This window comes from Alnus glutinosa, chromosome 14 (genome assembly GCF_958979055.1).
Source record: "Alnus glutinosa chromosome 14, dhAlnGlut1.1, whole genome shotgun sequence".
Classification (NCBI taxonomy): Eukaryota; Viridiplantae; Streptophyta; class Magnoliopsida; order Fagales; family Betulaceae; genus Alnus; species Alnus glutinosa.
In genome coordinates, this window is record NC_084899.1 from 22,716,811 (window position 1) to 22,854,303 (window position 137,493).

The 137,493-nt window shown below is 35.9% G+C and overlaps 7 protein-coding genes and 1 long non-coding RNA gene across 14 annotated transcripts; 7 read left to right on the plus strand and 1 right to left on the minus strand.

Moving 5' to 3' along the window:
• Window positions 1–288: 288 nt before the first annotated feature.
• LOC133857036 (uncharacterized) lies at window positions 289–11,223 on the plus strand. Its single transcript, XR_009898289.1, has 3 exons — window positions 289–366; window positions 6,974–7,080; window positions 11,105–11,223. It is a non-coding gene; the product is annotated as an uncharacterized LOC133857036 (long non-coding RNA).
• A 7,038-nt stretch (window positions 11,224–18,261) lies between these two features.
• On the plus strand, window positions 18,262–51,457 carry LOC133856603 (uncharacterized). Its single transcript, XM_062291660.1, has 31 exons — window positions 18,262–18,503; window positions 18,639–18,761; window positions 18,948–19,105; window positions 20,264–20,308; window positions 20,689–20,767; window positions 20,892–20,965; window positions 27,498–27,604; window positions 30,742–30,900; window positions 32,596–32,799; window positions 33,208–33,424; window positions 33,511–33,585; window positions 33,667–34,109; window positions 34,476–34,668; window positions 34,771–35,023; window positions 35,114–35,450; window positions 35,645–35,825; window positions 35,951–36,070; window positions 36,213–36,474; window positions 36,617–37,069; window positions 37,608–38,071; window positions 38,645–38,781; window positions 38,857–39,038; window positions 39,147–39,539; window positions 39,858–39,983; window positions 40,349–40,414; window positions 40,500–42,286; window positions 42,377–42,656; window positions 44,442–44,663; window positions 47,508–48,032; window positions 48,213–48,345; window positions 51,031–51,457. Exons 1-31 carry the CDS (start codon window positions 18,435–18,437, stop codon window positions 51,300–51,302), a joined length of 8,139 nt encoding a protein of 2,712 aa, XP_062147644.1. The 5' UTR covers window positions 18,262–18,434; the 3' UTR covers window positions 51,303–51,457.
• Window positions 51,458–53,222: 1,765 nt separating this feature from the next.
• LOC133857167 (receptor-like serine/threonine-protein kinase ALE2) lies at window positions 53,223–61,122 on the plus strand. Its single transcript, XM_062292313.1, has 9 exons — window positions 53,223–53,741; window positions 55,287–55,370; window positions 56,121–56,234; window positions 56,316–56,417; window positions 57,186–57,554; window positions 57,681–57,941; window positions 58,968–59,357; window positions 59,561–59,801; window positions 60,186–61,122. The coding sequence occupies exons 1-9, from the start codon at window positions 53,681–53,683 to the stop codon at window positions 60,895–60,897; spliced, it is 2,334 nt and encodes a 777-aa protein (XP_062148297.1). The 5' UTR covers window positions 53,223–53,680; the 3' UTR covers window positions 60,898–61,122.
• A 1,913-nt stretch (window positions 61,123–63,035) lies between these two features.
• LOC133857217 (WD repeat-containing protein WDS homolog) lies at window positions 63,036–71,253 on the plus strand. The gene is made up of 5 exons (XM_062292399.1): window positions 63,036–63,182; window positions 63,655–64,546; window positions 65,804–65,905; window positions 70,160–70,795; window positions 70,938–71,253. The coding sequence occupies exons 2-5, from the start codon at window positions 63,893–63,895 to the stop codon at window positions 71,130–71,132; spliced, it is 1,587 nt and encodes a 528-aa protein (XP_062148383.1). The 5' UTR covers window positions 63,036–63,182; window positions 63,655–63,892; the 3' UTR covers window positions 71,133–71,253.
• A 1,328-nt stretch (window positions 71,254–72,581) lies between these two features.
• On the plus strand, window positions 72,582–81,879 carry LOC133857136 (uncharacterized). Of its 2 annotated transcripts, XM_062292269.1 has the most exons (14): window positions 72,582–72,820; window positions 75,167–75,310; window positions 75,427–75,543; window positions 75,626–75,710; window positions 77,538–77,646; window positions 77,786–77,853; window positions 78,002–78,127; window positions 78,205–78,315; window positions 78,406–79,268; window positions 79,589–79,789; window positions 79,924–79,984; window positions 81,133–81,246; window positions 81,385–81,498; window positions 81,581–81,879. In XM_062292269.1, exons 1-14 carry the CDS (start codon window positions 72,750–72,752, stop codon window positions 81,677–81,679), a joined length of 2,283 nt encoding a protein of 760 aa, XP_062148253.1. In that variant the 5' UTR covers window positions 72,582–72,749; the 3' UTR covers window positions 81,680–81,879. The 2 variants fall into 2 exon arrangements, with proteins under 2 accessions (XP_062148253.1, XP_062148251.1); XM_062292267.1 differs by having other exon boundaries at window positions 72,583–72,820; window positions 78,205–79,268.
• A 2,708-nt stretch (window positions 81,880–84,587) lies between these two features.
• LOC133856596 (uncharacterized) lies at window positions 84,588–87,856 on the plus strand. 2 transcript variants are annotated; one of them, XM_062291657.1, is made up of 4 exons: window positions 84,588–84,771; window positions 86,637–86,862; window positions 87,266–87,330; window positions 87,566–87,856. In XM_062291657.1, the coding sequence occupies exons 2-4, from the start codon at window positions 86,718–86,720 to the stop codon at window positions 87,632–87,634; spliced, it is 279 nt and encodes a 92-aa protein (XP_062147641.1). In that variant the 5' UTR covers window positions 84,588–84,771; window positions 86,637–86,717; the 3' UTR covers window positions 87,635–87,856. The 2 variants fall into 2 exon arrangements, with proteins under 2 accessions (XP_062147641.1, XP_062147640.1); XM_062291656.1 differs by having other exon boundaries at window positions 86,707–86,862.
• Window positions 87,857–97,895: 10,039 nt separating this feature from the next.
• Window positions 97,896–98,715, minus strand: LOC133857865 (uncharacterized). The gene is made up of 2 exons (XM_062293226.1): window positions 98,489–98,715; window positions 97,896–98,387 (listed from the first exon to the last, which is right to left on the minus strand). The coding sequence occupies exons 1-2, from the start codon at window positions 98,596–98,598 to the stop codon at window positions 98,171–98,173; spliced, it is 327 nt and encodes a 108-aa protein (XP_062149210.1). The 5' UTR covers window positions 98,599–98,715; the 3' UTR covers window positions 97,896–98,170.
• An 8,247-nt stretch (window positions 98,716–106,962) lies between these two features.
• LOC133857932 (uncharacterized) lies at window positions 106,963–121,293 on the plus strand. Of its 5 annotated transcripts, none has more exons than XR_009898398.1 (3): window positions 106,963–107,099; window positions 107,970–108,061; window positions 108,205–109,797. XR_009898398.1 is itself a non-coding variant. In XM_062293325.1 (3 exons), the coding sequence occupies exon 3, from the start codon at window positions 119,759–119,761 to the stop codon at window positions 120,437–120,439; it is 681 nt and encodes a 226-aa protein (XP_062149309.1). In that variant the 5' UTR covers window positions 106,963–107,099; window positions 118,995–119,086; window positions 119,230–119,758; the 3' UTR covers window positions 120,440–121,293. The 5 variants fall into 5 exon arrangements, 4 of the variants coding, with proteins under 4 accessions (XP_062149309.1, XP_062149311.1, XP_062149308.1 ...); XM_062293325.1 differs by lacking the exons at window positions 107,970–108,061; window positions 108,205–109,797 and adding exons at window positions 118,995–119,086; window positions 119,230–121,293; XM_062293327.1 differs by lacking the exons at window positions 107,970–108,061; window positions 108,205–109,797 and adding exons at window positions 118,995–119,086; window positions 119,230–121,292.
• Window positions 121,294–137,493: the final 16,200 nt, after the last annotated feature.

A 137,493-nucleotide genomic window follows, 5' to 3' on the forward strand; every position in this document is an offset into this window, starting at 1 on the left:
ATGTAAATAATCAATATTCTTGTATCTACATATCTAAATATTTTCATGCATTAATGACTTGTTTCTTGTGTATTTGGGTCTTTTGCCAGTTTTCTGCCAAGGATTGCTGATTCTTTAGTGTTTCTTCTAGAAAGTGGTGTTGACAGGGAGCCGGAGATTATTGAGCAGGTCTAAGCCGTGTGGTGTTCTTTAGTTGTCATTTCTTTTTCCTTTTTCCTTCAATTTTTTGATAGCTTCCTCTATCTTAAATTGAACTTCTCAAATTGTAAAAAATGTGGGTGTTGTTATGCAGATTTTTACATCATGGTCATATATTATGATGTATTTGTAGAAGTATTTGATACGTGACCTTGTGTATGTGCTCAAGTAAGTAGTTTTGCACACTGTTATTTTATTTCTTGTTCTGTTAATGTATTTATGTTATTAGAATCTGGTAGGTTTGCACAGACAAATAAATTAGTTTGCAAAGTGAAATTGAGTGAAATCTTGAACTTTCCTGGTGCTTAGATTTCACGATTTCCTTGTTCTTTTTCTCTCTTTCTAGTTAGGTGTTTCTCTTGTATACTTGCTATGTATCCGGGTGTTGCGCCTTTTGTTTTTAATGATAGTTCGGTTACTTATAAAAATAAAATAAAAAATGTAATTTTATATCAAGGAATTTTTGGTGCATAAGGATTCTTGTTAATCTTGCTTTAAAAATCCTATTAGAAGCTATCGAATCAAACAATATAATTCCAATCAATCTGTGAGATTTCTGTGAGACCAATCTAAATGTGTTTTTGGATAGGCTGAGACCTTTTAGATTTGAATGAAAAAGAAATATGTTATTAACTTGATTAAAGCTCGAGGTTTCTATGTTTGATGTTTTTGGAGGTTCCTAGACTATGCTAGGATCACTTCCTGATCCTCCTCGATTGTGGTGACTTTCAGGGGGGTAGTAGGCCCTTTAAATTTGAAAATATGTGGCTAAAGTTGGAGGGTTTTGTGGACAAGGTGAAACAGTGGCGGGACTCTTTATCTTTTTCAAGGCTCTCTTAGTTTCATTTTAGCTCGCAAACTCAAAGCTTTAAAAGCTGATTTAATGAGATGGAATGAAGAGCTGACAATGTAGAAAGGAAGAAGAAGGTCCTGCTAGAAGAACTACATGTTTTTGATGTCCTTGAAGAAGAAAGAGTCTTAAGCGTTGTGAGGAGAAATTGAATAAGGAAGAAATTGTGAGTGAGTTAGAAAGAGCTACTCTTATGGAAGAGGTTGGTTGGAGGCATAAATCTAGGGTCTTATGGCTTAGAGAGGGCGACAAGAACACATTTTTTTTCACAGAATGGCTAACTCCAATAGAAGGAACACCATTGACTCGTTGTTGATTTATGGCAAAATTTTTACCAACCGTTCAGAGATCAGCGAGAACATTGTTTAGTTTTATAAAGGGTTGTTTTACTGAGCAGTGTAGTTGGAGGCCTTTGGTGGGCGGTCTTTCTTTAGATTCTATTGATGAAGTTGAGGCCAGTTGGTTTGAGGATAGGGAAGTGTGGGAGGTTGTGAAAGCTATGAATGAAGACAAGGCATCGGGCCTTGATGGTTACACTATGGAATTCTTCCAAGCTTGTTGGGCTGTGTTGAAAAAAATTGAATGTCTATTTTGAGTTCCATGCTAGTGGTAAGTTTGAGAGAAGCCATAATGCTACGTTCCTCACCCTTATTTCTAAGATCTTAGGGGTTGTCGACCCCAAGGATTTTCGTCCGATCAGTTTGGTGGGTAGCATTTATAAGATGATTGCTAAGATTCTATTGAACGGGCTTAAGATGGGGTTGGAGAGGATCATATCTTAGTCACAAAATGCATTCATCCAAGGCATGTTTTTGGTTTTGGTGAACAGATCTTCTACAAGCTTCTTTAGCAGTTCTCAAAGCTTGAGGCAAGGGGATTCTCTGTCACCTTTGTTATTTGTTAGAGAATGAGGTGTTGGTTATGATGTTTTCAGCTGCTGTGAGTGAAGGTTTGTTATCTAGCTTTTAATCTTTCATCTTCTATTCAGTGATGACATTTTGATTTTCTGTGGGGCTGACCCAAATTGTCGTTGTAATTTACGGATCTTGTTCTTATTATTTGAAGCTGTGTTATGTTTGAAGACAAACTTAGCTAAGTCGGAATTGGTTCCAGTGGGAAATGTTGATAATTTGGCTTGGTTGACTTGGATTTTGGGTCATGGTGTTTCGTCCTTGCCTTTGAAGTACCTTTGTCTTCTTTTGGGGGCTTCATATAAGGTGAAACATATTTGAGGTGGTGTTATCAAGAAGAAAAGAATGTCGATTGGCAAGTTGGAAACAAATTGTATTTGTCTATGGGTGGTAGGGTTACCCTTATTAAGAGCATATTTTCCAACTTACCTACATAGTTCATATCCCTCTTTCCTCTCCCCCTTCGAGTGTTGCTAATTGTATTGAGAAGCTCAAATGTGATTTCTTATGGGGCGGTTTAGGCGAAGAGTTCAAATACCTTCTTGTGAGTTGACCGAAGGTATGTACGCCGATCTTTGAGGGAGGATTGGGAATTAGGAACCTTTTGAGGTTCAATTATGCTCTCTTGGGTAAATGGCTTTGGCAATATGGGCTTGGTGGAGAGTGGTGATGAACTCTAAATATGGAAGGTTATGGGGAGGGTGGTGTTCTAATGAGCCCGTTAGGGCGCATGGAGTGGGTTTACGGAATAATATTACGAGAGGTTGGGGGAAGCTCTATTGTCACACAAAATTTGAAGTGGGTGATGTTTTTAAGTTTAGGTTTTGGCATGATCTTTGGTATGGAGATATGGCCCTTAAGGATGCCTTTTTGGTTTTATTTGGTATTGCTCGCGCAAAAAATGCTCTTGTTAAGGCTCATATGGAAGTTTATGGAGGGGTCATTTAGTGGAATGCAAGTTTTGCTAGAGTGACTGAGGATTTAGAGGTGGATGCCTTTGCCTTGTTCTACAGGTTGTTGTATTTAGTAAGAATGAGACGGGAAGGGGAAGACGGGTTGTGGTGGATCCCTTCCAAAATAGGGTTGTTTGGTGTTAAATCCTTTTACAGTGTCATGAGTTGTAATGATGGTATCCGTTTCTCTTGTAGAAGTGTTTGGAGGACTAAGTTTTCATTAAGGGTGGCCTTCTTTGTGTGATCAGCAGCCCCAGGGAAGATCCTTACCATAGACAATCTTCGGAAGTGGCACGTTATTGTGGTTGATTGGTATGTTATGTGCAAAAAGAATTAGGATTCTGTGGACCATCTTCTTCTTCATTGTGAGGTTGCTTGTGCAATTTGGAATGTCTTCTTCAAATGATTCGGGTTGTCTTGGGTTATGCCTAGACGAGTAGGTGATTGGTTGACTCGTTGGTGGACTGCCGACAACAATTGGAATGCCGTTGTTTGCAAACCGGTGCCTTTGTGCCTTTTGTGGTGTATGTTGAGGGAAATGAATGATAGGTGTTTTTAGGAGCTCGAGAGGACCTTGGAGGAGTTGAAATCTATATTTTTCAACACTTTGTATCTTTGGACAGCTACTTATGTTTCTCCTGTAGTGATTAGTTATCAGGATTTTCTTGTTCTTCTTGCCCCTACTTTCTAGGTGGCTTCTCTTGTATACTTCATCTGGACATTGGGGTGTTTTGTGCTTTTAATAACATTTTGATTAATTAAAAAAAAAAAGGTTTTTGGAGGTCTATTTAATTGATTGTGATCTTTTGATATTTTTGTCCAGGTAATATGTTTCTAGTCCAGCAATGTGATTATGATACCTATTGTTGTATCCTTGTTAAAGTTAGTGATCTTTGTATTTCTTTTGGTCAATGATACAAATTGGACCTCTGACTCCAGAATACCCTTGTAGATGACATGTTGGATCTTTGAGAAACGCTTGAAAGTAGCCTAGATAGTTGGTCAGAACTCTTCTTTTGGTTTCACACTTGTGCTTTTAAGATGTGGAATAACTTTCCTAATGAATAGCTATTCCCCATTTTTGGAAAATAAAATAAAATAAAATTCCTTCAGATGGGTGGTATTGGCTATTCCTTGGCACACAGAATAGTTGTTAAACATAATGAAAGAAACCAACAACACTGAAGGAGACTTGGTGAGATTGCTCGAGCACTGTGCTCCTATCTTCAACTTCTGCATCTATCATAATCACTTCCACTGTCACAAAGTGTTAATAGTTCTACTTCAAGCTACTTGGCGTTGGTGGTCAATATACTCATCCATATATTAATTTGCACACCACAAAGATTACAGATGATGGTAGCATAAATATATTTATAATTATGTAAAATTCATTTATACGCACCATCCAAATGAAAGGTTACTATAAAAGATCAAAACAGAGCAAAGGATCAACAGAGATAGTTTGAGGTCTGGGAAAGGCAAGGCTCACATGGTGTAGGGTCGAGGTCTTCCATTGATTTTGGGTTTAAGGGTTTGGGTTTTGAGGGTTGTTGGGCTTTCTTTCTTGTTGTAGGTTGCCTTGGTAATTCCTGTGTATACTTTTTGTACTTAAGGGCGCCTTACGCATTTTATTTTTTTTTAATAAAACCTTTATTACTTATAAAAAAAAAAAAGACTTTAAACTATTTATGTATCAGCAATGGATAATTACTTGTTTGTAAGCCTATGATTTAACTTTTCTCTTTTATGTTTTGTGGCTTGTTTTTTTTTTTAAATGTGGTCTGGCTGACTATGGCTTCTCCTAAATTAAAAAGTCCCACTTTTCTACCAAACCACATATAGCACACGACCATGGAAAATTATCTTTTATTTGTCTTATATGGTAGTAAAGTGTTCACTGTAAACCATAATTGGAACCGGTACTTGAAATGGAAGCAAAGGAAAAAATTGAAGTATTAGGTTACATTGAGCCATTTGCTATGAGAATTTATGTACAAAAGACCAATAAAGTATATAAGTGGGTGAATTTCTAGATTCTCTGTGGGCTCGAGATATCAAGAGGATATGCTTGTGTCTCATTTACTATTTGCAGATGATACCTTGATGTTTTGTGAGCCTAATGTTGAACAATTTCGAGATTTGAGATGCTTGCTACTCTGTTTTGAAGTGGTTTTGGAGCTGAAAATCAACTTGTCTAAGTCCGAGATTGTTTCTGTAGGTATGGTAGGGGATGTTGAGGAATTGGCTAGCATTCTTGGGTAGGATGTGGCTTCGCTTCTATAAAGTATTTGGGTCTTCCTTTGGGTGCTAAGTATAAGGATTCTAATATGTGGACTCGTATTATTGAGAAGATGGAAACAAAAATATGTTGACTCGTATTATTGAGAAGATGGAAAATAGATGGCGGGGTGGAAGAGATTGTATTTATCAAAGGGTGGGAGGTTAACTTTGATCAAGAGTACTATTTCGAATTTGCCAACATATTTTTTGTCCATCTTCTCTATTCCAGTGGGAGTGGCACATCGTTTGAAAAAACTTTAGAGGGATTTCCCTTGGGGAGGTATTGGATATGAGTTTAAATTTCATCTGGTTAATTGGTTTAAGATTTGTTATTCGAAGGTTTTGGAGGGGTTAGGTGTGAGAAATATGATTCAATTTAATAGAGCTTTGCTGGGTAAGTGGCTATGGCGGTTTGCTATGGAAATGGATACTCTTTGGAGAAAGGTGGTTGATATTAAATATGGTAGTACGAGGGGTGGTTGGTGTTCTAAGGAAGTTGGGGGTTCTTTTGGAGTGTGAGTGTGGAAATGTATTAGGAGGGTTTGAGATGTTTTTGCGGTTCATATGAGTTTTGAGGTCGGAGATGGTTCTAAAGTCTTGTTTTGACATAGTGTGTGGTGTGGGGAATTACCTTTAAAGCTTATTTTTCCATAATTGTTTACTATTGTGTGTGGTAAGGATACATGGGTGGTGGAGAATATGGATAGACAAAATGGTAACATTCTGTGGAACATTTTGTTTACTCGATCTCCTGGAGGGGTTCCTTGTCATAATTTTTTTTTTTTTTTTTTTGTTTACTCGACCTATACAAGATTCGGAGGTGGAAGTGGTCTCTAGATTTTTTGAGTTGTATTCTATTAAAGTAAGGTTTGAAGGAGAGGATAAAATTTGTTGGATTCCTTCGAGAAGGAAATAATTTGAAGTGAAGTCTTCCTACAAGGTTTTATCCAGTCCTATACACTATTCTTTTTCTTAGAACAGTATTTGGAAAGTTAAAGTTCCTCTAAGAATGACTTTCTTTATATGGACGACGACTTTAGGGAGAAGTCTAACTTTGGATAATTTACACAAGATGAATATTATTGTGATGGAGTGATGTTATATGTGTAAGAATTGTGGAGAGTCCATTGATCATTTGCTCCTTCATTGTAGGATTGCTACAGAATTGTGGAGTACGATTTTGCAACTGTTTGGTGTTGTGTAGGTTATGCCTCGATCGATGATAGAGATGTTGGGGAGTTTGAGGGGTCAAAGGGGCAATTGGTTGTTAGTGCCGATTTGGAGAATGGCTTCGTTGTGTTTGTTGTGTCTATGGAAGGAATAGAATGCACATAATTTTGAAGATTGTGAAACTTGTTTGATTAATTTGAAGAAGTTGGTGATACAAACCTTATTTACGTGGAGAGTGACGCTACAGTCAATGTCTGACTGATCTTAGTCTGATTTTTTAGATTTCTGTGCTTCTCTCTTTGAATTAAGGGTATCATGTATACATCCAATGTACTTTGGATTGCATCCCTATGCGTTTTTTTGAAATTTACTTTACTTATCAAAAAAAGAAAGGAATTATACATTAATGTCTAAGATATACATGTTTATCCTGTTATGGTTACTTCTTAGCTGATACGTTTTATTTAGATTTTCTCAGTGTCCTTGTAAATATCATTTGTATCACTGTAGTAGACTAGTAGTTAGATACTAGAGTCTTCCTTACGCATTTACTCACACACATACACATGAAAACTTGTTTACTTATGTATTTTTCTCAAATTTTTAAGGGTTACGGTAAAACTAAGATTTTATCCCAAGGATTATGTCCAAGAATTTATGGCAGAGGCAACATCTTTCTTGCTTAGGAATGCACAAGATGAGCAGCTACAGGATGGTATGGACATGCCTTATTGTCTTATGTTTGTGCCTTATAGACATGGAAAGGAAGGGATAAATAATAACTAGAATCTGTTTCCATTCTTTTACTTTTCCCGGTTATTACTATTATTTTTGTAATCATTGGAAGATTTTGGTTTTGTGAAATGAGCAAGTATTTAGTTCTGTCTTCAATTGGTGAGGACTTATACCATGTTTTAGTAATCACAATTTCATTGTTTTGTGGATAAATAAACGATAGAGAACTATATGTTTGCAATTTCATTGAATTACTTGAGGGATTCATATTGAATGTAACAATGAACCTGAGATTCTGAGAATAGACCCTCCCATCCTCCGAGAAATCCAAACAAGAATGGACAAAAACATCTTTCTCGTCAACAATCAGAAATGAATCAGGAAATAACTCTTTTAGGACAGTGTCGCACCATTCATCATGCCAAAAACACACTTTTACCATCTCCAAATACATATTTAATATAACCTGAAATACTCACCCAGCCTACCCTTGTACTACTCCAGAAATGACACACATGAGACCTCCTAACCAAATATGAGGTCCACTTGCCCCATGCATGTTTCCAAAACTAATTCTCTTCAGCACCAATTGTCCTACCATTTTCCCCACAATGCTTGATTGAAAATGCTCAGTTTTCTCACGCTTAAACCCCCAATAATTAAATAGGGTACCAAACCAAGTTCCAATTAGTTAGATGATGATTAGGTTATCACAATATATAAGATATCTTGTTACAACTTTTCCAGCCTGTTTCCCACACCCTTTTTGTCAGTGCTACCACAACTATTACCAACTTCACTATGAGCATCTCGATTACTTTGTTAGAACTGGATTGTATTCTTTATGGTATATATTTAATTGGATTGTATTCTTTGAGGTATGTATTTATCAATAGCATAACAAAATTGTGGTAGGCATGTTAAAAAAAATTAAGTACCTTGAGCGTTATTCTAAAAGCAAGAATATAAGCAGTAAACATTAACAAGTCTCTACATATGTTCAATTATGAGAGCTTTTTAGTATCAATATAAGCAGTAAACCTTAATCAGTCTCTACATATGTGATGAAAGACAAGAAGGAATAATAATTATTTCTCAAATTTCGAATGATACATTGAAGCTTGTTTATATGAGAAAAAACACACACAACTATGGAATCACATTAAATGGGAACATATATGGAAAGGAAATCAAGTCTTTACATATGTTGCATATCTTCAACACTCCCCCTCAAGCTGAGGTGAAGATATCTCGCATGACCAGCTTGCACAAGGCTGAATGAAGAACAATACTAGACACTTCTTCGTTAAAATTTTTGGAAAGTGTACACCTGACTTCACATACGGTATACAAATCAATCATGCACACATTTTTTCCTTGATGAAATGTCTATCAATTTCAATGTGTATAGTTCGATCATGTTGAGCTGGATTATGAGCAATATTAATCGTGGCCTTATTGTCATGGTATAGGCTCATAGACTCTCTGCAATCATATCCAAGTTCTTTCAGTAGAATCTTCAACCATAATAACTCACATATCCCATGGACCATGGCTTGGAATTTAGCTTCTGCACTAGATCTAGCAACCGCTGACTTTTTCTTACTACCCCCAGGTAATTTGACTTTCTCGTACAAGAGTGTAATATCCCAAGGTTGATCTATGATCTTTGACTCACCTAGCCCAATCTGCGTCCGTATAGCCTTCTACTTTTAGATGATCATGACGGGCAAACAATAACCCTTTCCCTGGAGAAGACTTCAAATATCAAAGTATTATGTAAACTGCTTCCATATGTGACTTCTAGGGCAAATGCATAAACTAGCTCACTACACTTACTGCATAGGCAATGTCTGGACGAGTGTGTGACAAATATATTAACCTGCCAAGCAATCGTTGGTACTTGCCTTTATCCACCAGAGAACTCCCATCACTTTCTTTTAACTTTTTATTCGGCTCTATTGGATTTTCAGCAATCTTACAATTGAGCATCCTCGTTTCCTTAAATATGAACATTGTTGGTACAGTTTTCGGTATGGTGACGTGTCTCCTAGTGATTCGCTGCTGGGTTCTGATCTACTACCTCAATCCTGCAAAAAGAACAAACAGCTCGTCGGGGGTGCCGAGTACGCCCACTCCGATGCCTAAGTCAGTTTAAATCAATTTTCTGCAGAGTATTCTCAATCTTAATCTCAAGAGCGTAGAGAATCCGTGATTTCATACCTGGTGCGGCTGTCGTATTTATAGGCTGGACTTGCAGTCTTACCAGATTTGCAATCTTACCAGAATTCTTGACACCTAGTTGGATTAGGAGTTTGAGTCCTAGCTTAGTTGAACTTTAACCATATCTTCAGGGAATTCGAATGGGATTGTAGAGTCCGAAGTTGATTGCGTTTGTACCTCTTCAAACTTGATTCCGTATCAATAACTATCTTATCCCATTAATTATGGAATTGTGGTTTATCCCTGATCTTCTGGGATTCTATCCTCATCGCATTCTAAGACAACTGCGGCACACTTCAGCCAACCTCCGAGGTGATGATACCCGAGATATGTTTGCTCCGACTTGGAGATCTCAGGGTATCGCCGCACCATAACAGGGTTGTGTAAGGCCGAGATGTTGTCGCGCTGAATCGATATTACACCGAGGCGTTATTACCCCGAGGCGCTATTACCCCGAAGCGTTATTACTCCGAGACACAAATACCCGAGATATGTTTGCTCCGTTCAGACTAGGAGATCCCGGGATATTTTATATACCGCAGCCTGGAATGTGAAGACCGAGACGTCTTTATATGTCCGAGACGTCTTTATACCTAGACGATCTTTCTTTGCTGGGCGGAACAAATGTCCGAGACATAACTCCGAGATGTCTTTGAATCCACGTGTCTCTAGGGTTGATTTTATCCCTAACAAACATATTTCCATTGCGAGAGGAAAATACAATGTCTTGATCTCGCTACTTTAATGCCCAAGAAGTATTTCAAATTGCCAAAGTCTTTTATCTCAAATTCGCTGGCCAAATGTTTTTTCAATCTCTGTATTTCCTCATTATCTTTTCCAGTCAACACAATATCATCGACATGAACAATCAATGCAGTTACCTTTCCCTGTATAGAATGTTTGGTGAATAGTGTATGACCTGCCTAACTTTGGTTATTGCCAAATCTTTGCATAGCTCAGGAGAATCTCTCAATCCAAGCCCGTAGAGACTGTTTTACCCATTTAAGGCCTTCTTCAATTTGTAAACTTTACCTTTGGTTGAGGAGAATTTGGGAACAAGAGGGAGTTCCATGTAAATCTCTTCCTTTAAATCTCAATGAAGAAATGCATTTTTAACATGAAGCTACTGAAGTGGCCAATCTAATTTGTTGCCAAGGAAAGGAGGACTTGGATGGAATTCATTTTTGCTATTGGGAGCAAAGTTCTCCTTGTAGTCTATCCCATATGTATGAATAAAGCCTTTAGTGACCAATCTAGCCTTATATCTTTCCATTGATCCATTGGCCTTATACTTCACTGTAAACACCCATTCGCATCCAACCGCCCTTTTTCCCCTACACAACTCGACTAGCTCACATCTGATCAGTATCAATTCATTGCTTACATTATTATATAAAAATGTCCCCCCATCCTCTCTCTCTCTCTCTCTCTCAATTTATGTGAATCTTTCTCTATCTCTTGATTCGTTTCATTCCTGTATGTATTAAACCTTCCATTTGAGTGCTTTCTCTTTTACTTTCTATATCTGTCTACTGAATATTTTTGTTCTTTCATTTTTTGTCAAGAAAAAACTGGAACCCCATTTGCCATGTTTTTATCTCGTGTATGCTTCTGAATTGAATTTTTGTATCTCCTCTGTTTATATTATCTTTTGTTCTTTGACTTTTGTGGATTGATTAGGTGCCCTTAAATTATTGATGTATAGCATAGCCAAGCTGTGCTCTATTGGACGTCAGTTATTTTGAAGATGAACTGATAAATTTGTGATGGCTTTTGAGCAGGTATTAAAAAGATAATGATTGAAGTCATGAAGAAACCATTACCTGCCATAAAATTTGGTGCTAGCACTCTACTTTTTTATGTTTTGAGAGGGGCCTCATCAAGGTTCCACTCAAAAGCAGAGCGAGTATTATGATTACTGATGGACAGTACGATACTTGGTATTGGTCATGTGAACATTTTTTACATGCATTTCATTTATGTATTCATTGCTAGTTTATATATATTTTGAATCACATGAGATTCTTATTACAAGCTTTTTTAATATTTTTTTATCTGAATATGATGTGATCTTAGTAAAACTCTAACAATGTATGATGTAATATTATAAACAAACACGTATAGAAACGATCACTTATGTTATATTTGAGGACTTTTTATTCTTCTGAGGTTATGTTTAAAGACCAATCATAATTTATGCCACACAATGTTGGACTAGTATAAACAGGTTAACAAGACAAGCGTAACTAAAATAAGCATGTTAAGATTGATAAGTGGAAATACTAGAAAATATATAATAAAGAATGAAGATGTTTGTTCAAAGATGGAGGTGGCAGTGATGATGATTAGATGGACTCGCTTAAAATGGTTGGCCATATGTGATGAAGATCCACTTTTGCAACAATAAGAATGAGTGATGTGGAAAAGAGGTAATGGGTTCAAATAACATGGATGGAAGTAGTTAAAGAGTACATGATCAATGAGAGGTGGAGAGCATTATTTTAAATAGGATAGAATAGTCGAAAAAGATACATGTTGCCAACTCCTAGTAGTTGATAAACGATTTATAGATCTGACCCCTAATAATTGAGATTTAGGTTTATTTGAGTCCAATTGAGTTAAGATTTACATATGAAATTTGGGCAATTGGATTTTTGGCATTTGAAGCCAAAATAGTTTGAACAAACTTGGAAAATAATAATGGTCCATGAGAGATAGGATGGACCTCATAAAGATTTTATAATTTGATAGATTGTGTATTGATAACCAGAGAGGTTATTGATGTACATTTTGATGGGAAAGTATGAGAAACTACTCTCTCTATAGCAATATAGGTGTATCTGTTGTATACTTTCTTTGTACCTGAGATGCGCTCTTTTTAATATTATGATTACTTGTAAAAAACCATGAGGATGAAAAATAGCAAATCATTGCGATAATGAAGCTCTAGCACAAAATGGTCCTGGAGAAGAAAATTTAGCTGGACTCGCATGCATGAAATGAGTGTATTGTTGTGGGTACAAATTACTACATCCTGCACTTTAGTGATAGTGTCCGTCTCAGGGTCCAGGAAGGGTACTGTAGATAGTCTCCAATATGTTATTAGGATATATATATATATATAACAAGATCATAATTGAGAGTTTGTAAAACAACATGAGAATTAAGTGTGTTTAGTGGGGCATAATGTTTTTATCACTTGTATGTCACATTTTATATAGTGTAGTGAGGATGAGAGCTTATGTTTTATGAGTGGAACAAGGAAAATTAAAAAAAGAAAAAGAAAAAGAAAAAAAGGAATTAGTATTAGTTTTGGCCACGTTATTTAAAATTCTTCGATTGATTGGACTTCCTCTATTAAGTGATTTTGCTGGGTTTTTTGAATCCTCTCAGCTGTTTCATAATTTTTCTGGGTCTTCACTTGTTAGTTTAAGTATTGTGCGTTAACTTGTTTGTTAAAATCCGTAGGTCAATGGTTGGCTTACTCTATGGAATGATACCTTAAGAAGTTCGTGGTTATATTTTTGTCTAAGTCTCTCTCTCCTCCCCCTGCAGGTTCAGACTCTGTTGTTGAAGTTGTGATTACTGCATTTTGAAGACTGTGTGAGGAGATAGAGCCGAAGGAGTTGGACTTTATCTCGAAATGCTTATATCAGAAAATTAATGACTCTGTAACTAATGGGTGCATTTTGCATTTAAGTCGCCTCTTATCGCTGCTTATTTCCATTGTTCATATTCATAATGGACGAAAGTTTTATGGTGAGCCATAAAATATACTGATATATTTTTTTAGACCTCTCTTTTAGAGGGCCTATAAAATATACTTATTTGAGCCATGTAGTTGGTTTCTCAAGTTTGGTTGGTTTATCTTACGAATGATCTCAAACGTGCTTTCTATAAAGCTTAATGTCAGTTGAGCTCACGTAGCTTGGCTTTTCAAGAGGAAATGTTATTGGAGCTGATAATAGGTTGCTCAATATTATTTCCTTTATTTTTTGGAGCTCAGTAGTAAGTTGTTTGAGTGTCACTTCACTCAACTAATCTTGAGCTGAGCTTGACTCCCCGAGATCTTCCTCTGCAGTAGCCTCGGCAGTCTGCTTGACTTCTCCTACCTTCTCCGTCACCTCAATGAGGAAAAGCTTAGGGGCTTGGCAAATATGTCCCCTTTGCCATTTTGCGTCGCATGAGTAACATAGCCCCTTCCTCCTTCGTTCCTCCATTTGGGCTTGGGTGACTTTTTGGACCGGGACCAAGGCTTAGCCCGGGTTATGGCCACCTTCCCGAGCCTGTCCCAATCTGGGCGGTGGCCAGGCATTTTGTCTGGGCAGCCCAAGTTGGTTACCCTTAGGAGGGTTAAGGTTACTGCCCTTAGCCATCCCTATGGGTAGATCATCGTTGAACCCACGCTGTGACTGGGTTAGTTGAGTCGACCTCCAAACCGACCGCACACTCTTAGTGGAATTGAGCACATGTTCCTCTTGGATCCTGGCAAGAGAATATGCGTCCACCAGGCTCTTCGGGTGGAACATTCTGACCGGAAGTCGTATCTCGTCCTTCAATCCTCCAAGGAAGTAGCTAAGCTTATGCTCCTCGGGTAGCCTATGGACCTTAAGAGCCAGAGCGTCAAACTTTTTTTTATAGTCTTCTAACGAACCCTCTTGCTTTAACTTTGAAAGGGTCTCCATGGGGTGGTCGTAGGCACCTGGTCCGAACCGAATTTGGACAGCCCGCACAAATTCCTCCCAGCTGTTGATCCTTTGGCTCACCTTCAGCTCCTGGAACCACACCATTGCCCTACCCTCCATGTGAAAAGAGGAAAGGTTAAGTCACTATGCATCGGGTGTGCCATAGTGGTCGAAGAACTGTTAAGCTCGGCAACACCATGTTTCTGGGTCCTCACCGTCAAACCTCAAAAATTTCGGTCTGACCGTTTTGGGCTTAAACCCATCTTCAAACCCAAACCCATCTTGGTTCGTGTTTTCCCCACTACTGAAATTATGGTGGGCGTGACCCGAATGTTCCTCATAATTCTGTCTACCGCCCCCTGATCCTGAGGAGCCCCCTTGCTCCTGCCTCTCGCCATTGAATCCCACATGGCTACTTAACATGGCCTGAATCATCTGCCTAATTCCCACCTGATTCTGTTGCATTGCTGTCTGTAGATCTGCCCGGGCTTCAGCCCGTAAAAGAGTCAGGTTAGCCTTAGTAACCATATCAGCCTGTAGCTGTTGAACCTGTCCCTTTAGCTCCTTCAATTGTTGGGTTTCCTCTGCCATAGCGCCTCTGGTTTTCATATGCTAAGGACCGGTGCTCTGATACCAATTGTAACAGGTATGTTACTGCTGGGGTGAATTTATGAAGGAAAAGAGTAGATAATAAATACAATCGGTGGTTTGGGAGATATTGTATTAATTAATATGAGAAAAATAACATAAATGGCACAATTCGAGGTTGCTAGGCTCCAATGAATAGTGTTTCACTCAACTAAGATGACCTAATTACTGTTAAAAGGGCCTTATATATTGGCCTACAAAACTATCACCAAAACGTATGAATTAAAACATAAAACGCAGCACAGGGAAGCTCCTCAAAACGACACAGCTAAAGCACAAAACGCAGGGTTGACTAAGTCCTCCACGCACCGTTTTGGACTCCCCAAACTTGCTGTCCAGTTGTTCCACACCCCTAGAGATCACCACCCTCTTAGCCACGTGTTGAGATCTACTCGAACTCCTTTGCATCTACCCGAACCACTCCAAAGACCAAACATTTCTCTCTCCTCCACTATTCTTCTTCAAGCTTCCATTTTTAGAGACCCCCCCATAACAAAGAGGGACTGAGCTCAGCGAGTTCACGAGCGTGGTGCGACCGTGGTGGTCGCATTAGGAATTGTGGAGAGCGAGAGCATCCTTGCTTGCACAAGGAAGAGAGAGAGAGAGAGAGAGAGAGAGAGAGAGAGAGAGAGAGAGAGAGAGAGAGAGAGGATTGGAAGCGGTGTCGAGCTGGGCCCTGTGATGTGGCAAAGGCGTATTCTGTTGGTGTGTGTTTGGGACGATTGAGTCTGATTTTCTCGTTCTCGAATTAGTTTTGGACCGCTTCAAGGAGATTGTGGGTGAATGGTGTACCAATTTTCCAAACATATCCGGTTACGGACAGAAAAACTGGTTCGTTGAAAATTTTCAACGCATAAGAGTGACATATATTATTTAAATATTTGAAAATTACATTTTTTTTTATCAATATTATTAAAAAAAACATATAAGAAATACATGTTATTAAAATAATACGTACTTTTCACATATCAAATAATATATGTCATTCTTATTAGCGGGTCATAGTTAATTTGCAGAAAATTTTTATCCAAACAAATTTGTTGTCTAGATTATATGCAAATGAGAGAGAGAATATCTTATATAGGGACATATGCCATCCAATAATAACTTGCCACGTCCGATTAGACCGGAACACAAAAATAATTTAAGCTGAAAACACCCAGATTTATATGCTCCTCTAGCCGATATGTGGGAACTTTTTTTGTCTCTCTAAAAATACTATGTTATTAAAATTACCATCATATTCGTTATTAGATCACGCTCCATTTTGATTCCTCGCGCATAAGAAATCTTTTACTTTTGAAAGGCAAATAGCGATGGAGGACCTGAGAGGCGATGGGTTCCAAATCACCATTTCTTCCTCTCGTTCGGGATAAAAGCCAGGCCACTCCCCTTCTGGATACAAACCAGGTGATTGCAACAGCACGCAATTTCGGTAAACACAAGTAGATCGCGCAGTGGCTAGGGGATCTTCACTGCCTAGTCGAACTGACTGTGTTTGTGAAAACACACCGAGAAGTATTCCTATGTCCCAATGAAACCCCGTGCCTTGACAATGACAGTGCGTTCTGTATTATTTTTTGATGGAGCGCTCGAGATGCTGTTGATGAAATATGGGCAGATGATTAGGGCGTTCCATGCTTCAAAATGCACTGGAAACGTAGGAGGGGTTTGATAGGTGACCGAAAAAGTATGTTAGAGTAGACAAAAACTCTGTCCATCTATCCCAAAATTCTCTTTCTCTTAAAAGAAACACAACGGAACTCCTCACCCCTTTCTTCTTCTCTCCTCCTTTCCCTCTATGCTAGCACATCTTTCGAGGCTCCCATCTTGTTAGGGTTTTCTCTAACCCTATCCGCCTATTTGGAAGCATTTTATCTACTTTATTTAATATCAACCCAGCTCTCATAAGCTATCTTCCTCATCTATCGTGTCTTCCGCCGAATTTGGTTAGGATCTCGGGCCGAAGTATTCGAGGCTAAATCTACGCTCTTCCTCCAAATTCAACACGACACGCGCATTTCCATCGTGTTTCCCGTCATCTTCTGCCTTCGTCGACATTAGCCATGACCCCACGCACCAGAGCATGACTTGCATGTGCCAACAAATGATTCTCACCTATCGGCGCGTGGTGGCTATGTTTCTCCTCTCCACTTTCCTTGGCCTCTGTTGTCGGTTGTTTGCAGTAGCTTTCAGTCTTCTGCTGGAGAGAGGTTTTCCAGTGCAACCGTGTTGTCTTCATGCGCCAGTATCGGCGACTCCCGGCCCCAGTTCCTCCTCCTTACTGATGCTGTGTTGTTTTTATTTTACCACATTTGTATTTTTTGGCTTTTTGTTTTATGTATCTTCTCTATGTTCATTGCAGTTGTTACCTGATAGGTGTTTGGGTAGGGTCCATCAAGACTATATACACACATTTAACCACCTTTATTGGCAGCTTGAGTTTTTGGCATTCGTGCAAATAATAAATAGGCTCACGTTATTCATTTAATGCACTGCATCCTTCTGTCTGTTTTTTTATTGTGTTTGTTTAAGTTGCCCAGTCATAGTTTGTTATTTTTAGTAGTAATTTCTCTTCATTTATCTATAAAAATATAAAATATAAAATAAAAATAGTATGTCTACGAAGTTTTGACATGGATGGATTTGGTGGCGGAGGTTACGATTTTCAAATCACAATTTTTTAAAAATGCAATTACAATTGATTCATTTTTTAAATTTAGTTTAAAATTGTACTTGTGTCTACGAAATTGCAATGTTAAATGCACCTTAAGTGAAGTTTTCCAAAATTATATAATTTGCTTTGTTTCACAAGTAATGCTATAGGAGCATACACAATGAACTTTCTACTTATAGCTTTTCTCTAAAATTTTAACAAAACTTACAAAATACATCATCTAACAAACTTTCTATTCACTGTTAAATTTGGCTTTGGAGTAAAATGAAAAAGGTAAAAAAATAACTAAAGTTAAAGATTTTTTAATGTTTTGTTTCTTTTATAAATTTTCTTCCCTCTCAACTACAGAAAATTTTTAACGCAAATAGTACAAAAGTAGGGTTCTTCAATAAAATATGATATTTAGTTAAAGTACATAAATATTTAATGAGTTTGATGGTTAGTGGCTTTGAAAAGAGGCTAAATAAATCAACTAAAGTATATTTTTATATTTAAATTTAGATAAATTTTGAAGAGATTAATGTGAATGATCTTAAAAATAACATATTAAAGAAATAAAAATCAAATATACTAATACAACTTATTAAGGAAATAAGGTAGAGTAATGCCAGAAGGATGACTATTGTCTTTGGGAAATGCTCTACTTTCCAAATTTTTATCCCCAAAAGTGGTTCCCAAATGATGTGTCATCATCTCATGAAATGATGACACATTTTTCAAAATGATAAATCACATGAGATTGTGACACATCATTTGGGAACCAAATTTTAGAAAAAAAATTTGGGATGTGTAGCACTCCCCATTGTCTTTATATTTGTCTTACTTATAGCTTTATTGAATAAAGTGTAGTCTTTAACATGATCCGAAGCAAGGCGGGGGTTTTTTCGCTTCTATCGCTGCACCAACCCAATCAGTCCGGCCCGAAATTAACCCGGTCCAGACTCAACCCTACAAGCTCCACAAGTAACCCAAAACCTTTTCAAGGCGGTACACCTCTTCACTCCTCCAACGTTCCACCGAGCTCCCTCACCCCCTCTCTTTCTCTCTCTCTCTCTCTGGAAGAAGAAGAAGAGGAGCTTGAGTTGAGCGAAACCCTAAGCAATGGCGACGCCATCGCATGCACAGGCGGTGAAGTCACTTAACAAATCCCCGGGCCGCCGCCGTTTTGTTGTAAGGCCTTAAACCCTAAACCCCTAGAGACTAAAAACCGTATTCAATTTGAATGCCAAATTTTCTTTCTTGCTGGAAACGTTAGTGTAAAATATAAAACTCGAATGCTCTTTGTTTTTTTTTGTTCCCTTCCAGTTCAGGACGTTCTCTCAGAGGGTAGAAGAGATTGATATCGATGTCTTCCGGAACCTCGACAAAGTGAAGGCTGATCCCTCAGAGGGGTCATCCTTTTTCCGGGACTGCCTCATGGAATGGAGGGTATGCATAAGTTTAAGTTACGCGTGAAATCAAAGGAGTGTTATCGTTGTTATTGGAAATTCAATCAGTTTCTGATTTTTTGTTAATGTTTGCCTTTTGTTTCTTATTCTTTCTCTTTTTATTTGTTATTTTTTTTTCTTCTGAATGTTGCTGATGCTTAATTTTGAGTTGTACTGTCACGAACAGGAATTGAATACTGCAGAGGATTTCATTTCGTTTTACGAGGAAATGTTGCCCTTGGTACAAACATTGCCGTTGGTTTTATTGCACAAGGAGTTAATATTATCGAAACTTCTCTCTAGATTACAAATGAAAGCAAGGCTATCTCTTGAGCCTATTCTTAGGTATGCTAGCCTTACAGCTTTTCAGATATTTGTGTGTATTATGATTGAATGATAAACTTATATTGAAGCTTGTGTTCTTTGTTCAATGTTTCTGTTTCAATTCTTTTCTTTCTTTCTTCTTCTTCTTCTTCTTCTTCCTTTTTTCTTTTCTTTTCTTTTCTTTTCTTTTCTTTTTTTTTTTTTTTTTTTTTTTTTTTTTTTTTTTTTTTTTTACGTGCACATAGTATAAGCGTTGTTTGGTTTTTATTTATTTTTTTTGATTGGGCACATTTGAATGGAAATTAATTTAGAAATGATTGAGATTTGCGGAATTCTGGCTCAGCAGGCTGAGTAGTTTGGTTCTTAAATTTACAATTTTGTTGCTTGATTATCCCTGTACTAATATCACGATGTGACAGAAATTGATTAGAAGTGGTTCAGAGTGAGTGAGTGATGTCAACATATTTATTTATTATCTGTTCGTCCCTTTTAGGGTTCTCTTGTATACTTCCCGTGTATAAGGATTGTGCCCCTCTACGCTTTTTTTATAAATTGCAATTACTTTAAAAAAAAAAAAAATATTTATTTATTTTTTATGTGGATGTCTGAATACTGGCTAATTTTTTTTAGTTGAATCTGGGTTGTAAGCCTGATGCAGATCTTTGCAAGCAGTAGCTGATACTGTAATAAATGCATGTTGGTTTTAGAGTTTCAAATTAACTAAGGTTTCACTTCGTTCATGGGGTAATTGATGGAGGAGTTGTAAACATTTCCTCTGGAAATTTGATCTAATAAGGTATTCTGGTAGTTCAATAGCAACTATGAGTTGTAGCCCATTAGTAATTTACGAAGGAAAGTATCTTGATATTAGAACGCTTCATAAATTTGTTTTTTGATTGGTAAGTTACACATGCACTCGGTGAGACTTGAACTCACGACCTTACCCTCCACCTTGCTACAAAGGGAGGAAGTACCATTTGAGCTAAAGCTCATTGGTAGAAAGCCTCGTGAATTTCTAACCACTTCTAAGATAAATGATCAAACAGATTCCAGTTTGTGTGTGAAACCCTTTCAACCTGTTTATTTTGTTTTGTTTTCTTTCTTTGTTTATTTATGGGTTGTTTATGTGTGTTTCCTTAACTTCATGCATGTTGAGAGGTTTAAATTTTGTTTTTGCAGGTTAATTGCAGCTTTATCTAGAGATCTCTTGGTGGATTTTGTTCTGTGAGTTCTTTTCCTTTTGGATTTAATTTTTCTCATGGGCTTTTTTTTGGGTCACTGGCCAGTCTTGGGGGAGATTGCTGTTCTGTTGGTTACCATTTGTTTCACGTGTTAAAATTTTATATAAGAAAATAGCCAAGATTGGGGTTGAGACGCCTCACCCCTTTTTCCCCTTTTATTTTATTTTATTTATTTTTATTTTATTTAATTTTTAATTTTTAATTTAATTTTTAAGTTTTTTTTTTTTTTTTTTTTTTTTTTTTTTTTTTATTAATAAAATTTTTTTTTTGTCATTGTCAAACTTATGGTATTCTTGTATCTACATATCTAAATATTTTCATGCATTTATGACTTGTTTCTTGTGTATATGGGTCTTTTGCCAGTTTTCTGCCAAGGATTGCTGATTCTTTAGTGTTTCTTCTAGAAAGTGGTGTTGACAGGGAGCCGGAGATTATTGAGCAGGTCTAAGCCATGTGGTGTTCTTTAGTTGTCATTTCTTTTTCCTTTTTCCTTTAATTATTTGATAGCTTCCTCTATCTTAAATTGAACTTCTCCAATTGTAAAAAATGTGGGTGTTGTTATGCAGATTTTTACATCATGGTCATATATTATGATGTATTTGCAAAAGTATTTGATACGCGACCTTGTGTATGTGCTCAAGTAAGTAGTTTTGCACACTGTTATTTTATTTCTTGTTCTGTGAATGTATTTATGTTATTAGAATCTGGTAGGTTTGCACAGACAAATAAATTAGTTTGCAAAGTGAAATAGAGTGAAATCTTGAACTTTTCTGGTGCATAGATTTCACGATTTCCTTGTTCTTTTTCTCTCTATCTAGTTAGGTGTTACTCTTGTATACTTGCTATATATCCGGGTGTTGCGCCTTTCGCTTTTAATGATAGTTCGGTTACTTATAAAAAAACTAAAAAAGGTAATTTTATATGAAGGAATTTTTGGTGCATAAGGATTCTTGTTAATCTTGTTTTAAAAATCCTATTAGAAGCTATCGAATCAAACAATAGAATTCCAATCAATCTGTGAGATTTCCATGAGACCAATCTAAATGTGTTTTTGGATAGGTTGAGACCTTTTAGGTTTGAATGAAAACGAAATATGTTATTAACTTGATTAAAGCTCGAGGTTTCTATGTTTGATGTTTTCGGAGGTTCCTAGACTATGCTAGGATCACTTCTTGATCCTCCTCGATTGTGGTGACTTTCAGGGGGGTAATAGGCCTTTTAAATTTGAAAATATGTGGCTAAAGTTGGAGGGTTTTGTGGACAAGGTGAAATGGTGGTGGGACTCTTTATCTTTTTCAAGGCTCTCTTAGTTTCATTTTAGCTCGCAAACTCAAAGCTGTGGAAGCTGATTTAATGAGATGGAATGAAGAGCTGGCAATGTAGGAAGGAAGAAGAAGGTCTTGCTAGAAGAACTACATGTTTTTGATGTCCTTGAAGAAGAAAGAGTCTTAGGCGTTGAGGAGAAATTGAAGAAGGAAGAAATTGTGAGTGAGTTAGAAAGAGCTACTCTTATGGAAGAGGTTGGTTGGAGGCAAAAATCTAGGGTCTTATGGCTTAGAGAGGGCGACAAGAACACATTTTTTTTTTCACAGAATGGCTAACTCCAATGGAAGGAACACCATCGGCTCCTTGTTGATTTATGGCAAAATTTTTACCAACTGTTCGGAGATTAGCAAGAATATTGTTTAGTTTTACAAGGAGCTGTTTTATTGAGCAGTGTAGTTGGAGGCCTTTGGTGGACGGTCTTTCTTTTGATTCTATTAATGAGGTTGAGGCTAGTTGATTTGAGGATAGGGAGGTGTGGGAGGTTGTGAAAGCTATGAATGAAGACAAGGCATCGGGCCTTGATGGTTACACTATGGAATTCTTCCAAGCTTGTTGGGCTGTGTTGAAAAAAATTGAATGTCTATTTTGAGTTCCATGCTAGTGGTAAGTTTGAGAGAAGCCTTAATGCTACGTTCCTCACCCTTATTTCTAAGATCTTAGGGGTTGTCGACCCCAAGGATTTTCGTCCGATTAGTTTGGTGGGTAGCATTTATAAGATGATTGCTAAGATTCTATTGAACGTGCTTAAGATGGGGTTGGAGAGGATCATATCTTAGTCACAAAATGCATTCATCCAAGGCAGGTTTTTGGTTTTGGTGAACAGATCTTCTACAAGCTTCTTTAGCAGTTCTCAAAGCTTGAGGCAAGGGGATTCTCTGTCACCTTTGCTATTTGTTAGCGAATGAGGCGTTGGTTATGATGTTTTCAGCTGCTGTGAGTGAAGGTTTGTTGTCTAGCTTTTGTGTGGGGACAAGGGTTGATCTTTCATCTTCTGTTTGGTGTTGATTTTCTGTGGGGCTGACCCAAATCGTCGTTGTAATTTATGGAGCTTGTTCTTATTATTTGAAGCTGTGTTAGGTTTGAAGACAAACTTAGCTAAGTTGGAATTGGTTCCGGTGGGAAATGTTGATAATTTGGCTTTGTTGACTTGGATTTTGGGTTGTGGTGTTTCGTCCTTGCCTTTGAAGTACCTTGGTCTTCTTTTTAGGGGCTTCATATAAGGTGAAACATATTTGGGGTGGTGTTATCAAGAAGAAAAGAATGTCGATTGGCAAGTTGGAAACAATTGTATCTGTCTAAGGGTGGTAGGGTTACCCTTATTAAGATCATACTTTTCAACTTACCTACATAGTTCATGTCCCTCTTTCCTCTCCCCCTTCAAGTGTTGCTAATTGTATTGAGAAGCTCAAATGTGATTTCTTATGGGGCGGTTTAGGCGAAGAGTTCAAATACCTTCTTGTGAGTTGACCGAAGGTATGTACGCCGATCTTTGAGGGAGGATTGGGAATTAGGAACCTTTTGAGGTTCAATTATGCTCTCTTGGGTAAATGGCTTTGGCAATATGGGCTTGGTGGAGAGTGGTGATGGACTCTAAATATGGAAGGTCGTGGGGAGGGTGGTGTTCTAATGAGCCCGTTAGGGCGTATGGAGTGGGTTTACAGAAGAATATTAGGAGGGGTTGGGGGAAGCTCTATAGTCACACAAAATTTGAAGTGGGTGATGGTTTTAAGTTTAGGTTTTGGCATGATCTTTGGTATGGAGATATGGCCCTTGAGGATGCCTTTTTGGTTTTATTTGGTATTGCTCACGCAAAAGATGCTCTTGTTGAGGCTCATATGGAAGTTTCTGGAGGGGTCATTTAGTGGAATGAGCTTTGCTAGAGTGACTGAGGATTTGGAGGTGGATGCCTTTGCCTTGTTCTACAGGTTGTTGTATTTAGTAAGAATGAGATGGGAAGGGGAAGACGGGCTGTGGTGGATCCCTTCCAAAAGAGGGTTGTTTGGTGTTAAATCCTTTTACAGGTTCATGAGTTGTAATGATGGTATCCGTTTCTCTTGTAGAAGTGTTTGGAGGACTAAGTTTTCATTGAGGGTGGCCTTCTTTGTGTGATTGGCAGCCCCAGGGAAGATTCTTACCATAGACAATCTTCGGAAGTGGGACGTTATTGTGGTTGATTGGTGTGTTATGTGCAAAAAGAATAGGGATTCTGTGGACCATCTTCTTCTTCATTGTGAGGTTGCTTGTGCCATTTGGAATGTCTTCTTCAAACGATTCGGGTTGTCTTGGGTTATGCCTAGACGAGTAGTTGATTGGTTGACTCGTTGGTGGACCACCGACAACAATTGGAATGCCGTTGTTTGTAAAATGGTGCCTTTGTGCCTTTTGTGGTGTATGTTGAGGGAAATGAATGATAGGTGTTTTGAGGAGCTTGAGAGGACATTGGAGGAGTTGAAATCTATATTTTTCAACACTTTGTATCTTTGGACAGCTACTTATGTTTCTCCTGTAGTGATCAGTTATCATGATTTTCTTGTTCTTCTTGCCCCTACTTTATAGGTGGCTTCTCTTGTATACTTCATCTGTACATTGGGGTGCTTTACGCTTTTAATAACATTTTGATTAATTAAAAAAAAAGTTTTTGGAGGTCTATTTAATTAATTGTGATCTTTTGATATTTTTGTCCAAGTGATATGTTTCTAGTCCAGCAATGTGATTATGATACCTATTGTTGTATCCTTGTTAAAGTTAGTGATCTTTGTATTTCTTTTGGTCAATGATACAAATTGGACCTCTGACTCTAGAATACCCTTGTAGATGACATGCTGGATCTGTGAGAAACGCTTGAAAGTAGCCCAGATAGTTGGTCAGAACTCTCCTTTTGGTTTCACACTTGTGCTTTTAAGATGTGGAATAACTTTCCTATTGAATAGCTATTCCCCATTTTTGGAAAAAAAAATAAAATAAAAATTCCTTCAAAGGGTGGTATTGGCTATTCCTTGGCACACAGAATAGTTGTTAAACATAATGAAAGAAACCAACAACACTGAAGGAGACTTGAAGAGATTGCTCGAGCACTGTGCTCCTATCTTCAACTTCCGCATCTATCACAATCACTTCCACTGTCACAAAGTGTTAATAGTTCTACTTCAAGCTACTTGGCGTTGGTGGTCAATATACTCATCCATATATTAATTTGCACACTAGAGAGATTACAGATGATGGTAGCATAAATATATTTATAATTATGTAAAATTCATTTATACGCACCATCCAAATGAAAGGTTACTATAAATGATCAAAACAGAGCAAAGGATCAACAGAGATAGTTTGAGGTCTGGGAAAGGCAAGGCTCACATGGTGTAGGGTCGAGGTCTTCCATTGGTTTTGGGTTTGAGGGTTTGGGTTTTGAGGGTTGTTGGGTTTTCTTTCTTGTTGTAGGTTGCCTTGGTAATTCCTGTGTATACTTTCTGTGTACTAAGGGTGCCTTACGCCTCTTTTTTTTTTTTTTTTTAATAAAACCTTTATTACTTTAAAAAAAAAAAGGACTTTAAACTATTTATGTATTTGCAATGGATAATTACTTGTTTGTAAGCCTATGATTTAACTTTTCTCTTTTATGTTTTGTGGCTTGTTTTTTTTAAAAATGTGGTCTGGTTGACTATGGCTTCTCCTAAATTAAAAAGTCCCCATTTCTACCAAACCACATATAGCACACGACCATGGAAAAATATCTTTTATTTGTCTTATATGGAAGTAAAGTGTTCATTGTAAACCATAATTGGAACCAGTACTTGAAATGGAAGCAAAGGAAAAAATTGAAGTATTAGGTTACATTGAGCCATTTGCTATGAGAATTCATTTTCTGGATTCTCCATGGGCTCGAGATATCAAGAGGATATGCTTGTGTCTCAGTTACTATTTGCAGATGATACCTTGATGTTTTGTGAGCCTAATGTTGAACAATTTCGAGATTTGAGATGCTTGCTACTCTGTTTTGAAGTGGTTTTGGAGCTGAAAATCAACTTGTCTAAGTCCGAGATTGTTTCTGTAGGTGTGGTTGGGGATGTGGAGGAATTGGCTAGCATTCTTGGGTACGATGGCTTCGCTTCCTATAAAGTATTTGGGTCTTCCTTTGGGTGCTAAGTGTAAGGATTCTAATATGCGGACTCGCATTATTGAGAAGATGGAAAATAGATTGGCGGGGTGGAAGAGATTGTATTTATCAAAGGGTGGGAGGTTAACTTTGATCAAGAGTACTATTTCGTATTTGCCAACATATTTTTTTGTCTCTCTTCCCTATTCCAGTGGGAGTTGCTCATCGTTTGAAAAAACTTTAGAGGGATTTCCTTTGGGGAGGTATTGGAGATGAGTTTAAATTTCATCTGGTTAATTGGTCTAAGATTTGTTATTCAAAGGTTTTGGGGGGGTTAGGTGTGAGAAATATGATTCAATTTAATAGAGCTTTGCTGGGTAAGTGGCTATGGCGGTTTGCTATGGAAAGGGATGCTCTTTGGAGAAAGGTGGTGGATATTAAGTATGGTAGTACGAGGGGTGGTTGGTGTTCTAAGGAAGTTGGGGGTTCTTTTGGAGTGTGAGTGTGGAAATGTATCAGGAGGGTTTTACATGTTTTTGCAGATCATATGAGTTTTGAGGTTGGAGATGGTTCTAGAGTCTTGTTTTGGCATGGTGTGTGGTGTGGGGAATTACCTTTAAAGCTTCTTTTTCCAGAACTCTTACTATTGTGTTGGTAAGGAGACATGGGTGGTGGAGAATATGGAGAGACAAAATGGTAACATTCTGTGGAATATTTTTTTTACTCGATCTCCTGGAGGGGTTCCTCGTCATAATTTTTTTTTTTGTTTACTCGACCTGTACAAGATTGAGAGGTGGAAGTGGTCTCTAGATTTTTTGAGTTGTATTCTATTAAAGTAAGGTATGAAGGAGAGGATAAAATTTGTTAGATTCCTTTGAGTAGGAAATAATTTGAAGTGAAGTCTTACTATAAGGGTTCCAGTCCTATACACTCTTCTTTTTCTTGGAAGAGTATTTGGAAAGTTAAAGTTCATCTGAGTGTGACTTTCTTTATACGGACGGCAACTTTAGGGAGAAGTCTAACTTTGGATAATTTACACAAGATGAATATTATTGTGATGGAGTGATGTTATATGTGTAAGAATTGTGGAGAGTCCATTGATCATTTGTTCCTTCATTGTAGGATTGCTACAGAATTGTGGAGTACGATTTTGCAGCTGTTTGGTGTTGTGTAGGTTATGCCTCGATCGATGATAGAGATGTTGGGGAGTTGGAGGGGTCAAAGGGGCAATTGGTTGTTAGTGCCGATTTGGAGAATGGCTTCGTTGTGTTTGTTGTGTCTATGGAAGGAACAGAATGCACATAATTTTGAAGATTGTGAAACTTGTTTGATTAATTTGAAGAAGTTGGTGATATAAACCTTGTTTACGTGGAGAGTGACGCTACAGTCTATGTTTGACTGTTCTTAGTCTGATTTTTTAGATTTCTGTGCTTCTCTCTTTGAATTAGGGGTATCATGTATACATCCTATGTACTTTGGATTGCACCCCTCTGCGGTTTTTTTTTTTTTAAATTTACTTTACTTATCAAAAAAAGAAGGAATTATATATTAATGTCTAAGATATACATGTTTATGCTGTTATGGTTACTTCTTAGCTGATACGTTTTGTTTAGATTTTCTCAGTGTCATTGTAAATATCATTTGTATCACTGTAGTAGACTAGTAGTTAGATACTAGAGTCTTCCTTACGCATGTACTCACACACATACACATGAAAACTTGTTTACTTATGTATTTTTCTCAATTTTTTAAGGGTTACGGTAAAACTAAGATTTTATCCCAAGGATTATGTCCAAGAATTTATGGCAGAGGCAACATCTTTCTTGCTTAGGAATGCACAAGATGAGCAGCTACAGGATGGTATGGACATGCCTTATTGTCTTATGTTTGTGCCTTATAGACATGGAAAGGAAGGGATAAATAATAACTAGAATCTGTTTCCATTCCTTTACTTTTCCGGTTATTCTTATTATTTTTGTAATCATTGGAAGATTTTGGTTTTGTGAAATGAGCAAGTATTTAGTTCTGTCTTCAATTGGTAAGTACTTGTACCGTGTTTCAGTAATCACAATTTCATTGTTTTGTGGATAAATAAATGATAGAGAAATGTATGTTTGCAATTTCATTGAATTACTTGAGGGATTCATATTGAATGTAACAATGAACCTGAGATTCTGAGAATGGACCCTTCCATCCTCTGAGAAATCCAAACAATAATGGATAAAAACATCTTTCTCGTCAACAATCAGAAATGAATCAGGAAATAACTCTTTTAGGACAGTGTTGCACCATTCATCAAGCCAAAAACACACTTTTACCATCTCCAAATACATATTTAATATAACCTGAAATACTCACCCAGCCTACCCTTGTACTACTCCAGAAATGACACACATGAGACCTCCTAACCAAATATGAGGTCCACTTGCCCCATGCATGTTTCCAAAACTGATTCTCTTCAGCACCAATTGTCCTCCCATTTTCCCACAATGCTTGATTGAAAATGCTCAGTTTTCTCACGCTTAAACCCCCAATAATCGAATAGGGTACAAACCAAGTTCCAATTAGTTAGATGAAGATTAGGTTATCACAATATATAAGATATCTTGTTACAACTTTTCCAGCCTGTTTCCCACACTTTTTTTGTCAGTGCTACCACAACTATTACCAACTTCACTATGAGCATCTCGATTACTTTGTTAGAACTGGATTGCATTCTTTAAGGTATGTATTTGACTGGATTGTATTCTTTGAGGTATATATTTATCAATAGCATAACAAAATTGTGGTTGGGCATGTTAAAAATCATTAAGTACCTTGAGCGTTATTCTAAAAGCAAGAATATAAGCAGTAAACATTAACAAGTCTCTACATATGTTCAATTATGAGAGCTTTTTAGTGTCAATATAAGCAGTAAACCTTAATCAGTCTCTACATATGTCATGAAAGACAAGAAGGAATAATAATTATTTCTCAAATTTTGTTTGATACTTCGAAGCTTGTTTATATGAGAAAAAGCACACACAACTATGAAATCACATTAAATGGGAACATATATGGAAAGGAAATCAAATCACATCAGCTTCATATCTTCAACACTCCCCCTCAAGCTGAGGCGAAGATATCTCGCATAACCAGCTTGCACAAGGCTGAATGAAGAACAATACTGGACACTCCTTTCGTTAAAATTTTTGGAAAGTGTACACTTGACTTCACATAAGGTATACAAATCAATCTTGCACACATTTTTTCCTTGATAAAATGTCTATCAATTTCAATGTGTATAGTTCGATCATGTTGAGCTGGATTATGAGCAATATTAATTGTGGCCTTATTGTCATTGTATAGGCTCATTGACTCTTTGCAATCATATCCAAGTTCTTTCAGTTGAATCTTCAACCATAATAACTCACATATCCCATGGACCATGACTTGGAATTCAACTTCTGCACTAGATCTAGCAACCGCTGACTTTTTCTTACTACCCCCAGGTAACTTGACTTTCTCGCACAAGAGTGCAATATCCCATGGTTGATCTTCGATTTGTGACTCACCTAGCCCAATCTGCGTCCATATAGCCTTCTACTTTTAGATGATCATGACGGGCAAACAACAACCCTTTCCTTGGAGAAGACTTCAAATATCAAAGTATTATTTAAATTGCTTCCATATGGGACTTCTAGGGCAAATGCATAAACTAGCTCACTACACTAACTGCATAGGCAATGTCTGGATGAGTATGTGACAAATATATTAACCTGCCAAGCAATCGTTGGTACCTACCTTTATCCACCAGAGAACTCCCATCACTTTCTTTTAACTTTTCATTCGGCTCTATTGGATTGTCAGCAATCTTACAACCAAGCATCCCCGTTTCCTTAAGCATGAACATATTTCCATTGTTAGAGGAAAATACAATGTCTTGATCTCGCTACTTTAATGCCGAAGAAGTATTTCAAATTGCCTAAGTCTTTTATCTCAAATTTGCTGGCCAAATGTTTTTTCAATCTCTGTATTTCCTCATTATCATTTCCAGTCAACATAATTTCATCTACATGAACAATCAATGCAGTTACCTTTACCTGTATACAATGTTTGATGAATAGTGTATAATCTGCCTGACTTTGGTTATTGCCAAATCTTTGCATAGCTCAGGAGAATCTCTCAATCCAAGCCCGCATAGACTGTTTTAGCCCATATAAGGCCTTTTTCAATTTGTGAACTTTACCTTTGGTTGAGGAGAATTTGGGAACAAGAGGGAGTTCCATGTAAATCTCTTCCTCTAAATCTCCATGAAGACATGCATTTTTCACATCAAGCTACTGAAGTGGCCAATCTAAATTTGTTGCCAAGGAAAGGAGGACTTGGATGGAATTATTTTTGCTATTGGGGGCAAAGGGTCTCCTTGTAGTCTATCCCATATGTATGAGTAAAGCCTTTAGTTACCAATCTTGCCTGATATTTTTCCATTGATCCATTGGCCTTATGCTTCACTGTAAACACCCATTTGCATCCAACCGCCTTTTTTCCACTACGCAACTCGACTAGCTCACATCTGATCAGTATCAATTCATTGCTTACATTATTATATTAAAATGTCCCCCCATCCTCTCTCTCTCTCTCTCTCTCTCTCTCTCTCTCTCTCTCTCAATATATGTGAATCTTTCTCTATCTCTTGATTCGTTTCATTCCTGTCTGTATTAAACGTCCCATTTGAGTGCTCTCTTTTTTACTTTCTATATTTGTCTACTGAATATTTTGTTCTTTCATTTTTTGTCAAGAAAAAACTGGAACTCCATTTGCCATGTTTCTATCTCGTGTATGCTTCTGAATTGAATTTTTGTATCTCGTCTGTTTATATTATCTTTTGTTCTTTGACTTTTGTGGATTGATTAGATGCCCTTAAATTATTGGTGTATAGCATAGCCAAGCTGTGCTGTATTGGACGTCAGTTATTTTGAAGATGAACTAATAAATTTGTGTTGGCTTTTGAGCAGGTATTAAAAAGATAATGATTGAAGTCATGAAGAAACCATTACCTGCCAGAAAATTTGGCGCTAGCACTTTACTTTTTTATGTTTTGAGAGGGGCCTCATCAAGGTTCCACTCAAAAGCAAAGCGAGTATTACGGTTACTGATGGACAGTACGATACTTGGTATTGGTCATGTGAACTTTTTTTACATGCATTTCATTTGTGTATTCTTTGCTAGTTTATATGTATTTTGAATCACATGAGATTCTTATTACAAGCTTTTTTAATATTTTTTTTTATCTGAATATGATGTGATCTCAGTAAAACTCTAACAATGTATGATGTAATATTATAAACAAACACGTATATAAACGATCACTTATGTTATACTTGAGGACCTTTTATTCTTCTGAGGTTATGTTTAAAGACCAATTATAATTTATGCCACACAATGTTGGACTAGTATAAACAGGTTAACAAGACAAGCGTAACTAAAATAAGCATGTTAAGATTGATAAGTGGAAATACTAGAAAATATATAATAAAGAATGAAGATGTTTGTTCAATGATGGAGGTGGCAGTGATGACGATTAGATGGACTCGCTTAAAATGGTTGGCCATATGTGATGAAGATCCATTTTTGCAACAATAAGAATGAGTGATGTGGAAAAGAGGTAATGGGTTCAAATAACATGGATGGAAGCAGTTAAAGAGTATATGATCAATGAGAGGTGGAGAGCATTATTTTAGATAGGATAGAATAGTCGAAAAAGATACATGGTAGTTGATAAAATATTAATAGATCTAACCCCTAATAATTGAGATTTAGGTTTTTTTAATGAAATTTTCTTACTTATCAAAAAAGAAAAATAAATAAAATTGAGATTTAGGTTTATTTGAGTCCAATTGAGTTAAGATTTACATATGAAATTTGGGCAATTGGATTTTTAGCATTTGAAGCCAAAATAGTTTGAACAAACTTGGAAAATAATAATGGTCCATGAGAGATAGGATGGACCTCATAAAGATTTTATAATTTGTTAGATTGTGTATTGATAACCAGAGAGGTTATTGATGTACATTTTGTTGGGAAAGTACGAGAAACTACTCTTTATATAGCAATATAGGTGTATCTCTTGTATACTTTCTGTGTACCTGGGTTGCGCTGTTGCGCTCTTTTTAATATTAGGATTACTTATAAAAAACCATGAGGAGAAAAATAGCAAATCATTGCGATGATGAAGCTCTAGCACAAAATGGTCCTGGGGAAGAAAATTTATCTGGACTCGCATGCATGAAATGAGTGTATTGTTGTGGAAATTACTACATCCTGCACTTTAGTGATTGTGTCTGTCTCAGGGTCCAGAAAGGGTACTGTAGATAGTCTCTAATATATATATTAATTTGGTTATTTATTTGGATAGAAATTAGAGTGATATGAACAAGATCATAATTGAGAGTTTGTAAAACAACATGAGAATTATGTGTGTTTAGTGGGGCAGAATGTTTTTATCACTTGTACGTCACATTTTATATAGTGTAGTGGGGATGAGAGCTTATGTTTTATGAGTGGAACAAGGAAAATTAAAAAAAGAAAAAGAAAAAGAATAAGAAAAAAGGAATTAGTATTAGTTTCGGCCACGTAATTTAAAATTCTTCGATTGATTGGACTTCCTCTATTAAGTGATTTTGCTGGGTTTTCTGAATCCTCTCAGCTGTTTCATAATTTTTCTGGGTCTTCACTTGTTAGTTTAAGTACTGTGCGTTAACTTGTTTGCTAGAATCCGTAGGTCAATGGTTGGCTTACTCTATGGAATGATACCTTAAGAAGTTCGTTGTTCTATTTTTGTCTAAGTCTCTCTCTCCTTCCCCCTGCAGGTTCAGACTCTGTTGTTGAAGTTGTGATTACTGCATTTCGAAGACTGTGTGAGGAGATAGAGCCGAAGGAGTTGGACTTGATCTCGAAATGCTTATATCAGAAAATTAATGACTGTGTAACAAATGGATGCATTTTGCATTTAAGTCGCCTTTTATCGCTGCTTATTTCCATTGTTCAGATTCATAATGGGCGAAAGTTTTATGGTGAGCCATAAATATACTGATATATATTTTTAGACCTCTCTTTTAGAGGGCCTATAAAATATACTGATTTAAGCCATGTAGTTGGTTGCTCAAGCTTGGTTGGTTTATCTTACGAATGATCTCAAACGTGCTTTCTATAAAGCTTAATGTCAGTTGAGCTCATGTAGCTTGGCTTTTCAAGAGGAAATGTTTTTGGAGCTGATAATAGGTTGCTCAAGATTAGTTCCTTTATTTTTTTGAGCTCAGTAGTAAGTTGTTTGAGTGTCACTTCACTCAACTAATCTTGAGCTGAGCTTGAGTAGCCTGGTTTATTTTGCAGCCCTACCTTATATGTTTAATTGCTTTAATAATGTCTGTTGGTCACTTGTGTGCTTTGGTACCACGCTAAACTGCTATGATGTTGTACAGATTACCAATCGTTGCTTGAACATGTGGGGTTTCTTGTGCAAATATTTGTCATGTCTTCTGGCTTTGGGAAGGCAGAGGTTCCCGAAACAGAAGTTATTGATAAGGTTCTTGAATTGATGATATGTATTCTCAATGGGCTCCACAATTTTAATAATATGCCAGCTATCTCTAGCTGTTCATTGCAATGGGCTCCTGTATTCACGTTAAGGAACTCGAGGTAAAGTCTTCAAGCTTGGTCTTTTTTCCCCCTCCCTCTCTTTTTCTTCCCATTATAGGTTTTGACATGGATCAGGATTGTTGCAGTTTGCTGACATTTATTAAAGAACTACTGCAGAAGGACCCTTGCATAGTATATGTTTTCGCAGTTAACATCTTAAGGTAATGTTACAGGTTAGTTATTTTTGGGATACAATGTGGTGTATTTTCTGGGAGTCTTGACTTTTCTTATTGCATTTTCAGTGCAATGAAGAATTTGATAAAGACTTCGCAAGAAGAAGTCATATATTTGTTACTGTCCTTCTTTGACGTAATAGAAGTGAATGGGCAAGAGCCCAACTTCTTAGATGGCATGAAGAGTTTGATAGAGACTTCGCAAGAAGAAGTCATATATTTATTACTGTCCTCCTTTGAAGTAATGGAAGTGAAAGTGCAAGAGCCCAACTTCCTAGATGGCACATTTGGAAAAGAGTTTCCAAAGATGCAGGAGGCTATCAGCCGTTGGATTCGGGAAATAAACGTTATTGTGCATGGTGATCCATCATCTTCTCATATTCCTGAGACTAAGTTGGCTCTTCTGTGGGGAATAATTAGATGCTTGCCTCATATGATTAATTTCCAAGAGAGGTCATCCTGTATAATGAATTTGATAGATGCACTTGATCAGCTACCGTTGACTGAAGATGGTATGGCAGCTTCTCCATTATTCAGATTTAATTTGTTCTAGGAACGCAAGTATCCATTCACCTTGTACTTAAGTAAGGATAGCATGTAATATCTCTTATTTTGGTTTTACGTAAATGGTACCCATCAGTGTATTGTATCCCAGGGATCTTTGTAACTGATCAGAATGTCTTCACCATCATTTCTGTTGACATTGTCTTCTGCGTTTCAAACCATGCACGATATATTAGCCTTTTCAATGGACTGTAAATGGTCACAACCAAGTGAAACGATATTGTTTAACAAATGGCATTTCTCAATGTCTATTGTACAAAATCATGCTTTCTTGGTTGATTTCAATAAATTTAATTTATACGTTTTTCATTCAGGTTGCCTAGCAGGTCTTCCTAAACAAGCCTGGCAAAGCGTACTTGGTGCTGCTTTGAGTTCTTATAATAAATCACATAATGCTGAAAAATCTGGGCCTGAAGAAACAAGTAAATTTTTGCATCTAGCAAAAAGATACAGATCATCTTCACAAGTATTGTCTGCTGTTGCTGATTATTTGGATTCTGTGTATGGGTAAGTTGATCTGTCTGGCGATAGTTCATATGTGGATTTTTGGCTATGTTTATGTTTAAAAAAGTCTGCTTTCTTAACCTTCTGTTATTATAAAAATGTTAGGCCTACATCGGAAGCAAACAGTTGCAATAGAAAGTATCATCCGGAACTTTCAGTGGAGAATGCTGTGGATGCATTAAGCATCTTTGCTGATAATTTGCACCACTCAAATAGGGGGATGCGCGTTTCAACTCTTAAAATATTGTGTCACCATGAACTTCTAAGCTGTGTAGATTCTACAAATGATCAATCGGTTGAGAAGCAAATGAAAACTGAAGTTTCTCAGACATCCCTTGTAGATAGTCATGGCAATAATGTATGTTTTTGCCTATATTCTTGTCGTTATTGTCGTTTGACACCATGTTCTGACTAGGTAATCTTGGGGTAACTTTCCTTTGAATATCAGGTTCTTCAGTTGCTTCTCTCAATCGAGGAGACTCCGCTTTCAATTTCTACCAGCCGGAAAGTGATCCTATTGATTTCTAGAATACAGATGAATCTCTCTGCGGGCAGAGTACCTCAAGCCTATGCGCCCCTCGTTTTGAGCGGGATAGTTGGTATATTGAATAACCGTTTTAGTTATCTTTGGAATCCAGCATTGGAGTGCCTTGGAGTTTTGATGAGCCAGCATGCTCGACTTGTATGGGATGACTTTGTTCGTTATCTTGAGCAATATCAGTCAATGTTTCATACATCCCCTGAACTAGACAGAGGGAACTCTAAACTTTATGACGAGTCAAGTGGTACGTGACAACTAGATTTTTTCTATTACTGTGTCAGTTTGTGTATTAGACGATCTACATAGGTACTTATCTTGACTCAGGTGCTGTTATATGATGCATGTTTTAGAGTGATTAACTGGTTATTTTCTGAGTTTTAGCTTTCTTGAAATCAAGTTCCTTTGGAAGTTAGTTTTTAAACTGGTTTTGTTTTCTAGATCTTGTCCATCGTTTTCGTTCGTTTGTTACTCCAGAATCTGATAGCACTCCATGTGCAACGGTATTGTCCTTGTTGCTGCAATCATTACAAAAGATTCCAAATGTTATAGAATCTCAGTCTCTGGAGTTAATTGATTTGTTCTCAAAGTTTCTGGGCTATAAGCTGAATGATCCTGTAAGGTAGTTTTCTTCTGGACTTGTGACTTTTATTGCATAAGACTTACTTCAAAACTTCGTGATTTGGCAAAGGTTTACTCAAACTATCTCATTAAAAGTTGGTTTGCATTTTTAATGTGGTATTGCAGTGCTTGTAAAGGCAAAGAGTGGAAGGTTGTCCTTAAAGAATGGTTAAACTTGCTGAGATCAATGCGGAACCTGAGATCTTTTTATCAGAGTCAATATCTTAAAGAAGTTCTGCAAAACAGGTTGGTGCAGTGGTTTGATGATGTGTTTATTTATTTTATGCTAATCTATTCTTGGAGTATTAGTAATTTTCATTTGAAATCTCAGCTTGAATGCACTAAGTTCTTTTTTACTCTGCTTGAATCTTTGGGACGTTTCTGTTAGGCTTCTGGATGACAATGATGCTGAAATCCAGATGAAGGTTCTTGATTGCCTATTAATTTGGAAGGATGATTTCTTACTCCCATATGATCAGCATCTGAAAAATTTAATAAGCTCCAAATATTTGCGAGAGGAGCTAACAACATGGAGTTTGTCCAAAGAATCTAATCAGATTGAAGAAGAACACAGAGCTTATCTTGTGCCTATAGTTATCCGTCTTCTGATGCCAAAAGTTAGAAAATTGAAGACACTTGCCTCGCGAAAGGTATATCTGAGTTGAATTATAAGATTATTATTCTTTTATATTATCTCATATATACCTGTAGTGTTTTCTACTTTCCTTTTTTTCCTCACTTTTCATTCAAAATCACTTCCTAAATTACTCAGCAATGTAACTTTTTATGCAGAATGCAAGTGTTCATCTCCGAAAGGCAGTTCTTGGTTTCATTGCTCAACTTGATGTTGAGGAGCTTCCTCTTTTCTTCGCATTGTTAATAAACCCATTGCAAATAAGTTCTAAAGAAACTGATAGTACGTCGTGGACTTCATGGGAAAATTCTATGGATCAATTTCGAGCATATAATTTCTTAAAGTATTTCACCGTGGATAATATAATAGCCCTGTCTTGGAAGAAGAGATATGGTTTTCTGCATGTGATTGAAGATGTTCTAGGAGTTTTTGATGAATTTCATCTCAGACCTTTTCTTGATCTTTTAATGGGATGTGTTGTTCGGGTGCTGGGAAGCTGCACATCAAGCATTGACGTTGCAAAGTGCAATGGAGTCTCCTCACTTGAAGATCACTCTAACGCTGATCTCACTGTACTTGAGAAAGACAGTGCATCAGCAAGTGATGTCCGGGTACTGTGTTTATTATGTTTAATGCTGAATCTTGAGTACTACTAAAGCATCTGTTGTTATAGTTGATTGATAACTACTCCCTTAATTTTATTATTTCGAAAATGTTGGGTAAATACCCAACATAATAGTGCTAATATTGCTACGATTAATTGGGCTGGCTAACTGTACTACTAGGGTTAATATGTTCTTTACCTTTATTATATTCTTATTATCTTCTCTTTTGCGGGGTTTGGAGTTGGGAAAAGTATATCTTTTCTTTTATGCCTTCACTGTTGAAGCGTTTTCTTTTCTCCTTAATATTAACTATCTTCCTTGTTTGAGTTTACTGATTTGCATGCAACCAAATTTAACTAGCATGAAACAACCTATCTTATTGGAGAGGTCCATACGATACAATGTTAGTGAAATCTAGCAACATTGGCTTTTAACCAATATTATTGATTAGTAATCGTTCCAGGGAAATCCAGCACTTATTTTAGTTCGTTTATGGATGATTACATGGCAACTTGCTGATGAAAAAGTTATGCTCAACATGCAGACCAGCAGTGCTGTGAAGCAGTTCAAAGCTTTAAGGTCTCTATGCCTGAAAATCGTTTCTCTTGTCCTCAATAAGTATGAAGATCACGAATTTGGTTGCGAGTTCTGGAACCTATTCTTTGCATCTGTGAAACATTTAGTGGACGGTTTCAAACAGGAGGGTTCCAGTAGTGAGAAACCAAGTTCACTGTTCTCTTGCTTTGTTGCTATGAGTAGAAGCCACAAGCTTGTATCACTCTTGAGTAGGGAAAAGAATCTTGTCCCTGATATATTTTCCATATTGAGTGTCACGTCAGCTTCTAAAGCTATTGTATCATGTGTTCTTACCTTCGTTGAGAACCTGTTGAACCTTGATAGCGAATTAAATGATGAAGAAGATTCTACAAAGATAGTCCTACTTCCAAACCTTGAGGCGCTTATCTGCAGCTTGCATTGTCTTTTCCAAAGTGATAGTGCAGCCAAGAGGTATGGATGTCGTTTTTTAATTTAGTTAGTTCTTGTTTTCCTATTCATTCACTTTTTATTGATTTGCTTTTCTGTTAGATTACCCTTATTTGGAATTTGTCTGTAAAGTAGGATTTTTAACGTATTGACAGTTATTTTTTAATTTTTTATAATAAGAATGTATTGATAGTTGACTTTGCATGCATTATGCTCCACATACCCACATACGTAGAGACAAAGAATGCTTCCATGCAGCTTAATGGATAATTTATCCACATCCACTCTGGTCTCCTAGCTTTTGGAGAAAAACTTGTTCTAGTTTCCTCAGTCACTTGTTCTTATTGTCATAAAATTTGGGTAAACTGCATTCACCTTACTCTAGTAAGGTGAAATGATTTGTTGTTTCTAGTTTTAAAAACGGTATTGACAACCTTTCTCATAGTCAACATGATAAAACAACCTTTTCCCCTTATATTTTTGGTCATTCTAGTACATCAAGTTGTTGTTTTTTTTTTTTTTTTTTTTTTTTTTTTTTTTTTGTGTTAAAAGTTTTTCTGGGTGTCCCCTTTATGACTTACTGCTTTTCTGTAACAGGAAGTTGGTCAAATGTCCTGGGGAGAGAGAAATAAGAATTTTCAAATTATTATCTAAGTATATAAAGGATCCGTTGCTAGCAACAAAATTTGTAGACATCTTGGTCCCATTCATAACAGAAAGAGCTAAAAATTGTGGTAAGAATCTCTCATAGTTTTGGTACTCACCATAAGAATCTTATCTTGTCTTTGAAATTCTATCATATCTTGCAGATCTTTATTCGGAAGCTGTGCAAGTCATTCGAGATATTGTCCCAATGTTAGGGAGCCATAGTACTAAAAAAATTCTGACAGCAGTTACCCCGCTACTTGCTTCTGTTGAACTGGATATGCGGCTGTCTATTTGTGATCTTCTTGATTCACTTGCTGAAGCCGATCCTTCTGTCCAGTGTCTGGTAATATTGTATCTTTATCTTACATTTTGAGTATTGCTTTTGATGGAACCTAGTTGGTTTTCGAATCTCAAATTGTCCATGTTTGCTTAATTCTTGATCGTAATGCAGGCCAAAATTGTTCGTAAATTGAATGCAACCTCTACTACAGAAATGGGTAGCCTTGATTATGACGCTATCGTGGATGGTTATAATGAGATTTGTATTGATTTCTTCTATACTGTTCCTGAGGATCATGCATTGGTCATTTTATCACATTGTGTGTATGATATGTCATCTGAAGAATTGATCTCAAGGCATAGTGCTTATGGGTCACTGCTCTCGTTTGTTGAATTTTCTGCCCAAATCCTTGGCCAAGAAGGAAAAGGTCACCAAGAAATTACTTGTAAGATGATTACGCATGATGATGGTTGTTGGACTAGAGCATCTATTCAGCGTGTAACAATCAAGTTTCTTTTGAAGCATATGGGGGATGCATTGAGCAGAGAAACTACAGTGAAGAAGGTACCAAGTTCCTGTTGTTCATCTTATCGGAGTTGATGATAACTTAACATCAACATACAATAACCATAAATTAAGTCATGAAAAAATAATTTCTTTTGATATTTCTTTTTTGGGCAGACTCTTTGCGTAGTCCTTTTGGGGCTAGGACAAAATAATGCAAATAGTATATTGAATGATTAGGCCTGTTGCTGATAAAGAATATCAAACATTTTTTTTAATTTTTTTTTTATTGATTTAATAATTACCGGTTTAATTAAATTGTACAACATAAACTGCTATGTATTATTGTGGTTTCTATAGCGATTGGTTTGGTTTCAGGAATGGATAAATTTACTACGAGAAATGCTTATGAAACTACCAGAAGTAGCAAATCTTAATTCGTTAAGGGCTCTGTGCAGTAACGATGCTGAAGTAGATTTTTTCAACAATATTGTTCATTTGCAGGTAAGTTTTATGTTATATCTTCCTAAGCATGATGAATGTTTGTGGTTATCATTGTTTGAACTGTGTTGATTTCATGTCTTACATGTGATATTAGAGCCTTTATAATAAGCATCTTTTCCTCAAATGAAAGAATATGACTTGGGAAAAAAATTATAATTATTTGAATTGTTTTTTTTTTTCTTCCAAAAAATGAGGAGAGCTATCTTTATTGTTATGGTCGTTTCCATTTGTAAAACATTTCAATTTATCAGTTTTGATAAAGTCATTAATGAAGTTTTTTCCATCATTAGTTGCTTCCAAGCTTTAAAGAACACATTTGACAAGGTACTTGTTTCGTCTAACATATCCACATTTTGTACTTGCAGAGGCATAGGAGAGCAAGGGCATTGTCGCGTTTTAGGAATGTTATCAGTACAAGCAACATGTCAGAGGTAATTATATCCTTTTTTAATGTTCTCAATTCCTCAAACCCTCCTTCCAAGTTACTGAATTTTACTATGCTGCTGTTTGATGCAGGATATTTTAAATAAAGTTTTTGTGCCGCTCTTTTTTAGTATGTTGTTTGATAAACGAGAAGGAAATGGAGAACATGTTAGAGTTGCGTGCATAGAGGCCCTTGCTTCAGTTTCTGGTCATGTTGAATGGAAGTCATACTATGCGTTACTGGTTAGATGCCTCCGAGAGATGACTAGGAATCCAGACAAGCAAAAGCACTTATTGAGGCTAACTTGCTCCATATTGGACAAATTTCATTTTTCAGAAATTCATAATAACCAAAAAGCCAATGACTCTGTGGAGAATGCTTCTGATGCTAGGACAATTGGTAGTTGTTCTTCCACTATGGTAACTGAGATACAGAGATGCCTTCATAAAACTGTGCTCCCAAAGATACATAAGCTACTCAATTCTGATTCTGATAAGGTCAATGTTAACATCAATCTTGCTGCCCTTAAACTACTAAAGTTGCTCCCTGGGGACATAATGGACTCACTGCTTCCTAGCATCATTCATCGTATTTGTAACTTCTTAAAGAATCGGTTGGAAAGCATACGTGACGAAGCTAGGTCTGCTTTGGCTGCTTGTTTGAAGGAGCTTGGGCTGCAATACCTGCAGTTTATAGTTGGGGTTTTGCGAGCTACCTTGAAACGAGGATATGAGCTGCATGTATTGGGATACACACTCAATTTCATCTTGTCCAAGTCCATTTCAATTCCAAGTAGTGGGAAGTTGGATTACTGTTTGGAAGATCTCCTTTCAGTAGTAGAGAATGACATTCTTGGAGATGTTGCTGAGGAAAAAGAAGTGGGAAAGATTGCTTCAAAAATGAAAGAAACTAAAATGCGACAGTCTTTTAAAACCCTGGAATTGATAGGCCAGAGTATAACATTCAAAACTCATGCCTTGAAGCTTCTTTCGCCTGTTACAACACATTTGCAGAAGCAGCTCACGCCAAAAGTCAAAACTGAATTGGAAAAAATGTTAACTCACATAGCTGTTGGTATTGAACGAAATCCATCTGTAGATCAGACTGACCTGTTCATCTTTGTATATGGCCTCATTGAAGATGGGATTAAACACGAAAATGGTCAGCGCGAACATTCATTAGTCGCAGAGGCAAAGAAACATCATAGGAAGGACTTGAGAGAGAAAAGAATAACTTCAGGCCGACTTGTCAACGTATCTTCACATCTTCTTATTGTGTTTGCTCTCAGGATGTTGCATAAACGTACAACAAGTTTGAAACAGGGAAAAATTGAGCACGTTTTATCAATGTTGGATCCTTTTGTCACACTTCTAGGGAGCTGCTTGGCTTCCAAGTACGAAGATATTTTATCTGCGTCCCTTAGTTGCCTCACTTCATTGGTCAGGCTGCCTTTACCATCCCTTGAATCTCAAGCTGATAAAATGAAGGAGGCAGTCTTTGATATTGCACATAGTTCGGTAACTTCAAGCAGTCCTCTAATGCAGTCGTGTCTAAGATTGTTGGTTGTACTTCTGCGGAGCACCAGTATCACCCTTTCATCAGATCAGTTACATCAGTTAATTCAGCTTCCTCTGTTTGTTGATCTTGAAAGGGAACCTTCTAATCTTGCCCTTTCATTGCTAAAGGCAATTGTTAATCGCAAGCTAGTTGTTCCTGAGATTTATGATCTTGTAACTCAAGTTGGGGAATTGATGGTGACCAGTCAAGTGGACTCAATTCGCAAGAAATGCAGTCAAATTTTATTACAGTTTTTACTTGATTATCAGCTTTCAGTAAAACGTTTGCAAGAACATCTAGATTTTCTGCTTTCAAATTTAAGGCAAGTATCTGATAGTTATTTTGGGCAATTTTTTTTCCTCTTTTAATTTTCCTTCTTATATTTCCATAAATGACTTAACTACTCTTGCAGATATGAGCATTCATCTGGAAGAGAAGCTGTGCTTGAAATGCTTCATGCAATCATTGTCAAATTTCCAAGTAAAAATGTGGATGAGCAATCGCAGACATTATTTGTGCATTTGGTGGTTTGCTTAGCCAATGATGAGGATAATAGGGTTCGTTCCATGACTGGTGCAGCTATAAAGAAGCTCATTGGGTGTGTAAGCTCACATTCACTTCATTCCATTCTTGAGTACACATTGTCTTGGTATTCGGAAGAGACACAGCAACTGTGGAGTGCTGCTGCACAGGTAATAATCTCGGTATTGCACTATGAGGTGGATAATTCTGATTTGGGAGGACCGGTCACTTCTTTAGTTGTAATTCCTATCAAACATATGTTTTTTGCTTTTTCTTTCTCTCGTCAATATTCTTTCGTTTATATGTTAGAATGTAATTCATTTATAGTAGTAGATAAAATAAGACAGACGAAAATATGTAAGTTGACTAATTCAAGAAGTTAAATGCTAATGAAGATTTATGAAAGAAAAGCGTGTTTCTCTTATAAGAAGGAATCAACTGAAAATTTGTTGTAGTACCAGGATACTCAATAAATTACTTTATCTAGAAATGTAGAAATGGCCTATGCTAAGAAACTAACTACAATTTCAACAAAAACTACTAATTTTCTAGTGTTTGGTTGACACTTTGAAAATGATCCCGAAAACATTTTTTCTTGACACCATTAGCTCTTGCCCTTGTTGTGCATGCGCTTGAATTGTTGATAGTTTATGATTTTAGTTATTGGCCGCTGAAACTAACCAATGTAGGGGCAAATGTCAAGAACCACGTTGAACCAACTGTTTTTCACCTAAAGGCCAACAAGAGTGGGATACTGAGAGTTGATATACGTGAACCTAAGACCAAAGATGACCATTGGTTTTTGAAGTTTGAAAACTTGGAAAGTTGTCTAATAATTTATACCAAGCACTCACACTAACAGGTAGAGCTGCAACTTTGGTCAGGCCAACCCTAGCATAACCCAAGTATTTCAACCTTGAATCCTAATCCAGTCCAAGTTGACTTCAACCCTTAACCTGAACCAAGCTTGCATCTGGGATTGGCTTGAGCTAGTTTGTTGGCTGAGTTGGGCTAAACTGATTTTCAGGTTAGGTTGAGTTAGGTTAAGTTGCCTTGGTAGTTAGTTTCTCATCAGAAACGTAATTTATATCACCAATTAGGATTTTCTTTATCCTTTATCATAATTAGCAAATCAAGATTTTAACAATATTGAAGGGCTGTGAGATATTTATGGTTAACATTGATGCACTTCAAACTTGAGAGACATATATTTACGGGAAAAGGTTAAGTAACCATTAACATGAAATATATAGGTAAACCAAAGTCAAACAAGCAAGGTTTATCCGAGCAGTAACAAATAATCAAATGAAAAAAGTATCGCATCAACTGGTTCAGCTGCGGATCGGGTTTATGGTTGGGCTATGGGTTTGGCTGTGGCCTGTAGGAACCTCAACCCTAGCCCAGCCCAAGCCCAAAACCGGTCTTGAAAATTCCCAATCCAAGCTTGCCCAATTTTCGGATTGGCCTTAGGTTGGTCTGGGTTAACTTGCCCAAGCTGCATCCTTACTAACATGAACATTCTACTTGAATGGGCAAGAAACTTGGTGAATGGGCATCTACTCTTGTCAATGGGAGGTGCATGGTACATTTGAATGGGATATGTAACCTTGCAGTGTTCTAAACCCATATGGCCTCATATGGTGTTCTGTTGAGTGTTATGGGATTATAAACATATGCATGAGCATTTGAGTCTGTCTGTCTCTCTCTCTCTCTCTCTCTCTCTCTCTTGGTGCTATCACACGTTTGTTGCCAAACTTGGTAGTTCAGATTTAACGATCTGCTATGGTCGAATCTCAATGTTGAGAAGTACCTGGCCTTTATTAAGAAATCCCAATACATATTGCTACTCATTCAATCTGCTTTCATTTGTTTTATAATATTTATTATTTTTAAATATTATTTACTTATCAAAAATAATATTTATTGTTGAGTTGTCTCTGAATGTGTTGGTACAGGTCTTGGGATTACTAGTTGAGGTCATGAAGAAAAAATTTCAAATACATGTTAATAGGGTACTGCCAGTGACCAGAAAAATTTTACAGTCTGCCATCAGTAGGCAACTAGATGTTTCTGAGGAAACTGCTGTTGCTTTCTGGAAAGAGGCATATTATTCACTTGTTATGTTGGAGAAGATGCTACATCAGTTCCGTGATTTGTGCTTTGAAAGTGATCTTGAGGTATGTCTATCTTTAAATAAGTTATACATATAATTCCATTCATTTGATCTATTTAGTCGAGTGAATAGTATCTTTGTGCTTTCCTACTTAGCTAGGCCAGGGACCACTGACTGCAGAAATTAGGCTTCAATTGAGTAGTAATTGCTAGGAAAATGTGTAGTTACATTTGTTGTTTGATGATGACATGGGTTATTAGTGCACTAGTTGGACTTAATTCATGGAATGTAGTGGATTTGGATAACAAGATTTGTTTTTTGGTTGAAACTTAGTGCGTAGGGCTATAAATGAACTGAACTGCTTATAAACAGCTCGTACTTGACTTTTATAAACTCGATTTGAGTTTGGTTTGTTTATTAAATGAACCAAGTTTGAAGAGAAATTTAGGCTCGTCTATTAAGCGAGCCAAATTAGGTGCGGCTTGTATAAGCTTGTAAAAACTTGTAGAACTTCATTTTTTTTATTTGTTATGATATTATTTTAATTTTGTAATGAAAAAGTACGAAGTTTTTGAAAAGATAGAAGTTGATGATTTTTCTAATGTTATAAATATTAGGGGTGAAAATGTGGATGCTGATGTAGTTATTAGCAATATCCGCATCTGCATAATGCGGTTATCACGTTTAGGTATTCATATCTGCGCGGTTATTGCGATTATTAAATATGGTTATTATCCGTTATCCGCATATAAGGTAATGCATTGAAGTTGTAATTCTTGTTTTTAGTAAATTCCAAAAGGCGTTATTTATAGTTGAACACTATTATTTAGATCGCATTTACTAATCATTTTGCCATGGAATTTTTATCTCATACACTACTTAGCTTCCTGCAGTAAAGGAAAAAGATATTGGAAATAATCATAATAATAAAGGAAGAACATATAAGGCAATTAAATCAGAAGAATTTCCTAGCAGTGAAATCCAGCAACATTACAAATCCAACAAATTTAAAAAACATAAATTACAAATCCAACAAATTTTTTTTTTTAAAAAAATCCGAAATTCTAAACATAAAAAACATAAATTAAGTCTATATGTAACACATTCATACGTGGATGTTGATGGATCTACTACAACACACCATGAATCCAAATATATATGTATATATTTGATAAGTAAGCAAAGAAGTTTATAAAAAGTGTAAAGGCACCCCTAAGCATACATGAAGTATACAAAAATGACATCAAAACAGGAAAAAAGAGGGAAGAGAGGAAAAACACCCGAAAAACCCCAAAACAGGAGGAAACCCAATCACCCCAACAAAACCAGCCCACAAAACCCAGAGACTATTACATAACATTAGTGGCCCTCTTGCCCCGGCTAGATCCAAAACCCCTGGCATCCAAATATATATATATATATATATAAAGGGAAATAACAGCATCCGATCACGTGAAAACCGCAATCCCCGTCCGCTTATGCGGATAGTAAATAACGGATAAGTGCGAATATCGGACTTGGGTGGTTATTATCCGCCCACATTTTCACCCCTAATAGATATAGCTTGAGTCATTACGATTGTAAGTCTTGATATGTTTTTTTTTTTATTTTTTTTTATTTTTTATAATTCTACTAGGCCATGAACTAGATCATATCATTCTCAACGAGTCCATAAGAAATGATTCCATAAGGCTGGTGAAGGTAATTTTTATGGTTTTATGTAACAAAATCAGTTGATCTAATTAACTTGAATGATAAAATCTTAATACTAGTTAAGTAACTAACGATTAGTAGGGATTTATGAAAAAGGATAAACAGTGAGAATATTTACTTTGTAGGAGAAACGATAAAGTTAATTGAACATCTCGTGATCAAGATTGAGTTTGTTCAATAAATAAATGAACCTTGTTTGAATATAAAATCTAGCTCCGTGATAAGCTCACCATGGCTTGTACTAGAAATAAAATTAAACGAATTAAGCTTGAACGTTCAAATTTCTAACCTCAACTCAGCTTGATTACAACCCTATATGGTTGGTTGTTTAGTGCAATCATACTTTGAAATGTTTAATATTATTCATTATATCATCCTGGTATTATAGGTTTTAACGTTCCCTTAACTGGTTTTTTAGACTTTATGGTGTACATATTGTCAAACAAAACACGAATTATCAAGTAATGACATTTAAAGAAAAAGTAATATGAATTCAATTCTTACTTTTAAACCCATTTTCAAACACCATATAAGTTGCACATCTTTTTTTAGATGAGTAATGCTACATACGATACCCTTATCTCACTAGGCTGATGTGGCAGTGGCTATCAGCCAAATAGGATGGAGGTATGATATATAGCATTACTCTTTTGAGATACGGGATGGTACTATAGGGGCTGAAATCCAAATTATATTATATATTTATATCGTTCAGAATAAAATTCTCTTAGTTTGCTATTGTGGTTCTATAGTCATATCTCATACCTTTAAGAAAATCTTCCAACCGGCCTAGCCAAGTATTGATTGTGGCCAATTCTTGTTAGTCCTAGAGAAGATAATGGTCTCTTAAATAAGCTGAATATAATTGAAAATGTGTCTTGTTTTGAAAGCGGCGGCCAACAAGACACTCATAATGTAATTAGCTGGCTAAATTGTGAAATTTTCTCCGAATTCTAACCAAGTTGGATATTCACTCTCTTGTTGATCAATTATCCCTCAGTAGCTGGATAAGGCTTTGTAGAATTTGGATTTTGTTGCTTCCAGCTGGTTTTTGTTTTATTTAACTTTGCTGAATTGCTCCCTTTTTTGGGGGGGACATGATGATTGAAGGGTTTTCTCCTTTTACTTTAGATTTCATTGCTTTTGATTTCCTCTGTTTTTTATTTTTATTTTTTTTCTGTTGCATTATTTCAAGGAAATCTGGGAGGCAATCTGTGAGTTGCTTTTGCACCCACATATGTGGCTACGCCACATATCAAGTCGCCTCATAGCCCTGTACTTTGCCCGTGTAATAGAAGCTCAGAAAGAAAATGAAGAAAAAGCATTTGGAACTTATTTTCTTATGAAGCCAAGTAGACTTTTTCTTATAGCTGCTTCCCTCTGCTGCCAATTGAAGACACAACTAACTGATGATGCTGCCAGCAACCTGATAACACAAAATATTGTGTTCGCAATATGTGGTGTGCATTCTTTGATGGGACAGATGGAGTACGTGGATTCTCCCAAGTTCTGGTCTACCCTTGAACAGCATGAGCAAGGCCGTTTTCTTAAATCTTTCGAATTGCTTGATTCAAGAAAAGGAAGAAGCATGTTTTTGTCTCTTTCATCTGGTGTATGCAATCAAAAGGAACAAGCTCAGTCCAAGGATATTCGATACTTGATAATTTCGTATTTGCTTAAAAGAATGGGAAAGGTTTCCCTTCAAATGGAGGCTATTCAGGTTTGTTTTCCAGAAGTTGTGACATATAATTTGTTAGGATCATTGAAGATATTGTTGGAAATTTCCACAATTACTCGACTTCTTTTTCAAAAACTATTTGTACCCTTGAAGTAAACATACTTTATTGCTTTTCTCTACTAAAGCACTTGTCACTGATGATTTTTCATATGTACCGTGCAGATGAAAATTGTATTCAATAGTTTTTCAAAAATTTCATTAGAAATCAGTCAGGACAATTGCCTCCATTATGCATCTCAAATGTTGCAGCCGCTATATAAAGTTTGTGAAGGGTTTGCTGGGAAAGTGATCCCTGGTGAGTTTTGTCCCCGTTATACTACATTCTAAATTCAAGTTCATATTTGAAAAGTTAATCCATATTATACATTTTTTGTGCGGGCAATTCTTTTTGTTTGAAGCGTAAACTAGTTAAAATATGTGATGATGAAGGCATCCAATTTGTTATCTCCATTTTTTCCAAGGAAAAAGGGACTTCTTTTCTCTCCTTTCTTGTTTTCCCAAGCGTTGAGCTTTTCTCCATTGTTCATAATATAATGCTGGTAAATGGATAATAAAGATTTTGGCAAAACCTAACTAGGAAAATTTGAATTATCAAAGGAAACTTATCTTTTCACATCTTACAGATTGTTTGGGAATTACTTTGAAAAGTGTTTTTTGTTTTATGTTTTGAGAATTGTTTTCTAAAATATGGGGGCTACATCTGATAAAAGTTGTCTTTGGGGGCTATGTCTGAACGAAGTTAATATGTGTGCTTGTCTCAAATATATATATATTTCTTTTTGAACTATTGCTTATGGAGTGATAATATGGGTAAGTAGGGTTTTTTGCATAGAGCTCAGCTGATCAATCGAATGTTTAAGGTCAGCTGAACATTATAAGAATGGGTGGCTGGGGTTTCTACATAAATGGAACCTTGCCCATCTCTCTCCATTAATTTCTTTTTCTTCATGAATCTCTATAGTTTATTAATTTTGTATCTGATTTGGTCTATAAGCTTCTGTGGGATTAATTTTTAACTTCTGGGCTCATATACAATATAGCAGTATAGGTTGAAATGTGGCTTTTGCGCGTCACAAATTTACACCTACACAATTCTTTTTTTGATAAAGTAATGTAATCCATTAAAAAGTACAGAAGGATGCAACCCTAGTACACAAGCTGTATTCAAAAGATAACCCCCACTAATTTTGGAAAGAACAAAAATCCACAAATTCAGAGAAGTTGCAAAAATGAGAGAAATCCAAAGCAATTTCCTAACATTATCATTATTAGGACCATACACCTGTAAATGCCCGCTCAAAATTATCACTGATGCACCTAAAAGAACAAGCAATGGAAAATCTCCCCACACAATCCTCCAATTTTTCCACCATCATTCTATCCCACATTAGCAAAATTCCTCCAAACTGTTGACCCTAGGAAACTCAAATCCATGTGTAGACACCCCCACAAGCTCCTTACCACTTCCCTAGTAACAAACTTCAATTTAGTTTCTTTTAAGCATGTAATATCCGCCTTCCAATTCTTAATAAGTCCTTTAGTCCTCATTCTTTTATCATTCTCATTAAACCCTCTCACATTCCAAGATAGTATCTTAGGCTTCATTAAGCATACGTATGCCCCTCCCCTTTCTTGTATCTCTGTTAGACTGCCCTCCCTTTACATCATAATTGATTGAGCAAGCCAAGCTCTTTAGTTCTCTTTTGCCCTGTTATCTGTCTAAGAGGAAACATAAGGATTGCACACCATACTATTATGGTTCCTACTTCAATTGCTGTAAACAAAGTCTAACATCTACTCCTCAAACCCTTCACAGGAGAATCCCATGACATGACAAATCTTTTTCACTCTGCTAACTACCCAATCTAATGATATAATTCAGGCAGCTCCTGGGCATCTATTTCAGCCACTGGATTGACAACCAAAGGTTCAATCTCTGTCAACACGTCTCCCCTATAAGGCACCATATCCAGGGAAGAACCGTGTTCATCCCCCACTAGCATTAATCGAACATGAACCACCCTCAAACCGTATCACCTGTGCTTTCTGAACCTCCTTACTGTGTTCCTCCATTCCTGAAACTACCCTTTTTTGTTCCACCACATCCACGTAGGACTGCCGTCCGTACCCCACCATCCGCAGCAACCCCGAGTGAGAAACAGATGCCTCCCCATTCCTTTTTCCGATAGCACCTTTTTGCTCAACGTGTTTCACTACCCGCCTCATCTAAGAGATGCAATTGCCCCATTCATTGCCGTCTCGACCCTCTGGAACACAAAACTACGCTGCCCTCCACCACCATATTTTGAAAGCTCCATAAACCTTTCGTGATTGTTCTCTCGTCTTTGTGCAACATATGCTGTATTTCCAATTTGAAATGTTCTACAAAAATGTCTCAATTCATCTTCTTTAATCGACGCCTCCATCGTATTCATCAGCCAAACCATGCTCGGCCTGCTACTCGGAATATACCTCTACTCCTCTCGTCTAATCCCACCATTCCCAATCTCAGACCGAATCTTATAAGACTATTCCCAATCTCAGACCGAATCTTATAAGACTTTGATTCCACGTAAATATATCCCAAATAACCCATTGTTAAATTACAAAAATAAAGAATCAACAAACCTCCTGTACAAACCCTCACGCACTGAATCTCACCCTCACACGCCGAAGACTGTCCATCAAAAAAAGTAAAAAGAAAAAGAAGAAAACAAGAAGAAAGAAAGGAACAAGAAGTTACTTGGGTATGGATTTGAAATCTTCCTTTTCAGTCTTTCTTCCTATTTTTTTTTTATTGGTAAGATATTATGGGTTGTATCATCAGTTGATATGAACTGGAGCTGCAACAATTTTCATTTATGGTACAATATTGCAGATTAAGATTTCTGTATCAGACCATATTGGATAGAATTAGAAGCTCTTGTCACGTTCCTGTTGTTTTTCGATGACTTGCCTAATGGGTTACCTTGTCCTGCAGATGATATGAAGCAATTGGCACAAGAAGTTTGTGAAACTATGAAGAAAATTTTAGGTCAGAACTTTGTACAAGTTTACAGCGAGATCAGGAAGAATCTCAAGGCAAAAAGGGATAAGAGGAAACAAGAAGAAAAGCTTATGGCTGTTGTCGATCCAATGCGCAATGCCAAGAGGAAGTTGAGAATTGCCGCTAAGCATCGTGCCAATAAGAAAAGGAAGATAACGGCGATGAAAATGGGAAAATGGATGCAAAAGAAACGAAGGACAATGTGAAAGAAAAATAAATAGTAGTATTTTTAATATGTATATAATCTGTAAATATTTATATATACATTTATCAAATGTGACTATCCATCTACCTACTGGCATCGTTGTACTATTTACATTAATTTTTCAGCGAGCTGATCTGTCTTTTTTTTACCCCGCAACCGTCTTTATACGTCAATTCTCCCTTTGCATATAAGCTTTGAGATCTGCAAAGATTGCTTGCTTAACCTACAAGTAGGTCAGGGAAATAGGGATTGTTTGCCGTGTCCGCCATTCTATCTGGCAGCGGAGTTTGATGACAGATGAGGCAATAGGATCCTCTCCAGTTAGTTGTAAGTAAGGGTATTGTGGTAATTTCAGACAATGTGAAATTACCAAAATACCCTTATGTACAACTAACTGGTTCGAGGACTTGATGGATATGGTTTTGAGGTTTCGTTTGAGAAAATTCATCCATCTCTATTAAAAATGAATGTACATGTACTAATCACATACTCTAAAGACATTAATTTAATTGATTCAAGTATATCATTTTAATAGGTTGTATTAAAAGAAATTTCTCTAAACTGAATTGAAGAAAATTCTTCTAACATGATCTATTAAACTGTTCTGGCCTAGTATATTAAAAATGGAATTTGGCTTTGGTGCTAAAAAAAATCAAATTTGTTGTAGTTTTTTTAATGGTGTAAATTGAATTTTAATATATTTTTTTATAATAAAAAGAGAAATTAAATCGTCGAGAAAATTAACATATGCAGTGTAATTTTATTTTCTAGAACAACTTAACCAAATTCTTATTTACTCAATTCTTCACATTCCTCCTCTAAAGATCAATAGTGGACATGATGCGTACTATTTATAAAAAAATGAATTCTAATTTGAAAAAAATGCATCTATTTATAAATTTTGAATAGTACAAGTAAAGTGAAAGAAAAAAAAAAAAAAAAAAAAACTATAATACCTATTAACCTATGTGTTTTACACATGCATTATCAATTTGTTAATGAAACCCACCAACAACCATAGTCCTTTTCCTAAAATGACGTCGTTTTAGGAAAATAGAAAAAACTTTTTATTAAAAGATATATATGGGTATGTGGAGGCGGATAAATTCAACCTTCACGTACTTGTTATCTGTCCGCCGCATATGTGTGAATATCGAATAGAGCATCTGTCAGCCTGTAATTAGGGGTTGAAAATTCGTCTATAATTCATGTAAACGGATATATAGGAGATGCAAAGTAATTTTTAACCATCGACTTAAACAATCCTATTTTATTCATGTGTTTTGTTTTTTTTTATTTGACATGTTCACTCAAAAGGGAGAGGAAAATTCAAATTAGTGACTTTCACTTCATAAGACGTGATCCCTATCTGAATAAGTTACCCCTTAAAGATTATTCCTGTGTTTTGAAAACGAATAGTTGGGTCAAAATATGTTAATAACAATAGTTAAAAATACTCACAAACAATATTTTTTTTGGGAACAAAAAAGAAATGAAAAAATAAGTTAGGAAAAAAAAGAAAGAAAGAAAGAAATGGAACCGCTTATCACAGTCACTTACGCGTTTTGAAAAGGCAGAGAACACGATAAAAAAAAAAAACAGAGAACCGGTTTCTACTTTCCGAACGTCCCCTCAGATTGTCGTTTTTCAGTCCGTTAATTCCACGTGCCGTGGCCGCGCGTTAAGCAGACAGCTATCATGATGAATTGCCCAAAGCAGAGTATACTGTATACACTGAAGCAAACACACTCCCAGTCCCAGCAATAAATCCCCCACCTCTCACACTCTACCCTCTCCCTCCCGCCCTCTCTCTCTCTCTCTCACTCTCTCTCTCTCTCCCAGTCTCTCCCTCTTCAAGCCTCCTCTCTCTCTGTCTCTCCCTCTCCCTCTCCCTCTCCCTCTCCCCCACTCTCTCCCTCTTCAAGATCTCTCTCTCTCTCTCTCTCTCTCTCTCTCTCTCTCTCTCTCTCTCTCTCTCTGTGTATACGTATACGTACATATATATGGTGTATATGTATGTGTATGTGTACGTGTACGTGTCGGCGTAGGTGTAGATCACTCTTTGGCTAGATCTTCGACCGCATTTCATGGATCTTGAAGCCGACCTACACGCATTGTCTTCTTCTTCTTCTTGGTCTCTTTCTCTCTCTTAGGGTTTTGTTTTCACACACCGCATGTGTCACTGACGCTCTCTCAGCAAGCTCGTCGTAGCAATGCGGTCTCTTTGTTCAACCTCTGGATGTGACGGAGGGGTTCGCCGGCGGCGAGTGCTTCACCGGAAACCTAGGAGGTCGTGGGGAGTGTCCGGGGAGGCCGCCGAGCACGAGGGTCTTGGTAACTGACGATGGTCTTTGTGGGGTTTTGGTTCCGTGAGAAAACATGCCGGCTCTGGTTCTGCTCCTCCTTCTTCCTATGCTCAACTTGGTTTTCTTTTGTTCAGGTATTTTGATATTTTTGTTTGATTTTCTTGGGTTTGACCGTTTGTTGTCTCTGTTTGGTTGCTGGGAAACGAACAGAAAGTTGTGATTGATACATTTTTGTTCGTTGTTTGGTATTTTTTTTTTTTTTTCAATTCGAAAGTGTCAGCTCATTTAAGTCAAATTTGTCTTATTAGGGTCGACATAGTGGGCTTCTTTGTTTTATTGGGGTTTATTCAGTCTGCTCAATTATTGATAGTGTACGGTAAAAAATTTATTTATGTTCACAGAGCAGTATTAGTTAGGAGAATCAAGCATAATTTACTTCGCATATTTCGAAGCTGTTTTTCTTTATTCTGATAGTAAAAACTGCGCCTTTAGAAGCTCTTAAAAGTAAGATAAATACTTTCAGAATACCAAGTGACCAATGACTGAGAACTTCTGGGTATAGTGTAGTTCTTTCTGGGGTCGTATTTTTTTGAGAGGTTGGTCTTTGGGGTTAAAGATGTGGACGAAATTGATTAAGAGCTAACATGGTACCTCTGTGTAGTTGTTATGATCTTAAGGGTTAAGGATTTAACCAAATTAGTATTCAACAAGAACAGGGCTTTTGATCAAATGGACAGGCCTTTAACAATTGGTATAAGAGCAAGCACCGTGTCACAGGTTCAAGTCACGGAGGAGGCGATCTATTGGCTGAATTAAATTGCCTTGGTATTATATATGGGCATATTGTTAATTCATTAAATTCTTATAGGTAAGTGGAGCCGCCAAAAGAGAAAGAGTGCCGATAAAGTGGGCCGCTGTGGATGTCAGATTTGGAAGCGTGGTGGAATGTTACAATCCTAGGGGTTAAGGGTTTAAACAAATCAGTATCGAACAGTTTTAAGGCTTTTGGATCAATGGTTAGGCCGTGAAGAGCAACTTCCAATGAAAACAATAGGTGTTGCCGTGTTTGGTTTTTAGCTTGAAAGACACCCATGGGTTTGGAAGTGACAATTCTGATGAGTTTCTTGATTTTTTGGGAATGCAACATTTTGTTTATAGAAAGGAATCTGTCTTAGTCACTGAAGTGAAAACGGAACATATTCAGTTGTAATCCGTATCTATATTAACTGCCCTGATCAGTGACATTTCATAGGAGAAACCTGTTAAACAATGATTTCCGTTGTGACAATGGAGTGAGAATTTCCTTGGTCATTGATGTCCGATGTGAGAGTAGAATGCTTTTTTTTTTCTTTTCTTTTCTTATTTATTTATTTATTTTTTTAAAGCATCTATTTCATGTATCAGAAGTTTAAATTTCAAATTGGATCTCTGCCTAGACCAATACTTGTAGAGTGGTACGTTTAGGTATTGGCTAATAGATGGATCAAAATATTGTGAAGCATTGAATATAATAAGAGTTCTGACCTTATGCTAGATTTTCTGATTTTCCAAGGAGCTGAAGTTTAACTTTAGTCATGTTGGGGAATTTTAACTGACATATCTTATATTTAATACTTTATGGTATTGACAACTATGGTTCTTGAATTGAACATGTCACAGTTGTTCTCTTTATATTTCAGGGCATCCATTGTTGCACATCTACTTGTCTCCTTCTCTTCTACCAAACAAGCCAGTATCTATGAGAGAAATCTTAGTGGAACATGGTGAGGGTGCAAATCTTTATAAATCACTGCTGATGAATGAAGTTGTTTTTCTTAATTCAAGTCTATTATGACTAAATCCATTTTAATTAATGTAAAACGAATTCTGGATATCATTACGAGCCCTTGACATGTATTTGAGGCTCTTGACATCTGTCCTGAAAAAACCTGCATTAGCATGTTATGATGGCCTCACAATGTGTTTCATATGCTAATTGTCAGATATATTTTGATATCAGGAATTGGCCAATTTATCTTGTCCTTTCATCATTTATGATCGGTATCTTTAATGCATTCTGTTGAAAGGAGAATTTTAGCCATAGAGAAATGAACATTATTTTCTCATTGATTTGCTTATCCTGATTTAATGAAACACTTAATAGGCATTCTTGGTCATCTGCTTATCAGCTAAATGCTTTACATATGCCCTTTTTTTCATACATATCTTAAGAAAGTGTTAGTGAAAGCTTCACATTTGGGCTTGGTTTCAACTTCTCCTAAATCAAGTGGATCCAATGCTTTGCAAAACAACCCCCCCCCCCCCCCCCCCCCCCCCCCCTCTCTTCCCCCCAATTGCGTGTGCTTGCTTGTGTTCAGGCTTCAGTTTAATAATTAGGTTAACCAACTCATCATCTAGTAAAAGAGGAAAGCCAGATTGTTCATCTTGAGTCTTGACCAGTTTCACTTTTAGGTCCCTTGCAGCTTCTGTTGATAACTGTCTATTAATATCATATGTTCCTTTACTGCTTGCAGCAAGGTCAATTTCAATGAGTGTGTCATTTGCTCCATCAAAACCACCCAAAATGTTGGTGGTTAAGCCTTCTTTGGGACCATCCACTGCCCCTGCACCGTCTCCACTTTACCAAGGTATTTTCTGTGCTTATAATTTCAACAGCTTGACATTACATTGTTGCTAACAGTTTCATAATGTTTAATCTTCTGTTTCAGGTCCTAGCAGTCATCCCCCAACAGGAAGTCATCATCATCATCATCGTCATCGTCAGCGTGGGAGAACTGATGCAGCTGCCCCGTCCCCTTCAAAAAACCAAGGTAATATTTATACGTGACACTGAGTTTGTTTGAGTCTGTATGTGCATGTGTGTGTATACCAAAAAGATAATGGAGAAAACCTACAATAAAATAGTGCCATATCATTTTAGATAGGGTTTCACAAATTTATATGTAAAAATGCATTCCTAATACTAGAATCAAGGCATTTTAATTGGTTTAGGACATAAAAGGCATTTCAATTGGCTTTTGGTATGCTGGATTCTATTGCATGTCCATATGTTTGTAAAGAACCCTAATCTAAAATCTTAAGTATCAAGATTTCAAGAAGAAAGTGCGCTTTTTGATTCACTTAATTTATGAATAACATGTGGTGGATGTGTAACCGATGAAAAACCTTCTTGTTGGTTTCTTGGTGCAAGTGCTGTCTAACTTTTTGGTTGTTGGTGAGGCAAATATCAATCAGGCTGCCTTGTACTTTCTTACTGTAACTTTGTGAATCAATATTTGATTCACTTTATTTTAGTATTGGTATTTGGTTGAAGTCAAAGGGTTCTTATGGTGACATATGAACTATTACTTCACAAAATTGGTAAATGGATCATCTTTTTTTTTTTTTTAAATATATATATACAATGTGGTTTGAATATTAATTGAAAAATTGATGGTAACTTATTGTTCATCTCAAAAGCTACAATTGATTAAAAGGTTTTCTGCAGTGTGTTGTTGACTGTAACTCCCCTTCTCCCTTTCTGTCTCTTGTTGTGAGGTTCTTCTTACTCTTGTCTTTGATAATGAATGCTTTGGCAGCTTGTGATCAAATTTGTATGGAGCCACTTACTGCAACTCCTTTTGGTTCACCTTGTGGTTGCGTGTTTCCCATGAAAGTCAGACTTCTTCTTGATGTAGCTACTTATGCTGTTTTCCCAGTAATGAGTGAGCTAGAGATCGAAGTTGCAGCAGGCACCTATTTGGAACAAAGTCAAGTTAAAATAATGGGTGCTATTGCGGATAGTCAAAATCAGGAAAGAACAGTAGTGGATATTAACTTGGTTCCACTGGGAGAGAAATTTGATAATACCACTGCAGTACTGACGTATGAGAGATTTTGGCATAAGAAAGTGCCTCTAAATCAGACTCTTTTTGGTAATTACGAATTGGTATACATTAGTTATCCAGGTATTTACCCTGACTCTTTAACTTTCCAGCCAAAAGGGGAAAAAAATTAAAATTAATACCTTTAAATATGTTTCTTTACCATGTTTATTATCATATTTTGGTTAAGACTAAAGTAGTTATCATCAGGCATTCCTTCTTCACCACCCTATGGGAGTTACGGTGGCAGTGGACCAAGTGGAAGTGCTGGAGATCTCCCAATCTCTGCAAATTTTGACAAGAAGAACCAACGGATGAATCTTAAAACCATTGCCATCATTGCTTTGTCTGCATTTGTACTCTTATTGGTTTTCATAGGAGCAGTCTCCATTTTTTTGAAGTGGAGGAAGGTTGGAAGACCATCAAGTGCCGTTGGTCCTGCACTTACATCCCCTACAAACAAAAGATCTGGTAAATTTGTGAATTTATTTGTAAGAAGCAAATACCATGCCATGTTTTTAAACTCTCAATGGAAAATGATGCTCTATCATAGTGCTTATGTGTTAGTCTTCCTTAGCTTGAGGATGGCTCCTTTTCAGTTGCTTCATTTATTTAATATGCATTCCTAATTTTCATCTATTTAAAGAAAATATCATAAAGTTCTTCATAGTTAGTCATATTAGATTAATTACATTTTAACAGTAACAATGCCTCAAAATGGATGTTTGCTTTGTGGTTTATGGTAATGATCTAATTCAATATTTATGTTATATTTCCTTGATGTTCCATGTGTTTCTAGTCAACCTTACATTTGAAATTTGGTTAATATTATTTGTAGTGTTAAAAGAAAAATGACTCGTTCAACCATAGTAATTTATTACATCAGTAACTGATGGATCCAATGAGAAGCACACATGCCATGTTTTAATGGTGACAACTTCTTTATAATCCCTTTTCCCACTGAAGTTTCTGCTTTAGCACTAAAAACATAATTCATATAAAATACAAGACTCCTGCGTTTTGGCCAAAAAACTTTGAAAGTCATATCGAAGAGGTCATTTCTGTGAATGGGGGAAGATAGTCCTGTTGAGAAGTGTCTTGAACAAATCCATCTCTGTGTACTGGATAATTTAGCTGTGTTATCAACCTTTTGATAATTTAGCTATAATCAGGCAATTAATCAAGGTAATGCTGCCTTGTTTTACCATTTGATATCAGTGCATATTTTAACTCAAACAGTGTAGTCATTTACAGGTTCTGCATCTGCTGCTCTTTTATAATTTATGCATCTTTCTTTTCTTCCCCTCCCCCGCGCTTCCGTTGCATAGTCATCTTGATTGTGGGATCAGAAATGTAATGCTTTAGTGTGGTTATTGTACTTCATCAGACAGTCCTGTATGATGGGCAACTGAATAATGAGATGGTCAATTTGAGGGTTAGCTAATGAGTTGTATGAAACATACCCTAATCTTAGTCAACATGATTGATCCTATGCAGGTATAGGGTCTATATTATCAAGTAGTATTGCAAGTTCAACGTCAGTATCCCTCATGTCCACCATGGCTACTCGTGTTCTCTCTGCCAAAACATTTGCACTTGCTGAGCTTGAGAAGGCAACAGATAAGTTCAGTTCAAAGAGGATTTTGGGTGAAGGAGGATTTGGACGTGTTTACTTTGGGATTATGGAAGATGGAACTGAAGTTGCTGTTAAATTGCTTACAAGGGATAATCAAAATGGAGATCGTGAATTTATTGCAGAAGTTGAGATGCTAAGTCGATTGCATCACCGTAATCTTGTGAAACTGATGGGTATATGCATTGAAGGGCGGACACGCTGCTTGGTGTATGAGCTAATTCACAACGGCAGTGTTGAGTCCCATTTGCATGGTATACCTGTGCATCACACCTTTGACTTTCTTTTGGTTTGAAATTGTTCTCTGGAATTTAAGTTGGCTAACAACCACCACAGCTACCCAAAAGTTTGGAGCAGAAGAGATATTGATCTTATTCTCTTTGTGGGGATACCCTTTTTTGTAATGAATCATCAGCAAATTACTTACTTTCACATTACCTCTGTATTGGTGTTTTAGGTGTTGACAAGATAAAGGGTCCTCTTGACTGGGATGCACGGTTGAAGATTGCCCTTGGAGCAGCGAGAGGATTGGCCTATCTTCATGAAGATTCTAATCCTCGTGTAATACACCGAGATTTCAAGGCTAGTAATGTTTTACTAGAAGAAGACTTCACGCCAAAGGTTTCAGATTTTGGGTTAGCAAGGGAAGCAACCGAAGGAAGTAATCATATTTCTACTCGGGTCATGGGAACTTTTGGGTAATCATACTAGTTTTTTCAAGTTAATAGTTTCGCGGTTCTATAAATTTAAGTAGATTCTTGATGACAACATATGCTTCTTTTTTTGTTCTTTCTCATTTTTCTGTCCCCACCCTAATATACAATTAGCCCAATATACAAGTATGCAGTTCCTATTCCCCTTTCCCCTTCCCCCGTATTGAATAGAAAAAAGAAAAAGTATGCAGTTCCTATTAGTTAAGATATCCTTGAGTCACTTTCAGATTCTTATCTTTGCCACATTCTCTGAAAGATACTTCAGATCTAAGAAGTTTTCCTGCAGGCCAAATGTACACACACACACATTACCGTATTTTCCTGCCAGAAATTCCAACTCTTGATGAAATTTGAAATGATTATTTGCAGGTATGTTGCCCCAGAATATGCAATGACTGGGCATTTACTTGTCAAGAGTGATGTTTACAGTTATGGGGTTGTGCTCCTTGAGCTTCTCACTGGAAGAAAACCTGTGGATATGTCCCAACCTCAGGGACAGGAGAATTTGGTAACTTGGGCGCGACCGCTACTGACCAGTAGAGAGGGTTTGGAGCAGTTGGTCGATCCTTCTTTGGCCGGAAGTTATGACTTTGATGACATGGCTAAGGTGGCAGCCATTGCTTCCATGTGTGTTCACCCAGAGGTGACCCACAGACCTTTTATGGGTGAAGTTGTGCAAGCTCTAAAACTAATATACAATGACACAGATGAAACTTGTGGGGATTGCTGTAGTCAAAAGGAATCGTCTGCTCGAGATTCCGACTTTAAAGGCGATTTTGCCCCATCCGATAGCAGTTGGTGGAATGCCGGTGGGCTCACCCCTCGATTAACTTATGGGCATGCCTCTTCCTTCATCACAATGGATTACAGTTCTGGACTTGAAGAGATGGAAAACAGACCGTTTTCAACTTCTACTTTGGTTGGGGGTGAGATGTCTTTACCAATTAGGCATGGAAACAGATCAGGTCCCTTGAGAACAGTCAGAAGCAAGGCTGCCTTCTATAGGTTTTCAGGAAGTAGGAGTGAGCATGGGGGACTCCTTCCAAAGCGTGCTTGGAATGATGATGGGTATTGTGCTTGAGATTTCATTTTAGCGTTTTGAATTGTACAGTTCCAGAGGATCAGATCTTTTTAGTGAGAGGTTGATTGGTGTAGTTTAGGTGTGGGATTTCTGCGGTTTCCATGTTTGGAGAGAGAAATTGGCTTCTAATTTTGGAAATATTTCATTCATTAACAATACAAGTTGGAGATATAAGTTGGAACACTTTCTGTATCATATATGTTAAAATATATTCTTCTTGTTCAATGTTCAATGTTCTAGTCTTTGTATATGCATGAGATTTGACTTGGAATACTTATCAAAAAAAAAAAAAAAAAAAGATGCATAAGATTTTCCAAGCAAGAGAAGTTATTGTTTCTGTTGAGGTTGAAGTGAACCATATTCAAAATTTGTTTTTATTTTTATTTTTTATGGTTTTTGTTTTTGTTATACTTCTCAACTTCATATAAAATTTTCTCTTCATGTTGTTGTCTGACCTTCCTACGTAATTATATAAATAAACCAGACGAAGCTTAAACTGGAGGCTAACATCCCGAATATCTTCTATCTTCTCCCAAGACTCTTCTTCTACAAGGGATGCTGCCTTTGCAGTCGTGAAACAAAGCCTCCTTCAGTTGTCGATTTCACTTCCACACTGTGGACTGACGAGGATTCCACACTGTCGCTGTCAATGCTTGCAAGCTGTTATGAACTGAAGGGTAGACAACTTGACTCTGCCATTGCCAAGAAAGCCATCGACAACGTTAAATTGATTGCAGTAAGTAGCTTCACTTCGTCCTTCTTCGCCGGAGTTAATAACGCGGCCAATTTTTTACTAGAGATCTATCTTGAGCAATCATGGGAAAGTTTGTGATCAGTTTAAGGATACAGGATTTGATTCCTGCACTACACCGTCACAACAACCCTTCACACAAGGATGTGCCTAGTATCATGTGAGGGAGATGATTGGGGTACAACTCCATCACAACTCCACTTACAATGGGGTGGAGTCCATGTGTGTGGGCTCCACACCATTGTGAGTGGAGTTGTGATGAAGTTGTGAGAAAGGGTTGTGGGTTTAGCATTTTCCATCATGTGAAGGGTCGTTGTACACTTGTTATGTTGGTGTTGTAAATCTAACATTTTCCAACTTCAAATAAGGCACAAAAGGTTAAAATAAGCTCATTACCTTATGTGCGGATGACGATGAATAATAACCGTATTCAATAATTCCAATAAAAAATATGATATCCGTATTTTGCGATTGGAAGGTATAAATATTACAAATACCCGGCGTGTGTACCCCTACCGCAATGTACAAGTTCTTTCCTGATGATCGATTATTGAGTACAGGTAAAGGCGTAAAGCGCTTTGCCTGAAACCGATGGTGGGAACTTTCATTTGGAGCTATGGCTCGAAACAACACAAGGAAAGGGTTTGGAGCTTCGTTCCGTTCGGGCAGCCTTGGAAACAGAGCAACAAGTTCAAGCCATTCACACTTCACTGGCCGGCGAGAAAGCTGATTGCTGTAGCCGGCCTGTAGGCTCCATTGACGAAGAAGATCAGAAACTTGGTGAAGTATTTGTGATTGTGGCCGGCCATTATGCCGCCCTGTTCTAGAAAATGCTACGAGTCGATCACCGCAATGGCCCACTCTGTGTGAACTGCCGATCGACCACGCTTTTGGCAAACCAATCCTTCATCGATTCCCTCCGCCGCCGCCTGGCCCACCTCTCTGCTCCGGACGATGATAAAATATGTAATAAGACTTCGATCATGTCGGTTCGTGACCGACTTCTCTCCACAATTTTGGGCCTGCAATCAAGCTTGCCTATTCTGTCGGTAAAGGCCAAATTGGCCCTGCACTCAATTTAGAGAGAGAAAGATGATGATTCATGATTGGATGGCCACCTCTTCTCATGATAATGCCGGCTAGATAACTATGCCGTTGGATAAGAGTTTGGGCTTTCTCCCTTAAATATTTATTTTTAAATAGTTAGATATAAAAAGTAATTTAAAACAAAATATGTCAGTAGTATAGAATGAGTGTGATAAATATACTGATGATATTTTTCTTTTGTTCATTTTAAATTTTTATTTTTAAGTAATTAACATAAAAAATAATTTAAAACACAATATATATATATATATAAATGACACGTGCCATTATTTACTGACCAAGAAATACTTAAATTAGTACTGTTCGAACGTTGCGGAACAGAAAGGGTCATCGGCGATTTGCCGGGCAGTTTCTCATCTATTCTCTAATATCTATCTCCAGCGATTTCATTTCGTCACTGCAAATCCACAACGAAGCTTCTCTATTGGTCAGTATCTCTCTCTCTCTCTCTTCCCCTTTTGTTTTTCTCATATGGCAACTCTTAGCTCTGTGTTCTACTTTGTAAAAGTATTTTTCTCCATTTCTACACTCGAAGCTCTTCTGGGTTATTTTCCCTTTTCGCTCGTACTAGCTTTTACGTATATGGGTTAGTGTGTTGTATATTTTTTGTTTTTTGTTCAAAGGCTCTGGGATAATAAAGGATTCTGGATTCTGGATCTTTGTTGCTATGTTTTCCCACTGGTTTTTGGGTATATACGGGTGGGTGTGTTATAGGTTTATTTGGTTCTTTGGTACAACGGACTTTTGGATTGTTAAGAGTTTAGAGCTTCTGAACTGTCAATAGGAAAATTTATTAGCCTTTACAAGCTTTGTTGCTTGATTTCATAATTTTGAGGTTTTGGGTTATACCAAATTCTGGGCATGTCTTCGGTACTAAGCTTTTAATTCAAAATTTTCAGGTTTTGGGTATTTGGCTCTCTTACTCGTTCTATCTCTTTCAATATCAATTTTGAGCTTTTGGGCATTTGGGACTCTTGGGGAATTGGAGGGCTTTGTGCCAAGCTTTTCCTGGAAAATTAGGTATCAAACTTCAGTGGAAAATGAGGTTTCTTTGAAGTCACCAAATTCATGGCTGGTGGAAGAAATGAGAGTTTTGATTAAAGTTCAACTAAACGTCGTAAAACCTGCCACATTCCCATGTTAATGGAGACTTCGTCGACAGTGCTAGGCCCAAAAGGCCAAATAAAGAAGCATGAGTTTGTGAGAGTCATAATTCAATCCTTGTATTCATTAGGCTACACAAAGTCTGCGTCGTGTTTGGAATCAGAATCTGGTATTTCATACAAATCTGTGGATTTTGAATTGCTCGAATCACAGATACTTAGTGGGAATTGGGATGGTTGCACTGGTAACCTTCTTGCAATGAAGGGTTGGATGGGTGAGACAAGAACTTCCGCGTTGTTTCTTGCTTTCAAACAGCGTTTGCTGGAGTATTTGAATCGTGGGGATGATGCTATGGCTTTGTCCGTTTTACGAAAAGAGGTTTCTGCATTGAGGTTGGGCAAAGATAAGGCTCACAAGCTTGCTCAGAGTATCCTTTACTTGAAGGATATGGAGTTTGGTAAAGTAGACGATAATGCTGTTCATGAATTGCGTAAGTTGTTGTTGGTAGAGTTGGAAAAAGTTCTTCCTCCTGCAATTATACTGCCTGAAAGAAGGTTGGAACATCTGGTTGAAACTGCCGTTACTGCCCAATTTGATTCTTGTATGTATCACAATACGCTGGATGAAGTTTCACTTTATAAGGACCATTGCTGTGGTAGGGACCTGATCCCCACAGAGACTATTCAGGTGTGATTTGCTGCCGAAAAAGTTGTTACCGCCAAAGAAATTGATCACTTAATTAAACGGTGTTCTTGGTTTTTTCCTAGTATACTTCGGACTTATTTAAGTTAATGTGAACATTGATATTCTTGGCAATAGCTATACAGAAACTGAATCTAGGGATATGATCATTGCATACACAATTTCAAATGACGGACTATAGTCATATGTATTACATGATCTAAATCTGTTGAATTTGTCAAAGTTCGCATAGTTAAAATCTATCTGAGTATTTGTTAGAATATAAAGTGTTTTGAGACTTTTGAGATAGCAGATTATATTTGACATCACTAGCAAGGACCATAGAGCAAGGTACTTCGTCCAGTTGTTTAAAAATTGGCAACGATCAATCTTTTGAACCCTTTTGTGAATAACATTATTTAAAAGGTAGCTGTAGGATGTGGTTTATCATGAAATCCTGTTACCTAATACATTTTATGAGATGAAGAAGAATAAAATTGAATCCATTTTCTTTCATAAGTACCATAGATTGCAGAATCCAAATCTTCTTGAAATTTCTTTCTTCCAATAGTTGCTGTAACTAATGTAGTAGACGCTTGTTAATATAGTTCCAAATAAGGTGATTAAATATTATCTTTGATAGTCCCTGAATTCATAGTTTGCCTTTTAGATATTATTCAGTTTATGAAAAAGAAAATTATAAGAGTAGGGCTTCGCCATCAAATGCCATGAAAAGCGAAAATGTATTGATTTCCGTTATTAGCAAATGCAAACGATACCAGAGTCAGTAATAGTGATGCTTGAATACTACGATATGTACTTAATCATGGAGTGAGGACAGAACCCAAAATTGGAGAACAGATTCAGTCACTGTAACCATTTTTTCTGCGGGTGCAATAGAAACAGGATCCTGGGCAACACAAATATTCAGACCACAGGGTTCTCTTGATCTTGAGGTCATCTTGGGGTGTTGTATTCTATAAGCATGTTGGCATCCTCTTGTAAGCCTAACTGGCATTTGATAATTCAGTCTTGGTAAAAAGTTGGGGTTGATGATGCCCTGTCAATGAAATATTTCTTCATCCACTTCAATTAGGGGCAGTTTGCCTCAGTATTAAGCATTCAAACTGCTTCCATTTATATTAAAGAATAATGCTATTCACTTGTAGAACCATGAAAAACAAACATGACATCTTCCTTTCATTGTTCACATATTTTGTTAATCTGAGATCTACATGCCTCATTTATTTTCCCCTGATGCAGATTTTGACTGAACATAAGAATGAAGTTTGGTTTGTACAATTTTCTAATAACGGGGAGTACTTAGCCTCTTCGTCAAGCGATTGCACAGCCATCATATGGCAGGTACCATTCATATCATATCATAACATGGTGTATTGGAACTGCTTATTGTTTGTTTACTTGGGTAATGGTGGGTAGAGTGGGGTTTTTTGTTTTGTCTTTTGGGGGATGGGATGAAGGTGATGCTAAGTTTGTTGCAGCAGCAGGTAGGTTTAGTCTGATATTTCTGTGTTTTATGGTTGTTTTGATTGTTTTGATACTTGAGAGTTATCTTATATTCTTATTTCTGTAATCGCATGCTTGCTGAATGCATTATGTGCATGTGGGCATGCTTCTATAACTATGATAGTCTATGTTCCAAGGGCCAGTACCTGTTGGTGCTGAATTCTCAAAACCATGCTTGTTGAATGTCTTTGTACCTTAGTAATACAGAGTATGAACTTAATGTTAGTTGATGGTTTCCCAATCTTTTTCAAAAAGGGCTGCCAAGATTGTGCTCAGGCAATAACCTTGATATCAAAAATCTTTCACAAGAGCTTTAGATTTTCACTTAGGTTAGTCGGTTCTGCTGGGTTCTGGTTTTTTCAGAGTTCGTTTGGTGCTGGGTGGTGGTTGGCGGTTCTGAGGGTCTGGTTCGTGGGTATGTCGCCACGGTTCTTCCTCTCCTAAATCTCGACGTTTGCCAAGGATGGAGCGGTGCTTCTCTATGGAAGCCAAACGGTTTTCATTCTCGGTGAAGTCAGAAGGGTCGGTTCTCCGTTTGGAGGACAGGAGAAAGGGGTTCTGCGGGGTCATTTTTTTGGGTCTTCAAGGATCAGCCTGGCTGTTGGCTACTGTCGAGGAGGCTTCGGAGGCTTCATCGAAAGACTTCGTCAAGTACTTACGGGAGGATGTGAAGGTTTTGATGGCTCGAGGGGGAGAGAACAAGTCCGTCCAGTTCCTAGAGGTGACCGTCTTTGCTGAGGGTGGTCGAAAAGGGGCTATTTGGCTCCCTAAAGGCCGTAAAGGTGGGGGCTGGGCTCGGGTTGTGGGTGAGCTGCGGAAGATGATCAACTTCCTTGGACCGAAGGTTCGGTTGGTGCATTTTGAGACGTTTGCTTCCGAGGGGAAACAGTTAAGGGGTGCTTCGTCCGGTCGGCTGGGTGAAACTTGTCCTTTTTAGGCGGCCGTGGTTCGGGGTGAATCTGTCTCTCATTTCAAGCTTAATGGGCTGCCGGTCTCGGACGTTGAGACGCGTGGCTTGGACTTGTTTCCGGAGTTGTGGTGTATGGTGGCCGAAGACGGGAGAATGGCGGTGAATTGCTTCGATCTGGAGGTGAATCTGCATGGGTCGTCGGTGGGTTCCTCGCTTCCAGCATGTTCTCCAGGCTTCGGGGTTGATCCGGTGGACAAGGTTTTGAATTTTTGTCTGTTGGGTAAGAAGAAGAGTCAGAAGACCCATGTCATTCACTCTGCTCGAGGTGCGAAAGCAGGTCATTTGAATTCAAATCCAGGTTCGTGGGTACGGTTGCTTGTTAGTTTCATAACTTTCATTGTGGCCATGGGCTGGGTTGCTAGGTCCGATTGGTGCCTCAAGCGGAAAGGGGTCCGTTTGAGCTGGTCCATACCGAAACTTAAAAACAAGTCAGATGTGCCTCGTTGTGAGGATACGGGTCTAGGGTTCTCGTTGGTTCCTGAAGCTGGTATGGAATGCTCTGTGGGGGTTGGGTCTACTGCCGGTCATCAACAGCTGGAGGTGAAGGAGCCGGTTCCACGTACTGATCTCACTGTCTCCAAGGGACCTGCAAAACGGGCGTCTTCTGGGTTCACTTACTCTGCCTTCGAGTGCTCGGATTTGGATTCTAAGGGGAGTTCTGTTGGTTTTGTGCCGCCGGTTGCTTTTGGCCCATCTGGGGAGCTGGTTTTTTACCCCCTGGTTGCTTGTCATCCGGACATGCGAAGGTAATGATAGGTTTAGGTGGTGGAGTATGTTCTGTGTGGTTTTTGGGTTCTAGGTCTTTGGTTGTTGAGGGTTGGTTGGGTTTCTTTGTTTTTGTGGGCTGTTTCGTTTTTGCTGATTGATTCCTTTGTATACTGCCAGTGTCAGTGTCTTACGCATTTAATAAAACCAGTTTATTACTTATAAAAAAAAACCTAGTGTATTGGAAGTATTAATTTGAGCAACTGCGAATAAGACTCAATGAACCAATATTCTAGGTGTTGCTCTTGTAAATATATATAATTTTGCCGATGGTCTTTGGACCAAATGTTATCTCTTCCTACTATAAAAATTGGGTGAGGGTGAGGTAACAGGTTTAATCACGTTCCACTTTGAGTCGTATTTCCCTATAAAAGTAGTAACTTACAGATCTTTAAAATGGGTTAATTTATAAAAGAAATGGTGGAAGCTATACACTACAGGTCTAAAATAAGGGGAAATCATATGGAAAAAATTTCAGTGGTAAAATTTGTGGTTAGAACCCCTAATATCTTTGAGGAAATAATTATTTTCTTCCATCGATATACTTTATATGTACCAATGCAAAAATACGTAATCCACATTGTTGGTTACCCATAACTTGTTATAAATATGAAAATGCATGCTTCTTTTCAGAAGTCTTTATGTCAATAATGATGTCTTTTTATGATCTCTAATTATTCCGATCAGCATATAATGTTTTTGCTTCTTGGGATCCTAATGTATTATTTCTTAATTTTAAAATCTGAAATGGTGGAAAATGAAAATATGATCTTTAGTCAGTACTGCTAACATGTGAATGCAAAATCAACCTTCAAAGACTAGTCCCCACCCCTCTTTCCCAAAAAAAAAAAAAAAAAAAAAAATTAAAGATAATCCATGTAGTGAATGTTGAATTTAAAATTTAGAAAGGTGATAATTTTAAATATCAGACTTGAGTGAGATCACTGAAGTCAAATATACTACGGATGAGTGTTGGATATGCAATGGCTGTTCACTCTGGAAATTATTGATGAAGGGGCTGCCTGCAGATTTAATTAGCTTAAGTTCATTCCCTAGTTTATTATCTTCAGTACTTCTCTCATTGGTGAGTTGCATCAAATTATTGTCGTAGTATCACTCCTGGAGAAATTAATAATCATGAATGAGTCATTCGCTAGTTGGAAATCTCTGTATGTACTAATAGAAATGCATTCCAATAATATAAGCCACAATGCATGAGACCAAAACATCTGATGCAGTTTGGTTCCACTGTTAAGAGAGGTGGAGTTCATTTTGTCCGCTGTGTAAACAGTAATCAGCCTTCTAAACCAAGGCTCTGTATTTCACAAAAAATAAACTGCAGGAAGATATGTTTTCCGCATTTTCTTGTGTTTGGTTAACATCAAATATTGGAAAATGTTTCTTGATGAACAGGAAAAACTAAGCTTAAAAATCTGGGAAACAACTTGTGCTTTTTAAATGCTAAGTCATTTTTTGGAATGATTTTATATTGTAGACGCCTATGTGGTGATTGTCTCTCTTGTATACTTTTCGTTTATGAGGGATTTGCCCTTTTTCTTTTTATAAAATTATTATTCATAAAAAAGTCATTTTCTGGAATGAGCTAAAGCCTTCCACCGTCACTGCCATCCCCCTCCAATTGCCAACCAACCTCCGTGGTCAGTGGCTGACTCCCATCAGTCACTTGCTAACCCTTGGTGGTCATGGCCATTACCCTGCAGTGACGGGAAAACTCTTGTCCAGTCTATGACTAACATCATACCAGTCATAATCAAATCACTGCCAACGCCATGCATTCTTGCCATGTTGGGCTTCATCACCATTGGCTGGTTCCCACTCAGTAAATTATAATGACGTAGATACACCTGCAAACTACTTGAAGTAACTTGAGAGAACACAATTTGAAGTAAAGTGATATTTGCCTGGTAGTTACTAGTTGGTTTCACCATAACAGACAGAGCGCAAGCCTTTTCTTTTTTTTTTTCTTTTTTTTTTTTGCTTTTTTCTGTCTGTGCACTTACGTTGAGCCTAAATTCCCCCAAACTAAGTCATGAATTTCAGGTTAATTTAAAAAAGAAAAGAACAGAAAGAAACAGAAGAAAATTATGGTAGAAATGTAAATCAATCAAGTTTCTGGTCTAAGTTGTTTATTTTGATCATGGCAGTTTTTGAGTTTGCTCAAGCTTCTCAATACTTGTTTTCTTAAACATGTATTTGTGATATATATTATTAATATTTTAATTCATGCTGAGAAGTCTGAACTTCAATCGTTAGTTTTAATTTCAAGGCAAATGAAGAAAGGTAACAGCATTAAAGTGATTCGGCCTCTAATTGTGCTACAAAAATTCTTGTGCTAGGTGCTGGAAGATGGTAAGTTGATATTGCAGCATACGCTGCGAAGCCATGAAAATCCAGTATCTTTTGTAGCATGGAGCCCTGATGACTCAATGCTGCTCACATGTGGAAATGGGGAAGTCCTTAAGCTATGGGATGTAGAAACAGGTACATGCAAACATACATTTGGGGATCGTGGCTTCATTGTCAGCTCATGTGCTTGGATTCCAGACTCAAAGCGACTTGTCTGTGGCAGTTCTGACCCTGAAAAAGGCATCTGCATGTGGGATTGTCATGGGAATGAGATAAAAGCATGGAGGGGGAAGAGAATGCGCAAGATTTTAGATCTGGCAGTGACACCGGATGGGAAACATCTGATCACCATATTCACGGAGAAAGAACTTCGGATATTAAATTTAGCAACAAATGCTGAGCGGGTCATACCGGAGGAGCACAAAATCAGCTCCCTATCAATCTCAGGAGATAGCAAGTTCTTTATAGTGAATCTTAATAGCGAAGAGATTCATATGTGGGATGTTGCTGGTAAATGGGATACACCTTTGAAGTATACGGGCCACAAGCAACACACGTATGTGATACGGTCCTGCTTTGGCGGGTTGAATAGCGTGTTCATTGCCAGTGGTAGTGAGAATTCTAAGGTATGCTTCTTGTTTTTGAAGTAGGTGTTGCCTAGCTCTAAAAGTAAAACGCTTAATATATAATAACTACATGTGCATGTACAGAAATTATTGTTATCCAGTTAAGTGGAACATCAAGTTTTCTCTGTTCCTCAATTAGCAGGTCTACATCTGGAATCGGCGGCAATCTTGGCCAATTGAGGTTTTGTCTGGGCATGGAATGACTGTGAACTGTGTGAGCTGGAACCCTAGGAGGCCCCAAATGTTGGCTTCTGCAAGTGATGATCATACAATCCGAATATGGGGACCAAGCCTTTCAAAGAAGATGCAGCCTGAGAAGCTCAGTGGTTCAGACTAAATTACTCAATTCTTTAACAGTGTATATATGGCTTGTGTTCTTTTCAATTGCTTATTCGTTCCTGAGTTGGTAATATTTTTTTTTATTATTATTATTATTTACCCTGAAAAATTTTGGTATACATCTGCATTTGTAATTTTTTTATTTTCTTTTGGTTGAGGTATACATTTCATGCAGGATTTCTAAGTGTTATTTACAAATTGAGATCCCCAACTATTATTTGTGAGAGGGCTCTTGTGGGGTTTACCTGTCTGGACGAGTGTTTGGACAGCTCAAGATCTCTTCAAGTTGGTAGGCCTTATGAGAATCTCTCTCACAATTGATTGTTTGGAATACTAGCAATCGGGTTGGTAATTGCTAGAGATCATCCGACGTTTACCTGGTTTCCTTGCAAAGGGTTTTTATGATATCTTACATATAAGAAAAAGGTTTGGCATGCAATTTTAAGCAAGCATGATCAAACTGAGCCTCTATTGGTTTAATATAGGCAGGTCCCATCCAAATACGGGTTCATCCCTAAAATTTTGTCAAAACATATTTTATTGTAGGTGGTTATAAATTGTAATTATTTCAAATCATATTTACCTGGATTGATATTTCATGTTATTAGGATGCTCGAGTAACACATAAATTTGTACAGCTTAAAGAGAGGGAGATAGTGGGGTACACTTATCTCAGGTAGGTGGGCTATGCAATCGCTTTCTCTTAGGATGCCCAAATTTATGTGTTATTCTAGTAGCCTAATTAACAACCATTATTATCATATTTACCTTGCGATCACGTGTTATAGTTTGTTTAGGGTTCTAAGAAAAATTGTTTTCAGCCAAAAATATCACTGATTTTTCTTGTTCATTGTTTGATTGATATATTAAAATTAGTACACAAAATATTTTTCGTTGTTTAAATGCTATAAAATTTTATTTTTTTTTAAAAAACAACCCTTAAATTGTGGTCATGTTGTCTGCTTATTTTGGGATTAGTTCTAACATGTATAATAGTGTTTTTTTTTAGTATATATAATTTCTTAAATTTTTATTTTTATTTTCAAATCAAATGATTGTAATTTTGTCATATCGGGCTGGTTTGTCAACAGTTTTTAGGACAATTTTTTGCTTTAAAAAAATAAAAATAAAAATATTAGTAAACAACTTAAGGCATAAAATACTAACAAAATATTCAAAATTACTTTCATTTTTATATTAAGAGAAAAAAAAAACCCAAAATTGTTTTTATCAAACAAGCTTATGATTTCTACTAATTTAATATTTATTATATTTTAAAATTAAAAATAAAATTATATATATATATTTTAAGGGTTCATTTGAAAAGAATGACCAACATTTAAAGAATTGAATATTAGAAATTGTGATTAAAAAAAAAAAAAAAAAAAAAAAAAAAAAAAAAAAAAAAGGAATATTAGAAATTGTGTATAGATTTTGTCGCCCGATTTCGATGCTAACATTCAAGTTTCAACGACGAGTTTGAAAGAAGAAAGACAAGCCCTTCTTCTCCCGACGGAGAGAGAGAGAGAGAGAGAGCCCTAGTTAGGGCTTTAACATATCAGAGGGCGATGTTTTCTCTCTACAACTGTCTCAAACTCGTCTCGATCATAGCGAAATGAGGGGACGATCTCGACCGCACGATCAGACCCCGCTCTCATCCCTGCCATCCGATCGTTCACACCACAGGTCAGAAGTTCGGATTATTTCTTTTATCATCTATTCAAGTGTTTCGCTAGGTTTCCTTGCTTGAATTTTCCTTACGCTTTGTTTGGCCGAGAAAACCCAGGAAATGGAAGTTTCGAATGTATTTTGTGTTTTGTCTTTTCTGGATTTCTGAGATATGATTGGTCGGAGCTTGGGATTTAGATACGAATTGTTCAGATTTGTCTCTAGATTCGCGAAAATTATGAACCGGAATTGAAATGCTGAGCTTAGGCAGCCCTGGAATTTGTTGATCTGCATTTATATGATGCTTGTTATACTTTTTTCTAATAAGTAATGTCATTTCATTAATGAAGCGCAGATGGGCATAACCCTAGTACACAAGGAGTATACAAGAGAACCTCTAATAAGTAGGAACAAAAAATAAATTCAAAAAATCTATATAAGTAAAAGCACTAAAGCTATGATGTGCCACTATCCATATATATAACGTGTTAAGCAAAAGCTTCCATAGCTCCAACACCGATGTCTATGTCTTTAAAGTGCCGAACATTCCTCTCGCGCCAAAGACATCACATTAAACACAACGGAACTAACCTTCAAACTTCCTTAACTGGACCACACCCAAGTGAATTGCCCTAGCTAGTCAACAAATCCAGCACTGGTCTCGGGATAACCCATTCTACCCCAAACAAAGTAAGAATGCAACTCCATAGATCGCGTGCAACTTCGCAATGAAGTAACAAATGTTCAATAGACTCCTCATTCTTCTTACACATACAACACCCTTCAACCACCACGGCATTCCTCTTTCGCAGATTGTCATACGTCAAATTTTTTCCTAATGCTGCTATTCATACAAAGAATGCCATTATCGACGGAGGCTTGATATGCCAGATACTCTTCCAAGGAAATGAAGGGCCATCTTGTCGAGTTAACTCTTCATAAAATGACTTCACTTCAAATTTACCCCTCTTGGAAGGGCTCCAAACTAACCTATCCTCCTCTCCATGTCAAACATGAATGGAATACAGCCGCTCAAAGAGAGAGAGAGTACCATCTCCACACCTCCCAATCTTGGACTAATCGCGTAAAGATGACATTCCACTAGGTAACTCCATCTTGAACAAACAAATTATCCTCCACCCTTGCATCTTTATGCCGAGCAATACTAAACCACACCGGATAGCATAGATTCAACGAATTATCCTCGCATCAAAGGTCATGACAGAAAGTTAAAAACTGACTTTAGACCCAGCCCCTGCCTCAAAACAAACAAAGTTGTTAAACTTCTCTTACCCCCTTCTAATATGTTTCCACACACCCACCCCAAAAGCCCCCAAAACCTCTTTTGAACACCAACCACCCCTCAGACTCTCATATTTTGCTTAAATCACCAATCTCCATAAAGCCTCTCTCTCCATAACATACCTCCACATCCATTTTCCCAAAAGAGCTTAATTAAACTGAATAAAGTTGTGAACTCTCAGACCACCTGATTTTACCGGAGTACAAATCCTTTTCCAATTCACTAAATGGAATTTTACCTCATCCCCAATGCCTACCCATAAAAAATCCCTTTGAAGTCTATCGAGTCTATTAGCCACGCCCACTAGATTTTCCATTTAGTGAATTGAAAAATAATGCTGAGTATGCAGGAACATCTTGGCTTTTACTGAAAAAGAAAATCCAATGAGTTTAATCATATATATCATGAATTATGGGTTTCTGTTAATTACTGAAGATTGCACTGATGCTGCTCTTTTTGAGTAAGACGCTCAAATATCAGCCGTTGATTTTGAAGTGGTTTTAGGTATGGGAATCTTCACTTGGGCTAGCTTTGTTCACTGATCTAATTCTTGGAATTTTCATTCTTTGAAATTCCCCAACATTTTGATTAACTTTTTTCTTGATAATTTATTAATTTAATAAAAAACAAAGAAGGGGACGAAACCAGAGTCCACTGGAAGTATATGCAAAGCATGAACCTGTAAAGATGTGTAGAGCTAGCAAGAACCAATTTTTATAGAAGATAAACTTTAAAATAATTAAGAAATGGAGTGGAAGAAGTTATTTTTAATCCAATTTGTCTGCAATTGCAGTTTAAAATTTGTATTATTTCTTCTGTCTAGGTTTCTATTGTTTTGTGTCTATGGTGGAGGTTGTGGTTGGAGGGGTTGGGGCTGTTGGATTATGGTGCATGAATGATTGTATTCTGTATCATTAGTTTGTTGAAAAGCTTATGCTTAATGCAATTGTTTAATAAGATATATATAACAGTGATTTTGGGAGGCTCAATTTGGATAGATCATAACGACTTTATGTTCATATGACACAGTTCTCATATAGTGCCATTTCCAATATTTTCAGTGGTAGAAATATTTTCTGTTTGATAAAGCTGAGAGAGATATCTCCTAGGACAAAGCATGTGCCAAAAAGGCAGTGGGGAGAAGCTTCTAAACCTGGGCCCAAAAGTGAAGCAGCCAGAGATCCAAGACGTGGTCTTCTCTCATGGTACCTGCAAACAATTTCACTCTCTCTTCTCTTTAAATAATTTTTTTTAGATGGAAGCCCGCTATTTATGAATGATAAATATTATTATTTTATGCTCAATTTTGGTATTCTTTAAGGGTTGAGGCAGAGACATTGCGCCATTTGTCTGCTAAGTACTGCCCGTTGGTGCCTCCTCCAAGATCAACTATTGCAGCAGCATTCAGTCATGATGGAAGAAAACTTGCTTCTACGCAGTGAGTTGTCACTTGTGTTTGTTTTCTGATTCCAACTCTTTCCTTTCTTTGTAGTGAACTTCTGTCGTTTTGATTCCTGCAGTGGTGACCATACGGTAAAGATAATTGATTGTCAAACTGGAAGTTGCTTAAAGGTGTTAAGTGGTCATAGGAGGACTCCCTGGGTGGTAAGGCAGTAAGCTTGATTCATGCTAGTATGCTCTATTTATCTATAATTTGCTGGATCTTTTCTCATTATTAAAATAGTGTTGTTAATGTATAATTTGTGCATTATTTTCAACATAACCCTCACCGAAGAAATGAATGTCTTGTGTAAAGAGTTCATTGATGGTGCAGTACAACTAAATGGAGTCTTATCCAAGCTGTTTGGTGTTGGATAAGTGAATTTGTTTTCACCATTTGTCTCTTTTATTCTAATATCTTCTGCGAGGATGAGGCCAGAATTCTCTTTCTCATGGTATCTGTGGTTCTGTCATAAAAAAGTGGCTGATGGTTGGACGTCAAATCACCATATTCTTATGTGCAACTGATATCAGGTGTACTCACAAGGAGGCCTTAGGAATGAGGCCGCGGATTTAAGCCACCCAGTATTAATTTAGGTCTAGGAGGTTGTTGGGGCTGGACTTAGGTGTGCTTACTCTTTTTTTGATAAGTAAATTTAGTCTTATTGAAAGCGTAAGGCGCCCCCCGAAGTACACTGGAAGTATACAAAAGGAACTACCTAACTAGGAATAGAAAAACGGACGAGGAAATCGACAAAACTAATTGACAGTGGGTACAAAAAAAATCGTTGTCCAAAGATACAAAGTATGAAAAATCCGAAGCTAAAATATCCTCCATTGAACCCTCCAAGTGTGCTTACTTGTACTGATGTTCTTAAATGTATCTGAAAAAGGTTCCAGCAAAGGCATTAAGTTATTGGGTAGGATTACAGATAGATTTTAAAATTTTAACTTAAGATTTTCTTACTTTAATGTTATTTAATATTTTAGATAGTGAAGGAAGAGGGAGACCTGATTGAATGACATCAATTCCTCTTTCTGGCAAAGGTGTTAAGTCTTATTTAAATAACTTATGATATCTCCATCAGATGTAGTTGCACACCTTTACTGGCTGCAAGGTAAAAGGCACTCTCCATGAATGGTCAAATTGGCGGTCTTTGGCTTATGTTTTAAATGGATGCTAATATTGCTGAATTTAATATTTCAATTCTTTCATTTCTGCAATGAAGACTTCAAAAGAATGAATAGATTTTTTGGTAGCCCAAGAAAAAAAAAAATAGATTGTTTTGGTAATCTATGGTACAGCATTGTAGTTGTTGCTGAAGCTTTTGATAGGTACTATTGTTATGAGTGAAAAAAGGAGTTCTCTCGGCAACTCATGTGGATGTATCTGAGTCAACCCACTTGTAATGGGTACTGTTATATTGTCCTTCTCTTTTGTTTACCTAGCCATATTTGGATGGTTGGTTTGAAAATTACTTAGCTTTCCAATCTGAAAATCCTTCTGGAGTTAAGAGTTACTGCTTGAATACAGAAGTAAGATATCTGGAAGACGAAGGGTTATGAATCATTTTTGTGAGGCTGCAAGTGGTCAAGATATGATAATTCTTTTATTTTTTGTTAATTCAGATCAGCTTGTGTAACTGTTCAAATGTGTTTCTAGTATCATTGCTTAATAGGATACTTCTTCTGTTTCACCTGGATTATCTGAAAAAATAGATATATCTTGGCAGCAGCTGCTTCCTTTCTTAATCGTTGTTCTTTGGTTTTCTGTCTCCATATGTTACAATCTGTCAGGATTTCAGCTGTTGGTTTGACTTGTGTATGCCATTGCTGCCCCCTCCCTCTCCCTTTTTCTTTTCAATTTTCCCTCAGAATAACCTCATTCTAACTTGTCACTACACGTGACTCTTGAGTCTTTTGCTTTGTCATGTGTATGACCTATCTATAAAGTACACTCTCTCTGTCGAAGTACTAATGGAGCTTTTACAGGTTAGGTTCCATCCATTGCATCCAGAAATACTTGCAAGTGGGAGCTTAGATTATGAAGTTCGGTTATGGGATGCGAACACATCAGAGTGTATAGGATCGCGGGATTTCTGTAATTTTAACTGACTCTCACTTGAATACCTTCTGCAATAGTGGCTGCAGTTTACTCTTAAAGAAAATTTAAATACAATTTTTTAGCTGATATTACTCTACTCATATGGTGGATCTTATTGCTGTTTTTCTCCTAACAGATCGTCCCATTGCATCCATTGCTTTCCATGCAAAAGGGGATATCCTTGCTGTTGCATCAGGCCACAAGGTAGTGATTTTTACCTTATAACTTATCATGTAGTTCTATCATGCCTAAAGGTTTTTCTTTCTCTTTTTCTCCATTATTGTTATATGTTTAAGTTCATAAGTCGTGATTTTGTACATCTTGTATCACTGACAAATCAAATCCTATTCAGTTATACATATGGCACTACAACAAGAAAGGAGAAGCTTCATCGCCGACCATTGTATTAAAGACAAGGCGTTCACTACGAGCAGTGCATTTTCACCCTCATGCCGCTCCATTTCTCTTAACTGCTGAGGTCAATTATCTAAAGGACATTTGATCAGTTGTTTACTTGTACTATAATACAGGTTACATTATTGGACTGATATGCAGGTCAATGATCTTGACTCTTCAGATTCCTCAATGACATGCGCAACATCTTTGGGTTACTTGCGATATCCTCCTCCAGCTGTTTTTGTTGCAAATGTTCATTCCAATGAACGTGTTAGTTTGATTGCTGAACTACCTCTCATGTCCTTCCCTTTCTTGTTTGTGCCTTCGTTTGCCATAGATGACTCACAGATAGAATTGCAGCATGCTGGTTTGAGTAGCATGCAAGTGGAGCCTGCTGCTTCAATACAGCTTCAAATGGATGCAAATGAAGCACGGCATTATGATATTATGGCATCTCCTATGGAGACATTTCCTGCTATTCCTACTGGCTCACATAGTGGTATGGAAGATACTGCCAATAACCATTTCACTAGTGGAACAGGAAGTGGTGTTTATGACCCCACAGTCAATGCTATGGAAATTGATGAAATGCAGACTGTTGGGAGAAGCCAGCGTGGAAGCTCTCCTAACTTAGATACTGTTGGTGGTATCAATACTGCATTTTGTGGAGCACGTGGATATATTCCAACACGCTTGGATCTTGCTGAGTTTGGGAAATTTCATCAGTTTTTACCTTACAGAGACCCAATTGGGTGGGAGCTACCTTTTTTGCAAGGATGGTTAATGGGTCAAAGCCATGGTGGTCTTCCTTCAATGTTGCCGCTTAATGGTGATGATATTAATCGTGAGCAGTCAGCTCGACATATAGGTTCCTCCATCTTGGCATCTCATGTGTCGACTCATAATCTGACAATGCCAGGCAGCATCAGTGCACCTGGCGTTTCTGGAAGATCTAACTTGCGACATCATTTTCCACACTCTCACTTCTCTGTATCTGAACCTTTTGAGGGTGCTGCTCCTAATGCCCCAAATGATCGGGTTGATGCTCAACCCATTATTAGTAGAATCCAGTCGAAAGTCACTACCTCACTCGCTGCTGCAACTGCTGCAGAGCTACCTTGCACTGTGAAGCTAAGAGTATGGTCACATGATATAAAAAATCCTTGTGCCCTACTCAATGCTGAAAGATGCTGCTTAACCATACCCCATGCTGTCCTTTGTAGGTAAGCAGGAAATTTTTTATCTTCAGTTTCAATTGTTTGATGCTTCAGTATAGTACTGGATATTACTACTGTGGCATGGCTTTCAAAATTTTATTGCATTTTCTTGTATCACCACCATCTTTATTCCTTTTGCTACAATTGCCATTATTTTATAGATCTGCAGTATTCATTGATAGGAGTGTCATCATTTTATTTTTGTGCAAAGACATGAAGCCCAGCTTGGTAAAATTTTAAAGAGGGTGTTGTGTTTAATAACTTTTTTCTGGATAGCCAGTCATAACTCTTACATTATAGAATTTGGGTTACAATTGTATTTTCAGTGAAATGGGTGCCCATTTTTCACCTTGTGGGAGATTTTTAGCTGCCTGTGTTGCATGCACATTTCCCCATATGGAAGCTGATCCAGGTTATCACACTCTAATCCATCAAGATCCTGGGGCTGCGTCGTCCCCAACTCGACATCCAGTCTCAGCTCACCAAGTCATATACGAGCTCCGCATTTATTCCCTGGAGAAGGCAACGTAATGTGTCATTCCTAATGTCAATTCTTGATATGCATGCAACGTTTTCTGGTTTTTATTTTTTCTTTATTTCTGTTAAATTTTTATATTGAAGATGAAACCTTATTCATACATTGTTTAATTTGCTTTTGCAGCTTCGGTTCAGTGCTTGTATCACGAGCGATACGAGCTGCTCATTGTTTGACTTCTATCCAGGTCAGTTGCCTTTTATAGATAAATGAGACGCACATCTGAAGTCATTGTACTTGTGGCTGGGAAAGTGTCAAGTTTTCATTTCAAATGTTTTAAAACCACAATTCTTCATCAACCCATAAAAACAATTGGGTTGCAGGTCACTAGTCCAACATGTGGCCAACCATGGTTGTCAGTAATTTGTTAAAATATTAATTTTCAATTAGCAAACAAATTAATCTATACTAGCAAGTTGTACTTGATGGAAAAGAGAAGAGTTTAGATCTCACTCATGTGCCAGTGATTTTACTAGTACCCCTGTTCAATGGTTTATTTTGAGTTGTTTACATATAGGATGTGTTTAATTTTTGCACCAAGCATGTTGACATTTTTGTGTTAACCTTACTTCAAAAAGAACTGCTGCAGGATGCAAGAATTATCTGCAGTTTTAACAATCCACCAGTGGTAGGTCAAACCGTTTAATTTAGTTTGTCAAAATCAATACCAGTCAATGGTCTAAGCAGTCAACTGTCAAATTCTGGGTTATAAGATATTGGGCATTATTACTGACCTATGTTCTATTAGAATGGCGATGCACCAGGCCTATTGTTTCTGGAACGATGTAGCATGTATAATTACATCATATGCTTATCATGGACACAGATTTTTTCACCCTGCTCCTTTATCTGAATTTTCGACAATCTGCTAATTAGTTTGTAAAGAGTAATACAGTTACCATATTAAGTGATTGTTTCATAGAATCATACAAGCTACTTGCTCTATTTTATGCTAATGCATTTTGTTAAACCAATAAATGGATTTAATTGAGGGTGCCCAAAATTTGTGTAAGATTTGGCATATGGCATGTACCCCGGTCATTCATTGCCTTTTCACCAAGTTCTCAGCTTTGAAATGCGACATTTTAGATACTGTGATTTAGGAATATAGCATGCATTTAGATAGATGTGTTGATGACAATCTTAAAGTTTGATGTACTTTATGCACATGGCATCAAATTGTGTTTGTTCATTTGGTTCATTTAATTGATTTAAGCACCAAAATTTCAGTGTTCTGTTTGTATTGATACCAAAAATCATAGAGATGATTTTGTTATGTATAACCAAAAGGCTTCATAGTATGTGAGCTGAACCTGTCATTTGTTGTGTATGCAGTTCTCACCGACATCTGAGCACATATTACTTGCCTATGGCCGACGGCATGGTTCTCTTCTTAAAAGCATTGTCATTGATGGGGAAACAACATTGCCTATCTACACAGTTCTAGAGGTAAAAGCATTTTCATTGCATGTCCTTATTTTTTTAATCAGTTTCCTGTCATGAATTTTTCCTTTTAAAATGCCACTTTACCGCGTTGGACAAGTGCTCTGTTAGACTCGCGTCTGATATTTTGTTCTTGTCATTCAGGTTTACAGAGTTTCAGATATGGAGCTTGTGGGAGTGCTTCCAAGTGCTGAGGATGAGGTCAATGTCGCTTGCTTTCATCCAATTGCTGGGGGAGGTCTTGTTTATGGAACAAAGGTGGGCTTTTGTAACTTCTGGGAAAATCTTGGTTATTTTCAGTTTTGATATTATTAAACTGGTGTTTTGCTGTTAAATGCAGGAAGGGAAGCTTAGGGTTCTACAATGTGATGGTGGTCGTGTGAATTGCACCAAATCAAATTACTTTCCCGAGGAAAACATGGCTCTTGTAGGACAGTGAGCCAGGTTGTAGCATATTCTTCCTTTTTTCATTTATATTTAAGAAAACACAGTTCTCAGCTTTGCTCTTAAAATGTCTCTGCGTAATCCTTTTCTTTTTTCCTTTAACCCCTCACAAAACTGTGACTTTTGTAAATGCTAGTCATAGCTTAAAAGACTTTACTTTTCACATGCTAACAAAGCTGGTGGCTTATCTTTCTACTTGGCATGGGTTGAATTTGGTGACGTTTAATGGAAACACACTACTTTTTTCCGGGCTTCTGCTGGAAAAAGTTGTCAAATTAAATCAGCAAAACAAACTAAAAAACTAAAGGTACTTTTGATTTTATTTGTTGATCAGGCCACAAAGATTTTAACTGGGCGCTTGGGTTGGAGGAATTTTTTTCAATCCAATCTATTAAACTAACATGTGTTCAAAATATGTGTGATTTTTAAAAATATTTTTAAGATCACATGCTTTATTAAAAATTCAGGTGAAACATACTTTTCCATATGAAATAACTATTCTTCTGCGAAAAAAATAAATAAGGAATAGTTATTCCTTAAAAGAAAGTGAATGGGTTTTCCAAAAAAAAACCTATTATTCTTTTTATTTTTTATTTGCAAACCTAAAAACAAAAAAGCTGGAAAAGAAATTATTTTTAATTTCTAATACACAGTAAACAAAACAAATCATTCGAGAACCAGTTGACTTAATTAATACATTTAAACAAAAAACCATTTTAATTTCTTGGCTAAAACTGGAACTATCTAGAAGAACCCAAATCTGTACTAAAACGTAGTGCTTTTCAACGTAGAAGAACGTCGTCCCTTAAGCTTACTCCAATTCGCAAAGGCTCCACTAATTAGCCCAATCACAAAAAGAACACCATGCAAACAATAACCATTTTAATTTTTAGGCTTAAAGTGGAACTAGAAGAACCCAAACACACCCTTAAATGTATTGCTTTTTAACGTAGAAGAGCATCGTCCCTTACGCGCGTCCATTTGCAAAGGCTCCACCGACCACCGTGGTTCTGCTATGGTGTGACTACCGCCGCGGTTTTGCCATGGTGGTCGGCCACTCCTTTGGGTGGTTAGCAACTAATTAAAGATTTTTTCTTTTTTCTTTTTTCTTTTGTTATCAAAAATAATTGTTATAATGTAATTCTAATGAGAGTATATATGTTGTCACTAAATTAAGGAATATGAATAACTATTTCATTCCACATTCTCTCATTCCTAGTAATAGTTATTCATTTTTCTTATGAAATAGTTAATCTACATACCAAACGTGGCCTAAGAATAACAATTTATCCTCATTGTCCATTACAAGATTCATGTTCTCGTAAGTTTCAATTACCAATATCGGATACATTTGAAAATTCATATGGTGTTTTGTCTCAATTGACTCATTTTGTATGATGGGAGCTTTACAAGTTAGGACAGAAAACGAACTACCTTTGTCAATAGGTTTATCTACTACTTCGATTATTTAGAAGTTTTTCTCGCCGAATCTATTCTCTGAAAGGTTATGATTAGATTGCTCTGATGCTTCGTGCTAAGTGCCAAGTGCGCTATCAAAGCACCTACCGCCACACACACACGTGTATGGGTTCAATGTTTCGCACCGTATTAGAGTATACATGTAAGTGCATATACTCGAGCATTACTTTAAATGCTTAAAAGTGTGTTATGGCTTATAAATGCCAACTACACTTTCTCTTTTTTCCATGTATGACTATCTTCATTTAATGCTTTTAAAAATTCTTTAACGTTCTCCCCTCTCCTTGCAAGTAAAAGTGCAATTATTATGGTTCAGGGTCATTGAGCCTTAACTTATCGTTGATTTTCGGTCGAAGTCATTCAATGAATGTCTCCACCAACTGTCTTTCTGACTACTGTCGAATTGGATTGTAGAGCCACTCAAAGCGGCAATGATATTCACTCACAATGAATGCGTGTCGAATCTTGGCTCATTCTTCATCCACATTGTCATATACTAACGAATCAAATCAGAAAAGAAGTCATTCCACAAATTCATCCTATGTTCGCTCTCCGGGGCAAGTAACCAATAAAATCAATGCATAACATCTCCTTCAAGACTAATTGATGCTACTCCACATTTGAATCATCAAGCACGTGATAATATTTGAAGATTTGCTTTGCTCTTGATATCGATCCGAAGGGATCTCCATCATCAAGTAGAATCATCAGGCACGTGATGATATTCAGAATCACTCCGCTCTGGATATCAATCCTGAGGGGGATCGCCATAATCAAATATGGGAACTCCAATGTCTTGCGAGTTCCATACTCTTACTATTTTCGAAATCGAGTTTTCAGTAACTTCTTTTTTTTTTCTTTTTTTTCTTCTTTTTTTTTTTTTTATTTACTTAAGAGTTCACCTCACAATTGTTTAGGTCTCGTTCAACCGTTCTTGCGACATAATCTTCTATTAATTCCCTCAATTATTCAATAATCTTCGGATCAATTCTTGATTCCACCGAAGCCTCGTTCATTTGAATGTTGTTGTTAGATGTCATGGCATATTAACTTAACAAACTCTTTATTCTAAATACACGAGAAATAATGTTAGAAGTCACTCTTTTGTCACTCTTGTGTCCCTAAAAAAATAATGTGGCTTTTAAAAGCACTATTAAGCACGTGATTGATCATTTTTGAATTTTGATCAAATAATAATTTTAAAAGCCACATTATTCTTAGAATGACACAAGAGAAACAAAAAAATAACTTCTATAATTACAACCGAAGGGTAGAAAACCCCACTTTTTTTTTCTTTCTTTTTTTGGGTGTCCTTATGCAGATTAGGCTATACTTGGGTTACAGTAAAACTGGAATAAGGGTGACCTCCCACCTAGTTCCGTACCCAAACAGCCTCCTTCTTCCACAAAATAACCCAATTGCACGCCTGACGCCTCACAAATCACAAAACGAAATTTGCAGCGCCAAAACGGTTGCTTCCTACTGCTGATACCGACACGCTCCTCCCTTCGCAGCCTGTCACCGGAGAAACCTCACACACCGCACCACCGGAGACACGGTCAGAGCAACCGATTCATTCAGTCACCGTGAGAACGACGCTCTCTACAGGTGACTCGCCCACATTAATCTCTGATACCATATGTTAAGAACCGTAGTTGTTATCAACTAAAATCAGAGCAAAACAAAAGAGAAACAGGATTGACCACTTCGAGGGGTCGGCCTCCACAAATTGACTGAAATTCTTATTTCGTGAATAGCCATACGGCACTTGTACTGAATTTATAGAATAAAGCAGGACTTGTTTAGGTAAGGAAATCTAGGGTTTAGCTTACAGGGAAACAGAATCAAAATATATTGATACAAGAAATAAAAAAATCTAGGGTTTCCTAACACTTTTCAATCGCAGTCAGTCGTGATGCTTGACTAAAATGAAAGTTGGGTTCATTGCTAGAGTTAAGATATCTATGTTTCTTGTAGAACTTTAGAATCAAGCAAGAAGTTTAGTGCTATTCACGAATCACAGTGATCATTGTAGCTAAGATGTTTGAGCTATAGTGGAAGCCGTCTGATGAAGCCCAGATGACGGGTAGGTTTTATTAATGTGGCACATATATAAGTTCCTGAACCCTGTTAGCCAATGGTTTTGTTTTGAAAAAGAAGATTCCAGAGATTCATTGATTAAATTCTAGTATTTTGGTCATCTCTATAGATGCGCTCGCAAGGAACATTTGTTGTTGTCAAAAAAATATTGATGTATAATACCTTTTTTTTTAATGAATAATATTGATGTATAATACCTTCTTTTTTTAATGAACAATATTGATGTATAATACTATTCTGCTATTGCATTGTTAAGGGCAATTTCTCTGGGGCAAGACCCACCTTAGTGAAGAGTAGTTAATGCTCTCCAAGCACTTGGCTTTTGGGAGTATTCTACATTCTTAGATGGATTATTTGCTGTAGAATTCTCTAGAGTTTTCACATGAGTGGTATTTATCAAAGTGGGAGTGGGGTAGTTGATATGGGGATAGCATCTGCCAAGAGTGTCCATTGATTATTCTAAACTAAATAAAAAGGAGTGAGCTTGCTGCAGTGTTTCTTGTTATTGAGTTTTCAGTTTGTTAAAGAGAATTTGTTGGTGCTACAAGAATAAACCTTCCAACTACCATGATAATAAAGAACGAATATTTAAACGGAGTAGAGAGAGAGTTAGAGAGTTTGTTGTGGGGTGCTTTTGAAAAGTGGCTAGCTAAACTACAAAATATGAGTTTTTTAGCCAAATTTTAGCTAAAGAATAGCTAGCTCATTATGAATGCTCTCAGGCTTCTCACTTTCACTCTCACAAGAGACCCCTGCTTCCCCTCATCAAACCCAATTTCTCTGTAATGCAAAATCTATCCTTTTGAATAATTTATTCTCTTCTTGAATCCCAAAAAAAGTCCTTGACTTGTTTGCGTGTTGGTGGAAGGCTGGTAGGCCGAGGAGTGCTGTTATTTGGAAGATGGTGCCGACATGCATTCTCTGGTGTGTTTGGAAGGAAAGAAATGATAGGTGTTTTGAGGATTTGGAGAGATCCTCGGAGGATATTTTAGCTTCTTTTTTTCATACGTTGTATCTTTGGACGGTGGCTTTTGTGTCACCGTTGTCGTTTACCTTTGATGAATTTTTTGTTCGTTTTTCACTTTCTAGCTAGGTGCGTTCTCTTGTATACTGCTGGTGTATTGAGGGGCGCCTTACGCTTTTAATAAGACTAACTTATTACTTATCAAAAAAAAAAAGAACTTGAAAAGTTTGTTTTTTTTTCTTTCCAAATACCGTTTGGTCTAAAGTCTTATTTGAATCTATAATTGGATTTCAAGAAAACGCTTCTTCTTGTTGGATCTGATTGCTTTGGCTTTATATATTGATTTGTTTGCTTTCATAGGAAATGTAAAGGAAAAGATTGAACTGAAATATGAATTTTTTTCTGTCAGTTTCTTTTGGTATTGAACCATCAGGCTTAGGTTCATTGTTGTAGTGCTTGATTTGTTTCCCCACATTTAGGGTGAAAGAAAATGGCGCTGGGGTTGATCTTAGGCTTAGGAAGGGCATTTAGAAGAAAGCGGACATCATCCCTTGACATTCTCTCTTCAAAGCGAGCACCACGAGATTACTACAAAGGGAAGAACTGCAAACCCACTGGATTCCATACCCGCAAAGGTTTGCTCATAATAACTCTTCACTGAATTCCAGCTGGCTGCCTTTCTTCCCTATTTTTCCTTTTCTTCGTCAATAAAAAAGAAAATAACCAAGAACTTTTTTAGTTGTTTCTGGGATCTGAACATCTCTTATCTAATTGATACCAATTCTTTTGTTGGTAGCATCTTTCAAGAGGGTTTTTCCTTTGCCTGGGAGAAAAATGGGGAATGGTTGTGGCGTGGGGGGCCTTTATAAATGAAACTAATATTATGTATGTGTTTACTTATCAATCAAGAGTTCATGGTTCCGCTAATGCGAGCCATGCATGCTGTTTCTGGTTAAGTCCCATATTTTGACCTGCAGCATCTAACTGAAGTTCATACTTCATTTGCTTCTTTCTAATGCATTTAGAATATTGGTGCAGGTGGATATGTTGTGGTAAAGGAAAAGCTGCCAAATTATGTAGTCCCGGCTTTAACTGACTTCAAGGTACTTATTTTTATGAACTTAACAAATCAATTTGTATATATTTGGATGTTGTGAACCCCGAGGGAAAGGTTCGACGCAGCTTCACATTGTGCAGAATGCTAATTGACATGGAAGCATGGTGGGGCTTCATTTTATTGTTGCTCAATAAATCCCAACATCTATGTTGCTTTGCTTCCCTTTTTAGCGCTAGTAAATAGCAACTCATGACTCATGTCATCCCTTCCTTTGAGTGCAGCTAAAGCCATATGTCTCACAGTGCCCGGTAGAAGTTAAAACTACAGTTGCAGCTGAGGCAGGAAAATAAGCCAGCTATGTGACCGTAGCATTATTCCCCCACTTTATGTTCCGGTGATATTGTGATGAACAAGTCTGAGTAGTTTTGAGAAATAACGTCAATTTGGATATTACTTCTTAAATTAGAAGATTTATATGAACATGTTGAGTACTTTCACCCCTTGTTTCATATTTTCAACTATTCTGACTTTAGCATGAATTCAATACAATTTGCAAAATTTTAGCATGAACATGTGGGAATTTCCATGCCCACATATTTTTGCATTATGTGATTTTTTTTTTTTTTTACTATAATTATGGCTAGTGGTTTTACAGATTTATACATTCTCTCTTTTCCCTTGTGGCATTTTAGAAGAATTTTAAACTTTAGCTCTTTTAATTTTTTTTGTTAGCTGTTATAGATGAGTATGTCAATTAAATAAAAGTAGAATAAGATAGGTTGGGTGAGCATCTCCAAAAAACCATTCATTTAAGTTATAATAGCTATATTTGGCTATTTTGGACTACTTAATCACTCCAACAAATCTTTTAAAATAAGGGCTTTTCATCCAATTTGGTACAGTAAACTTTTTCACACCTTGTAGGATTTTTTAATTTTTTTTTTTTAATTTTCCTTCCTTCTCTCTCCTCTGTTGTCTTTCTCCTCCTGCTCTCCCTTGTCTGATCTCCCCCACTTTCGGTTAAGGGAATTGTTGTAGCTGCAGCGCAGGAAGGGAGTTTATTTGCAGATAAAAATCTTAAGAGTGAGAAAATGGGCTTGAGTGGGAGAGTGAGTTTGAGAGGAGGAAAATTTCCCCCCAAAAAAAAAAAAAAATCGTGAGTGAGGGAGAAGAAGAGAAAGGAAGAAAAGAAGAAGAAGAATGGGGCCCTGTAATATGGTGAGAGGAGGGAGAGAACAAGAAGGAAAAAGTGAGGAGAAGATAAAAAAATATATATAAAAACTTTTGAAAAATAGTATTTAAATAAAATAGATGGTAGAATAGAAAGTCCGTTGGAGTATATATAAAAAAGTAGTAGCTAAAATAAAATAAAAAATTGCACTTTTTCATTAGCTATTTTAGGGAAACGGATACTTTCCAATTCAAATGAACTGGAGAGTATCAGTTCTTTATAATGTAAGGGTATTTTTATCTTTTCATATTTTTTGAACAAAAATACCCTTACACTAAAAGGAATTGGATACAGATAAACTAGAGAGGATCCTAGTTGTTATTTTAGCTAGTATTACTGGAAATGTTCAGAATCGTTATTTATATCAGGTTGTAGTGATTATCTACTTGGTATTTGAATAAGAGGTTAAAGGGTGAATTTCTAGATAGGGGAGCTTAATTGATGTTGGAGATGGCGTTGAGTACTTTCATCAAACACCTTGTATCCGGTATCTCCTGCCCTGAGTGGAGAATTTATTTCCTTTTAATCCAATTTCCATTTGCATTCCAATTCAATTAGTTTCCACAGGCATAGACAATGGTGGCGATCCCAGTCACTATTACCACAGGATAAAATTTGAAATGGTGGAAGATGATGAAGCAGAGGCTGACTGGGGGGATTCCCACTCTTTTCCTCTAAGCTTGGCAGACGACTTGGATAGCAGCTGAGGAAGCCAACCAGCTTTTTTGGCAGCTGCAAACAGAACAATGAAAAGCCAACATTAGAAGCTGGCCGGGAAGCATGATTTACATCTTTTCGTAGATAACAATGATTATTAGCCCAAGATACATAACCAAAAAGAAAGTACAATTTTCAAGGTTATCCTATATCCGTTTTGAGTAGTGCTATGTCCTAATATACCGCCGTATAGATGAGATAACTTGTCAATAAAAATCAGTCCTTAATTTTTTATTTTTAAAAAAATTAAGTGCTGATCTAAGGACTTAATTTCATTGCCATATCATTAAGTTGTATAACGGTTTACTAAATAGCATTACTCATCATTTTTAAGTTAGATTTAAAAAAAAAAAAAAAAAAAATCTTAAAATGGGATTGGCAACACTTCTTGAAATTTCATATTTTGAGACGATAAACATTTTAGTTCTGGCTGACATGTCTAATTTTTTTAAGTTTTTGGCTGACATATTAACTATGTGGGTGGCATGTCTAGCATAATGTGTGTATGATGTACGTTAGTTGGCTTAGATGATTTGGACACCTTTTTTTAATTGGATATGACGTGGTATATAGGTGGTGTATCACTCATTACAATTAAAAAAAGTTAATGGGAAGAGTTATTTGTTAAACGTGTGAATCTTAGGAAGTGATTTGGTAACTTTTAACCTTAAAAAAAAGATAAATCACTACGCTAACAACTGGGTTAGTGTAATTCTATAAATTAGTCTACATGCAATAATGTTTTTCTCTTTTGCTTTATGGTTTCATCATGAATGTTGTTGACTGCAAGGACAGAGCCAAATAGCCAATAATAGTCGATAGGGGGCAAACGCCCTCGCCACCCCGCCCTACAATTCCTTTAGCCCAACTCGAACGTTATCATCAGTTATCAGTTGACTTGGTTGCCCACCCTCAATGAAAGAGAAAGCTCTCTTTTGGAATGGTGGCAATTAACAAATCGGAAAAGGAGGAGAATCTTGTGAAAAAAAGAGAAGAAAGAAAGAAAAGAAAAGGAGGAGTCTTGTGTGAAATCGTGCTTTGAATGAATTGTGTGGAAAAAAGAAAAGAAAAAAAGGCAGTCTTGACTCTTGTTGCTATCGTGCTTTGGAATGAATTGTTCCACTCCTCCAAAAAAAAGAAAAGGAAAAAAAAAGCACTGTGTGATATTAAGCTAAACTTTCCTTAACTTCCGAGTCAAAACTAAGGCCCCGTTTGGTAAATATTATCGGGGTTAGAACATCTTCAACAAAATATCGGTAAATTGGTTTATAATAGTTAAATTTAAGTTATTTAACTATTATGATTCATTTTTCATCTCCCGCAGAATAGGTAAAATAGATTTCTTCATTTTAGTGTGAATAGTAAATAGGCTCTTCTACCTATTCACTATTCATACTACAAAGAGTTTTATTATTATTATTATTATTATTATTATTATTATTTTCTCTATTCATTTCCTTCTTTCTCTTTCTGTTAGAAAGAATATAAAAAAAAGTAGTAGGTAAAATAGAGAGTTGTCCTTTTTCAATAACTATTTTAGCTATTATTGCTAAAGATGCTCTTTTATGTGCTATAGTTTTAACTACAATAAAAGAAATGAAGGGTCTGGATTTAACTTAATTTTTTAAAAACTAAAAGTTGTTGTCTTTTGGGTTACTATGTTTGAAGCAGACTTTGCTTCATGGTTCTTTTTCACGCCGTTTGGGGGGGAGAAAGTCTCTTTCGAAGCTACCTTTCTCTCTCAGTGACGAGATCGACCAGAGATTTGGGTGATTCAACTGGAGAAAGAACCGAACTTCACGGAGGAGGAATTTGAATTTTAGGATGGGAACCAAATGGAACCCTTCGGATTTCAGGTTTGGATGGTTTTGAATAAGTTTTTTTTTCTTCATTGAGAGCACCCACAATGGCTAGCTAGGCCAATTACTTTGGAGTCCAAATTGTCCTAATGGCGCTAGGTTTGGGGTTTTGAATGTAACACTCTAGTCTCATATTGGGAAGAGATAAATGGCTCACATAGAGTGAATGATTTATAAAGATACACATGGGTACTAAGTCTCACATTGCCTAGTTACTAAGTAAAATTGGACTTTATAAGGGATTCTGAGAAAGCTCCAAACTGACTAGTCCTTTTGGGGTCATAGTGCAGATGTGGCTAGCGTTTTTTCTTAGGTCATTATAAACAGTATCAGACGATGATGTCGGGGGTTTGAAGCGTGGAGTTTGTGACACTACGGGCTCACATTGGGAAGAGACGAATACTCACATAAAGTGAGTAGTTTATAAAGATACTCATGGTTGCTAAGTCTCACATTACCTAATTACTAGATAAAACTGAACTTTATAAGGGATTCTAAGAAAGCTCCAAATTAACTAATCCTTTTAAGGTAATAGTGCAGATGTGGCTAGGGTTTTTTCCTGAGTTGTTACATTGGATTTCTAGGCGTGTTTGTTTCGGACTGAAAGGGGTTTTTTAGACTAGAGAATAGCTTGCTATCAAGTATGGAAGTTGGGATCATCAAAGACTCGGTTTCAGAGAATGATTCTTCAGTAAAATTAGTGAACAACCTTGGAGAAATTAAGAGAGATGAAGTGGGTTTTCTGTAGTTATCTGCGGCAGATGGGAGAAGGCCACAGTCTGCCATTAGAGCTTGCTTGCTGGTTGTTCCTCTTATCTTCCTCATCATAGCTCAAAATCTTATACTCCCACGGCAAACAAAGAAAAAAATTGACCCAAAATTAAAACTATTTACTTTAAATAGAGAGAGATGTTGCGACTCACCTCAACAAAGTTGTGAATTTTATTTATAATAGAATCTATTCGAGAAAATGGTGGTAGTACAATCAAATCCACCATATTCAGGAAATCTAAAAAAAAAAAAAACCCTTGAAAGAGGTGATCCTGCTAAGGAGAGTTTTACTTGCACAACATTCATGTGCACAACAATTGCACACCAAGATATATTGGGTGTAAGACTCATACATGTGGGTCTCACGTATTTATTGTGCATATGGGTATTGTGAAAAAAATCACTATTCTCCTGCTAAACCTATGTGAAAGAGAGAAGGTTTTACTGTCTTAGCTTTGAAAAGAAACGGCATCAAGAGTCTATTACACATAACGCAACGATTTGCTTAAATGTTTTTTGTAGTGAAATCTCAACCCTTCGTTTTTTCTTACAACAAATGTGTTGTAGTTTTAACTATAGCACTTAAGCCAGATCCACCTTGTAAACTAAATCATTTGCTTGAAACTCCCTTGTAGGCAATTCCATGTATTGACAAGAAAATTTGGCAAAAAAAAAAAAAATTGCTTAAAAATTTGTCGGCATAATACTTGATTGATTTTATTTATTTATTTTTTAATCTTGTATGTTTGAATGGAAGAGCATGTTAGAACAATATAAACGTGGAAATTTTGGAACTAAAGAAAGTAGATCAGAAAACTGTATGAGAATGGCAACTATAAGAGCAGTTTATGACTCTTAAAATGTTATGTGCAAAGTGCGGTCACTGCTACGCACTAGGTGACACTACTAACATATGTCTATTCAAAAATCATTCTAGTTTTAGTAAAAGACAATCTCTTATAAAGGTCAAGAAAATTATTATAGCTTCTCAACGTGGGATAAAGTGTAAGACACAAATAGAAGGAAACTTGAAATTTTCAAATATAGGAGGAAAAACTTAATTTTCATGGAATTATTTCAACATTACACTTATTGTGTTTTCTTGTACAAAAATTAGTTTTTTTTTAGAAAATGGAGGATATAATAAAATATAGTATATGAAGAGAGAGAGAGAAAAAAAAAAATTATCGTATCATTACATTTAATTATTTTAGTTACCGCTCCTGGCTCTGCCACTTGTTGACCTGGACCGTTAATCCAAACAACCTATTCCTAATGAGAGAGTGAACTTTAGAAGCCGACCTTCGAAAGAATAAGAAATGTCGTCGTTTTGCAAATGGGAAGAATCTTGGTAATGTTTTTAGTTCAAGTTTCAATGAACTTCAATGATGGCTTCATAATCAGCCAAAACATGTACTTAATTATAAATTTAATCATTTAATTAATACTTTAACATTGTCTTTACACGTGGGATTGACTACACATAAATTATTTGAATTGAAAATGGAGGATAAACTTTAGAGTTATGTTACGATCGATGCTATGTGTCTTACATAGTTTAAGTACAATCTTATCAATGTGTACGTATATAAGCTTTTGGGCGCCTTCTCCTTGCATGACGATTTTCAATGGTGAGTCGTTATACTTGAAATTTGTATCGAGTTAGTGTTTGAAGTTAGGACCTCAAACTTAGGACCTAATAAAATGTCAAAAGAAAAAAATAATAATTGCTGTAAATTATAAGCATTTGAGAGAATAATATCTGGGTTAGATCTGTGGCATTTGACATTTGATTGCTTTGGCTTAGAATTCAAAATGGAATCATTTGATTTACATGGAATCAAAGCCGCCCGCAGATTATGAACCAAGAAAACAGCATCTTCTTTATAATATGATAGACTGGATTGGATCGATGTACAAAGAATGAAGCAAAGCAAAGGGAGCAAGATCGATTCCCCAATCTATGTATGTCTTTTCATGTAGTTTTATTTGATTCCCAAATCAATAATAAAGTAGGGTTTAATGCCTATAACCGAAAGTGGTCGCGAATCCGTCTTGACAATTGTCGTCGTTGATATGTCATTATTATCGATGAATTAATGCTTTTTCTGTTGCTGATACAATCTTAGAAGTTGTCGAAAATAGGTCATTACTGTGTCTGATGAGAAGTTATCAGATAACTTATCTCTAAGTTTTTTTTTTAAAAATATAAAACATAAGAAGTTAATAAGCCAGGTAATTATTACTTATTTACTTCTCGAACACACTTTGAAAGAAGTTACCAAACCAAATGTTTTTCAAACAACAAAACACCAAATACTTAAAAACAAAAAACAAAAAACAAAAATATTTCAAAAAGCACATGTTTTTTTTTTTTCGGGTTTACATGGAGATTCACTTGTTATTTAAAAAAAATAAAGAAATGATTGCGCAAATTACACTGAACGAAGGGGGTTGTTGTGGCCAAGAAGTGTGACATCGCGGTCGCCTTGCAACAAGATAGAAGGGGACAGGGGTTTATTTTACATCAATAACATGTTTTATGATGAGAATATATATATTTTTTTCTCATTTGCTAAATACAACTCACATAACCATACAACATTAAACTCAAAATTTGATCACCAAAAACCTCATTGTGATATTAGGGGGATGTTCTTTGGTTACCATCCACAACAAGCTTTGGAGTTGGCTTAAGCTAAAAGCGGTCATGTTTGTTAACAATTTTGTTTTATATTCTTATTGTTAGCAAACAACTCAAAACTCAAAATACTCTTTAAAATAATAATAATAATAATAAATAAAATATTAATATATACTCCTAGTAATTCCCTGTAACTCAAGGGATATAATGGCTTGTGCCATTGCTAGATTAATACAAGAAGCATTAATCTACATTGGTACATTCTGGTCCACCAAGTTATCTAAGTGTTTTACGATATCTATAAAATATTTTATGATTTGCTGGATGTTGGCTCGAGTCAAGATCGAGCAGAGCTGGACCAGAATGATGTACTAAATGTTGGCTTGAGCTAAGATCGAGCGGAACCAAACTAGAATGGTCCACCCGATCCCAAAATCGAATGATTAATCTTTCTACTCAATGATGTGAACTTCTCTTACCTGGGTGGCGGGCAAGGGCAGAGCTGTTGGGGAGGCCAAATTGAAAGAAAAAAAATATATATATATATTGGAGGGGCCAAAATTAAAAATTAAAAATTATGGATAATTTTTTTTTTTTTTTTTTTTTTTTTTTTTTTTTGAGAACCTTGGAGCTTGGGGGCAGGCCCCAAACTCTTTAGTGGCTCCGCAAAATATTAAAAATTATATTTTTATCTGATATTTATCTTATAATCCTAATTGTACCGAGGCATTGAAGAAATGATAAGGATGGCTCTGGAGAGAAACAAGATTGGAACGGCATGAATGAGGCATCCACCACCACCCCAACCAACATTTTGACAAACTTCCAGCTAATCAGACAAAAAGGAATGGGCATGGGACCCCAAACCCCCCTCAGCATTCACAAAGAAAAGGACGGCTGCAAAACCTTTTGCCAAATCTAGCAACCATAGTTACCAATAGAAGAAAGGACATCTCACATGGTATATATATTTGAATATTTCTATTTTCTAGGGTTTTTCTTTTCTTTTCTTTTCTTCGTACAAGGGAAATCTCCAGCCATTAATCTAGACCCTACATTTGTTATATATATTGAATGTTCACGTTAATCACATTATCATTTTCTTTTTTAAAAAAGGTTGTTCTTAGTGCCATATTGGTGACCTAATTAATTAGCCCTAAAACGGCCTACAAAGTTTCATTTGTTTAGACCCTCTAACAAAATATTAAAAATATGGGAACCCATAGTTTTGTTAGATGCATTTGAACCTCTCCTAGTACCATGTTGGTGAGTGGTGACCTAAGTCTAACCCTAAAAAGATTTAAAATTTGAGAACCCCCAAAACATATTAAAAAAAAAAAAAAAAAAAAAATTGCTTCGAGTATGCTTCTTTTACTGTATTTCTATTACAAATTGACATGTCAATTCCTAATTGGTAAAATAATTAAGAGTGTATAATGGATAAATCAAATTTTGTTTGATAATTTTACTAATTATGAACTGTCACATCAGTTTGTAATGTAACTTGTTATAAAAGTTACAATACTTCTAATATCACTTATAGATATATTAAAAGGAAAATGTTTATGGTACTGCAACTTTTATTACAATTCCCTATAAACTAATGTGACAGTCCATAATTGATAACATAATTAAGAATGTATGATTAAAAAGTCAGTCGCTAACTAATTAAACTGATAAGTCAAATTTTTGCTCAGTCAATTTACCAATTATAGAGTGTTATGTCAACTTGTAATAGAATTTATTAGGGGCATACAAACGGAGCGATTAAAACCGCTTTAAAATTGCTACCCGCATAACTGTGTAATCGCATAACTGCTAATCGCCTAGGCGGAGGCGGTTAGTGGTTATAGGGTTTGGGAAAAGTAATTAACGACCGCTAGTCGCTTATATATATATATATATTTTGGATTTGTAAAGTTTTGGATTTAGATTTATATTTGTAATGTTTGGGTTTTGGATTTGTTTGTATTTGGTTATTTAGATTTATTCCTATTTTGAATTTTAGATTTTAAATCTGCACTAAAACTGGCCCAAAAGTGGCCAAAACTGGTCTAAAATCAGCCCAAAACCCAAATTGAAAAGCGATTTTATAACCACCTCTGCCTAGCCGGTTAGCGGTTGTGGTTGGTAAAATGCAATAACCGTCTAGTCGGTTAGCAATTTTAGCCAATAATAGCCGGTTATAACCGTTTGTACACCCCTAGAACTTATAGTATATACATATATCCAAAAAGACAAGCAAGAAAGACCATGACCAACTGTGGATATTCTATTTATGCGTGACCATAGTAGTTCATACCCGTTAAGAGCCGTACAAGAGGGACCTAAACGGTAAAAACTGCATGCGCTTCCTCAAGTCTGACTGAGACATAACCTGTCCCAGTCTCACCAAAACATCAATGAGAATCAAGGTGATTTATTATAATCAGACATGAAAATTTTCATCGCAAAATTAGAACACGTCCTAGTGTGTATCTGAACTACTTTGAGAATTTTCTTAAATCATTGAACCACCACCCTATATGGGGTTATAGCAACACTCATATTAAAAACATAGAACCGCTTTGTTTGTTAAAATTTTTCCATTCTTCCTTTTGTTTGTTTTTTAAAAAAAATATATATATATATACAAAAAAATTTTAAAAAAATATATACAAAATTACTTTCACAATATACACATTTTCAAACAAAAAGATACTCTCAAAAAATTAATAAACACAACATATTGTTAGAGTTGCTTTTACTTGACCTGGATCCTCTCTAGTTGCTCTCAACAAGAAAGGAGCGGGGTCCTTATGTTGACAGTTTTGTAATTTCAAATCATATAAAATTACAAAATTGCCCCTCAACATAAGGAACTAGCTCATCTCCGATTGAAATCCAACTAGAGAATATCCCAACGCGCTTTTAATAGGATGTAAAAATCATTCCTTACAAGCGACAAAGATCACTAAGTTTGGTAATGATGTAACTTAATTCCAAGAGCTCCGGTAAAAGAGTTTTTATATTATATGCAATATTTTTTTTATTTTTTTAAATATAAAATAACTTTTTAAAATTATCGTTAAATTAAAATTTAAAAGTAATTAATTCCAAATGACATCTGTAATTTTAAAAGCTGTCATATTTAAATTTAAGAGGATAAAATAAAGATTGGAATCTTGCATGTAAACTTACTCAATGAAACTTGTCTAAGCTTTTATATTAAGAAATAATTTCGTGAATGTACGTGTGGGGTGGGGCAAAAGCAGTAGAAAAGCAACGGTGAGGTTTAGAAAAAGCTTTTACCAGACAGGCAGACAGTCGGGCAGGGATATTACTGTCATTACGCATGCTGGGAACCCGTGCTCCGATAAAAAACAGGAGGAGGTGTCTAAATCATTCCCTACAGAAGAAGCATCTGAATAAAATAAATAAATATCAAGCGTTGACCAGTCAAAGGAACAATAAATACTTTACTTAAACACGTAAAGAAGATATTAGTTTGAAAGGGGAATGCATTGACTAACTGGTTTCCCTTTCTTTGACTAAAGATATTAATATAACTACAAACTGAAAAGGCTTTAGAAATATAAACCAAAATATAAAGAAATAAAAATCTCTTTTAAGTTTTTTTGAAAGAATAATTATAATCAAGAAGAAGAGATGAACATGATCATGATCATGATGAGTTTGATTCGAATTTGTAGTATTTGTCGACTGCGACAGAGACATCCCAAGTGCAACTCAGTCCCTTGGGGATCGTAACAAGGTCTCCGGCACCGAACTCCACAAACTCCGATGACCCTTTGGTGTATACCTTCACTTTTCCTTTCAATAAATAGCATGTTTCTTCCGCATGAAACTTCAGCTGGAACTTTCCCGGTGAGCAACCCCATCTATTTTTACACCCACAAGCACAAAAATGTACAGTTACATAGTGAACTCACACAGACAGAGAGAGAGACAGACAGAGAGAGAGAGAGAGGGAGGGAGTTACTTGGGCCAACACTTGATGTTCAGTTCGTTTAGCCGCGACTCAGATGGGTTTCTTTCGACGGAAATCCTTAGGTTGTGTGAGGAACTTGCTGGGTTGGATTCTGCCGCCATTAAAGAAGGAAGAAGTGCTTGAAATAGGAGCAATGATGAAGAAGATGATAGTACTCTCAATTCTGGAGAGAGAGAGAGAGAGAGAGAGAGAGAGAGAAGAAGAAGAAGGAATCTTTTAGACATGGAGGAATGAGGATAAAAGAGCTCCCTATTTATAGGCAAGGGTTTGATGGGGTGGATTGGATCCTCTCCTAATTATTAACCTTGACCTATCACATCACGCCATGTCATATTCACAAATTATGTTTTATTACTCCTGATTTGAATTGAATTCACAAATCAGTTCATATCTTCTAAGTAATAACATCCTGATCAATAATGTTTCCATCAAATTAGGTGGAATTTATTAAATTTTTTGAATTTAATTCGTATGTTAAATTGACATATATTTTTAAAGTATGTAATTATTATATTATTTTAAGTATATAAATTAGCATTTACGTTAGAGTACGCGATTTTTACATGCATTCAAAATATTTTTAATAATTTTTAAAAAATATAAATGTGAGAATTACATGTAGTAAAAACATATATTAATTTGATAAACTGAATTAAAAAAAAAAAAAAAATTACTCATTCAATTTGAAGAAGTATAAAATGTGAAACATAAATAATTTTTCTTGTAATATATATTGAGGTGCATGTGATAAATAGACAATCATGTCAATTTATCATGCTGGGTTTTAAATTTGGGGCTTGATATGCATGAAGAATATTAATTATTATTCATTGAAATATAAAAATATTATTTAGTGGTATCCGTAATATATGCAAAACATGTCCTTATTAATTAAGACACGCAAGAGAGAAGGAGTAAAACTGATCGAGTTAGGCAAAATGTACCAATTTGATTAACAACTGGAATAAGACTTGGTCAATTAGTAGAGTTTTTTCTTTTGAGTGAGCAGAGTTTTCAAATCATCAGAAAATTAAATTGGATTGGTGCCAATAATTGAGGAAAGTAAGCTATATTAAGAATATTGGCACCAATCCAATTTAATTTTTTCTTTATCTGTTTGAATTTTAGTGATTAAGAATATTTGTATCCCCACTTCATAACATTATGATACAAATCAAATAATTCAAATGGTTGGTTCTTAGGGTCCGTTTGGTTTTGTGATTTCAAAAAGTGCGATTTAAAAAAAAATGATTTTTAAAAACGCAATTAAGCGTTTGGCAAAATTGCAGTTTAGCATTTAAAATCGCAAATTAACTTTTAAAATTTTACGTTTTCAAAAAAGCACCATCTTATCTGCGATTTAAAAAGGCAGATTTTTTGCGTTTTCAAATCGTAATTTTTAAAAACGCAGTTCCCAAACGATTTATATTCTGCGATTTGATTTAAAATCGCACTTATTGTCTACGAAATCGCAATTCTAAACGCACCCTTACTCTTCTAAATTATTTACAAGATAAAACCTAACATGTGACAAACGAGTAATGCTAGAAGGAATATTTATTTTTCTCTTATGTTGGCTTTTAAAATTATTATTAAAACAAAATTTAATAGTGGTTTATCACAAATATAATAATGATTAAAAAGCCAAATTAATTTTACAAGGATATAAGGTCTTCCTTTTAGCATTACTCGTGATAATTAAGCACATATATGTTTACCAAGCCAACAAGATATGCTAAAAGTGATGGTCTCTTAGAGCACTGACATTCGACTTAGCAAATTTATTTACAATTTTAGTTATAAAAAAAAAATTACATTTTCCTATTTTAGTTACCAACTTTTTTGAAACATGTACATCCGACTCTCTATTTTAGCTATCAACTTTCACAATTTCATTTAAATATTTTTTTCAATAATTTTTTTATTCTTTATTTGAGATTAGAAATCATCTTAGAGCTTTTTTAATGTTTTTTTTTTTTTTTTCCACATTCGATGAGTAAACAATGCTTTCCAAATTTGGTGAGTATGGTAGCAACTCACCCAATATTTCTCCAATTGATTGAGCCAAATGAATTTTATTTTGGTATCATTTTCACATTCCGACTAGCTACAATAACATTCGAATCATTTTGGCTAGCCATATGAGAATGCTCTTATATATTTCTAAGAAGTGTGAACACTTACGGATCACGATCTCTATTTGACTGTCTAAAGTCAAATAGACAGTCAAATAGAGATTCCCAATCTGACACTCCTGTAGTGCAGCAATCAATTCCCAATCTGATAAGCCCCCATCTCACAAACCTGAACCCCCGACAGAGACGGCATCTCTCAAACCCGACCCCTGAAGTCTCTCTAACCACCACCGACGGACACGGCCACAAAGGCCTTTGGGAAGACTCTCTGACCACCGACGGACATGGCAACATGGCTCTCTCCGACCACCGACAGATACTGGCGTGGATCTCTGTTTTCCGGCGGGATCTCTCAAACCCACGCCAATGTGCATGAGTTTGAGGAATTTGGCCAGACGTCGGTGTGCGAGGGTTTGGGTCGAGAAATCGTCGAGAATGGAGCTCCTCGTCGGTCACTCTCCCCCCTGCAGGAAACCCTGCTGGGATGTCGATGGAGCTGGGTCAGGAGCCAGTGGAGACGGGATCTGGGTCGAGAAACCAGAAAAACTCACTTGTTTCCTGTTTGGAAGTTGAGAAAGTGTGAGAAAAGTTAAGATTCATGACGGAAAATCCCAAGCACTTGCTAGACCGTGTTTTCGAGTCTTCCCAAAGGCCTTCCAAAATCGCAAAAATTGTCGTCGAAGAGTTAAGCAACGATGATTTTCCGACCAAGACGTCGACGGTGGTTGGGGTATGGGTCGGGATTACTAGGACATCGATGGATTTTTAATTTGATAAAACATCAATCTTACATAAAATTTATGTGTCTAAATTTTTTAAATGATAAAATGACACATGAGCTCTACGTTAATTTGTAAGCTTCTCTTTCTCACTAAGGTATGTAAGTAACTAGCATTTTCCTGGAGCAAATACCCAGAGGATATGAATGATTATTTTTCTGGTCAAAGGGTTAACTGGATAATCAACCTGACATCGGACACCTGGCACTGTCTTATTGGGAAGATGCGCAACTGTTTGACCAAGGAATCATGCTCGTCAAGATACCTACATAGCTTTAAGCTTTTATCAGGCTTTTTCCTCTTGGCTTTATCCATGATTTAATATGTCTTTTGGTTCTGTTGGGAATTTATTTCGCACGTGCACTTCCACGTGCATAGATTGGACCGGATTTCTAGATGGTACTTCATTTTTTTTTGATATTTTTTTTGTGGACGATGTTGAATTAATTTGTTGCCAACGAAATTTGCCAAATTAGTGGTATCTTCGAGATCCACAGCGTCCCATCGTTTAACACGTGCCATTCGTGTCTAATAATTAGTTGAAGTGGTAATAATTTAAAAGGTAATGATCAATAATTGACCAATTTTTGTTAGTATTCTCTCGAGAATAATTAAAATTAGTCTTTACATTTCTCACCATTTCAATCTAGTCTTTAAGTTTTTAATTACAACATAATAACTTTTTAGAAAATACCCATTTTTCAAGTCATTTATTTCATCAACCTATTATTTGAATAAATAAGGAGAAAATACGCTTTACTTCCTCTAAAGTATTATCGCTTTAATTACATAAGTTGTATTGTAACGTCGTTTTTACATGAACATGAAAGATTAATTATGGAGTTTGTGCCTTATTGTTTGTATTCAAATGGGACTATGTTTGTTTGCATTGGGTCCATGTGTTTTAGGTCGAGTATGGTTGCAATAATGAGAGTAGTCACCATGTGAAATGTTATATAAATGATTTATAAGAGTTTTTTACTTTGATGTTCTTTTCACACTTGGGTTGATTTGCACATGGATAGCAACAATTATATTACATGATAGTAGGTGTCATTTTATATCTATATGCGTGCGCACAATTATATATGTAGTTAATAATGTTAGAATAGTTTTCAGTACAGTGAAGCAGGTCTTTGTTGGCGCTTCTCTCGATTGCTGCAAAACAGTACAATAGTAAGCAAAAGAGGTTGTTGGGAGTGCCGGATGGATCCTGCTCCGATGCTTAAATTAGCATGTATTTTAAGAATGAAAATATAGTAATGAGTTAAGGTTCTTGAAAGAAATTTTATCCCCTTTTACCTGATACATTGTGTACCTTTTATAGGGTTTTTAGTAGCTAAAACCTTGCCATTGATCCACGTTCATGTGTTGGTTGAGAGATAATCTCAACTACAGTATCTCAAATATTCAAATCCTCGTATCTTCGGATTTGAATATCTTTTTATGAGCTATTTACGATGGATAACTGTTGCCATCCATCTTACAATTTATTTGAATGAAATTTGGTTGAATGGGACACAAAGTGGGATTTTATCCCCCACAAATAGTAGAGAAAAACTACATTTAATTTTTATAATGTTAACCTCAATCTATCGTTAGGGCTAGGAATGCAATTACGGGTGTACACCACCTTAGACAGACGGTTTTGGGCTCAAATCAACATCCGTTTGAGTCACAGTTCAGGCTATTTTGGGCTTGTTTATGAAAAAGATGTGTTTTGGACCTCTTTATGTAACATAAATCAGCCCATACACATATGATATTTTTGAAAAATGTCTTGCTTCTGTTTTGGGCCTCGTCAATACCACGTACCATGAAAAAATTGTGCTTTTTGAATGTAACATAAGCCTCTTTATGTTATGAAAACGGCTAAATAATTAATAAAACAACATATTAAACATGACAAAACATTAAAACATTCTAAGATAAAAACAAGCCCAGTAAGAAACATTCTAGATCACGTATCGCATTTTTGTCAATTTTTGTTGTTGTTGTTGTTGTTTTCACCCTCGCTTTTTCCAACTTACCAAACAGGGAATTACAGCCTATGCTATTAGTCCATAAGATTAGATTTTGTGGCATATATTTTCTATTAATTACAGCCTATGCTATTAGTCCATAAGATTAGATTTTGTGGCATATATTTTCTATTAATTGATTCTTTTCCATTATTTTTTGGTAGATAATTATGACTCAAAATAAAACAGAAAATTTTTGTTGGACAAACCGCACTCCAGCCAATTTTTTGGAAAATTCAGTAAGTAGATAACGATGTTCTATAACATATTTCACTTTCTTGGTAGCAGAGTAATCTATGGAGAAATACATGAAAAGAAAATGCGTTGCGTAGAACATAAACACAGAAAAACCATCAACTAGCAAATTAGCACCAAACTGAAATCCATTCCCAGAAAATGGCTGGCCTAAAATTCTTTCTTACACCAATATTTTTCTCCGTTTTGTCATGTTGGTGCCTTGGAAATGCAGGGCCACAACTTTATTGTAACGATTCATCTCTAACGATACAATATTGTCTGTTTTTAGCTTATCCGAATCAGACTTCTCAGGAGGTCACTAATCTTTGTATTACTCTCGCAGAAGCACACTTTACTGCGAAGTTCTGATAGGTTTATGGCCATCACGACTTTAAAATGTGTTGTGTCAAGAATGATGCAAATATATATATAAGCACATCTATATTTTCATACTCAAATGATGTGAGACGTCCATATTTTCATACTCAAGCGATGTGAGACGTCGCATTTATCCTACTTAGATAATAGACACCATCAAACCTGGTTTGCTGATGAAAGCAACTCATCCATATTTTCATACTCAAACGATGTGAGACATCGCATTTATCTGCTTAGTTAACTGACACCATCAAACCTGGTTTGCTGATGAATGCAACTTCAATGCATGGTTTGCTGACAGAGACACACCTATACCAGGTAGTAAGAGAAATCTCACAATGGACGGAGATGATGGCCTGTTAAAGATTGTGCATGATTGATGGAGGGAGCCCAAATGCCCAATTCCATTGATTGCCAATGAAGCAGCACAAAACTCCATCGCTACTCTAGAAAATTCGACAGCTTAAAATTGGTAGAAAACATTAATTGAAGCTTTAAAATAAAAAACAAATCCCAAAAAAATGCAACCCCACTGGGTCCAAAAGGCTTACGCAATCACACTGGGCTGAAAGAGTATTGGGCTTATGAACATCTCTGAGCATCTGCTAAGCCCAATGTACAGAAAAAAATGAATTTAATTACTAATAATTACAACACTGATTAAGACCGAAAAAAAAAAAAAAAAAAAACCCTAGCTATGCTGTTTAATATGACCCTAGCTTCTCTAGGATAAAGATTCTCTCAAATTATTTGTTCAAATTTAAGAAAATTCGGGCAAGTGATTGTGAGAGACCACTTATGAGACCCACCTGAGTAAATAAAAATTTAGTTATCCAACCACTTATCCGGTCAGGTAGGTCCTATAAGTAGTCTCTCACAATCACCTGCTTAAATTCGAGCAGATTTTTTTTTTTTTTTTGAGAAATATGATGATTTTATAAATTAAAGAGAATACTCTTGTTTAGCAAGTACAATACTTTGAATGGGGGGATGACATCCATCCATCCACACCTGTTTTAACCTTTGAGACAAGGCTACCTTAGCCAACCGGTGAGTAGTATTATTTGTCACCCGACTAACATGCTGAACAACATGAGAAGCAAATCCACGGAGAATTTCCTTAAAATCTTCTATCAAATTTCCAAAAAGACTCCAATAGTAAGTATTCTTATTCAACTCCAGAACCACCTGTTGTGAATCCCTTTCAAAGAGAACATGTTGTCATCCCTGTTCTCAACAGAATCTGATTATCCTCCATGCATATAATTTGAGATGATCTAATCCGCTTGTAAATGGACATTTATGAGATATGATGAATTTTAGTAAAGAATCTTTAAACTCTAATTTGAAAATGAAGATCCATTTGAATATATATATATATATATATTTGATTAAATGAAGTTTATTTCTTCCATAAAAAAAAGGGATATGAAGATCCATTTTATGTCGTTATATGGAATTATTTAATGCTAAAAAACCTAAGATTTTTTAGGTAAAGTTTCATTAACTTTACATAACAATAAATTAACGATATTGAGATATGTTTTACAATGCCAAAAAATAGATGAAAATATGTTTATATTTTTACTTTTTTGCCTAAAATGTTGATAAACGGTTAATCTCCATTTTATTCTAAGTTTCACTATAAATAATATTGTTATTGAATTATATATATAAAAACATAGAAATTATCTTTAAAACATGAGATTGTCAGAAATGACTTTAAAATCATTGAATTCCCAAAAGGTAAAGAACAAAATTTGTTCATTTGACCTGAAAAAAAATGCTAATTAACTTCAGAATTTAGTTACCATCTCTCAATTTACCAAAAAAAAAAAAAACCTGTTTCCAAATTATGGGTGGGCATTGGTTCGGTCGGTTCAATTAAGTTGGTTTTCGGTTCGGTTAACCGTTTGTCGGTGAAGTCGGTGAATTCATTGACTTCATTATGACAAACTATATTTTTTAAATTCTCGTTTAAGCGGTTAATTAGTCGGTCAGTAGACAGTCGATTAAGTCGAAATAACAAATGCAGAGTTTTTCTTGAAGAAACAACAAATTAATGGAAAATTAAACCTATTTGACTGACCATATATAACTAGATGCAACAGATCGAAGTCAGAAGCTGTATATTAAGAGGAAGTTGTATATCATTATATGCTTATTTTAAAGGAACAGTACATGATTTCGAATTTTCAATCATTTTTTCTCTTGATTCCAGCAAGGCCAATTTTACCAACCTTCTAACCAACCATTGCAACAGTGAATCATTCATTTTTGTTAGTTTCTGAGGGGGAGGGGGACGTAGGTGGCTGCGTTGACTTCAAATATGAGGGTTAGAATTCGCCGATTTGGTTGAAATGCGGAAAGAGGTTGAAAATGCGAAATGAGGAATGTGTCTTAGGGTTAGCCAAAAAAGATAAATATATAATCTTTTAAAACTACGTTGTTTCAACTGTAATGAAACGACATTGTTTTGATTTTTTTTTTTTTTTTTTTTTTTTTTTTTTTTTTTAAAATATCATACAAAACGACGTCGTTTCGTTTGTATCGATTCGGTTAATCAGTTGGTTAAAGGGCAGGTCGGTACCAAATCAACTTTCAGAATAAAATTTTATACCAACTATCGAACAAAAATTAGTCGGTAGAGTCGATAGGCAGTCGATAGCGGTTCGGGGGCGATCGGTAGGCAGTAGTTAGATATTTTGCCTACCCCTATCTCAAATCTCTCTCAAAATTAAAATTTTTATTTGAAAAAAAGACAGCCCCAAAATTTAAATTTACAAATAATAATAATAATAATAATAATAATAATAATAATGCATCTATTTCCTTACTGTGAATGGAAACGCGTATAGTCGGTTAATAGATTACTATAAAAGAGTCCCATGACTCCCATTCATTCCTAACGTCTAGGATTTTGGTTCTCCGTGTGTCTCGTCTCTCTGTTTTCTCTCTCAAACTCAAAGTTCTCAATCACAATCACTCTAAGCTTTCAGTTTCTGATCATCGATTTCTTCGACGAAGGCGACATAAAAGGATGTTGACGAAGGTGAGATTTCTTAATGATGAAAAAATAACTTTGTGGTTTTTTTCTTTTTCTGATTTCTTGGGTTTTCTCGGCAGCCAAACGGGGCTTCAGATTATAGTTCTTTTGTTTTTCAAGCATGGGTTTCGGCGTCTTTTTGTGTTTTCATTAAACCCTATGTTTGTTTGCCATAGAAAGCAAGAAAGGAAAGAAAAAGATTCAAGATTTTGAACCTTTTTCTCCCCTTTGTTTCTTGTTTCTGTTTCTTTGTTTTGGTTTATAAAGAGGGGTAAATATAGATACGCCCATCGTGTTCAAGACTCGAAATATTGGGTTTTAACGGCGGTCAAACAGGACCTTAGTTGATAATCTTTTTCTTTTCATACTTTGTTGACGGAGTCGTCTAGTTTTTTTACTTAACCCTTGTTTGGTTGCTGAAAATTGCAAGAAACGAAAGAAAAAGGCATCAAAATCAAAATATTTTCGTTCATTTATTTCCTTTTTGGTTTCTGAAAAGGGTCAATACTTAGATTAATTAAGTTTGCAAGGTTTTCTCGGCAGCCAAACAGGTTTTAGTTGATGATTTTTTTCTTTTCATACTTCGATTAAGATGTTCTCTAGATTCGAAATCTTGTTTTCTATCTACTGCATCAAAACCATATAAGTTGCATTGAAATACTTATTTGAAAAACCATTGCCAGAAGAAGTATGAAAAACTATATATCATGGGAGAATGAGGAACTACCTATCAGAATTCTATAGGATGTGGGATTGGGGAAATTAGTTCTGTGTATCTTGGTTTATGTGTTCCATAGAGCCTTATATTGAAAATATCTTTTTTGTTTTAGCTGCTGGAGAGCTGAAACTAAAACTGAATTCTGAAATTTGTTGCAGAGAACTGCAAGTTTTAAGCCTGTGCAATCTACTGTCTCCTTGATGAAGAGTGCCTCCAAAAATCCTTTCAACAACCCTGTTTCACTAGTCCGGTTAGCTATCAAATTCTATACCTGTTTGAATTTCACTGCTTCCCAATTGTTTTTATTTGATTAAAAAAAACTACTTCTTTCTTTTATTTTAATTTTATTAGTTTCTGGTTTTTGACATAAATTCTTATGGGGTTTGTGTGTAGGGATGAGCCTGAGAAAGTGTTGATTCGACCTGAATGTCAAAATCTATGAATATGTTTCCAGCGATGAAGTTTCGGATTTTTATCTGGAGAGTGAAGGCAGTGGGAAGAAGGGGGAGGAGGGAAATATAGCAAAATCAAGCCAGTCTAAGTCTTTTTCAGAAGATAGTCACCAGAATTGCAGGGACAGTGATGATGAGTATGATGAACTATACCTAGAGGATAGTGATCTTGATGATATTGATAATCCCAATGACCAAGATGACATTGGGGGACTAATGGATAATGGCTTGTATGAGGATGCTGATGATGGAATTGTGGAATTGAGGAGAATGATTTCTGCAGCTCATGTGTTCACTGAGGAGTTTGATAGTCCTATGCCAATAAGTGGTTTGCATGCCTGCGAAGTGAAGTCTTTCGGGTCTGCAAGAGGTAGGCGTAGTTCTGTTCATGCCGTGCTGAACCCAGTAGAAAATCTCAGTCAGTGGAGAGCTGTTAAAGCTTGATGTCCACCTCCTCCATTGAGAACTGGTAAAGAGAACTTTAATTTGTTTCAAATCAAGAACCCCAGGTTCCCTTCAGTTCAGAGCCCAGTGTAAATGAATATTCATTCAGTTTCAAGTTGAAAGCTGGTCAAGCGAAGAAGTCAAATCATAATACACCAAGGAGTTCTTCAACTCGAAGCCCAGATGAGATGTCCACCATAGGCACTGCTAGGACCTACTGGAAGCACACTATCCCTTCCTTTGTAGGAAAAGATAAAACATATGGTTCTATGGTTGTGCAGGATAAGAGAATGAATCAGTTGGAAAAAGTGAAGATGTCCACCATAGGCACTGCTAGGACCTAGCTACTGGAAGCACACTATCCCTTCCTTTGTAGGGAGAGATAAAACATATGGTTCTATGGTTGTGCAGGATAAGAGAATGAATTAGTTTGGAAAAGTGAAGCCAACCGGGTCTAACCCATATGCTCGAGATAGGAGTACTTCTCATAATCCTCCCTTGATGCCGGTTGAAAATCTTGCTCGGTGAAAGCTCTTAAAGCTAAAGGGCAACGGAATTGAGGCCTCAAAAAGAGAATTTTGTTTCTAATCATGAATCCCGGGCCCCCTTTTAATTCAAGCCAAGTTTCAAGGAAATATCAATCAGTGTCAAGTCCAAACTGATCAAGCCAAGAAAGTTAAACCAAGAAACAGTGAGAGGAGGTGTTGATCAGAACGAGTGACTTGGTATTCATCAAGTCAAGTGCAGCTGTATTCTCAATTCCATTGTGTTTTTGGAATACTTCAGCACCGGTGTTGAAGTTCTTTTCCAAGTTGGAGTGCGTGGGCTACGTTAGCTTTTCTAGCCCTTTGTGGTGTTGGATTACTTCTACAATACAAGCTGGAAAAGGAGAGAGCAACTGACTTTCATGCTCTATAAAAGCATGATCTGGCTCTCTTGTTTAGTGTGCCAAAAAAAAAAAAAAACAAACAATTGAGAGAACGAAGAAGGTGAGGGCATCAAAAGAAAAAGAGTTTTTATTTTTTGTTATTATTCTCCTTTTGGGTAAAAGTGAGAATCGGATGTAATGGGGCATTTGGGTTTGAGTGGTTTTCATGCCCTGTTACTTTCTTGTACTCATATTTTGATAGTGGATTTTCTCCGGGTCGTCTCTGCCAGTGGATGTAGGCTTATTAAGCCGAACCACTTAAATCTTGGTGTCGTGTGTGATTGCTTATCTTTGTTATTTTGCGTTCTTCTTATTTTCACTAGTCTTGGATAAAAGCATTAATTTCCTAACACGAGGTATACTAGTAGAAGTGTTGTTGATAATTGATTTGTAGCAACTATACTATAAAGTAAGGTCAATTTAATTTTGTATGGCAGTTGCTGGCTGTTGTAATTTCTTGACTTTTTTTATACAAATTCAATTCATTTCTTGTGAAGGCCAATTTTAGTTTTGTACACAGTGCTGGCTGTTGTAATTTCTTGGCATTTTTATACAATTCAATTTTCATTCTTTGTGAAGGTTAATTAAGTTTTGTACACGGTTGTGCTGCATTTCATTGCTCTTGTGAGATTGATTTGCTTTATAGTTGGATTCGATCCGTAGAAATTATTTGCCTATTTGGGAGCAGGACATGTAGGTTTTGGGCCTCTTTATCAAGAGCCTTTCTACACATCCTCTCCTCATCCTCCACTATCACCATTTTATAATAAAAATCAATTTTTTTAAGGAAAAGAGGGTGATGAGGGGGATGAGTGGAGGATCTTTAGCATTTCTCCTTTATCAAATCATCCTCCGTTTGGGTCACAGTTCGGGCTGTTTGGGGCTTGTTTATGAAAAAGAATCACCCTCCGTTTGAGTCACAGTTCGGGCTGTTTTGGGCCTGTTTATGAAAAAGATGTGTTTTGGGCCTCTTGAAGTTACATAAATCAGCCCATACAACCAAATTTATTATAAAAATGTTTTGCTTCTGTTTTGGGCCTCCTCAATACCACATACCATAAATTATAGCATTACTCATTTTTGTCAATTTTTTTTTTCCTCTTGCATTTTCCAACCTACCGAACAGGGAATTATAGCGTATGTTATTCGTCCATAAGATTAGATTTTGAGGCATTTTCTATTATTAGATTCTTTTCCATCATTTTTTTTTGTAGATAATTATGACTCAAAAACCTTTGGCTATTAAAGAAATTGAAAACCCCTTGATTTCTTTACATGAAGAAAGAAAGGGAACTGGTTTAAAAACTAATAGTTAAAAGAATTTGGAAAAAATTGAATAAATGCTTCTAGAAATAAGTCTTCACAAGAATTCTCCCTCTCCTGAAGCTACTTCTTCAACTGTTAACAATGTCTGTGCTATTAAACACAGCAAAGGTAAGGAAGTTTTTATTGATGAGTCGGATGATTTTGAAGAATTTTATTCTGAAGGATCCAACTTATCCACTGATATTGATATTAAAATTCTTGAAGAAAATTTTGGGCAATTTGATGTTTTTCTCCAAAACTCCAAAGGATTTTTAAAACCAAACCCGTTAATTTTACCAAAAATTTGTATAATAAACCCACTCCTCCTGATTTACAATTTGAAGAAAGGTTTTCTCAAAACCAATTTTCTGTTTCTGCTGATAAATTGTATGAGTGGAATATTGATGGTTTGTCTGAACAAGAAATTCTTAATAAGATGAATCACGTGTCTATGGTTACTAATGCTTACATGACTAATCATAGTCTTACTGATTTTGAAATTGTTGAATTATTAACCATTGGATTCTCCGGTACTCTTAACAATAGGTGAGATAAACATCTCACTCAAGAGTCGAAGATCCAGATTGAATCTTCTAATAAAAATGTTTTTAAGTTTGGTTGCAATAAATCTTGTTGAGAAAATAAATTTTGTAATGTTATTTCCAAAGAGGAAGAACAAGAAAATTTATTACTCACTTTAATTTCAAAAGGGATAATTGTACCGTTGGTCCCTAGGGTTGGCCATAATTATTTTTCACTCCATGTGGTTCAAAAAGTTTATGGGAGATCCTCGTCGTAACCAATAATTACGAATCACTCCCTAAACCAATTTTCCATCCACTAGGTAAACAGATTCTGTTAGTCAGCCACGTCACACCCAATAGGAAGTAGACAAGTGTCCATTACAATAAAAAAAATATAAATATTTGTTTTAAAAAAAAAAATGTAAAAAAAACAAAGGGGTGGTTGCCCACCGACAGCCACCCACCCCGACCAAGCGCACCACCCCCGGCCACCTATCAGGGTGGTCGCGGCCTCCCCCAGGGGCTGGGGCCAAAGCCACCCCCAGCCACTGGGAGTGGCCGCACGCCACCCTTAACCATTGGGGTGGCTACGTGCCACCCCTTTGATTTATTTTTTTTAAAAAAATATTTATATTTTATTTTTTTTATTGTAATTGACACATGTCGGCTTCCTATTGGGTGTGACGTGGCTGACTAATAGAATCTGTTAACCTAATAGATGGAAAATTGGTCCAGGGAGTGAATTGGTAATTATTGTTTACTACGATGACCTCCCATGAACTTTTTGAACTACTAGGAGTGACAAAATAATTATGGTCAACCCTAAGGACAATGGTGCAATTATCCCATTTCAAAAATTGAAAATGATGAGTTAAAAGATTAATATCTTAAAAAACTCAAGAAAACAATGAAAAATGATTTTGATAAACCTGTTAAAACAAAAATCTCTCTTGACGAAACTTTGGAAAGATTTTCCAAACAAAAATGCAAAGTAATTAATATATCAGAGTTGCAACAAGAGATACGTAATATCAATAAAGAAATTGTTGATTTAAAAAACGATATGCATCATGTTAAGACTAATAATCATGACTTAAATCGTCAACTATTAATGATGAATCTTCAAAAAAAATTTCAAGAAGAAAAACTTGAAGATTTAAAAATTGAAGAACTTTTTGATACCCAAGATGAGCATTCTAATGATCATCCAGAATCCAGCAATGGAGCAATTTCTTCCAATAAAGCTTTGAAATATGTTAAACTCACTAGGAGTATCATACCTCCTAAGTGGTATTCCAAAGTTACTATTATTGTTGCAAAATATTATTCTTTTGATGATATTGCTTTGATTGACTTTGGTTCAGATATGAATTGCATTCAGGAAGGGTTAGTCCCTAGTAAATATTTTGAAAAATTCACTGAAAGATTAAATTCTGCTAGTGGTGATACTCTCCATATTAAATATGAGTTAAGCAAAGATTATGTTTGCCAGGATGATGTTTGTTTTCCCATTCCTTATGTGCTTGTTAAAAATATGAGTAGTTATAAAGTAATTCTTGTGAATCATTTCCTTTATTTACTTTATCCCATTTCTACTATTAATGAAACTGGTATAACAACTGTTAAAATGAGTTCAGAAGTAAAATTTACTTTTGCATCCAGAATAGATATCGAATTGGACCAGTTAAACTTGGTCACTACTAAAACCAAACATTTGAATTTTTTAAAACAAAGAACTCAAATACAAGAGAATTGCCCAGCAACACTCTGATAAACTGTTGCAATCTAAGATTGATGCTTTTAATAACAAACTTGTTGATACTGTTTGTTCCGATCTTCCAAATGCTTTTTGGCATAGGAAGAAACATATTGTTGATTTACCTTATGTTAAGGATTTTTCTAAAAAGAAAATTCCTACTAAAGTTAGGCCCATTCAAATGAATGCCAGAAATTTAAAATTTTGTCAAAAAGAAATTGCTGACTTGCTAGCGAAAATCATTATTTGCAATAGTAAGTCCCCTTGGTCTTCTGCTGCTTTTTTAGTTATGAGAAATACTGAGCTCGAAAGAGGTACCCCGAGGTTAGTAATTAATTACAAACCTCTTAATGATGTGTTAGAATGGATCAAGTACGCCATACCTAACTGGAAAGACTTTGTTAGCCGTCTTAGCGAAGCCTTAGTCTTTTCTAAGTTTGATATGAAGTCTGGATTTTGGCAAATCCAAATTATTGAAAAAGATAGGCACAAAACTATCTTCATCACGCCCTTTGGACACTATAAGTGTAATGTTATGCCTTTTGGCCTAAAAATGCCCCTAGTAAGTTCCAAAACATCATGATTGACATTCTCAATCCTTTCAGCCATTTCATTATTGTCTATATTGATGATGTTCTTGTCTACTCCAAATCCATTGAGGAGCATTGGAAACATTTGAAATTGTTTCTAGATATCATTAAGGATACTGGACTTCTTGTTTCTGGTAAAAAGATTAAACTTTTTCAAACCAAGATTTGATTCCTTGGTTTTGACATTTCTGAAGGACAAATCCGTCATATTGATCGAGCTATTGAATTTGCTAACAAATTCCTTGAAATTATCACTGATAAAAATCAACTCCAGAGATTTCTCGGATCGTTGAACTACATTGTTGATTTCTATAAAGATCTGAGGAAATACTGCAAATCCTTGTTTGACAGGTTGCAAAGCAATCCTCCTCCTTGGACTAAAGTTCACACTTCACTTGTTAAAGAGATTAAAACTCATGTTAAATCTCTTCCTTGTTTGGGAATTCTCACTGATAATGCTTTCAAAATTGTTGAAATTGATGCCTCTGACATTGGTTATGGAGGAATTCTGAAACAAATTGTTTCATCGGCTAGGATCTTCCGAACAAATTTGAAAAATAAACAAAACTAACAAAATTGTTCGATTCCATTCCGGATCCTGGAATAATGCACAAAAGAATTATAGTACTATTAAGAAAGAAATTCTTTCATTGCTCTTTGCATTACCAAATTTCAATATGATTTATTAAATCAAAAATTTTTGTTACAAATTGATTGCAAATTTGCAAAATATGTTTTGAAAAAAGACATTGAAAATATTGCATCAAAACAAATCTTTGCTAGATGGCAAGCTATTTTAAGTGTTTTTGATTTTGATATTGAATATATTAAAGGTATTAACTTTTCTATTCCTGATTTTCTTTCTCGTGAATTTTTGCAGTGCCACCATAGCAAGTAAAAAGGATTGAGGAAAAGGAAAACTTATTAATCATCCTCTGACCATCAAGTCAGAGTCTTCTCCTATTGTTTCACCTAATCTGATTTATTAAATCAAAATTTTTTGTTACAAATTGATTGCAAATTTGCAAAATATGTTTTGAAAAAAGACGTTGAAAATATTGCATCAAAACAAATCTTTGATGCAACAATAGACAACACTATTGACTGCTACAGTATTGCTACAGTACTGTTGCACGCTGCTCTATTTTTTTTTGGTAATAATTTCTTCCCTTTTTACTCTTTGTTATTGGCCTATAAATAAGGACAAAGCCTTTGGGGTAAGGCATAAGCTTTTAGACGGAAATCTCCCAACTCTAGCTCTCTCACTCTCTTGCTATCTTATTTTGTTATCTTACTCTTGTTGATCTTACGATCATTTTCGTAATAATCATTGTTAATCCTGTAAGTATTTCCTATTGAAATAAAATTGCAGTTTGTTAAAATTATTTTACTTAATTTATCATTTTTTGCATTCCTGCAAGGCTCGTTTGACCGCCTGATTACCCTATCTCTGCATCATATTTACTATTATTGTTATTGTTGTTTTACACACACTCAATATGTATATATAATCGATGGTTGTCAAAATCGCTACAACTACCCCATATCTAAAAGCTTAATTAAAAACTAAACTAAGGCTTCCCCCTCCCATATTGAATGAAAACGAAAAGGAAAAAATGAAAAAAGAAAGAAAGAAAGAAAGTAAAAACTAAGGTAAATGCAATTGGTCCAAGCGTGATGTGAAAAAAAAGTTTTTCTTTTTTAAAAAAAGAGGCTTATTTCGAACATGAAATAAATGGACTAAATTAGCTTATTTCGAACATTATCCAAAGGAACAGGAAGTGAAATTGTCAGGATTTGTGAAATGGTTCAAAATAAATTTTATATATTTAATGGTGTATATATTTTCATATAATTTAAATAAAATTTTAAATGGTGTGTGATCACCATATTTAAATAACATGGTACCATATAAATGCAACCTTACTTTCATCGAAAAAGTACTCATCTCTTCGGATGTGGCTGTATATAATTTGATCAGTGTTCACTTTGGGTAATGCTATAAGGAGGACTAGAGAGTCATTTTTGTGTCTTCTCAAATATCATGTGGATTTAAAATTATCATTAAATCAAAATCTAATAATAATCATCTAAAAAAAAACTCTAGTCCTCCTTATAGCATTATTCGTCCATTTTTGACAAAAATCTCTTCTCCGCCCCCAAAAATTGGAAGAAAACATTAATTGAAGCTTTAAATTAAAAAAACAAATCCCAAAAAAATGCAATTACACTGGGTACAAAAGGCCTCAATTGGATATTTGGACCGAAATGCAAAAATGAAAAGCCTACCCAATCACAATGGGCTGAAAGAGCATTGGGCTTATGAACATCTCTGAGAGCTTCTGCTTAGCCCAATATACAGAAGAAGAAAAAAAACCCCTAGTTATGCAGCTTATGCTGTTCAATATGACCCTGGCTTGTAAATGGACATTTATAAGATATGATGAATTTTAGTAAAGGATCTTTAAACTCTAATTTCAATATGAAGATCCATTTTATGTCATCATATGGAATTATTTAATGCTAAAAAACGTAAGATTTTTTTAGGTAAGGTTTTATTAACTTAGAGTACTAGTAACAGATACTCTATAGGTGGGTTTCTTCTCTAAATAGAGGGGAAAATGTTAAAAAAAATATATCTGCAACACATTCCCTATAATTCCCTGAGAATTGGGAATGTTACAGTGCTTCTCAATGAGTAAAAGGAACCAAAAGAGCTTCTCCGTGATTATTATAAGAGAAATGCTATGTGTACCAAATTTTTACAAATAAAAGCTTACAAACTGACGTGGACCCTCATATGAGAGTCCACGTCAGTTTGATGGTAAAATTATTCAAAATAAATAGACAAAAATACCCTTTCCCGGTTGAACCCAGTCCTTGTCTCCCCATCTTCGGCAATCTCTCTCTCCCCCTTCTCACCGGTTCGGCCACCAGATTTTTGATCGGATCCTGCCGAAAACCCACGCTCGGCCGGCGTGGGTTTGTGAGTTCCGGCCGGATCTGAGAGTTTCGACCAAAACCCACTCTCGGCCGGCGTGAGTTTGAGAGAGATTCGGCCGAATCCCACGCACAGCCGGATCTCACCAGATTTGGCAAAATCCCAAGCACGATGGGATCTCACCAGATCCGGCCGAAACTCAGAGATCCGGCTATATCCAACGCATGACCAGATCTCTGTTTCCGGGCAGATCTCTTTGAGAGATCCGGCCGAATCCCACGCTCAGCCGGATCTCATATCCGGCTGGATCCTTGGGCGTGTTGGCTGCTGGTGATCGGGGCTGGGGTTTTTCTAACATGGCTGGAGGACCGGCTGTTCGGCGAGCTTGATTTTTCCGGCGATGGGAAAGAGATTTAGATCGGCATTTTTCTTTGGTGTAGGTTTTTGTGGTTTTGAAAGGGCATTTTCATCTTATGACAAATGCCGTATCAGTTTGTAAAAGTGTTAGTACCTCTAGCATTTCTCTTATTATAATCATAAACTCAATTCTCTCTCCTCTCATTTCTCTTTTCCTTCTCTACCCTCACCTCTCTCCTTATTCTCTAAATTTAGAGAAAATATTCAGGTATATGCGGCTAGTGCACTTAGTACATAACGATAACGATAATGAGATATGTTTTACAATGCCAAAAAAATAAATGAAAATATGTTTATATTTCTACTCTTTTGCCGAAAATGTTGATAAAGGGTAAATCTTCATTTTATTCCAAGTTTCACTATAAATTATATTGTTATTGAATTATATATATATATATATATATATAAACATAGAAATTATCTTTAAAACATGAGATTGTCAGAAATAAGTTTAAAATCATTGAATTCCCAAAAGGTGAAGAAGAAAATTTGTTCATTTGACCTGAAAAAAAATACTAATTAACTTGAGAATTTAGTTACCATCTCTCTATTTACCAAAATATATATATAAAAGGAAAAAAAAAATAAAATAATGCATAGAAGAAAAAAAAAATCTAAAATTATGCCAAAATTTACTTTTAAAAAAAATCTGTTTCCAAATCACCCTCTAAATTAAAATTTTTATTTGAAAAAAGACAGCCCCCAAATTTTAATTTACAAAAAAAAGAAAATTAAATAAAAATAATAATAATGCATCTATTTCCTTATTGCATGTGAAAGGAAACGCGTAGAGTCGGTTAATAGATTACTATAAAAGAGTCCCATGACCCCCATTCATTCCTATAACGGCTAGGTTTTTGGTTCTCTGCGGGTCTCGTCTCTCTGTTTCCTCTCTCAAACTCAAAGTTCTCAATCACAATCACTCTAAGCTTAATGATCATCAATTTCTTCGACGAAGGCGAGATAAAAGGATGTTGACGAAGGTGAGATTTCTTAATGATGAAAAAAGACCTTGTGGTTTTTTTCTTTTTCTGATTTCTCGGGTTTTCTCGGCAGCCAAACAGGGCTTCAGATTATAGTTCCTTCGTTTTTCAAGCATGGGTTACAGCGTCTTTTTGTGTTTTCATTAAAACCTATGTTTGTTTGTGATAGAAAGCAAGAAAGGAAAGAAAAAGATTCAAGATTTTGAATCTTTTTCTCCCTTTGTTTCTTGTTTCTGTTTCTTTGTTTTGGTTTATAAAGAGGGGTAAAAATAGATACGCCCAGTGTGTTCAAGACTCGAAATATTGGGTTTTAACGGCGGTCAAACAGGACCTTAGTTGATAATCTTTTTCTTTTCATACTTTGTTGACGGAGTCGTCTAGTTTTTTTCCTTAACCCTTGTTTGGTTGCTGAAAATTGCAAGAAACGAAAGAAAAAGGCATCAAAATTAAAAAAAATTCGGACCGTTATTTCTTTTTTGGTTTCTGAAAAGGGTCAATACTTAGATTAATTAAGTTTGCAAGGTTTTCTCGGCAGCCAAACAGGTTTTAGTTGATGATTGTTTTCTTTTCATACTTCGATTAAGATGTTGTCTAGATTCGAAATCTTGTTTTCTATCTACTGCATCAAAACCATAAAAGTTGCATTGAAATACTTCTTTGAAAAAACATTGCCAGAAGAAGTATGAAAAACTGTATATCAGAATCCTATAGGATGTGGGATTGGGGAACCTAGTTCTGTGTATCTTGGTTTATGTGTTCCATAGAGCCTTATATTGAAAATATCTTTTTTGTTTTAGCTGCTGGAGAACTGAAACTAAAACTGAATTCTGAAATTTGTTGCAGAGAACTGCAAGTTTTAAGCCTGTGCAATCTACTGTCTCTTTGATGAAGAGTGCCTCCAAAAATCCTTTCAACAACCCGGTTTCACTAGTCCGGTTAGCTATCAAATTCTATACCTGTTTGAATTTCACTGCTTCCCAATTGTTTTTATTTGATTAAAAAAGCTATTTCTTTCTTTTCTTTTATTTTTTATTTGTTTCTGGTTTTTGACAAAAATTCTGATGGGGTTTGTGTGTAGGGATGAGCCTGAGAAAGTGTTGAGCTTTAAGGCCAAAAAGAAAGTTACATTCGACCCGAATGTCAAAATCTATGAGTATGTTTCCCGCGATGAAGCTTCGGATTTTTATCTGGAGAGTGAAGGCAGTGGGAAGAAGGGGGGAGGAGGGAAATATAGCAAAATCAAGCTAGTGCAAGTCTTTTTCAGAAGATAGTTACCAGAATTGCAGGGACAGTGATGATGAGTATGATGAACTATACCATGAGGATAGTGATCTTGATGATATTGATGATCCCAATGACCAAGATGACATTGGGGGACTAATGGATAATGGCTTGTATGAGGATGCTGATGATGGAATTGTGGAATTGAGGAGAATGATTTCTGCAGCTCATGTGTTCACTGAGGAGTTTGATAGTCCTATGCCAATATATGGTTTGCATGCCTGCGAAGTGAAGTCTTTCGGGTCTGCAAGAGGTAGGCGTAGTTATGTTCATGCCGTGCTGAACCCAGCAGAAAATCTCAGTCAGTGGAGAGCTGTTAAAGCTTGATGTCCACCTCCTCTCCATTGAGAACTGGTAAAGAGAACTTTGTTTCAAATCAAGAACCCCAGGTTCCCTTCAGTTCAGAGCCCAGTGTAAATGAATATTCATTCAGTTTCAAGTTGAAAGTTGATCAAGCGAAGAAGTCAAATCATAAAACACCAAGGAGTTCTTCAACTCGAAGCCCTGACGAGATGTCCACCATAGGCACCGCTAGGACCTACTGGAAGCACACTATCCCTTCCTTCGTAGGAAAAGATAAAACATATGGTTCTATGGTTGTGCAGGATAAGAGAATGAATCAGTTGGGAAAAGTGAAGATGTCCACCATAGGCACTGCTAGGACCTACTGGAAGCACACTATCCCTTCCTTCGTAGGAAAAGATAAAACATATGGTTCTATGGTTGTGCAGGATAAGAGAATGAATCAGTTGGGAAAAGTGAAGATGTCGACCATAGGCACTGCTGGGACCTACTGGAAGCACACTATCCCTTCCTTTGTAGGGAGAGATAAAACATATGGTTCTATGGTTGTGCAGGATAAGAGAATGAATCAGTTTGGAAAAGTGAAGCCAACCGGGTCTAACCCATATGCTCGAGATAGGAGTACTTCTCATAATCCTCCCTTGATGCCGGTTGAAAATCTTGCTTGGTGGAAAGCTCTTAAAGCTAAAGGGCAACGGAATTGAGGCCTCAAAATGAGAATTTTTTTCTAATCATGAATCCCGGGCCCCCTTTTAATTCAAGCCAAGTTTCAAGGAAATATCAATCAGTGCCCAGTCCAAACTGATCAAGCCAAGAAAGTTAAACCAAGAAACAGCAAGGAGGTGTTGAGAACGTGTGACTTGGTATTCATCAAGTCAAGTGGGCCAGCTGTATTCTCCATTCCATTGTGTTTTTGGAATACTTCAGCAACGGTTTTGGAGTCCTTTTCCAAGAAGTTGGAGTGTGTGGGCTACGTTAGCTTTTCTATCCCTTTGTGATTTTGGATTACTTCTACAATTCAAGCCGGAAAAGGAGAGAGCAACCAAATTTCATGCTCTATAAAAGCATGATCTGACTCTCTTGTTTAGTGTGCCAAAAAAAAAAAAATACAATTGAGAGAACGAAGAAGGTGAGGCATCAAAAGAAAAAAGAGTTTTTATTTTTTTGTTATTATTCTCCTTTTGGGTAAAAGTGAGAATCGGATGTAATGGGGCATTTGGGTTTGAGTGGTTTTCACGCCCTGTTACTTTCTTGTACTCATATTTTGATAGTGGATTTTCTCCGGGTCGTCTCCGCCAGTGGATGTAGGCTTATTAAGCCGAACCACTTAAATCTTGGTGTCGTGTGTGATTGCTTATCTTTATTATTTTGTGTTCTTATTTTAATTGGTCTTGAGTAATAAGATTAATTTCCTAACCCGAGGTATACTAATAGAAGTGCTGTTGTTAATGTTGTTTTGTGGCAAATAAACTATAAAGTAAGGTCAATTTAATTTTGTATGGCAGTTGCTGGCTGTTTTAATTTCTTGACTTTTTTATACAATTCAATTCATTTCTTGTGAAGGCCAATTTTAGTTTTGTACACTGTGCTGGCTGTTGTAATTTCTTGGCATTTTTATACAATTCAATTTTCATTCTTTGTGAAGGTTAATTAAGTTTTGTACATGCTTGTGCTGCATTTCATTGCTCTTGCGAGATTGATTTGCTTTATCGTTGGATTTGATCCATTGAAATTATTGCCTATTTGGGAACATGACAGGTGGGTTTTGCCTATTCATAAAGTGTCATGAAAAAATCGTCCTTTATGAATGTAACATAAACCTCTTAAACAAGACAAAACATTAAAACATTCTAAGATAAAAGCCAAGCCCAGGAAGAAACATTCTAGATCCCGTAACCCAATTTTGTCATTTTTTTTTTTCATTTTTTGTTTTCCCTTTCGCTTTTTCCAACCTACCAAACAGGGAATTACAACGTATGTTATTAGTCCATAAGATTAGATTTTGTGGCATATATTTTCTATTATTTGATTCTTTTCCATTATTTTTTGGTAGATAATTATGACTCAAAATAAAACAGAAAGATTTTGTTGGACAAACCAAACTCCAGCCAATTTTTTGGAAAATTCAGTAAGTGGATTACAACATTCTATAACATATTTCACTTTCTTGGTACTTGGTAGCAGAGTAATCTATGGAAAAGTACATGAAAAGAAAAGAAAATGCCTTATGTAGAACATTAACACAGAAAAACCATCGACCAGCAAATTAGCACCAAACTGAAATCTATTCCCAACAATAGCTAGCCTAAAATTCTTTCTTACACCAATGTTTCTCTCCCTTTCGTCATATTGGTGCATTGGAAATGCAGGGCCACAACTTTATTGTAACGACTTACCCTTAACGACATAATATTGTCTACTTTTAACTTCTCTGAACCAGACTTCTCGAGAGGTCACCCATCCTGGTACTATTCTCGCAGAAGTACGTTAAACTGCGAAGTTCTGATTGGTTTATGGTCATCACGACTTTAAAATGTATTGTATCAAGAATGATACAAATATATATATAAAAACACATCCCCATTCTCATATTCAAGCAATGTGAGATGTCACATTTATCCTGCTCAGTTAACAAACACCATCAAACCTGGTGAATTGCTTTATGTCTTAGAGTTATTAGAGGGGTTGGTTTCAGCTGATGATGAGAGATTTCAATGAAGCTTCTTCAACACGAACAGTCCAGGTGGACGGAGATGATGAATGCAACTTCAATGAATGGTTTGCTGACAGAGAAATCTCACAATGGACGGAGATGATGGCCTATTAAAAATTGTGCATGATCGATGGAGGGGGCCCAATTCTATTGACTGCTAATGAAGCAGCACAAAACTCCATCGCTACTCTAGAAAATTGGTAGAAAACGTTAATTGAAGCTTTAAAATAAAAAACAAATTCCAAAAAAATGCAACCCCACTGGGTCCAAAAGGCCTACCCAATCACACTGGGCTAAAAGAGCATTGGGCTTATGAACATCTCTGAGCATCTGCTCAGCCCAATATACAGAATAAAATGAATTTAATTATTAATAATTACAACACTGATTAAGACCAAAAAAAAAAAAAAAAAAACCTAGTTATGCTGTATAATATGACCCTGGCTTGTTTGGGATCAGGATCTTCTTAAATTAACTGTTTGAATTTGAGAAAATTTAAGCAGGTGATTGTGAGAGACCACATATGGGACCTACCTGACCAAATAAAAATTTGGCTATCCAACCACTTATCCGATCATGTGAATTCCATAAGTGGTCTCTCACAATCACTTGCTCAAATTTAAGCATATATATATATATATATACTATGATTTCATAAATCAAAGATAATACTCTTATTCAGCAAGTACAATACTTTAAATGGGGGAATGACATCCCTCCATCCACACCTGTTCTAACATTTGAGACAAGTCTACCTTAGTCAACCTGTGAGCAGCATTATTTGACACCCGACTAACATGCTGAACAACATGAGAAGCAAAGCCACGAAGAATTTCATTAGAATCTTCTACCAAATTTCCGAAGAGACTCCAACAGTAAGTATTCATATTCAACTCCAGAACCATCTACTGTGAATTCCTTTCGAAAAGAACATGTTGACATCCCTGTTCTCTACAGATTCTGATAGCCCTCCATGCATATAATTTGAGAAGATCTAATCCGCTTGTAAATGGACATTTATGAGATATGATAAATTTTAGTAAAGAATCTTTAAACTCTAATTTGAATATGTATCCAGTCTATCGTACTTGCTGATCTAGCTGCCTCTATTTGATTCAATGAAGTTCATTTCTTCCCAAAAAAAAAAAAAAAAAAAAAGAAGTGGGGGGGGGGTTGGGGGAGGGGATATGAAGATTCATTTTATGTCGTTATTTGGAATTATTTAATGCTAAAAACGTAAGATTTTTTAGGTAAAGTTTCATTAACTTTACATAACAATAAATTAACGATAATGAGATATGTTTTACAATGCCAAAAAAATAGATGAAAATATGTTTATATTTTTACTCTTTTGCCTAAAATGTTGATAAACGGTTAATCTCCATTTTATTCTAAGTTTCACTATAAATTATATTGTTATTGAATAATATATATAAAAACATAGAAATTATCTTTAAAACATGAGATTGTCAGAAATAACTTTAAAATCATTGAATTCCCAAAAGGTAAAGAACAAAATTTGTTCATTTGACCTGAAAAAAAAATGCTAATTAACTTCAGAATTTAGTTACCATCTCTCTATTTACAAAAAAAATAAAAAAATAAAAATACAAGGAAAAAAATAATAATGCATAGAGGAAAAAAAAATAAAATCTAAAATTCTGTCAAAATTTACTTAAAAAAAAAAAAAAAATCTGTTTCCAAATTAGGGGTGGGCATCGGTTCGGTTAATCAACTTTGTCAATTAAGTCAGTGAATTCACCGACTTAATTTCGACAAACTATATTTTCAAAATTCTCGATTAAAGCGGTTAAGTCGAAACAACAAATACAAAATTTTTCTTGTAGAAACAACAAATTAAGGAAAAATTAAACCTATTTGACTGACCATATATAACTAGATGCAACAGATCGAAGTTAGAAGCTTTGTATATCAATATATCATTATTCACTTATTTTAAAGGAGAAGTACATGATTTCGAATTTTCAGTCATTTTTTTCTCTTGATTCCAGTAAGGCTAACTTCACTAACCTTTTAACCAAACCACTGCGGCAGTGAATCATTGATTTTCGTCAGTTTTCGAGGTGGAAGGGGTGGTAGGCGGCTGCGTTGACTCCAAATGTGAGGGTTAGAGTTTGCCGATTTGGCAGAAGTGCGGAAAGATGAGGACAAATGCGAAATGGTGAATGTGTCTTAGGGTTAGCCGAAAAAGATGAATATATAGTATTTCAAAACTACGTCGTTTCAATTGTAATGAAATGACGTCGTTTCGTTTATGTCGGTTCGGTTAATCGGTCGATTAAAGGGCAGTTTGGTAGCAAATCGATTTTCAGAACAAAATTTTACACCGACTACCGAATAGAAATTAGTCGGTAGGCGGTCGATGGCAATCGGTAGGCGGTAGTCAGATATTTTGCCCACCCCCATTCCAAATCATCATCTAAATTAAAATTTTTATTTGAAAAAGAAGACAGCCCCCAAATTTTAATTTACAAAAAAAGAAAATTAAATAAAAATAATAATAATGCATCTATTTCCTTATTGCATGTGAAAGGAAACGCGTAGAGTCGGTTAATAGATTACTATAAAAGAGTCCCATGACCCCCATTCATTCCTAACGGCTAGGTTTTTGGTTCTATGCGGGTCTCGTCTCTTTGTTTTCTCTCTCAAACTCAAAGTTCTCAATCACAACACTCTAAGCTTAATGATCATCGATTTCTTCGACGAAGGCGAGATAAAAGGATGTTGACGAAGGTGAGATTTCTTAATGATGAAAAAAGACCTTGTGGTTTTTTTCTTTTTCTGATTTCTCGGGTTTTCTCGGCAGCCAAACAGGGCTTCAGATTATAGTTCCTTCGTTTTTCAAGCATGGGTTACGGCGTCTTTTTGTGTTTTCATTAAAACCTATGTTTGTTTGTGATAGAAAGCAAGAAAGGAAAGAAAAAGATTCAAGATTTTGAATCTTTTTCTCCCTTTGTTTCTTGTTTCTGTTTCTTTGTTTTGGTTTATAAAGAGGGGTAAAAATAGATACGCCCAGTGTGTTCAAGACTCGAAATATTGGGTTTTAACGGCGGTCAAACAGGACCTTAGTTGATAATCTTTTTCTTTTCATACTTTGTTGACGGAGTCGTCTAGTTTTTTTCCTTAACCCTTGTTTGGTTGCTGAAAATTGCAAGAAACGAAAGAAAAAGGCATCAAAATCAAAATATTTTCGTTCATTTATTTCCTTTTTGGTTTCTGAAAAGGGTCAATACTTAGATTAATTAAGTTTGCAAGGTTTTCTCGGCAGCCAAACAGGTTTTAGTTGATGATTGTTTTCTTTTCATACTTCGATTAAGATGTTGTCTAGATTCGAAATCTTGTTTTCTATCTACTGCATCAAAACCATATAAGTTGCATTGAAATACTTCTTTGAAAAAACATTGCCAGAAGAAGTATGAAAAACTGTATATCAGAATCCTATAGGATGTGGGATTGGGGAACCTAGTTCTGTGTATCTTGGTTTATGTGTTCCATAGAGCCTTATATTGAAAATATCTTTTTTGTTTTAGCTGCTGGAGAACTGAAACTAAAACTGAATTCTGAAATTTGTTGCAGAGAACTGCAAGTTTTAAGCCTGTGCAATCTACTGTCTCTTTGACGAAGAGTGCCTCCAAAAATCCTTTCAACAACCCGGTTTCACTAGTCCGGTTAGCTATCAAATTCTATACCTGTTTGAATTTCACTGCTTCCCAATTGTTTTTATTTGATTAAAAAAGCTATTTCTTTCTTTCTTTCTTTCTTTTTTAATTTGTTTTTGGTTTATTTGAGAAGGTGTTGAGCTATGAATATGGATCGTATAAAAAAATTAACATCTCTAAATTTATGGGATTAGCTTATTTCTAATTAATCTGTTTTGATTTTAAACGATGGATAAGATTTTGACATCTTTTGGCTCGAAAAAAAAACACTATTGTTATTTTCAGCTGCGTTATTTTCTGTAAACTCGATGTCAGTGTTATTTTCTGTTTTTCTATACCTTTCTCATTCAAACTTCAACCGTTCAAATTAATTTCTAAACAAAATCCAGCCTTTCAATTTCAGGTATATAATAAACTTTCATATTGATTAAGATTTAAGCTTTTATATTTGCATTGTTCTTTTCAATTTATTTTTCTTTTATATTTAGATTGCCTTTTTTTTTCATAATTGTTTTTATATTTACTTGTTTATGAATATATATAGTTTTTGTTTCATATTTTAATTGTATAAAATATATAATAGTAAGTTACCTGAGATTATGGAGAACAATGATTCAATTGAGCTACAATCAAATTTTAAACGAACTCATATTGTGGTAGATTTAGCAAATCTGCCAACCGATCATTTCTTAAGGAAAAAAATTTCTTATTACCATCCTAGTGATAGGGACAACATTCGAATAGCATATCTACAAAAAAGATCTTGTCAACCATTTGACCATAATTTTTCACAAACACAATTTGGAAAAACATGGCGTCATTTTAATTAAGCATAGTTCAAAGAATATTCTGACTGGTTGGAATACAACATTTTAAAAGGTGTTGCATATTGTTTGTTTTGTTATCACTTCAGACCTGACATTGGAAATCAAGCAGGAGGAGACTTGTTCGTTACTGAAGGGTTTAAAAATTGGAAAGAAAAAAGAAAAAGATAAGTTACAGAATAATGTAGGGGCTCACAATAGTGCACATAATCAAGCTCAACGAAGATGTGAAGCTTTGTTAAATCAGAAACAAAGCATCATATCAACAGAAAAGGGAATATAGAACTCGTTTGAATGCATCAGTTGATTGTATTCGCTATTTACAGCAACAAAAATTAGCATTTCGTGGCCATGATGAATCTAAAAACTCAAGTAATAAGGGAAATTTTCGTGAATTGTTGCAGTCTCTTACGAAACATAGTGAAGAAATTGACAAGATGGTCTTAGAAAATGCTCTTGAAAATCATTAAATGATCACACCAGACATTCAAAAAGAAATAGCAAATGTTGCAGCAAGTGAAACTCTATATGTTATTCTTAAAAATCTTGGAGACTCGTCATTTGCTATCTTAGTTGATGAATTTCGTGATATATATATCTGTTAAAGAACAATTAGCAATTGTTTTGCGTTATGTAGATAAGCGTGGCCATGTGATTGAACATTTTTTAGGCATTACACATGTTAGCAATACCACAACTGTAGTATTGAAAAAGACAATTGAGTCAGTACTTAACAAGCATAATTTAAGTATTAGCAGATTACGAGGACATGGACACGATGGAGCTAGCAATATGCGAGGTGAGTTGAATGGACTTAAAACGCTTATTTTGAATGAAAACTCATTTGCCTATTATGTTCATTGCTTTGTACATCAGCTTTAACTAACTTTAGTTGCTATTGCTAAAAATCGCATTCAAATTGTAACTTTTTTTTAGCTTGGTTAATAGTGTTTTTAATGTTGTTAGAGCATCATGCAAACGTCATGACATACTTAATAAAAAACGGACTGCTGAAGTTGTGGAAGCACTACAAAATAATGAAATTTCTACTGGCCATGGCTTGAATCAAGAAATGAATCAAAGAGGCCTGGATATACGCGCTGGAGTTCTCACTATGGTGCAATTATTAGTCTTATTCTCATGTTTTCTTCTATCATCAATGATGTTGAAAATATCGTGGAAGATGATTTATATTTTGAACAGAGAGTAGAAGTAAATATGCTAATTCAGTCACTACAGACTTTTGAATTTGCTTTCAATTTAGATTTAATGAAAAGTGTTTTGAGAATTACAAATGAATTATCTCAAGCATTACAACGAAAATATTAAGATATTCTGAATGCAATGAAGTTGGTTGAAGTTTCAAAGTAGTGTTTACAGGCTATGAGAGAAGAATTGTGAAACTCTTTATTTAAAGAAGTTTTTGTGTTTTGTGCCAAAAACAATATTGTTGTCCCAATATGAATAATATGTACCAACTTCGATCAGGGCGAAAAGCTTAAAGCATGAAAAATTCGTAACATTACCGTGTGGAGCTTTTCACACGTTAATGCTACGAATTTTTCATGCTTTGAGCTTTTCACCCTGATCGAGATTGGTACATATCATCCATTTTGGAGACAACAATATTGTTTTTGGCACAAAACACAAAAAACTTCTTAAAATAAAAAGTTCCACCCTTCTTCTCTCATAGCTTGTAAACGTTGCCTTGAAACTTTGACCAACTTCATTGTATTCAAAATATCTTGATCTTTTCGTTGTAATGATTGAAATAACTCATTTGTAATTTTCAAAACACTTTTCATTAAATGTAAATTGAAAGCAAATTCAAAAGTCTCTAGCGGCTGAATTAATATATTTGCTTCTGCTCTCTGTTCAGAATATAAACTATCTTCCACTATATTTTCAACCGCATTGCCGATAAAAGAAAACATGAGAATAAAACTAATAATTGCACCATAGTGAGAACTCCAACGCGTATCTCCAGGTCTTTTTAGATTCATTTCTTGATTCAAGCCATGGCCAGTAGAAATTTCATTATTTTGTAAGGCTTCCATAATTTTAGTAGTCCATTTTTCACGAAGTATGTCACGACATTTGCATAATGCTCCAACAACATCAAAAACACTATTAACCAAGCTAAAAAAAGTTGCAATTTGGATGTGATTTTTAACAACTAAAGTCAGTTGAAGCTGATATGCAAATCAACGAACATAATAGGTATATGAGTTTTCATTCAAAATAAGTGTCTTAAGTCCATTCAACTCACCTCGCATATTGCTAGCTCCATCGTATCCATGTCCCCATAATCTACTAATACTTAAATGATGCTTGCTAAGTACTGACTCAATTGTCTTGCTAACATGTGTAATGCCTACAAAATGTTCAATCATATGACCCCGCTTATCTACATAACGCAAAACAATTGCCAATTGTTCTTTAAGAGATATATATCACGAGATTCATCAACTAGGATGACAAATGATGAGTCTCCAAGATTTTTAAGAATAGCATCTAGGGTTTCACTTGCTGTAGCATTTGATATTTCTTTTTGAATGTCTGGTGCGGTCATTTGATTATTTTCAGGAGCATTTTCTAAGACTACCTTGTCAATTTCTTCATTCTGTTTCGCAAGAAATTGCAACAATTCACGAAAATTTCCCTTATTACTTGAGTTTTTAGATTCATCATGGCCACGAAATGCTAATCAATGTTGCTGTAAAAAGCGAATACAATCAACTGATGCATTGAAACGAGTTCTATATTCTCTTTTCTGTTGATCTAATTGCTTGTCAAAAAATGTTATGATGCTTTGTTTTTTATTTAACAAAATTGTGAACATCTTCATCGACCTTGATTATGTGCAATATTGTGAGCCCCCGCATGATTCTGTAACTTATCTTTCTTTTTCCAATTTTTAAATCCTTCAGTAACGAACAAGTCTCATCCTGCTTGATTTCCAGTGTCTGGTCTAAAGAGATAACAAAACAAGCAATACGCAACATCTTTTAAAATGTTGTATTCTAACCAGTCAGAGTATTCTTTGAACCATGCTTGATTAAAAACGGCGCTATGTTTTTTCAAATTGTGTTTGTGGAAAATTATAGTCAAATGGTTGATGAGATCATTTTTGTAGATATGCTCTTCGAATGTTGTCTCTATCATTAAGATGGTAATTAGAATTTTTTTTCCTTAAGAAATGATCGGTTGACAAATTTGCTAAATCTACCTCAATACGAACTCGTTTAGAATTTGATTGTAACTTAATTGAATCATTGTTCTCCATAATCTCAGGCAACTAGAATTAAAATATGAAACAAAAACTATATATATTCATAAACAATTAAATATAAAAACAATTATTAAAAAAAAAAAAGCAATTTAAATATAAAAGAAAAATAAATTGAAAAGAACAATTCAAATATAAAAGCTTAAATCTTAATCAATATGAAAGTTTATTACATACTTGAAACTGAAAAGCTGAATTTTGTTTAGAAATTAATTTGAATGGTTGAACTTTGAATGAGAAAAGTACAGAAAAACATAAAATTATACTGGCGTTGAGTTTACAAAAAATAACGCAGCTTTAAATAACAATAGAGTGTTTTATTTCCGAGCCAAAAGACGTCAAGATCTTATCTGTCGTTTAAAAAAAAAAAGGATTTCGAAAATTGCTGATCTCTTCTAAAGCCACACGCTTGTTGTAGCTGTAGTCTAAGAGTTGTAGACTTACCTTTCAAAAGAAAAAAAAAAAGAGTTGTAGACTTACCAAAAATCAATTGTAGTTGTAGTGTAAGAGTTGTAGAGTTACTTATGACTTGTAGGCTTGTTGTAGCTGTAGTCTAAGAGTTGTTGACTAACCTTTCAAAAAAAAAAAAAAAAAACTATATATATTCATAAACAATTAAATATAAAAACAATTATTAAAAAAAAAGCAATTTAAATATAAAAGAAAAATAAATTGAAAAGAACAATTCAAATATAAAAGCTTAAATCTTAATCAATATTAAAGTTTATTACATACTTGAAACTGAAAAGCTGAATTTTGTTTAGAAATTAATTTGAATGGTTGAACTTTGAATGAGAAAAGTATAGAAAAACAGAAAATTATACTGGCGTCGAGTTTACAGAAAATAACGCAGCTTTAAATAACAATGGGAAATGATACTTACACATCACCCTCACAACAACTTCACTCACACAAGACACATTGGAGTGGGGCCCAGTGTGTGGGCCTCACTCCAATGTGTCTTGTGTGAGTGTAGTTGTTGTGCACAAGAAGTGTAAATATCATTTTCCAATAACAATAGAGTGTTTTATTTCTAAGCCAAAAGATGTCAAGATCTTATCCGTCGTTTAAAAAAAAATAAGGATTTTCGAAAATTGCTGATCTCTTCTAAAGCCACACGCTTGTTGTAGCTGTAGTCTAAGAGTTGTAGACTTACCTTTCAAAAAAAAAAAAAGGGAGTTGTAGACTTACCAAAAATAAATTGTAGTTGTAGTGTAAGAGTTGTAGAGTTACTTATGACTTGTAGGCTTGTTGTAGCTGTAGTCTAAGAGTTGTTGACTAACCTTTCAAAAAAAAAAAAAGAGTTGTAGACTTACCGAAAATCAAATGTATTTGTATTAAGGGTAGAGGCAGATGTGAAATTTTTGGGGAGTTTCTCTCACCCCAACTTGGTTAAGCTCCTAGGCTACAGTTGGGAAGATAAAGAATACCTTCTTGTATATGAATACATGCAGAAGGGAAGCTTGGATAACCACCTTTTTAGAAGTAAGAAGCATATCTACAACTTCTCTTCTTGTCTTTGTTTTTGGAAAATGGAGAAGATTAAATTATGTCATTTGTTTTTTGGAAAATGACATCTCCTATACACTCAATATATGTTGAATTATTAGAATGATCGTCTCCAGAACCACTTTCAATTAAGGCTTAAAATAGCTATAGGAGCAGCTCGATGCCTCTATTTCTTACACACATCAGAAAAGTCTGTGATCTACCGTGATTTCAAGCCGGCCAATATATTGTTAGATGGGGTAAAGTTCTTTGTGACTTAAAGAACCAGAACATATTAATTAGGATTCAAATTTTCAATAATTTGTTACTCGAATTGCTAACAATTCGGACAACAAATGTGACAGTCTTTATAAGGCTCGCCTACTTTAACAACAGGCGAACTGCCTAAGACTTATTCGGGCAAATGGGCCCATAAAATTTCTCTTACATTTAATGTATGAATTGCTAGCGATTCAAACAGTAAAATTGTTGAAAATCTTTTTCGTACTTTTAATTAACCTTAGGGTTTTAACACCATCACATGCTAATTAATATTGCTTTGGTTGATTCTTAAATTTATATTTTCAAGACTATAATGTAAAGCTTTCTAATTTTGGATTGGCAAAGTTGGGCCCCATAAACGGCACTTACGGTTATGCGGCTCCCGAATACGTCGAAACAGGTAAATATCATATTTCAATTAAAAACAAAAATTAACCTTCATTAGTTAATTTCGAGAATCAAATTAGATATCTATTGTGGGTAAGCCCAATTGGTGTGTGTCATGTAGCTCAGCTAATACTTAAGATGTCTGGAATCCAACCCAAAAAGTCGGTTATATGAAATTTCCTACAGTTTGTAGCAAATGGAAACGTTTATAGTCGGTTAATAGATTACTATAAAAGAGTCCCAACGGCTAGGTTTTTGGTTCTCTACGTGTCTCGTTTCTCTGTTTTCTCTCTCAAACTCAAAGTTCTCAGTCACAATCACTCTAGTCTCTAAGCTTTCAGTTTCTGATCATCGATTTCTTAGACGAAGGCGAGATAAAAGGATGTTGACGAAGGTGAGATTTCTTAATGATGAAAAAACACCTTGTGGCTTTTTTCTTTTTTCTGATTTCTCGAGTTTTCTCGGTAGCCAAACAGGGCTTCAGATTATAGTTCTTTTGTTTTTCAAGCATGGGTTACGGTGTCTTTTTGTGTTTTCATTAAACCCTATGTTTGTTTGTGATAAAATGCAAGAAAAGAAAGAAAAAGATTCAAGATTTTGAATCTTTTTCTCCCCTTTGTTTCTTGTTTTTGTTTCTTTGTTTTGGTTTATAAAGAGGGGTAAATATATATTAGCCTAGTGTGTTAAAGACTCGAAATATTGGGTTTTCACGGCGGTCAAACAGGACCTTAGTTGATAATCTTTTTCTTTTCATACTTTGTTGACGGAGTCGTCTAGTTTTTTTCCTTAGCCCTGTGTGTTGTCTCTATCACTAGGATGGTAATCAGGATTTTTTTTTTTTTTTTCTTTTTGATTTTAGAACAACCACTTCATATGTGGGGGAGAGAGAGTGTGAAGGTAAATATATAAAATAAAAAAATAAAAAAGAAAGAAAGAAATTGGAGTAGGGAATGGATTTTGTTCTCCATATTTGGCTTGGTGTTTGACAAGATCTAAAATGGATAGGAAAATAAAGAGCAACCTCTTATCTTCAGCTAGCTGCTCATCTTTTCCTCTAATGGTCAAAATTTTTCGCTTACAAGCAATCGGAAATTTTTTGGCTTATGTATATATAAATGTCATCATTTTCATCCATTTAATCCAAGGGGTCATGAAACCACCAAAACATTTACTAATTTCATTTGTTGCTGTCATAACTGGCAGAATCAATGACAATGTCACCAATGAATAAACTAATGGATGCCCGATATCTTTTTTCATCTCTACCATCTTCTCAGCAAGTTGTCATATCCCTTTAAGTGTTGCGAATTCTTCCTTAGAACGCATTTTAATGATATATGTTTCAGGTGATAAGTTGAACTGCTGAAAAATTATTCGAACAAAACTGAGCAAGACGAAGTATATTATCCTTATTAAAATTAGCAAACAAGTCATCTTGACTCAGGCACACAACACAAAGTAATAATTCCGAATTCGCCTCATTAAAGCGACTGTTAAGTTCTTGGAGTTGCATATCTATAACAGTATAATAAAGCTCCACACGGTAATGCTGCGAATTTTTCATACTTTGAGCTTTTCGCCCTAATTGAAGTTGGTACATATCATTCATATTAGAGACAACAATATTGTTTTTGGTACAAAACACAGAAACTTCTTCAAATAAAGAGTTCCACCATTCTTCTCTCATAGCCTGTAAACGTTGCTTTGAAACTTCGACCAACTTCATTGCATTCAGAATATCTTGATCTTTTCGTTGTAATGCTTGAGATAACTCATTTGTAATTCCCAAAACACTTTTCTTTAAATGTAAATTGAAAGCAAATTCAAAAGTTTGTAGCGACTGAATTAGTATATTTGCTTCTGCTCTCTGTTCAGAATATAAACCATCTTCCATGATATCTTCAACAGCATTCACGAAAATTTCCCTTATTACTTGAGTTTTTAGATTCATCATGGCCACGAAATGCTAATCCATGTTGCTGTAAAAAGCGAATACAATCAACTAATGCATTCAAACGCGTTCTATATTCTTTTTTCTGTTGATTTGATTACTTGTCAAGAAATGTTATGATGCTTTGTTTTTGATTTAACAAAGCTTCACATCTTCGTCGAGCTTGATTATATGCACTATTGTGAGCCGCTACATGATTCTGTAACTTATCTTTATTTTTCCAATTTTTAAACCCTTCAGTAACGAACGAGTCTCATCCTGCTTGATTTTCAGTGTCTGGTCTGAAGAGATAACAAAACAAGCAATACGCAACATCTTTTAAAATGCTGTATTCCAACTAGTCAGAATATTCTTTGAACCATGCTTGATTCAAACAACACCATGTTTTTCCAAATTATGTTTGTGGAAAATTATGGTCAAATGGTTAACAAGATCATTTTTATAGATATGCTCTTCGAATGTTGTCTCTATGATTAAAATGGTAATCATAAAATTTCTTAAGAAAATTTTTTCCTTAAGAAATGATGGTTGACAGGTTTGCTAAATCTACCTCAATACGAGCTCATTTAGAATTTGATTGTTGCTCAATTGAATCATGGTTTTCCATAATCTCAGTCAACTACAATTATACATTTTATACAATTAAAATATGAAACAAAAACTATATATATTCATAAACAATTAAATATAAAAACAATTATAAAAAAAAAAAAAAAGCAATCTAAATATAAAAGAAAAATAAATTGAAAAGAATAATTCAAATATAAAAGCTTAAATCTTAATCAATATGAAAGTTTATTACGTATCTGAAACTGAAAGGCTAGATTTTGTTTAGAAATTAATTTGAACGGTTGAACTTTGAATGAGAAAAGTATAGAAAAACAGAAAATAACACTGGCGTCAAGTTTACAGAAAAAAAAAATGTAGCTTTAAATAACAATAAAGTGTTTTTTTTTCCAAGTCAAAAGATGTCCATATCTTATCCGTCGTTTTAAAAAAAAAAAATATGGATTTTCAAAAATTGCTGACCTCTTCTAAAGCCTTACGCTTGTTGTAGCTATAGTCTAAGAGTTGTAGACTTACCTTTCAACAAAAAAAAAAAAAAAAATTGTAGATTTACCAAAAATCAATTGTAGTTGTAGTGTAAGAGTTGTAAAGTTACTTATGACTTGTAGGCTTGTTGTAGCTGTAGTCTAAGAGTTGTAGACTAACCTTTCAAAAAAAAAAAGAGTTGTAGACTTACCGAAAATCAATTGTAGTTGTAGTCGAAAAGTTGTAGAGTTACTTATGACTTGTTGTAGCTGTAATCTAAGAGTTGTAAACTTACCTTTCAAAAAAAAAAAAAAAAGAGTTGTAGACTTACGAAAATCAGTTGTAGGCGTAGTTGTAGTCTAAGAGTTGTAAAGTCACTTATGACTCTTGACTATTGACTCTTTTTACACTTAAACGTGCAACATTTTGGAGAGATTAAAAAGGTTGTCTCTTGTCTTCAACCTTCGTTCTCCGCTTCTTCAACCTCTGTATTTTTTTTTTTTTTACCTATTTACAAACAAACTGTAACAGGTCAGTTGCGAACAGTATACACGTGGCTGCAGGCAAGTGAAGAAAGTTACAAGCTTGAGTTGGATGGAGCTTGAGTGTGAAGATACGGGTCTATTAGTAGTTAGAGGCAGCTGAGAATTAGTTAGTAGTTGTGTTAGTTGAAGTTTTGTTTGTTGCTTTCTTGTGTTGTATAAATAGGAGAGTAAGGGATGATTTTATTCTGATTGTATTCTGTTATGTAAGAACTTGGAGGTTCTTGGCACCTCGAATGCCAAGTAGGAGAGTAGCCTTCTCGAACAGGCCATTTCTTCAATAAAAATCCATTCTTTCCTTCTCAATCTTTCTTCTTTCTTTCCATTTTCTTTCCTAAATTCATAACAGAACATTGGTTCTGTTGAATATGAAGGGGCGTCCACATGGGCACGCCCCTCAGGATGTTACACAAACGTTTGAGAAACCCATGGCAAGGGTGGGCAAGTTTGCCCATAAGCTCATTGATGAAATGCTAAGGGGGGGCATTCTAAGGGACAGAAACATAATTTTTTTTTTCTTTCAAAACTAAGGATTTTTTTAGGAGGTGAGGGAGGGCAATCGACCCCTCTCGACCGACCGCCCTCCCTCCGCCCCTGGATACAGTACTTGGCAAGTGAGGGGTTGGAAGGGTTTTCAAGGGTTGGGTGGACGAGACCACATATGCACCGTACAAGGTCGGTGTCGGAATAGTTGTTGCTGTGAAGAAATCGAACCCTGATAGCCCCCTAGGGTTGAAAGAATGGGTGGTATGTATATGTTTGTTCATATTCAACGTCAACATTGTATGAAATTGTCTTGTTCCAATCTACCCAGGCCAATTCAAAGGAAACGGCTTTTTGGGAACCTACGTAGGAATTTAGTATTTTTATTTTTTGGTTTTTTGTTGCTTGGTTCCAAATAGTCATTTCAACTTATAATTGGAAGGCCCATGCACTAAGGACATGTTTTATTGTTGATCCAAATGAGCATGATCACATTGAATATTAACAGTACAAAATTAGCTAGCTAGGTTTGTAGCTAAATTTATAAATTAGTTTAATAAATTAATATGTGTGTTCTCAAAGTATGTGAGAAACACGTACTGTTTAAAAATATGTAAGAAACACATGCTAATGAACATATGTTACTAAGCATGTGAAAAACACAAACTGTATATTAAAAAAAAAAAAAAAAAGTGATCAGATACACATACTAATAAACATCTCACTTTATTTAACTGGTTTGTAAAAATTAGCAGCAAACTGCTTTGTAGCTAATTTCTGTCCATATTACATAGGCTTGGGTTAGATTTTCGTTTAATGCAAAAGTAACTAGAAATTTGTGGTTTTAAGATTTTTGAGATTTGCTTTTGCTGGCAATGATGAGATACTATTATAGTAACTAGAAATATGTGGCTTAGAGTAATGATAAATATACTATATTTCGTCCTCATTTCTATTACAATGAGCTGGAATGCCAGTATCATCGACTCTTGATTTTTTATTTTTTATTTATTCCTGATAAGCAATGTCACATTAGTTCAATAAGATAAAAATGAGATGAGAGTGTAGTATTTAATATTACTCTTCT

Coding starts and splice junctions, on each gene's coding strand:
- LOC133856603 (XM_062291660.1), top strand. CDS start 18,435: ATGGCGACGCCATCGCATGCACAGGCGGTGAAGTCACTTAACAAATCC. Junction 18,762..18,947: donor ACTGCCTCATGGAATGGAGG/GTATGCATAAGT, acceptor TGTCACGAACAG/GAATTGAATACTGCAGAGGA. Junction 39,540..39,857: donor GAGAAACTACAGTGAAGAAG/GTACCAAGTTCC, acceptor GTTTGGTTTCAG/GAATGGATAAATTTACTACG.
- LOC133857167 (XM_062292313.1), top strand. CDS start 53,681: ATGCCGGCTCTGGTTCTGCTCCTCCTTCTTCCTATGCTCAACTTGGTT. Junction 59,358..59,560: donor TGTTGAGTCCCATTTGCATG/GTATACCTGTGC, acceptor TTGGTGTTTTAG/GTGTTGACAAGATAAAGGGT. Junction 59,802..60,185: donor CGGGTCATGGGAACTTTTGG/GTAATCATACTA, acceptor GATTATTTGCAG/GTATGTTGCCCCAGAATATG.
- LOC133857217 (XM_062292399.1), top strand. CDS start 63,893: ATGTTAATGGAGACTTCGTCGACAGTGCTAGGCCCAAAAGGCCAAATA. Junction 64,547..65,803: donor TCCCCACAGAGACTATTCAG/GTGTGATTTGCT, acceptor CCCCTGATGCAG/ATTTTGACTGAACATAAGAA. Junction 70,796..70,937: donor GTGGTAGTGAGAATTCTAAG/GTATGCTTCTTG, acceptor CTCAATTAGCAG/GTCTACATCTGGAATCGGCG.
- LOC133857136 (XM_062292267.1), top strand. CDS start 72,750: ATGAGGGGACGATCTCGACCGCACGATCAGACCCCGCTCTCATCCCTG. Junction 77,647..77,785: donor TATAGGATCGCGGGATTTCT/GTAATTTTAACT, acceptor TTCTCCTAACAG/ATCGTCCCATTGCATCCATT. Junction 81,499..81,580: donor GTCTTGTTTATGGAACAAAG/GTGGGCTTTTGT, acceptor TGTTAAATGCAG/GAAGGGAAGCTTAGGGTTCT.
- LOC133856596 (XM_062291657.1), top strand. CDS start 86,718: ATGGCGCTGGGGTTGATCTTAGGCTTAGGAAGGGCATTTAGAAGAAAG. Junction 86,863..87,265: donor TGGATTCCATACCCGCAAAG/GTTTGCTCATAA, acceptor ATATTGGTGCAG/GTGGATATGTTGTGGTAAAG. Junction 87,331..87,565: donor CGGCTTTAACTGACTTCAAG/GTACTTATTTTT, acceptor CTTTGAGTGCAG/CTAAAGCCATATGTCTCACA.
- LOC133857865 (XM_062293226.1), bottom strand. CDS start 98,598: ATGGCGGCAGAATCCAACCCAGCAAGTTCCTCACACAACCTAAGGATT. Junction 98,388..98,488: donor AACATCAAGTGTTGGCCCAA/GTAACTCCCTCC, acceptor GTGTAAAAATAG/ATGGGGTTGCTCACCGGGAA.
- LOC133857932 (XM_062293325.1), top strand. CDS start 119,759: ATGTCCACCTCCTCTCCATTGAGAACTGGTAAAGAGAACTTTGTTTCA.